The 144,179-nt window shown below is 43.1% G+C and overlaps 4 protein-coding genes across 18 annotated transcripts; 3 read left to right on the top strand and 1 right to left on the bottom strand.

Moving 5' to 3' along the window:
* Window positions 1-3,106: 3,106 nt before the first annotated feature.
* dpm2 (dolichyl-phosphate mannosyltransferase subunit 2, regulatory) lies at window positions 3,107-9,586 on the top strand. 3 transcript variants are annotated; one of them, XM_046368308.1, is made up of 4 exons: window positions 3,107-3,415; window positions 4,563-4,652; window positions 5,898-6,000; window positions 8,011-9,586. In XM_046368308.1, exons 1-4 carry the CDS (start codon window positions 3,413-3,415, stop codon window positions 8,061-8,063), a joined length of 249 nt encoding a protein of 82 aa, XP_046224264.1. In that variant the 5' UTR covers window positions 3,107-3,412; the 3' UTR covers window positions 8,064-9,586. The 3 variants fall into 3 exon arrangements, with proteins under 3 accessions (XP_046224264.1, XP_046224262.1, XP_046224263.1); XM_046368306.1 differs by lacking the exon at window positions 3,107-3,415 and adding an exon at window positions 3,422-3,726; XM_046368307.1 differs by lacking the exon at window positions 3,107-3,415 and adding an exon at window positions 4,154-4,454.
* A 307-nt stretch (window positions 9,587-9,893) lies between these two features.
* Window positions 9,894-20,001, top strand: pip5kl1 (phosphatidylinositol-4-phosphate 5-kinase-like 1). The gene is made up of 10 exons (XM_046368305.1): window positions 9,894-10,004; window positions 12,131-12,331; window positions 14,889-14,939; window positions 15,189-15,343; window positions 16,355-16,479; window positions 16,584-16,618; window positions 16,708-16,763; window positions 16,875-16,987; window positions 17,222-17,384; window positions 17,998-20,001. Exons 1-10 carry the CDS (start codon window positions 9,990-9,992, stop codon window positions 18,458-18,460), a joined length of 1,377 nt encoding a protein of 458 aa, XP_046224261.1. The 5' UTR covers window positions 9,894-9,989; the 3' UTR covers window positions 18,461-20,001.
* An 11,390-nt stretch (window positions 20,002-31,391) lies between these two features.
* On the top strand, window positions 31,392-92,959 carry sh3glb2b (SH3-domain GRB2-like endophilin B2b). Of its 13 annotated transcripts, XM_046290357.1 has the most exons (14): window positions 31,392-31,520; window positions 37,102-37,243; window positions 37,576-37,587; window positions 39,825-39,953; window positions 48,640-48,773; window positions 61,964-62,056; window positions 64,144-64,206; window positions 66,489-66,563; window positions 68,460-68,483; window positions 73,848-73,937; window positions 74,405-74,505; window positions 74,629-74,643; window positions 81,858-82,113; window positions 91,351-92,959. In XM_046290357.1, the coding sequence occupies exons 1-14, from the start codon at window positions 31,458-31,460 to the stop codon at window positions 91,456-91,458; spliced, it is 1,305 nt and encodes a 434-aa protein (XP_046146313.1). In that variant the 5' UTR covers window positions 31,392-31,457; the 3' UTR covers window positions 91,459-92,959. The 13 variants fall into 13 exon arrangements, with proteins under 13 accessions (XP_046146313.1, XP_046146314.1, XP_046146316.1 ...); XM_046290358.1 differs by lacking the exon at window positions 37,576-37,587; XM_046290360.1 differs by lacking the exon at window positions 66,489-66,563.
* Window positions 92,960-107,985: 15,026 nt separating this feature from the next.
* On the bottom strand, window positions 107,986-110,410 carry LOC124047951 (tumor necrosis factor ligand superfamily member 15). The gene is made up of 4 exons (XM_046368304.1): window positions 110,067-110,410; window positions 109,896-109,938; window positions 109,722-109,763; window positions 107,986-109,297 (listed from the first exon to the last, which is right to left on the bottom strand). Exons 1-4 carry the CDS (start codon window positions 110,271-110,273, stop codon window positions 108,867-108,869), a joined length of 723 nt encoding a protein of 240 aa, XP_046224260.1. The 5' UTR covers window positions 110,274-110,410; the 3' UTR covers window positions 107,986-108,866.
* Window positions 110,411-144,179: the final 33,769 nt, after the last annotated feature.

Below are 144,179 nucleotides of genomic sequence, written 5' to 3'. Positions count from 1 at the left end.
CATTAAGCATCTCCAATCCAAAATTAAAATCGAATAGAATCGGCTTCCCATTTCGCAACAAGGCATCCTTCACTCATGCTGCCAAACATACCCTCGTAAAACTGACTATCCTGCCGATCCTTGACTTCGACGATGTCATTTACAAAATAGCCTCCAACACTCTATTCAGAAAATTGTATGCAGTTGTCGTGCCTTTACTATCATTAACTGAAGACTTAGTTTTTATCAAAGATTCTCTGTAATTATTATTACGCGATTTAACTGATTAATCATGTAACTGTAATTAACTAGGAAGTCTGGCCACCAAGGAAAATATTCAGATTACAAAGTTATAATTTTCCTAATATAACTTTTCAGCTATTTTCATATCTGATCAATGAATTCTTCTTTACCTCACATTAGTCTCATTCCAAATGTCGTAATTTGTTGGTTATCTGCACGAACCCAGTCTTCACTATGAGTCATCCATACATCAATTGTCTTAAATCATTTATTTATTAACTAACTAAACAATCACAGAAGTGCACAAACAAACAAAGTAAATATGGTTACAAGAAATGATAGGGGAATGTGTCCTAGTGGGCTAAACCAGCATGGTGGCTTATTAGACAAAAGGGGAGTGGGGGTCGACTGAGATGACAACACACAGTTGATAATTATAACAATTTAAATGCTAATCCTTTGCACATGAACGCCCACTCATTCGGGAACAATCGTCAGGGTCTCTGTTGAAAAGTTTGTTTCTGTTGGAGAGTTTGTCCGCCCTCTCTGTCGTGGTTAGAATGGATAGTTCAGAGTGACATTCATTCATGTCGTTATGGATAGATGTTTCGGCGGTTGTCGGTCTTCGCGTTCAATGATACCGAATTCCTAGCTGCAGACTAGTAATTAATATCAGACTTGTTTTTATTCTGTCGGTATCGATAGTCTAAGAGTTTAACCACGTGGGATGGTTAAAAGATTCAGCAGTCTGGTCTCAAACCTTGGCCCTCTCGTTATACAACAATTAGATGTACGCCTCATATCTGAGGCTATTATATAAACAGCGTTATGGTAATGTGGCCGTATTGTCTCCCATGAGTTTCACAATATTGTACCAAATGGACCAGTTCGTAGCTGGAATCTTCACCGATATTTTATACCTTCACCAGAACATAAATGTTGCTCGGACAACAAGTTCTGTGAGGTGGAAGAAATTCCTTTGTTCTCTATGAAAATTCACTCTGTCTCTATACTGTGGCCATGAGGAGATCATCTCCAGGAATTTACAACCTCTCTCTGACCACAGCAGCCTGGGTGTAGGAGATAGGGGGATGGGGCTTGCTGTACCCAAAGAGGGCAATGTCATGACAGTCTATCACAGTGCCATCCGTTTTGTCACCAAAGCCCCATATACTACCCATCACTGCGACCTGTATGCTCTCGTTGGATGGCCCTCGCTTTATATTCGTTGCCAAACCCACTGGCTCCAGGTCATCTATAAGTCTTTGCTAGGTAAAGCCCCGCCTTATCTCAGCTCACTGGTCACCATTGCAGCACCCACCCGTAGCACACTCTCCATCAGGTATATTTCACTGGTCACCCCCAGAGCCAATTTCTACTTTGGCCGCCTTTCCTTCCAGTTCTCTGCTGCCAATGACTGGAACGAATTGTAAAAATCACTGAAGCTGGAGACTCATATCTCCCTCACTAACTTTAAGCACCAGCTGTCAGAGCAGCTCACAGATCACCACACCTGTACATGGCCCATCCAACTACCTCATCCCCATACGGTTATTTATTTTTGCTCCTTTGCACCCCCGTATCTCTACTTGCACAGTCATCTTCTGCACATCTATCACTCCAGTGCTTAATTGCTAAATTGTCATTATTTAGCCACTATGTCCTATTTATTGCCTTTCCTCCCTTATCTTACCTCATTTGCACACACAGTATATAGACTTTTTTTCTATTGTTTTATTGACTGTATGTTTGTTTATTCCATGTGTAACTGTGTTTTTGTTGTTTGTGTTGCACTGCTTTGCTTTTTCTTGACCAGGTCGCAGTTGTAAATGAGAACTTGTTCTCAACTAGCCTACCTGGTTAAATAAAGATGAAATAAAAAATAAATAAAATAGGTTTGATATTGTCATTGACAAACCGAAGAACAGTAAGCCTAGCAATATATGTAGCTAGCAGGTTTAATAATAAAATGATAAAATTTGAAGATAATTGACTTCAATTGTATTTATTTATGGCAAGGTGATCTGGTCTGCTTGGCTAGCCAGGAGAACCTTTGTGGTCAGTGTTGCCAACTAATTTTCAGGGGAGGTTGCTAGAGGCGGGTCGATTTGTTGCGAAATGACATGATATCATTGCGTAATAACGTAAAACTGCGTCATTACTTAGCGTCATTATGTAGAATACACAATAACGTTACTCAAATTGACTGGCCATCTCGGTGAAAAAAATGATTTGACATTTGTTAGTTTAGATTTGTTTGTCAATCACATTTTTATTTGTAAAAGTAATAAATGCAACACATTTTATATGATCAGATATTTTTATTTTTAAACACGAAACTTAATTATTGAACGATTACATTTTACTTTTCTTTTTATCTAGTAAACCTACACATAAATAAAATATAATATATGCCATTTAGCAGATGCTTTTATCCAAAGCGACTTACAGTCATGTGTGCATACATTCTACGTATGGGTGGTCCCGGGGATTGAACCAACTACCCTGGCGTTACAAGCGCCATGCTCTACCAACTGAGCTACAGAAGGATACATTCTGAACAATTATAGTTTTAAACAGTGTATTTATTGGTAGTTAGTTATCATGCCTGGCTGCAAAAGTGCATTGTGAGTGACGTCAGCAGCAGACGCTCAGCTCGTGCACAGGCAGCTGCAGTCAGCCAACAATGATTTGCAATTTGCAGAAATTGCTGCTGGCTGTGCACGAGCTGAGCGCCTGCTGTTGAGGTCACAACGCACTTTTGCAGCTGGGCACGTGTATTGTGACCGAGTGTGTGACAAGAGAAAATCTTGTTTGTGTCATTTAGAGGGAAAATGCGTGCATTTTAGCGTTTAAGTCACTTTTCAAAAGTTACAAATACATTTTTAAAAGTAGTTACATTTGTTGCTAGGTGCCGTTATAAAAAAAAGTTGCAAAGGTAGTCTGAAAAGTTGCTAAATTGGCATCACTGTTTGTGGTAGTCTAAACAGAATCCTTGCGACGTCCAAAAGACGTGACCGCATTGAATTTAAACGGTTTGAGTAGGGTTTAGGCGAGGGTATGCACCGAACATGTACCTATTTTGGGTTTAGGCGAGGGTGTGGACAGACCGTTGACCTATTTTCTTCATCATCCGGGTCACGCTCGCAGTTTGCGGATGTGATTCAAACGCGGAAACAACACGTTAGAAATGGTAAAAGATAATTGCCAGGGCTACTAGCCATTTTGCAATATAACCTGTATAGTGTTACTATTTTATAGCCACAAGATAATTTAAATGTCTACGGAATAGCTGATACAATTTCGTTAGGGAATCTACAGAGACTAAGTGAAAGCCAGAAGAGTTGCACGAACTCGCTAGCTAACTAGATACTAACATTACTTAACTAGCTGTAATCCCTCATGTCTGTATGGTAGTTACAGACAGCTATCGATCACACTATCGTCGTTTTCATGTGTCGTGCATGGTTCATTTTATCACCCAGACGGATTATGAAAGGAAACGTAACTACCTTGCCTGACTATCCAACCAGGCTGACCTATAATGCTGTTCTAATAACAGCTAGCCTATAGAACCCCACAGTCTCATAATACCCATAAAACCTAGCGGTCAAACAGGGAAATGGTTCCAATTTTCCACCATTCATTGTTTCCCATAGGGTACTTTAGAAACACTTAAAATAAGGGCTGTGTTTAATCTAGGCATCCCCTGGCGTGACGTTTAGATCACCTTGTCTGAGAGATTTACATGGTTGTCAATATATTCAGCTCTACTTTGATTAAAAAATGCTAATTAGCATCAAAATAGACATGCAATTTTACAAAAAGCTCCTGCATGACATCTTTAGCTGGCACCTTTGCTAACAGGTACATTTTAAAGAAATGTCATTACTTCATTACTACATTTAGCCAACATTAGATAGTTAATCCAGAGATTCTTACCTTTGACTCGATTCGGCAGTCTCCAGATCATCATGGCATTTGTGGTTCATTATGATAGCCACATTAGCAGCTATTTAGCGTTTCTTTTGTTAGGGGTAAATACTGGCGAATATATTTATAAAAGTCATTTTGTCCAAGAGAGATTTACACGGTTATCAAAACATCACGCCAGGGTAAGCCTACACAAAACGCAGCCCCTATATTAAGTATTTAGAAAATCCCCTATAGGACAGGTGAACGGCTGAAAAATGATTGGAACCATTTCCCTGTTTGACTGCACACTTTTATGGGTATTATGACTCATATGGTGGTACTTTATTATTATCTCAATAATAGCGGAATACAGTATTTTCTCAGTTTAACCTCACACTCATACATTTTGTCTTAATTTCTTGCAGGCATCAGGGACAGATCGAGCAGTTGGCATGGGCCTGGTTGGCTTCAGCCTCCTATTATTTACATACTACACAATCTGGGTCATCATACTGGTAGGTCACAGGAGGTTGGTAGTACCTTAATTGGGGAGCATGGGCTCGTGGTAACGGCTGGAGTGGAATGGTATCGAACATGTGTAACTGGGTTTTTTTTGTCGCACTGCTTTGCTTTATCTTGGCCAGGATGCAGTTGTAAATGAGAACTTAAATAAAGGTGAATTCTTTTTTACATGGGGGCTTGATGCCATTCCATTTGTGCCGTTCCAGACATGAGCTGTGCTCCCCTCAGCAGCCCCCTGTGTGGTAGTTATAGCCTAGCTACAGATTGTTATACCAGATACTGTGATTTAACTAAAGATTTTTTATGTCCATTACTGGGAGTTACAGGATAGGTACTGTTTGGTGTAGAACAGAGAATTTTCGACCAACCTAGGTGATACTGGCGTCATTCTCCTGTTTCCACAAATCAACGATTAAGACAGTATTGCTAAGGTTGGTCGAAAATTCTTTGTCCTACACCAAACAGTATCTATCCTGTAACTCCCAAGTAATGGATACCAAAAATATTTGGTTAAATCACATTATCTGGTATAACAATCTGTAGCTAGGTATAGCCTAGAACTGCTTGCTATTCTGGTCCAAAATTGGTTTGTGTTGTCTTGCCAACGGGTCCATCCATTTGAATTCAATCATCTTTTGACAGCACGCCTTTTGATTAGAAAAATATTTGCCCATTGTAGAAGTGCTCAGAAAGCTACGTTTTGGGCCTGAATGCCGAAACATTAAAGAAATAAAGATGCTGAAAGTTGACCCATTTTGCATACACCACCATACCATGAGACATACATGTCTTCATCACTGGAAAAGACAAACGGTTTAGCTTGATATCATTTATAAGCTTACAAACAAAGTTAGCAAACTATTTTATCATTTGAGATTTTTTTAATTTAAATTTAAAAGAACATGTTTTAACGTAAATGATCTAAAAACACCAACTAATTTGTTGTAGTTTAGGCCCTATTTTACGTCATCTAACTTTATTGTGTTGTGCCGGCCATCGGTTGAGACACAACATGCTCTTGAAAACAGGGTGGGTGTCATGTTTTAGCTGATATATTTACTAAAATGGGAATGAAATTTCAACTTTCAAATGGTACTAGAAATATTGTTGGAGGTCCACACATTCGAGAATGTTGACTTTGCATTGTAATTTGCAAGTTAAACTTGTTGCCAGAAATCCAATAGAAGATTATGTATTGTTTGTGTCTACTAACTCGTGGGATATTGTACCTTTTCCAGCCCTTCGTGGACAACGATCATGTGGTCCACCAGTATTTCCTTCCACGGGAGTACTCTATCATTCTACCTGGGATTGCAGCATTGATACTGCTGCTCTGTGTAGGTGAGTTCTTGAATGCTACATTAGATGGGTTCTAATCTAGTGTTTTGCTCCCTTGCCTGTTCCCTACTCTCAGCCTGTCCATCTAAAAGGACTGGACATACATAGGATATAAGGCATTCTGGTTGTTCACAAGGACCTCCCTGAGCTAGGTGCAGCTGAGGTGACCATCTGATGGTCTACAAATCACAGAACAGCCTAACTGGGCATGAACAGATCCATATGCAATACACCCAAATTGGTGAATATGTGGCACCTACAATGGTGGCCAAATATATTGGTAGCCTTGCACTTTTCTTAAATAATTCCCCATTTCTTCTAAAATAAGTTGAACTTGGAAGATAAAAAACATTGTCTCCAAATGTTGTTATTGGATTGTCACATGGCAGAACCATTTTTTGGGGGGGAACTTATAAGTTTACAATGTTTAATTAAGAAAATTTAAACAAATGGCATGGACACAATTTTTGGCACCCAGGAGCTAATATTTGGTTAAACATCCTTTTGCGAAGATAACAAAACAAAGTATTTTAGCCATCTATGAGCTTGCTATACCTTTCTACTGGGAATTTGGCCACCTTTTTTAGCTGCAAATGACTCCAATTCTTCAATGTTTTGAATGTTGCCTTCCACCAACTGCTGTTTTCAGATTTCCCCAAAGGTTTTTGATGGGATCCAGATCTGGATTCCTCGCTGGCCACTCCAGAACAATTTTGAATGCTTATTTGGTTATTGGTAAACATAGTGCTGATGTATTGCCAAATTTTGTTTCATTGGTCTACAGAACATTTCCCCAGGATTTAGATGGGATTTTACAAAGTTCAAATGGTCTTTCTTGTCTCTTTCAGCATTGGAGTCTTCCTATGTTTACCAATGACCAAATTAAGCATTCAAAGAAAAGACCATTCTCCCTACAATCAAACATGGGGGAGGTTCACTAATGCTTTGAATGCTTTGCTTTGATGCCTCTGGTACTAGGGGCCTTGAACGTGTGCAAGACATAATGAAAACAGCAGATTATCAAGGTGTTTTGGAGTGCATTGTTCAACCCAGTGTCTAAAAACTGGGTTTCTGTTGAAGGTCGTGGGTCTTCCAGCAGGACAACAACCCAAACACACATACATTTTTTTAAAGCCCCCAGGAATGGTTCAATAATAACTGTTCTGCCTTATTATTATTTGACCATGCTGGTCATTTATGAACATTTGAACATCTTGGTCATGTTCTGTTATAATATCTACCCGGACAGCCAGGAGAGGACTGGCCACCCCACAACCGGTTCCTCTCTGAAGGTTTCTTCCTAGGTTTTGGCCTTTCTAGGGAGTTTTTCCTAGCCACCGTGCTTTTACACCTGCATTGTTTGCTGTTTGGGGTTTTAGGCTGGGTTTCTGTACAGCACTTTGAGATATCAGCTGACGTACGAAGGGCTATATAAATAAATTTGATTTGATTTTTTGATTTGAATAATAAACACTGGACTGTTCTGGAGTGGGCAGCGACTGCTCCAGATCTGAATCCCATCCAAAACCATTTTTTTTATATAAGGGAAAGGGAGACACCTAGTCAGTTGTACAACTGAATGCCTTCAAATGAAATGTGTCTTCCACATTTAACCTAACCCCTCTGAATCAGAGAGATGCAGGGGGCTGCCTTAATCAACATCCATGTCTTCGGCACCCAGTGAACAGTGGGTTAATTGCCTTGCTCAGGGGCAGAATAACTGATTTTTACCTTGTCAGCTTGGGGTATATGCCATTTGTTTACATTTTCTTAATTAACATTCCCCTCCCAAAGAAATGTTGATTCTGCAATGTTGACAATAGAACAAAGGTGTGGAGACCAAACTTTATTTTTAAAATTCAACTTATTTTAGAAGAAATGGGGAATTAATTAAGAAAAGTGCAAGAGTGCCAATATATTTGGCCACCACTGTAGTTCAGTCTGGTCTTGATGAGAACAGTGACCTTATTCTTCTCGTTTTAAGAGTAACCACAGATATTCTCCTCTCCTCAGGTACCTTCATTGGCGTGGTCACCAGGAAGAACCGCAAGCCTAAGGTGGACTAAGAGGGATGGTGTCACAGAGACGCTGTCAGACGGGTCAGGATGTAGCGCTAGTAGTTATGCTAACAGTAGCTTCACTAGAACCTCCCTGGTCCAGCGTCTTGCCTTACATTCCGTTGGGAGAAATCAAAAATAAAGTCTGGTTTCTCTCTGATGAAAACATCTAATGACTGAAAGACATAAGACAAGACTTGAAGAGCTGCTGTACACCAACACCTATCCCTTCTCCTTATTCAGACCCACAACCTTGTGGTTGGCAATGCATGTCATCGGGCAAGTCAGAAGTATTTTTTTTTGGTTGCCAAAAGATTACGATCACTTCCCTGAAAATGTAAATTAGTTATTTACACACAAACTGCCATTTATGGCCTGCCTGTCACCTACACATAGGGAAGGAATTAGATCAGTACTGGAATTCTTTGTGTTTTGGTTGTTATCAGTAAAAACATTAATAGCAGGCTCAACTTGCCCGACTGCCATAAATGCCATAAATTGTTTGTCTTTTGTGTAAACAATGGGAATGAACCAGAAAGATCAGCTTTAGGCTACTGGAATTATTTTCAGTTTGATTTCTATGTGTATTTATTTTTCATTACATGCCCATTGGGGCAAACTCAGAGCAGGCCAAACTTGTGCAACTGCTCACTTCACTTGACCCAGGCAATAGGGCAACCCTTAATGTCAATCCCTGCATGGCTGCAGATGCTATATTTATCCTTAAGGAGCATTGTCACTTTGCCAGGAATACAAAATTCAAAAGGCACTCGCACATCTGAGCAATCCTATTTGCAGGTGCATGGCAACAATTGAACAAGATGAAGGAAAAAGGAAACTGCACACTGCTCTTGATAGTATCACTGATCTTTAATAAGCTTACGTGTGAGGCCTTTGTCAGAGCTTTTGTGAATTTTTTTTGAAATTTGAACTCTTGTGTAGACCTAGCCCCACCCACATCTGTTCCACACATCGAAGGGGGTTGGAGGCAAAGGAAAAAAAGGGATGAAATCGATGTGTCAGTATTCACTTTCACTGTATGTGGTCAGCCCTAGATAAAAACCTGGCTTCATTATGTGGAGAAGAATTAGATTAGCTGATTTTGTGGAGTACTATATCAGATTCAATCAAAGTTTCACTGGCGTCCCATTTCACCACATTTTGGATGTCTTTTCAGGCACTGTTTTAAGACTTAAAGATTTATTTTGAGTTCTTAGTTGCTAAGAATGACCAATGCCAATTGTTTAGTTAGTAACTGTAGTCTTCACGGACTGAACGGGCCCAATTGATATCCAAGCATATTTATTATGTCCACACAAGCACTTGGTATTTTAAATAATCATTGTGGCAAATTAGGAAATCTGTCATTCTTTTAAATACCATTAAGTGCTTGGCTAGTTCAAGTACAAGATAACTTAGCATCTGATATGATGGACGATTTTCTAAAGTCTGTTGAGCAAAACAAGGTCTAAACATGTGGATGGTGTATAGGGTTAAAGGTCCTCTGTATTCACAAAATAAAATGTTTATATTGATAATTCTCGCACAATTCATTCAGGATTTCAATGTTTAAAATGTGGTCTATTATTGAGAATTGATTCAAATAATCATGTTTTATTGTGTAGACTATACATCTAAGATTTAGGTCATATTATTGATCACATCAAACTATTCCTCGTAAAATATGTCATATATGGCGTTTTTTATCATCTGTGTGCCCGCGTTATTTTCAGGTCACAGACATGAGCTAATGCTTTGTGAAAGGAGATTTCTGGTGCAGCTTGTTGGGGGTTCCGCGCAGTGTTATTATCGCCACATCCCCGCTTGCGCGCATTCATTGAAAGAACGGATTGCTATGTCAATCGTGGATAGGAGGAATGCGCTGATCTCGGGAACTGTAGAGCAGACACGGGAGGACCTGAATTAGTGGCATCGATGAGCCAAACTGAGGCAAGAATCTTCATATTTTGGAATATCTATTACTAATGTTAACGCAAATATTATTTTAATATTGCATGTTTTGTTAGGAAATGCTTTTGACTATATGGACGTAGCCTACTGTAGTTTTTTAACTCGTGCTAAATTTACCGGTAGGTATCCCATGCGCGCAATGACAGGCAGCGGATAGACGACAGAAGGATGTATCCGAATTGTGTGTGAAAAGTTTAATTTAGGCAGGAAAGAATAACACCATATTCAAACCATCCGGCCAACATTATCAGAAATGGTTGGCTGTATCACCGTTATGCGCATGCAATAACCCTTTTTAGCCTATTGTTTTATTGTATGGCTAGTCCTATAATATCCCATATATTATTGTATACCCTACACATGTATAGAGTTACTATATGGCAAAAGGTGTAGGCCTACTTTATTATGCTGGTATACTGCTGTGGGTGTGGTGTCAACTCTGTTCCACTGGTCAGTGGGTCAATATAGAGCAGTGCAGATACTCAAATTGGATAGAGTCCCCTTTCAAAGATTCTGCATGTTGATAAAAACAACATATTTTCTACCCTATATTTTATCAATGGTTTATCCTTGATACATCATGATTTAACATAATAAAACGACTAATTAAATGGTTATTTTGCTAATAGATGCTTGAAGCTGGGTACTCTCCAAAACAAGGACCTCATTAGTTACAGCCACTGTGCTTGAACACATAAAGTGCCCCTAGGGCTTGCAGGGGCGCATTGAGAGCAACAGCTTCATCTAGGCCCTAGGGACTTGAACAGACTTGTTCCTCTCCTGCGTGTTGTCAAGGAGACAGCTGGTTGATCCATGATCACTGATGGTTCATATTTACATACCACATGTGGGGGAAGGAGGGATACACTAGCAGGGCTGGAATGGCCATCTGTCATTTTGGGAAATGCCAGATGGGCTGGTTCATTTTTAGCCCAGTGGGCCTGTCTAACTCAATTTTTTTGTGCAAAATCATCTATTTTTGGCTAATAATGTGGGCCTCCGAGAAAATATGGCCTGGTGTAGGGGCCTTGAGGAAAAATCGGGCCAGTGTGGGAACCTCAAGGAAAAGAAGGGGCAGGTGTGTTAGACATGTCAGGGCTGATTTCCGGTCCCAGTCTGCCCCTGTACACTAGCCTATATTGACCGTCCTTAGTGATTTCTGGTCTCAGTCTGCCCCTGTACACTAGCGTACAGTATTTTCACAGTCCTTAGTGATTTCTGGTTCCAGTCCGCCCCTTTACACTAGCCTATACTCCTTAATTATTTGGCTAATATTTTAATTTTTTACCTTTATTTAACCAGGCAAGTCAGTTAAGAACATATTCTTATTTTCAATGACAGCCTGGGAACAGTGGGTTAACTGCCTGTTCAGGGGCAGAACGACAGATTTGTACCTTGTCAGCTCGGGGGTTTGAACTCGCAACCTTCCGGTTACTAGTCCAACGCTCTAACCACTAGGCTACGCTGCCGCCCCATTAATAATGGTGGCCTCAAGGAAAAAATGGCCTGGTGTAGGGGCCTCGAGGAAGAAAATGGACCGGTGTAGGGGCCTTGAGGAAAAAAATGGGCCAGTGTGGGAGCCTCAAGGAAAAGAAGGGGCAGGTGTGCTAGAAATGTCAGGGCTGATTGCTGGTCCCAGTCCGCCCCTCTACACTAGCCTATATTCACAGTCCTTAGTTACCCTCTACTCGCTTGTTCCTAACAGGAAAGGCTTCTGTGGTCAAATTTATGTGGCCTGTTCGATTTCACTGTCAGTTAATATCAGGCCAATAAAAGCTCTCCATTCTCTGAGGCCTATAGAGCCATTGCACTTTTGTTGCGGTGGTCACTTTCTGCATGCCACAGGCAAGCCCAGGTCTCTCTACGACACGACTTATTTTCAACCTCTGGTTTGCCCAGAAATGAGTTACCTCACGTCAATCGGTAGGAAGACCAACTTGCGTGGTCCAACTGGTCTTACCTGCGTAGTTGTCTTTTTTTGTAAATGGCATTACATTTTAATGGAGACAAACATCCCTTTTAGTGATGTGGCATTTTGTAGAGATGGTTGCAAGTGCTGGTGCTTGAGCACTCATTCTGGTGTGTGTGTGGCATCCCCACCCCAGATGGAGATGTCTGGGGTTCCAGCGGGGGTGACACGGAGGACTGGGACAGTGAAGAGGACGATGTGGGGGGGCCTGAGGCAGCAGTGGAAGCTACTGGGCCTGTTTGAGATTGACCAGCAGCACGAGTTCTACAGCCTCACCTCTATGATGAAGGAAGGTCTCTCTGCAGCCGTGCAGACCACCATCGACAACCCACCACCGGTGAGCACCAACCACGGGTCACATTAGGTGTGGTGCAAGTATTCTAAGTAAATTTTACTAAGCATGTTTGCACCACGTTAAACATCTGACCTGTTTATTTCAGTGGAGGATAGAACACTTAAAACAAAGCTAGAACACGAGACTGTCTTCACTTACACCTTGTTTTTAACCCTTTGTGTTTAATGCCCTGTGTACAGGTATTTTACAAACGTCACACCCAGTGCAAACACATGGTAGATTAAGATGTTTTACAAGGCTCACAAGGGATAGACAGTTTGATCTGGGCATTGTGTTGTCAGCGTGCATAACCATGTACAGTGGTCTGAAACTAGTCAAAAACAAGTTTTAAATGGTCCAAACAAACAACAATATACATACACCCGTCATATGCCATTGTCAACATTTTCATGTTTGGTTATTTACTGGATACATTTTGATTTCCTGGTAGCGGGTAACTGTTGACTCACTCCACCTCCATCAAGTTCGCCCAGAGGACCATGAGAAGGTCAACAGGGGTGGGGATGTAACATGAACAAAAGGAGCTCATCAGATAGAGCCATGCTCCATCCACCTGTATTACTAATGGCTTATGGCCCCATACAGAAGAACCCTGGGTCATGTTCATTAGGCAGCAAACGGAAGAAAATGGACTAGAACAAGGAGTGATTACCTGCACTTTTCCAATAAGAAAGGCTCAAATTGTTATGGTTCTCATAGTTTGTTAGCCGCTTGTTAGCTTACTACTAGCTACAATGGCACCTTCTCTGCAACAATTGTTTTGTTTAAGACGTATGCCCAATTTTGACTTTACATCATTGAGGCGTCTTTCGATTACAAACTGAAAACCTGCTCCCTACTATTTGCTCTGATGACTTGCCCGTGCGGATCTGAGAAGGCGTTGAGGCGTTACCATATTGCTTTCACCCATCCGGTGCCCTCAGATCGACCAAAAGTCATCAGCACCAAGGTCAGATGGAAAGTTGCTAAGTATCCGGTTTGGAACAGAGTATTTGGCTGAGCTAGGGGAGGTGGCTATTAGTAGCTTGTGCATTTGCTTTGTTTCACTGACAAACACTGTTGTTGTCCCTACAATAGAGAAGGGGGACAAAACAGGATTATATTAGCAACCTGATCTCAGAGCATTTTGTATTATTCTGTAAGTAAAACCGAGACACCCCATTTAGTATGATATGTTACGAATTCAATTCGTATTATATGTTACGAATATGCAAAACATACAATATGTCATGAATTCTAGATAGGTGGCTAACGTTAACTGGGCTAAGAATTAGGGTTAAATAAAAATGTAGGAGTTAGGTTAAAGGGTTAAGGTCAGGGGAAGGGTTAGCTAACATGCAAAGTAGCTAAAAAGTAGTAAGTAGTTGAAAAGTTGCTAATTAGTTGAAATGCTAAAGTTGTCTGTGATGAGATTAGAATTCTCAACCTTTGGCTTAAGTAATCATCTGTTTAATGTAACCATACCAAACATAACGTAATATATCATAACATATAATATTATGGCCACCCAAGGGGCGCAGGTGTCTAAGGCAATGCATCGCAGTGCTAGAGGCGTCACTACAGACACGGGCTCGATCCCGGGCTGTATCACAACCGGCCGTGATTTGGGAGTCCCATATGGCGGTGCACAATTGGCCCAGCGTTGTCCGGGCTAGGGGACGGTTTGGCCGGAGTAGCTTTACAAGTAGGCCGTCATTGCAAATAAGAATTTGTTCTTAACTGATTTGTCTAGTTAAATAAAGGTTAAAAAACATGGACTGTCTTGGATTTACGAACAGAATAATACGAAATGCTCTGAGACCAAGCTGATAGTAGAGCCAAGTGGGACTTGGATTTGGGTGTATTCATGAGAACTTATTTGCAGAAACCATTTTACATTGGCGTTTGGTTGCTGTGCCAGATCCTATGGTGCTGAATACGATTTTTATATATTTTAATTTTTTCACACACACACACACACACACACACACACACACACACACACACACACACACACACACACACACACACACACACACACACACACACACACACACACACACACACACACACACACACACACACACACACACACACACACACACACACACACACACACATTCAAATGGAGCCTGCTGACTCAGCAGTGTGATACATGAATGTCCAGTCTGTTGCCTCTTACTCATCGTATTATCTTACACACACACACACCCTGTTGACCCACCTCTGGTAGTGTGTTAACTCATTGTGTCGCAATGTTTAGATTTCATGAAAAGTTGAGAGTAGTTCAACAGGAAAGGTATCTGTACATTTTTGTTGTTGGACTGTCATTGCTGTTAATTGTCTTTTTTTCATATTTAAAAATGTAGCTGTGTAGAACATTCACAGAATGTTAGTCGTGAATACAACATTTAAAATAGCGAAAACATAAAACGAATGCCTTCTTTTTAGAATGCAAAATGTTAGATGTATCTGACCCACAGTGATTGTAGAAATGTTTATAGCTTTGCATAATTGGTATATGTTACAGGTAACCATTATTCCATTTTTTTTAACATAGGATGAATTGTCAGAAGATGATTACAGATTGGAAGTCACTCAAATACATAAGGTATGCTGATTTCCAAAAATCTCTCTATCTCTTACTGATACAGAGGAGTTTGTCTGTGCAAACAGCAGGTATCTAAATAGAGCCAAGATATCGTGTGGAGTTCCTCAAGGATCTATTCTTGGGCTGGTTGTTTGACCTACATCCATGACCTTGCTGCAGTATCTATCACCTTATTTCCATTACTGTTTGCTGATGATACCAATCAGATTTGAACTCAAAATAACTCTCTCTCTCTGTCTCTGTGTGTAGGACTTTAAAATGGAGACATTTGCAGGGCCAGTGTTTGCCAGCTTGCGTCGCTCCCTGGGAATGACAGAAAAGGAGTATCAGCATTCTCTCTCCTTCGATGGCTCATACCTGCAGTTCATCAGCAACTCCAAAAGCAAGGCTGACTTCTTTCTGACGTGCGTAAGCATATTCTACTCCTCTCTTCATCTCTCCCTTTCCTGCTAGAGTATATCTCTCTCACCACACATAGACATACAGCAATAGTGAAAATATAGAAGAGTTCCTTTGTTAGTCCTATTTTGGTATTTTATTATGGATCCCCATTAGCTGTTGCAAAAGCAGCATCTACTCTTCCTGGGGTCCACACAAAACATGAAACATACAGAATGACATAATACAGTACATCAATAGACAAGAACAGCTCAAGGACCGAACTATATACATTTTTTTTAAAGGCACACGTAGCCTACATATCGATGCATAAACACAAACTATCTAGGTCAAATAGAGGAGAGATTTTGTGCCGCAAGACCCCTGCTGGCATGTCTGGTGCGATACGTGTGTGGGTCAGAGCTGTGTATAAGTTGACTATGCAAACAATTTGGGATTTAACACAATGTTTCTTATAAAAAGAAGAAGTGATGCAGTCAGTCTCTCCTCACCTCTTAGCCAAGAGAGACTGGCATGCATAGTATTTATATCAGCCCTCTTGTTACAACTTCTAACAATGGTGAGTGGAGGAGTCAAGCGCAGAGAGCAGGTAATTCAGTACGTGGATATTTTATTCCATAGACTGTGGAGCCACGACATGCAAAACACCAGGGTGCCTGAAACAACCCGTCCCAAAATACAACGGACTAAAACTGTCCGGAAAAATACTGATAACACTCATACACTAGATAACAGAGAACAAGCCCACACAAATACCCAGCGGGCCTAGTGCCCTTAAATAGCCTACAAACAAACACTAACTCAAAACAGGTGTACCCAATTAAACCCAATAAACAGAAACAAACGGAAAGGGAATCGATGGCAGCTAATAGGCCGGCGACGACGACCGCCGAGCGCCGCCCGAACAGGAAGAGGCACCATCTTCGGCGAGATTCGTGACACCTCTGATTACAATTAAGAGCAAAATGTGCCGCTCTGTTCTGGGCCTGATCTCTGCATCTGTCTTTCTCTTCCAGGAACGATAAGTGTTTTTTCTTGAAGACCCAGAATAAGAGAGAGGTGAAATTCCTCCTGTCCAATCTGAGAATCTACATGGAGCACCTAGAGAAGTATCCCCATTCACTGCTGGTCAAGTTCTTAGGTAAGACTAACAGGATGGACTCTCATGGAAAATCTTTGTATCTGATTTTAGTTCTCTTAGCCACCATAAATTTGCATTTGACTGACTTTCGGTTTGTTTTCAAGGTGTCCACAGGATAAACATTTCCCATAGGAGGAAGGTACAGACTGACTATAGATTGTTATTCATAGGCATAGTGTGTGTAATTATCTGCAACTTTGATCATGCCTTGTCTTACCCTTTTCACAGAAGTACTTTATTGTAATGCAGAGTGTTTTTTATCCTGACGATCGAATAAATGCCAGGTAAGCCTGTTTCAGAGTTAAACTAAAAAGTCTGGAGTAGGGACTATATTACAGGCTCTGGTAGCAATACTGCTATACTGACTTTGTTCTCTGTTGTCTTTTTTGTTGCAGGTATGACATCAAGGGTTGTGAGGTGAGCCGGTGGACAGACCCCGCCCCTGAGGGTAGCCAGGTTATTGTTGTCCTCAAGGACTTGAACTTCAAGGGCCAGTATATCACTCTGGGTAAGAGGAACGAATCCTGTCATAGTATGTTACAGCAAGCGTTATGTCACATGTGTACCAGATGACAGACTACAATGAAAAAAATACTTTACAGGTATATTGTAGTAATTGAGATAGGCCAGTGTGGTCATGCTTATAGCAGAGTAACATCCATTTTAATAACCCATATTGTTACACTGTAACAGGTAGTAAGTGGTACATGCCGTTATTTCATATATATGTTTGTGCTGATAGACCAGCAGCGGCCGTGGCTGCTCCGGCAGGTGGAGATTGACACGTCGTTCTTGCAGAGACTCAACGTGCTGGACTACAGCATCCTGCTGGGCCATCAGCCCCTGCACCAGGACGAACGCCACCAGGGCCTCTCTTTTGCCACCCTTATCATGCGCACAAAAAAGTGGGTGGAAATTGTATTTAAAAAAATATATTTCTTGATGTTTACCCCCTCTCCTCTTTAACCTTTTCAGATGGTTGTTGGTTTCTATTGAGTCTGGTTACCCCTTCTCCTCTTTAACCCTTTCAGATGGTTGTTGGTTTCTATTAACTCTGGTTACCCCTTCTCCTCTTTAAGCTTTTCAGATGGTTGTTGGTTTCTATTGAGTCTGGTTACCCCTTCTCCTCTTTAACCCTTTCAGATGGTTGTTGGTTTCTATTAACTCTGGTTACCCCTTCTCTGGTTACCCTTTTCAGATGGTTGTTGGTTTCTATTAACTCTGGTTACCCCTTCTCCTCTTTAAGCTTTTCAGATGGTTGTTGGTTTCTATTGAGTCTGGTTACCCCTTCTCCGCTTTAACCCTTTCAGATGGTTGTTGGTTTCTATTAACTCTGGTTACCCCTTCTCCGCTTTAACCCTTTTCAGATGGTTGTTGGTTTCTATTAACTCTGGTTACCCTTTTCAGATGGTTGTTGGTTTCTATTAACTCTGGTTACCCCTTCTCCGCTTTAACCTTTTCAGATGGTTGTTGGTTTCTATTAACTCTGGTCACCCCTTCTCCTCTTTAACCTCTCAGGTCAGTGATTACTGGCTCAAGCCCCACCCATGCGGACATGCCCACTGTTCCAGGGGTGGTCCCAGAGGAAGACTCCAACCTGTCGGTGTCAGAGATGGATGGCGGGACAGGAAGTGGCAGCGTTGCCGAATCACGGGGAGGAAGTGACCCGGGCAGTGCCCTTTCCGGGAGAACCTGTACTGAGCAGCCGACCGGGTCGGTCACAGATTCGATGGTGCTCAGAGACTTCCAAGCCCAGAACCGCCGACTGCTGCCCAACTTCAAGAACCCGCTACATGTCATTGACGGACCGGAGCATCGCTACTTTGTGGGCATCATTGACATCTTCACTGTCTACAGCTTCAAGAAGAGGCTGGAGCATTGGTGGAAGAGACTGCGGCACCCAGGGCAGGCCTTCTCCACCGTCAGCCCCACCTCTTACTGCCTTAGGCTCTGCCAGTGGGTACAGGACCACACCAAGTAGACTCAGAAAAAGGGGAGGATGAGGATGGTTAGTCCCAGTAGCAGACTGTCTGCCCAAGAACAAACGTTTGCATGCACACAAGTTGGACACTGACCAGAGACATGAAGCTATGCTTTTAAAGCACTATAATTTCAGATTGTTCAAGGAGCAGTTACTTTCATGTTTCCACATCTCCAGACCAAAGCTAAAACAAATATAAACCATTATATACAAATATAATATTCACCATTGCAAATTCATGGGTTTCCTTTTCATATTCTTTGTTAAGTAAACAAAGAAAAAGGTGCGACATTTATAATCAAGTGCTATGAATTAATTAGCTGATTCTCCAAAGTATAATCGTTTTTTAATTGTTGAAGTTCAATTAGCAAGTGAATGCTGAAAATCAAAATAATTGTACAAATTTGCCACCTGATATGGATTTATTTTTATTTTTACAATTGTACTTTGAAGTGTTTAAACCTGTGCAATTTTGTTGTATTTTTAAAAGCTGTGTTTTCACTGTTCAACTGACCAAGTGAATATACTCTCCCGATATGATTGTGCAGTGTGTATGTATATATATATATATCTTTTTAAAAACATTTTATTTTAAATGTTGTATTCTTTGTGCGGTCATGGCAAGGTCAGTATAAAGGGTTAACGTTTAAAAGTGATGACAAATGTAGTCATAAAGGTTCTGTTCCCCTGCTCAGACATTGCTGACACATGTCAGATCTTACAATGCCTGGATAAGTATTTTACATATCAGCTAACCACATCATATGTCATAGCAATCTGGTGCCCGACTGCACAGTCGATGACGTGGCACGCAACCATTGGTTGATGCATGCAATGTCTGAACAGGGAAACACAACCTTTATAAGACTGCCTGGTTCTTATGGTGACCAACACATTTTTTTAAAGGGAAAGTTCACTTCTGGAAATTGTATCTTATTTTTGACTTACCTAGGGAAGAACCTGGACACCCTAGGTAACACCGTAGGGAAGTTGAAAATACACAAATTGAACTATCAGAAGGGATATTACTCACACTGCCCAGTTTTTATGGTGAAATGTAGGCTAAAGACTTAGTCTTGCTGTTAGAAAATATAACACAAATGTGCTTTAAACCTCTTGAGGTGCTCCATTCTGTACCTCACCCTCGACACCCTGTGTCAGTCAGGGAAATATGAGGATTGTTTTTCACAACTCTGTCTGGGTCTGACTGTTGTTTGAAAGTAAGGCACTGTATTTACAGGGTTTAAGTTGTCTAGAAACAGAAATCTATTCTATCCATGAATAGAATTGACTTTACATCCTATTTGAATGTAAGATGTAGCATAAAAAACATCCACACAAAGTTGGGGAAATAAAATACCCTGATTTGAGGACTAAGTTATGTGGTCATTTTTACAACATATTCACTAATGTAAGCTACTTCGTAATGGTGTGGATGGCTAACTCTAATCCACCATCTATACTCTCTCCTGGCTCAACTTGTTGACCCCTGGTAAAGTCATGTTTGTGCCTTCTGTCTATAATAGCCGTGTGCTGAAACCTTTGCTCAATGCATAAATAACTTTGAGTTAAGGTGTGTGTGAACTTTGCTTATTTGCTTACGGGCTTGTATCTAACTCTCTGAAGGTACCCTCTCTCTAAAGGTAGTTCAGTGGTTCCCAACCTTTTTTGCTTACTGTACCACCAACTGAATTTTGCTCTGCCCAGAGTACACCTAAAGTACCCCCTCAAGTCCCTAGTTGGGAACCACTGCTCTTTTTATTTTTATTTTTATTTTTTCACCTTTATTTAACAAGTTAGGCTAGTTGAGAACAAGTTCTCATTTACAACTGCACCTGGCCAAGATAAAGCAAGCAGTGCAACAAAACAACAACACAGAGTTACACATGGAATAACAAGCATACAGTCAATAATACAATAGAAAAAGTCTATATACAGTGCCTTGCGAAAGTATTCGGCCCCCTTGAACTTTGCGACCTTTTGCCACATTTCAGGCTTCAAACATAAAGATATAAAACTGTATTAGAAAATATAACACAAATGTGCTTTAAATAACACCTCAAACAGGGAAATATGAGGATTGTTTTCACAACTCTGTCTGGGTTTTTGTGAAGTATCAACAAGAAGTGGGACACAATCATGAAGTGGAACGACATTTATTGGATATTTCAAACTTTTTTAACAAAGCAAAAACTGAAAAATTGGGCGTGCAAAATTATTCAGCTCCCTTAAGTTAATACTTTGTAGCGCCACCTTTTGCTGCGATTACAGCTGTAAGTCGCTTGGGGTATGTCTCTATCAGTTTTGCACATCGAGAGACTGAATTTTTTCCCATTCCTCCTTGCAAAACAGCTCGAGCTCAGTGAGGTTGGATGGAGAGCATTTGTGAACAGCAGTTTTCAGTTCTTTCCACAGATTCTCGATTGGATTCAGGTCTGGACTTTGACTTGGCCATTCTAACACCTGGATATGTTTATTTTTGAACCATTCCATTGTAGATTTTGCTTTCTGTTTTGGATCATTGTCTTGTTGGAAGACAAATCTCCGTCCCAGTCTCAGGTCTTTTGCAGACTCCATCAGGTTTTCTTCCAGAATGGTCCTGTATTTGGCTCCATCCATCTTCCCATCAATTTTAACCATCTTCCCTGTCCCTGCTGAAGAAAAGCAGGCCCAAACCATGACGCTGCCACCACCATGTTTGACAGTGGGGATGGTGTGTTCAGGGTGATGAGCTGTGTTGCTTTTACGCCAAACATAATGTTTTGCATTGTTGCCAAAAAGTTCAATTTTGGTTTCATCTGACCAGAGCACCTTCTTCCACATGTTTGGTGTGTCTCCCAGGTGGCTTGTGGCAAAATTTAAACACACTTTTTATGGATATCTTTAAGAAATGGCTTTCTTCTTGCCACTCTTCCATAAAGGCCAGATTTGTGCAATATACGACTGATTGTTGTCCTATGGACAGAGTGTCCCACCTCAGCTGTAGATCTCTGCAGTTTATCCAGAGTGATCATGGGCCTCTTGGCTGCATCTCTGATCAGTCTTCTCCTTGTATGAGCTGAAAGTTTAGAGGGACGGCCAGGTCTTGGTAGATTTGCAGTGGTCTGATACTCCTTCCATTTCAATATTATCGCTTGCACACTGCTCCTTGGGATGTTTAAAGCTTGGGAAATCGTTTTGTATCCAAATCCGGCTTTAAACTTCTTCACAACAGTATCTCGGACCTGCCTGGTGTGTTCCTTGTTCTTCATGATGCTCTCTGCGCTTTTAACGGACCTCTGAGACTATCACAGTGCAGGTGCATTTATACGGAGACTTGATTACACACAGGTGGATTGTATTTATCATCATTAGTCATTTAGGTCAACATTGGATCATTCAGAGATCCTCACTGAACTTCTGGAGAGAGTTTGCTGCACTGAAAGTAAAGGGGCTGAATAATTTTGCACGCCCAATTTTTCAGTTTTTGATTTGTTAAAAAAGTTTGAAATATCCAATAAATGTCGTTCCACTTCATGATTGTGTATGGTAGGTATGGTAGGATGTGAATACAGTTGAGGTAGACCTATGCATTGCGTGACGATGAGAGAGATATTGTCTCTAGGAACATCATTTAAACCAGTTGAGGTCACCGCATGTGTGGGAGGTGGAACTAAAGGGTTAACTAAGGAGTATTTACAGTGAAATAAGGCAATAATTACTAACCAAAACAGCGATGGACAACACATATTGACATTAGGGAGAGGCATGCGTAGCCGGGTGATCATAGGGGTGCAGTGAGTGGCTTGGCGGACTGGAGACACAGCGATTCAGGCAGCTACAGGGCTAGCAAGCTAGCAGAAGGGCCTTAGAGGGATGTTGCAACGGAAGAAGTCAGTTGTAGCCCCCTCTTGCGGTTACGTCGGTAGACCAGTCATGATGGATCAGCAGGGCTCCGTGTGGTAAAAGGGTCCAGGCCAATTGGCAAAATAGGTATAGTGGCCAAAGAATTTGTCTGATGGGTCTCTTAAGCTAACAGTCCGATATGCTCTAGCCAGCTAGCGGGCCGCGGCTGCAGTCGTTGCAACACCAGAGAACCTTTAGAAGGGTACTACAGAGGGAATGTTTGTATTTCTGAACTCAAATATAATAGTATAGATTAGAATACCAATCCAGGGGTAACTTCAGGTGTGGTATTCTGATAGTGAAACGATCACATTTATGTTACAAAGCTCTTTTTACATTAACGGTTGTCACAAAGTGCTTTACAGATACTCAGCCTAATACCCCAAAAAGCAAATAGCGCAGACCCAGAAGCACATCAGATATGACACTAGGCTAATAGAAAAGTAATAGCCCAATTCAGAGAGTATATCCTGCAAAACAGATACAGTATGTATTAATCAATGTTCCTTTATAAGCCATACTGATATGTGAACACTTATGACAGATACTGCACTATATTTTATTCTATATGCCAAGTCCGTCACCTGTACACGCCTCTCTGATGGCCTCACGGCTGTCGTTTCACTTCTGACACCAATGTAACAAATTAGCGGGGTAGTCCCGACCGGGACACGACTCCAGGTCAAGTGATTGTCAAGCCAACATCTTAACCGTTATGGCAAGAAGTCTGAACCTGTTAATGAGGTCGCTGCAATAGGGGTTTTGGCATTAAAAAATAATTATTAACCATTTTTACATGACATTGAATAATTGTATCAATTCATTATAGGCCGATTGATCATCAATAGGTGATTTATTAGACCTACTTAATACTCAAAAATTGATTGAAGGTGCAATCTGTATCTGCATATTGTAGTGACCCGACTGTAGGCTAATATGTAAATGAATGATGGACCGGTGGATGAAATCGTGTCTTCTTGCAGAGGTGTAGGAGGTGGAAATTAGTGTGGACTCCTTTAAGGCTAAGCAGGTAGAGGATTTCGGACAACATAGCCAATGGATGTAGTGCCTGGTCCTGAGTTTCAACCTGGACTCAGCAGTACATGTAACATATGTGGAAGGACCACTAGAGGGCAGGCTGGGCTCATGGATAGTAGCCCAACAAAGCATGGGAGACAAGGTAACCCGAGTCAATTAAGCACAGCTGACGGTACTAATGACATACTCTCCTTCCCCTATAAGAGAGAGAATGGAACCAGCAGAGAGAAGGGAAACTATCTCTGGAAGATGGCCACCGAGAGAGAAGCTGTGCTGAAAGAAGCTGTGCTGAAAGAAGCTGTGCTGAAAGAACCAGTGCTGAAAGAACCAGTGCTGAAAGAACCAGTGCTGAAAGAACCAGTGCTGAAAGAACCAGTGCTGAAAGAAGCTGTGCTGAAAGAAGCTGTGCTGAAAGAAGCTGTGCTGAAAGAACCAGTGCTGAAAGAACCAGTGCTGAAAGAAGCTGTGCTGAAAGAACCAGTGCTGAAAGAAGCTGTGCTGAAAGAAGCTGTGCTGAAAGAAGCAGTGCTGAAAGAAGCAGTGCTGAAAGAACCAGTGCTGAAAGAACCACTAAGACTGTGACAAACCCGTGATTTATGTTTGTTGTAGTTTAAAGATATTCCTATTGTGTTCTTGTTTCCAATTTGTACGTCGCTCTGGATAAGAGCGTCTGCTAAATGACTTAAATGTAATGTAAATGTTTCATCTGGAGAAGAAGATGTGTGTTTTTCCTTGGAAGATTTTTCATTGATTATGTTAGAATGTTTTTGTTGACAAAATGCCCTCAATAGAGAACTGTGTTCAATCAAGAAAACCTACTCCCGACTCGTTTATTCCACCTTCCCGCTTTTTTCCCGCGTACTTGGTACGCTCACACATAGTAAATGTAAATCCGGGACACTACAAATAGCATTATATGTCAGGTTTTGTATGGTATGTATTAATTTGTGCATGTCCATCATCCATTTCGTACAATATGTTACAAATTGCAATTCGTACAACATCTGCAAAACGTATGAAACTTGGGATGAAAGAGTGCTTGACATGGGATGAAAGAAGTGCAGGAGCTGTCTTCATCCAGGAGCTGTCTTAATCTAAGTATTTTCACCAAAATTCATAAATGACACAATACCATAGAGACCTCTGATTATTCACTGTTAAGTGTTCATACACATTTTCCATGACTTCTCCATGTATTTTAACCAAATTTTCATGGCTAGTATTATAGCCCACATGAAGAATTAAGCATTATTGACACTGGAAGGCTGCTGTGTCTGATCCAATGTAGGGAAACCATCTAAAGCTGTTGTGCCCGTGACCAAGGCACTAAACCACCCACAAAGTAGAACTGCACTGTTAGTCACATGTTGTCAACCCTCCATCTAGAAAGCACCTGGGTCTGCAGGCTTGGCTTTTGATCCAGCCCTGAAACATCCGAGTCTGCTTATCAAGGTCCTGTTGAGCACAGATGTTTAGGCTACAATGTGGATCATGTGTGAAATGCTTGAAAATGTTTGTGATATCAACAGAGAGGTATATTTTCTGTGTGATTTAAATATAGACTTTTATCAAGCTGCCCACTCAAGAAAAAGCTTCAAACTGTAACTAGTGCCTGCAACCTGGTTCAGGTTATAAGTCAACCTCCCAGGGTAGTTACAAACAGCACAGGAATTAAATCATCTACATGTATTGATCACATCTTCACTAATGCTGCAGAAATTTGCTTGAAAGCAGTATCCAGATCCATCAGATGTAGTGATCAAAATATAGTAGCCATATCTAGGAAAATCAAAGTTCCAAGGGCTGGGCCTAATATTGTGTATACAATCATTTTTGTAGTGATTCCTATGTTGTTGATGTAAAGAATATTTGTTGGCCTGTTGTGTGTAATTAAAAGTAAAAATAAATATTTCACCTTTATTTAACCAGGTAGGCCAGTTGAGAACAAGTTCTCATGTACAACTTTGACCTGGCCAAGATAAAGCAAAGCAGTGCGACAAAAACAGCAACACAGAGTTACATATGGGATAAACAAACGTCCAGTCAATAACACAATAGAAAAAGCTGTATACAGTGTGTGCAAATGAAGTAAGTAGGTAAGGCAATAAATAGGCCATAGTGGCGAAGTAATTACAATTTAGCAATTAACACTGGAGTGATATATGAGCAGAAGAGGATGTGCAAGTAGAAATACTGGTGTGCAAAAGAACAGAAAAACAAAAACAAATATGGGGATGAGGTAGGTAGTTGGTTGGTACAGCTGCAGCGACCGGTATGTTGCTCTGACAGCTGAAGCTTAAAGTTAGTGAGGGAGATATAAGTCTCCAACTTCAGTGATTTTTGCAGTTCGTTCCAGTCATTGGCAGCAGAGAACTGGAAGGAAAGGCGGCCAACGGAAGTGTTGGCTTTGGGGATGACCAATGAAATATACCTGCTGGAGCGCATGCTATGGGTGGGTGTTGCTATGGTGACTAGCGAGCTGAGATAAGGCGGAGCTTTACCTAGCAAAGACTTATAGATGACCTGGAGCCAGTGGGTTTGGCGACAAATAAGTAACGAGGACCAGCCAACGAGAGCATACAGGTCGCAGTGATGGGTAGTATATGGGGCTTTGGGGACAAAACGGATGGTACTGTGATAGACTGCATCCAGTTTGCTGAGTAGAGTGTTGGAGACTATTTTGACATTGCCGAAGTCAAGGATTGGTTGGATAGTCAGTTTTACGAGGATATGTTTGGCAGCATGGGTGAAGGATGCTTTGCTGTGAAATAGGAAGCCGATTCTAGATTTAATTTTGGATTGGAGATGCTTAATGTGAGTCAGGAAGGAGAGTTTACAGTCTAACAAGACACCTAGGTATTTGTAGTTGTCCACATATTCTAAGTCAGAACCGTCCAGAGTAGTGATAAAGGACGGGCGGGTGGGTGCGGGCAGCGATTGGTTGAAGAGCATGCATTTAGTTTTACTTGCATTTAAGAGCAGTTGGAGGCCACAGAAGGAGAGTTGTATGGCGTCGAAGCTCGTTTGGAGATTTGTTAACACAATTTCCAAAGAAAGGCCAGATGTATACAGAATGGTGTCTTCTGCGTAGAGGTGGATCAAAGAATCAACCGCAGCAAGAGTGACATCATTGACATATACAGAGAAAAGAGTCGGTCCGAGAATTGAACCCTGTGGCACCCCCATAGAGACTGCAAGATGTCCGGACAACAGGCCCTCCGATTTGACACACTGAACTCTATCTGAGAAGTAGTTGGTGAACCAAGCGAGGCAGTCATTAGAGAAACTAAGGCTGTTGAGTCTGCCGATAAGAATGTGGTGATTGCATAGTGAAGAAGGTACGGTGGGATTCTAAATGGTCGGTGATCTGTTTGTTCACTTTGCTTTTGAAGACTTTAGAAAGGCATGGCAGGATGATTATAGGTCTGTAACAGTTTGGGTCTAGAGTGAAGAAGGGGAGGAATCTCAGACGATACGAAAGAGTGGTTGAACAGACTAGTAATAGGGGTTGCAACAATGGCGGCAGATCATTTTAGAAAGAGATGGTCCAGATTGTCTAGCCCAGCTAATTTGTAGGGATCCAGAATTTGCAGCTCTTTCAAAACATCAGCTGTCTGGATTTGGGAGAATCAGGGAGGAATTGGGCTAGTTGCTGAAGGTGGTGCAGAGCTGTTGGCCGGGGATGGGATAGCCAGGTGTAAAGCATGGCCAGCCATAGAGAAATGCTTATTGAAATTCTTGATTATTGTGGATTTATCAGTGGTGACAGTGTTTCCTAGTCACAGTGCAGTGGGCAAGAGTAGCAATCAGGCATTACATGCCAGCAACAAATGCTGATATTACACATCCAAGAATAACTGATCAAATTATGAAAGACAAGCATTGTAATTTTGAATTCCGTAAAGTGGGTGTGGAATATTTTTTTTTGTCTATCAACAATGACAAGCCACCGGAGTCTGACAACTTGGATGGAATATTAATGAGGATAATAGCAGATGATATTGCCACTCCTATTTGCCATAATCAAACTAAGCCTACTAGAAAGTGTGTGCCCTCAGGCCTGGAGGGAAGCAAAAACAGTTCCGCTACCCAAGAATATTGAAGCCCCTTTTACTGGCTCAAATAGCCAACCAATCAGTCTGTTACCATCCCTTAGTAAACTTTTGGAAAAGAATGTGTTTGACCAAATACAATACTATTTTACTGTAAACAAAATGACAACATACTGTCAGCACACTTATAGGGAAGGACATTCAACAAGCATGACATTTACACAGAATGACTGATGATTGCCTGATGACTGATGAGAAAAATTTATGACAAAAAGACGGTGGGAGTTGTTTTGTTAGACTTAAGTGCGGCTTTTGACATTATCGATCATAGACTACTGATGGAAAAATGTGTTATGTCTTTACACCCCCTGCTATATTGTGGATAAAGAGTTACCTGTCTAACAGAACACAGAGGGCGTTTTTTAATGGAATCCTCTCCAACATAATCCAGGTAGAGTCAGGAATTCCCCAGGGCAGCTGTCTAGGCCCCTTACTTAAAAGAAAAATCACTAATGACATGCCACTGGCCTTGAGTAAAGCCAATGTGTCTATGTATGAGGATGACTCAACACTATGCACATCAGCTACTACAGCGAGTGAAATCACTGCAGTACATAACAAAGATTTGCAGTTAGTTTCAGAGTGGGTGGAAAGGACTAAGTTAGTCCTAAATATTTCAAAAACTAAAAGCATTGCATTTGCAACTAATCATTCACTAAATCCTAAACCTCAACTTAATATTGTAATAAATCATGTGTAAATTGAGCAAGTTGAGGTGACTAAACTGCTTGGAGTAAATCTGGATTGTAAACTGTCATGGTCAAAACATGTTGATACTACAGTAGCTAAGATGGGGAGAAGTCTGTCCATAATAAAGCGCCACTCTGACTTTTTAACAACACTATCAACAAGACAGGTCCTACAGGCTCTAGTTTTGTATCACCTGGACTACTGTTCAGTCTTGTGGTCAGGTGCCACAAAGAAGGACCTTAGAAAATTACAATTGGCTCAGAACAGGGCAGCACTGCTGGTCCTTACACGGAGAGCTAACAATAATATGCATGTAAATCTCCCATGGCTCAAAGTGGAGGAGAGATTGACTTCATCATTACTTGTTTTTGTAAGAAGTGTTGACATGCTGAAAGCACAGAGGTGTCTTTTTAAAATATTAGCACAGCTCAGACACACATGCATACCACACAAGACATGCCACCAGAGGTCTCTTCACAATCTTCAAGTCAAGAACAGACTATGAGAGGCGCACAGTACTACATAGAGCGATGACTACATGGAACTCTATTCTACAGGTACAGTGCCTTGCGAAAGTATTCGGCCCCCATGAACTTTGCGACCTTTTGCCACATTTCAGGCTTCAAACATAAAGATATAAAACTGTATATTTTGTGAAGAATCAACAACAAGTGGGACACAATCATGAAGTGGAACGACATTTATTGGATATTTCAAACTTTTTTAACAAATCAAAAACTGAAAAATTGGGCGTGCAAAATTATTCAGCCCCCTTAAGTTTTTACTTTGTTAATACTTTTTCAATGTGTGCAATCTTGAACAGCCTACTGACACGCATAGATTCACAGACTCGCGGCAAATAAACTTGAACAAAGCGGAATCAGGAAATGAATGCCCACTCTCCATTGCTATTCAATGCAGATCCCACCTTCATTCCGCTTTGGTGCTCCGGACAGCTCCGGCCCAAGTCAAGCACTGGTTACGAATTCCAATTTGTTGTGGCTAGTGTTAGCTAGGTGGCTAATGCTAACGTTAACTAGCTGGTTAACGTTAGCTAGGTTACAGGTTAGGGGTTAAGGTTAGGGTTAAAGTAGCTAATTAGCTAAAATACTAAAGTTGTCCGCGATGAGATTCAAAAACGCACGATAGGTAGCTAGACATTCATGTTGAATGGCCACCTACCCATCCAACCACCTTACCTTATCTTAATCCAAGTCTAAGCCGTTGGGGGGTACTAAGCTAACATATGGAATTGTTTTAAGATGGTCATACTGTGTATCATTTAGTTATTTGATTGAGATTTTATGACCCCTTTAAGTATCCGCCCCAAAATTTACAAAATGATTTGATAAAAATATTGAATTTAGCCTTTACTACTATAGCCCATAGAAACACATTGTATAATACATTCATAAATGGCAAAAAAGACAGTAAAAAATACATCATCATAAGGAATATGGTTTTGAAGTGTCTGTCCTATAGACCCCTTTCCAGTACACGACACTGACGTTAGGCGAGACTCTAGGCTGCAGTAAGAAAGCCATTGCCATCTGCACCCATTCAACATAGCCTAGATTTAAGTTTTTATTACTTCTAAACAAAATAACTTTTTGGTGTTCTTGTAACGGATGTGAAACGGCTAGTTTAGTTAGCGGTGTGCGCTAAATAGCGTTTCAATCGGTTACGTCACTTGCTCTGAGACCTTGAAGTAGTAGTTCCCCTTGCTCTGCTTTTGTGGAGTGATGGGTAACGATTCTTCGAGGGTGACTGTTGTTGATGTGTGCAGAAGGTCCCTGGTTCGCGCCCGGGTATGGGCGAGGGGACAGTTTAAAATTATACTGTTACATTAATGCTGTTGACCCGGATTACTGGTTGCTGCGGAAAAAAGGAGGAAGGTCAAAAGGGGGGTGAGTGTAACGGATGTGAAACGGCTAGTTTAGTTAGCGGTGTGCGCTAAATAGCGTTTCAATCGGTTACGTCACTTGCTCTGAGACCTTGAAGTAGTAGTTCCCCTTGCTCTGCAAGGGCCGTTTGTTTTGTGGAGCGATGGGTAACGATGCTTCGAGGGTGACTGTTGTCGATGTGTGCAGAGGTTCCTGGTTCGCGCCCGGGTATGGGCGAGGGGACGGACGTAAAGTTATTCTGTTACATTCTCATATGCTTACAATGATTTTCTGATTATTGCATGAACAGTCGCTAAGATTATATTTGGTTGTGTGATCTTTGCAAAATAACTATTTTGGATGCAGCGGTTGTTAGCTAGAATGCTAACACTCATTGACATAGATGTAGCAAAAGCTAGCCAAAGAGACATTTTACTGGTTGAAGTTGAAGTGTTTTCTAGGTATAATGCAGTTGATTTGCGATGATGACACAAACATTAAATTAAGCAGAACATTCATATGAGCCTTAAAATCCAATTATAATCCAAAAGTAGCGTGAAATGCACTCATAAGTAACATGTAAATAGAGGCTTTTTCTGCTGGCGTTTTATAAGAACTCCCCTGTGTTATTCCACCAACTTGCATGCATCCCCCTCGTGCGGCAATGTTTGCAAACACAGAAAGAGGTGTATATCTAGGAGATATAAGAAAGCCCAGGAAATATATATACATTTTTTCATATATATTTTTTGGACACATATTTAACCGTTTATTTTTGTTGGTACAAAACTACTGTACCTCCATACTTCCATTTGTTTGTATGGGCTACCTTCAAACAAGTTCTGTGACACTTGTGGGGGTCGTAGAATAAAACGGAGAACACCATCTTGTTATTGAGTCATTTGTTGACCGCTAGGATGCTGCAGACGTTTTCGTGAGAAGACAGATTTGCGGGATGTCTCATGTTCTGACAAACACCGCTGTAGCTCAGCCACTTCCCACCGTACAGTAGATGCAGAAGGCCGACATTAGTGCATGCAATGGATTGAGCTGCAGCCCAAATTAAAAACAACTTGATATCTCTAGTTTAAACTGATGGATTTTGATGGGGATTTTTAAAATTATGTTAGTTAGATTCACGGTCAATAGACTCAAGATTTCTTAAGTAACCTTCTGTCTTCTGTAACCATACCAAACGTTACATATCACACTAATTTGAGACCAGGCTGTGCGTTTGTGTACCGCATCATCCCGGATTTACATTTACTATGTTACATCTAGTCTGAGACCAGGCTGTGCGTTTGTGTACTACATCATCGCATCTGCGCGACAGGACTCCCTTTGCAGGGGACAGTAACAAGCCGAAGAAGCGGTGCACACACTGATACGATGGATTTCAATCTCAAAAAGCTTACTTCTGATGCAGGAGTCTTCTTCACTCGTGCAGTCCAGGTATTTAGCAAATGTGTTGTTTGAAATCCCATGAATAATTGTTTTTGTCGTGCTCTGACCGAGGTGCGTAGTCTGTAATTATCTTATTCCGAAACGGATTGTAATGGGTCGTCTTTCTCATATAACGCTGCAAACACCAAATATAAACGGTTACTTCAAAAATATTTAAGAATAGGGAATGTTTTTCGTTTAGGTTTTTCTCGCCGTTAACGCCATTGTAAGCCGATAATTATGGTTAAGCCCTTCTCCATTATTTATGTCTGTTTTCGACCGTAGCGCCGAGGGGTGCATGTGACGGTCACCAGGATACGGGGCGGCGACTCCTCTAACCGTTACTTTACACTCCTGTCAGAGAATTGTAGGGCTAGGCTACTAGACCTGTCTGCTATACATTTCTATGCATCATGCCACTGGTTGTCATTGCAGTCCTCACTGAAAAAAGGCGACATTTTTTGTTTTATGCTGTATTGAGTGGGGACTAATAATGGTATGTGTAGCAGCCAATGTCTAATTCCTCAGTCATTGGTCCTATTCTAATCATAGGATTGACCTGTTTTCCTGTCATCCGGCAGGTACGGTAGTTTAGCGATTAGAGAGGCGAGCCCGGAGGGTTGCCAGTTTGAATCCCAGGACCGAAGGGTATCAAATCCTAGATGCCATTGCCTGCAATTGTGCCCTTGACCAAGGCATTTAACCCCCCCACAACAACAGCCCCCCTCTCCAAAACCTGTATGAGTGTGTGTGCATTCGGCAATTATTCAGACCCTTTCCCTTTTTCCACGTTTTGATACATTACAGCCTTATTCTAAATGGATTTCCCTCACCAATCTACACATAGTTCCACATAATAACAAAGCAAAACATTGTTTTTTTGTTGTTGCAAATGTATTAAAAAGAACACAGAAAAATACCTTATTTATGTGAGACTCGAAATTGAGCTCAGCTGCATCCTGTTTATTTGATCATCCTTGGTGTTTCTTCAACTTGATTGAGTCCAACCACCTGTGGTAAATTCAATTGATTGGACATGATTTGAATAGACACACACCTGTCTATATAAGGTCCCACAGTTGACAGTGCATGTCAGAGCAAACACCAAGCCATTAGGTCGAAGGAATTGTCCGTAGAGTGCCGAGACAGAATTGTGTCGGCACAGATCTGGGGAAGCGTACCAAAACATTTATGCAGCACTGAAGGTCCCCAAGAACACAGTGACCTCCATCATTCTTAAATTGAGAAGTTTGGAACCACCAAGACTCTTCCTAGAGCTTGCCGCCTGGCCAAACTGAGCAATCGGAGGGGAGAAGGGTGACCAAGAACCTGATAGTCACTCTGATAAAGCTCCAGAGTTCCTCTGCGGAGATGGGAGAACCTTACAGAAGGTCAACCATCTGTGCAGTACTCCACCAATCAGGCCTTTTATGGTAGAGACTGAAATCACTCCTCAGTAAAAGGCACATGACCGCCGCTTGGAGTTTGCCAAAAGCCTTTTGGCACCTAAAGGACTAAGACAATGAGAAAAAAGATTCTCTGATCTGATAAAACCAAGATTGAACTCTTTGGCCTGAATGCCAAGTGTCATATCTGGAGAACCTGGCACCATCTGTGGTGGCAGCATTATGCTGTGGAGATGTTTTTCAGCGGCAGGGACTGGGAGACTAGTCAGGATCAAGGGAAAGATAAAAGGATTAAAGTACAGAGAGATCCTTGATGGATCCCGGGGAAGGACTGCCCGTTCCATGATCTCGCCATCACGGTTGACAACTCCATTGTGTCCTCCTCCCAGAGCGCTAAGAACCTTGGCGTGATCCTGGACAACACCCTGTCGTTCTCAACTAACAGCAAGGCGGTGGCCCGTTCCTGTAGGTTCATGCTCTACAACATCCGCAGAGTACGACCCTGTCTCACACAGGAAGCGGCGCAGGTCCTAATCCAGGCACTTGTCATCTCCCGTCTGGATTACTGCAACTCGCTGTTGGCTGGGCTCCCTGCCTGTGCCATTAAACCCCTACAACTCATCCAGAACGCCGCAGCCCGTCTGGTGTTCAACCTTCCCAAGTTCTCTCACGTCACCCCGCTCCTCCGCTCTCTCCACTGGCTTCCAGTTGAAGCTCGCATCCGCTACAAGACCATGGTGCTGTGAGGGGAACGGCACCTCAGTACCTCCAGGCTCTGATCAGGCCCTAAGGATAAGTAATACTTCTCCCCCCCCCCCCCCTTTAAGATTTAGATGCACTATTGTAAAGTGACTGTTCCACTGGATGTCATAAGGTGAATGCACCAATTTGTAAGTCGCTCTGGATAAGAGCGTCTGCTAAATGACTGAAATGTAATGTAAATGTAAAACTTGCTCCAGAGCGCTCAGGACTCAGACTGGGGTAACGGTTCACCTTCCAACAGGACAAAGACCCTAAGCACACAGCCAAGACAATGAAGGAGTGGATTTGGGACAGGTCTGTGAATGTCCTTGAGTGGCCTAGCCAGAGCCCGGACTTGAACCCGATCAAACATCTCTGGAGAGACCTGAAAATAGCTGTGCAGCGACGCTCCCCATCCAACAGCTTGATAGGATCTGCAGAAAAGAATGGGAGAAACTCTCCCAAATACAGGTGTGCCAAGCTTGTAGCATTTACACTCAAGGCTGTAATCGCTGCCAATGGTGCTTCAACAAAGTACTGAGTAAAGGGTCTGAATACTTATGTAAATGTGATATTTTTTTTAACCATTTGCCAAATCTCTAAAAACATGTTTTTAATTGTCATTTTTGGGTATTGTGTGTAGAATGATGAGGAAAAGCAACAATTTAATATGTTTTAGAGTAAGGCTGTAACGTAAACAAAATGTGGAAAAGTCAAGGTGTCTGAATACTTTCTGAATGCACTGTATATACACACTGAGTGGACAAAACATTCAGGATGCCTGCTCTTTCCATGACATAGACTGACCATGTGAAATCAATAATCCCTTATTGATGTCAATTGTTAAATCCTCTTCAATCTGTCTACATGAAGGGGAGGAGACGGGTTAAAAAAATAAAAATAAAAGCTTGAGCGTTGTTCACGCTCAACATGTTTGTACCAGCATCCCTGTGTGGAATGTTTTCAGCACATTACCTTGTTTAGTCCATGCACTGACGAATTGAGGCTGTTCTGGGGGCAAAATGAGGGAGAAGGGGGGTGTGCGCAACTCAACATTAGGAAGGTGTCCTTAATGTTTAGTACACTGTGTATGTGTGTATTTCCGAGGGGTTTGGTTAAGATAAATTTCAGTTGGACCTTCTGTGCAATTTACCATTAAACTGATCCCACTGTGTAACTCAGTTGGTAGAGCATGGCTGTTGCAGCGCCAGGGTTGTGAGTTAGATCATAAAAAAAGTTTAAAAAAACGTGTGTTTAAATGACAAAAATGTTAAAAAATATTATCATTAGGCCTATCAACAACAGGACTAGTATGCTACCACTCTCAGTACTTTTTCAACTTGGAGTGGTATAAAGTAGGCCGATTTGGAATTTAGTGCTTCTCTGGCTTCTAGGAATTGGATGTTTTCACAGGGCTTACATGGCTGCCAATGGATTGAATAGCCTGCAATGTAGGTTTTCAATGGTCAAACAAGTCCACACTGTACAGGTTTTGGTAAAGCAAGTGAACAATACAGCATCATGTGATACCACGAGTATGAGAGAACATTTATTTTTACTGCTCTAATTACAATGGTAACCAGTTTATAATAGCAATAAGGCACTTCAGGTTTGTGGTATATGGCCAATATACCACGCTAAGAACTGTATCCAGGTACTCTTAGCCGTGGTATATTGGCCATATATCACCCCCCCCCCCATGCCTCATTGCTTAAATATTATACCCTCCCTGTTATTGTAATGGTGGTATGATATTTCTGCTTCTGTAACTTTCTCACTTATCATTATCCATGATTCACTCAGGACTATCCATAATCATGGTAGCATCCACATTAATTTAGGAGTGTTTAGAAACATTATATTCTTATTTACAATCAAAGTGACTCCAAAATAACACAATACATTATTTACCATTAATTTCTGTTAGACACAAAATAATATGTAACGAGACCAAAACAAACAGCAAATGCATCCAACAAGTTTGTAGAGTCACAAGCTTGATGTAATCATTGCATGCTAGAAATATGGGACTAAATATGGAATATGGGACTAAATACTAAACTTTGGACTACTTTGATACACATATAAGTGAATTGGTCCCAAATCTTTTTGTCCCCTGAAATGAAGGGACTATGTACAAAAACGGCTGTAATTTCTAAACGTTTTGCATGATATGGGTGAAATAACCCTCAAGTTAAAGCTGACAGTCTGTAATTCATAGTCAGTGTATCATTCAAATCCAAAGTGCTGGAGTACAGAGCCAAAACAATATGTCACTGTCACAATACTTTTAGAGCTCACTTTAGATGGCTAGTAGTAGAATCAGCTTTTTACTGTGTGAAATGCAAGGGGCAGGCTTTCTCCACCAATCAGGGACTGTGATTCAACCTAAAGTGCAGTGTCACTCGAGAGGAAACAGATGTTTCACTCCCACCAGTCACCTCTGTTGACGACCACATGTGATCCACAAACAGGAAAATATAGCCAAATATTACCATTCCGTAAGAATGGTAATCACTGAAGCATTATCCTATGTTCGGATGATATGGGTTACCAGTGACAGCCATTGTAACAGCCCTTTTATGCCATTTCCAGCTCCCGTCTTCACATGCCAAAAATCCCCCTGTGAGAAATAAACCTTACCGCACCAATGCATAGAAAGAAAGTCTGATGTGGTCCTACTGTGCTGTGAGACTAGCTCTGTGGCTGATGGCAAACCACATTATGCATTTAGTTGCCCAAAAAATATAGATTTTGAAATGGCTTGATATTGTCAGCACATTATTAGGGATGTGGTTGTAGTACTTTTTAGGAGTAGATATGGCATGTATTTCAATGTACTGTGTATGAAATGGGTTGGGTGTTATATTCACGCCAGATAAGGTGGTATTTCAAGCAAAGGTACATTTATTATAGCCTCATGATAGACTTCTTGTTGCCATTTTGCAGTGGAGCAGAAGTGAAAGTCTTCAAGTGATTGCTTAATCATGAGTCATAACGAGGGAGCTCAAGACGTCTTGTGATGCCGGATGGACTACCAGTGTGGCTGCTGCACAATTATAGAGCAGTCACTCAGGGAGCTTCTGCGCTCTGCTATCCTCACAGTTCTCTCTCTGTCTGTCTGTTCCGCTCCTCCCTCCCTCCCTCCACCCACACAGACACGACGTGGTGGTTGAGCTTAGGTTCATTTTGTAACTTAGCTTTGTGTTGTAGTTCGAGAGGTTAGGCTTAGAGGGCCTTAGCAGTCACAAGCTGCTCAAAATGGGCCATTCACGGAAACATTTCAGAGCCAGACAGAATTGACTGGTCACAATTTGCCCAGCTGCCACTGACTTACAGAACAATGTTGTTTTTTGCCAGTCATAACGTATACTGTCTTCGCCTACATTATTTAGGTGTATGTTTTTGACAGTAAATATGATTTGTTCCTTTTTGTCTCCAAGTTCACAGAAGAGAGGTTGGGCTCTGCGGAGAAGACTGAGCTCGATGCCCACTTGGAGAATCTGATCGCCCGGGCCGACTGCACGAAGAACTGGACTGAGAAGATCTTCAGGCAAACAGAGGTCTTGTTGCAGCCCAATCCAAGTAAGACCCAGTCCTAAAGCAACATATAGCTGGGTCCCAGACTTGTTTGTGCTGTCCGGTCAACTCCCATGGTCATTGCCACTGCCAAACAAGACAGCACAAACAGATCTGGGACCAGGCTGAAAGGAGCCTTCATGGTGATGCCATTCTATCTGTGTTTTGGGTTCTGAGCCCTAGCTAGTGTTTTTCTTTGGCTGTGTTTTGCCTACATGCATATGTCCAAAGAAGTTCTATTGAAGTATACAGTACTTTGTGGCATTGGTCCCTTTGAGAGAAAGAAACCTAGTATGTTAGAAAACTAACCATTGACTTTCTGACCCTCCATGCTACAGTTGACCACACTGGTAAGTCTGTCTCCACTCTCAGTATGTAGTAGTTGTAGCATCAGGAGTAGCAGCAGGAGTAGTAGTTGTAGTAGTAGTAGCAGCAGTAGTAGTAATCGTAGTAGCAGCAGCAGTAGTAGCAGCAGCAACAGTAGCAGCAGTAGTAGTAGCAGTAGTAGTAGTAGTAGTAGTAGTAGTAGTAGCAGCAGCAGTAGTAGTAGTAGCAGCAGCAGTAGTAGCAGCAGCAGTAGTAGCAGTAGTAGTAGCAGCAGTAGTAGTAGTAGTAGCAGCAGTAGTAGCAGTAGTCGTAGTAGCAGCATACTTGAGGCTCCCCACCCCATAAGACTTCCTATGGGGGTCATTTGGAATGTGTGGAATAGTTTCATTTTGGACCTAAACCCTTAACATAATGTACCCCCTCAGTGATCACAGATCTGAATGAGCTGGATAGGTCAATGCCATGTTCTACTTTATCATATGGTTTACAAATTTTGCTTAGTCCTTTAGCATCTTTGAACTGTAAAGAGGAAGGGTTTAGGTGCTGAAATAGGACTAGGCTCTTGTACTCACATGATTGCCTATGATGGCTGGTTATAGATAGCTGATATCTCCAATTGGTCCTTCTTTCTCTGCAAAATTTCACTCCGTAAGGGACTTTCATTCTTAAGGTGTCTTTCCATGCACGGCCAAATCCAAGGCCTGTTTGGTTGCTCTGACTTCAGCATAAATAAAACTTCAGCATAAATAGTGTCATCGATGTCAAATTCAATTGAGGTGCTGCACGACAGTTAGTTGAGTCATCTCTCGTGGACAGATTATTTGGGAAGTTACAACTTTTGCAAGAATTTGACTTCTGGGTAACCAAGATTAGTTGAAGAGACTTATGTGTTCAAATCAGATTTGGGACGGTAATGATGGTAATGGTAATGGCCTCTACAAGGTATCAAAAGCATTCCACAGGGATGCTGGCCCATGTTAACTACAATGCTTCCCACAGTTGTCAAATTGGCTGGATTCATGATACACACAGGAAACTGTTGCAAGTGTGAATCCCAGCAGCGTTGCAGCTCTTGACACACTCAAACCGGTGCGCCTGGCACCTACTACCATTACCCCATTCAAAGGCACTTAGATATTTTGTCTTGCCCATTAACCCTCTGAATGGCACACATACAAAATACATGTCTCAAGGCTTAAAAATTGATTTAACAAGTGACATCAATAAGGGATCATAGCTTTCACCTGGATTGATCTGGTCAGTCCATGTCATGGAAGAGTAGGTGTTCCTAATGTTTTGTACAGTCAGTGTATAGGGAATATGGTGCCATTTGGGACAAATCTGTGAAGGAACCACCAACCTCTCCCCTACCCTTATTCTCATCAAGAAGCACGTACACAAAGGAGTTTGTGTCATCGTGTGTCTGTACTTGTTGATGTGCTTTCCCCATTTTGTGTGTGTGTGTGTGTGTGTGTGTGTGTGTGTGTGTGTGTGTGTGTGTGTGTGTGTGTGTGTGTGTGTGTGTGTGTGTGTGTGTGTGTGTGTGTGTGTGTGTGTGTGTGTGTGTGTGTGTGTGTGTGTGTGTGTGTGTGTGTGTGTGTGTGTGTGTCTTGTAAAAGTGTTTGTAGGGGGTAAAAAACAAGCCTTTGTTTATCTGCTAAATGTTGTGTGCAGAAAGCTGGATAGGTTCCAGAGAACTGCCACCCCCACCATTTCACTCCCAAGCTGTGTCTTCTGTAGTGCATTGATCAATGTTGCCTTTCACTTTCCAACGTCAAGCAGTATAACATCGTAGATAGGAATTGTCAAATGTTAAGTCTTATTATTCATTGTCTGTCCATATGTACGTTATTACGTTCATAACTCGTACATTATTGCTCAGTAGAGTTGTTTTGGTGTATGGTTTTAAAACTCATCGCTTTGAAAATCGAAGAGACATTTAGGTCATTTCATTGTACCTGAAGGACTTTTCTCTAGTGATAAATTATGAAGGCTAATTAATTAATGCCTCTGAAAGGGAATAGATAAAGACTGAGAAGACTGGTGATTCATGTTTTTCCAGGGGGTTGGGTTGAGGTGTTACATCATTATAATATAATAATATATTACTTGTGCTTATTTGTACCTTGAAATTGGTAGTTTTTCTAGCATCTTTTTTTATTTATTGTGTTTTTGGCACAAAGGAAAAGCACTACATTTACTGATTGAGGTACCTAATTGCTATCTGGTGTGAACTATCTTATTCTTTACTTTTACACAGGTGCGCGTATAGAGGAGTTTTTCTATGAGAAGTTAGATAAGAAGATCCCATCCAGGACAACCAATGGAGAGCTGCTGGGACAATACATGCTGGATGCTGCTAAAGACTTTGGCCCAGGGACCCCATATGGTAGGTGGAACTAGTGGAGGTCTGGGTCTTTTGCCGTTTTGTCACTAACATGCGTTTGACAGCCGCAGGAGGTGCCGTAACACTCTATTCTGCTATTTTTTCTGCAACACCCTCTTGTTTTTGAAAGTCATTCTTCCTGAACCTTAGTATTCATTGAAATCTACATAATGTATTGATGCCAATGTGTCTGGGTGGGCTGGCAATGCTGCCCACACTGTACCAGGTGCTCAGCTGTCTGTGTGTGGTTGGCACAAAAACAAACAACATGGCAGTACCCAGTGTTCTAAATGCCATCAGCCTCCATCAGCTGCCCAGGCCTCCATTTTATTCAGAACATAATGGCAGCGTTCCAGGCCGATTATATTGCAGTCGCTTACCAGGTCTCATAACGCCCGCATAGGTGTTTAGTATATCAGATATCCTCATCTGTGACATAGCAATCTGATGCCCAACTGCAATGTATGATGTGGACCATGGCCAAAGTGACTCAAGTTGTCCTTATGGGGATGTCCAAGTCTATTAGAAAATGTGTTCAACCTGAACACGACATGCGCATTCTTGCACTGAAGTGTAATCTCTTAATTGTTCTCTTTCTAGGCATATTTTTAAGGGATTTTCTCTCAACTCTGCTCTAGGCATGTGAAATGTGGGTCGCGAGTTATGAGAATACAATATAATCACACTATTTCTTCTTCATTTGGGTCTTTGGAGTAGAGGTTGACCAATTATGATTTTTCCACGCCAATACCGATGATTGGAGGACCAAAAAAAAGAGATACCGATAAATCAGCCGAATTAAAAAAAAATATATATATGTGTTTATATGTGTATTTGTAATAATGACAATTACAACAAACTTAATATAATACATCAAATCAATTTAGCCTCAAATAAAATGAAACATGTTCAACTTGGTTTAAATAATGCAAAAACAAAGTGTTGGCGAAGAAAGTAAATACAGTACCTTGCGAAAGTATTCGGCCCCCTTGAACTTTGCGACCTTTTGCCACATTTCAGGCTTCAAACATAAAGATAAAACTGTATTTTTTTAAAGAATCAACAACAAGAAGTGGGACACAATCATGAAGTGGAACAACATTTATTGGATATTTCAAACTTTTTTAACAAATCAAAAACTGAAAAATTGGCCGTGCAAAATTATTCAGCCCCCTTAAGTTAATACTTTGTAGCGCCACCTTTTGATGCGATTACAGCTGTAAGTCGCTTGGGACATGTCTATCAGTTTTGCACATCGAGAGTGTAATTTTTTCCCATTCCTCCTTGCAAAACAGCTCGAGCTCGGTGAGGTTGGATGGAGAGCATTTGTGAACAGCAGTTTTCAGTTCTTTCCACAGATTCTCGATTGGATTCAGGTCTGGACTTTGACTTGGCCATTCTAACACCTGGATATGTTTATTTTTGAACCATTCCATTGTAGATTTTGCTTTATGTTTTGGATCATTGTCTTGTTGGAAGACAAATCTCCGTCCCAGTCTCAGGTCTTTTGCAGACTCCATCAGGTTTTCTTCCAGAATGGTCCTGTATTTGGCTCCATCCATCTTCCCATCAATTTTAACCATCTTTCCTGTCCCTGCTGAAGAAAAGCAGGCCCAAACCATGATGCTGCCACCACCATGTTTGACAGTGGGGATTGTGTTCAGGGTGATGAGCTGTGTTGCTTTTACGCCAAACATAACATTTTGCATTGTTGCCAAAAAGTTCAATTTTGGTTTCATCTGACCAGAGCACCTTCTTCCACATGTTTGGTGTGTCTCCCAGGTGGCTTGTGGCAAACTTTAAACGACACTTTTTATGGATATCTTTAAGAAATGGCTTTCTTCTTGCCACTCTTCCATAAAGGCCAGATTTGTGCAATATACAGTGTACTGTTGTACACTGATTGTTGTCCTATGGACAGAGTCTCCCACCTCAGCTGTAGATCTTTGCAGTTCATCCAGGGTGATCATGGGCCTCTTGGCTCCATCTCTGATCAGTCTTCTCCTTGTATGAGCTGAAAGTTTAGAGGGACGGCCAGGTCTTGGTAGATTTGCAGTGGTCTGATACTCCTTCCATTTCAATATTATCGCTTGCACAGTGCTCCTTGGGATGTTTAAAGCTTGGGAAATCTTTTTGTATCCAAATCCGGCTTTAAACTTCTTCACAACAGTATCTCGGACCTGCCAGGTGTGTTCCTTGTTCTTCATGATGCTCTCTGCGCTTTTAACGGACCTCTGAGACTACCACAGTGCAGGTGCATTTATACAGAGACTTGATTACACACAGGTGGATTGTATTTATCATCATTAGTCATTTAGGTCAACATTGGATCATTCAGAGATCGTCACTGAACTTCTGGAGAGAGTTTGCTGCACTGAAAGTAAAGGGGCTGAATAATTTTGCACGCCCAATTTTTCAGTTTTTGATTTGTTAAAAAAGTTTGAAATATCCAATAAATGTCGTTCCACTTCATGATTGTGTCCCACCTGTTGTTGATTCTTCACAAAAAAATACAGTTTTATATCTTTATGTTTGAAGCCTGAAATGTGGCAAAAGGTTGCAAAGTTCAAGGGGGCCGAATACTTTCGCAAGGCACTGTATGTGCCATGTAAAAAAGCTAACGTCTAAGTTCCTTGCTCAGAACATGAGAACATATGAAAGCTGGTGGTTCCGTTTAACATAAGTCTTCAATATTCCTAGGTAAGAAGTTTTAGGTTGTAGTTATTATAGGAATTATAGGACAACTTCTCTCTATACAATTTGTATTTCATATACCTTTGACTATCGGATGTTCTTATAGGCACTTTAGTATTGCCAGTGTAACAGTATAGCTTCCGTCCCTCCTCGCCCCTACCTGGGCTCGAACCAGGAACACATCGACAACAGCCACCCTTCGAAGCGGCGTTACCCATGCAGAGCAAGGGGAACAACTACTCCAAGTCTCAGAGCGAGTGATGTTTGAAACGCTATTAGCGCGCATCCCGCTAACTAGCTAGCCATTTCACATCGGTTACACCAGCCTAATCTCGGGAGTTGACAGGCTTGAATTCATAAACAGCTCAATGCTTGAAGCACAGTGACGAGTTGCTGGCAAAACGCACTAAAGTGCTGTTTGAATAAATGCTTACAAGCCTGCTGGTGCCTACCATCGCTCAGTCAGACTGCTCTATCAAATCATAGACATAGTTATAACATAATAACGCACAGAAATACGAGGCTTAGGTCATTAATATGGTCGAATCCGGAAACTATCATCTCGAAAACAAGACGTTTATTCTTTCAGTGAAATACGGAACCGTTCCGTATTTTATCTAAAGGGTGGCATCAATAAGTCTAATATTCCTGTTACATTGCACAACCTTCAATGTTATGTCATAATAATGTAAAATTCTGGCAAATTAGGCAGCCCAAACTGTTGCATATACACTGACTCTGCGTGCAATGAATGCAAGAGAAGTGACACAATTTCACCTGGTTAATATTGCCTGCTAACCTGGATTTATTTTAGCTAAATATGCAGGTTTAAAAATACATACTTCTGTGTATTGATTTTAAGAAAGGCATTGATGTTTATGGTTAGGTACACATTGGAGCAAGACCGTCCTTTTTCGCGAATACGCACTGCATCGATTATATGCAACACAGGACACGCCAGATAAACTAGTAATATCATCAATCATGTGTAGTTAACTAGTGATTATGATTGATTGTTTTTTATAAGATAAGTTCAATGCTAGCTAGCAACTATCCTTGGCTTCTTACTGCATTCGTGTAACAGGCAGTCTCCTCGTGGAGTGCAATGCAATTAGGTGGTTAGAGCGTTGGACTAGTTAACTGTAAGGTTGCAAGATTGAATCCCAGAGCTGACAAGGTAAAAATCTGTCATTCTGCCCCTGAACAAGGCAGTTAACTGTTCCTAGGCCGTCATTGGAAATAATATATATGTATATAAATAAGAAGACATAAGAATGTGTTAACTGACTTGCCTAGTTAAATAAAGGATAAAGAAAGGTGTAATATCTTTTTTTTAAATACTGATTTCCGTTTGTTATGAAGAATTGAAATCGGCCCTAATTAATCGGCCGTTCCGATTAATCGGTCGACCTCTACTTTGGAGGAGGAATATTGTCACGGAAGGACGCTCAATTTGTCATTTGTCTCTTTAGCTGAAAAGGTTTAAGAACCCCTGACAGAGCATTGTGGGCCAGTATATCAATTATTATCTTTGGGTGCTGCAGCCCAGGAGTAATCCAACTTGAATGAAAAGGATGTCCAACACTCGCCAGTTATGATATAAATTCCCAAGAAATGCAGCTTGCGACTGTTTTGTCTCCCATAGACTGTGAGCCAGTGTGATAATGGATAGTTGTGTCTAGGAGTTATAGCTCTGATGCTGACTTTGATTACATTGGAAGCTGGCGGGATACCCACTCCTCTCACAACCAATCTGACCCTTTACACAGCGGTTTGATGATACCATGCCTCACAACTTAGCAGCTTAGTTTAGCACGCTGTGTGTGCATGTGTAGTCCCAAGAAATTCCCTCCAGCGGCAGTTTCTTACTGAAAATCACCAGTCTCTTAAAACGATTATATGTCTATCTATCCATCCATCATTTATAACAGCAGTAAAGAGTGGTTAATGCAGTGAAGCATGGAGAGATGCTGAGTTGAGGGTGATGAGTTCTGACTTATAAATATACTTAATCAAGTCACTAAGGGAGAGAGGGTAATGCAGAACGTTTACATTCTGTCAGAACATGTTATTGTTAGACATCAGGTATCCTTAGGAAAGGAGAAGGGCCACAGTCTTGCTTCAGTTGTTGGGTTGTAATTTGAAATACTTGCTACACCAGAAGTTAATGGCTTTTTGTAGGTATAATGTATACAGTGAGGCAAAAAAGTATTTAGTCAACCACCAATTGTGCAAGTTCTCCCACTTAAAAAGATGAGAGGCCTGTAATTTTCATCATAGGTACACTTCAACTATGACAGACAAAATTAGATTTTTTTTTTGAAAATGACGTTGTAGGACTTTTAATGAATTTATTTGCAAATTATGCTGGAAAATAAGTATTTGGTCAATAACAAAAGTTTATCTCAATACAATGTTATATACCCTTTGTTGGCAATGAGAGGTCAAACGTTTTCTGTAAGTCTTTTCACACACTGTTGCTGGTATTTTGGCCCATTCCTCCATGCAAATCTCCTCTAGAGCAGTGATGTTTTGGGGCTGTTGCTGGGCAACACAGACTTTCAACTCCCTTCCACACTCCCTCCAAAGATTTTCTATGGTGTTGAGATCTGGAGACTGGCTAGGCCACTCCAGGACCTTAAATGCTTCTTACGAAGCCACTCCTTTGTTGCCCGGGCGGTGTGTTTGGGATCATTGTCATGCTGAAAGACCCGGCCACGTTTCATCTTCAATGCCCTTGCTGATGGAAGGAGGTTTTCACTCAATCTCACGATACATGGCCCCATTCATTCTTTCCTTTACACGGATCAGTCGTCCTGCTTCCTTTGCAGAAAAACAGCCTGATGTTTCCACCCCCATGTTTCACAGTAGGTATGGTGTTCTTTGGATGCAACTCAGCATTCTTTGTCCTCCAAACACGACGAGTTGAGTTTTTACCAAAAAGTTATATTTTGGTTTCATCTGACCATATGACATTCTCCCAATCTTCTTCTGGATCATCCAAATGCTCTCTAGCAAACTTCAGACGGGCCTGGACATGTACTGGCTTAAGCAGGGGGACACATCTGGCACTGCAGGATTTGAGTCCCTGGCCATGTAGTGTGTTACTGATGGTAGGCTTTGTTACTTTGGTCCCAGCTCTCTGCAAGTCATTCACTAGGTCCCCCCGTGTGGTTCTGGGATTTTTGCTCACCGTTCTTGTGATCATTTTGACCCCATGGGGTGAGATCTTGCGTGGAGCCCCAGATCGAGGGAGATTATCAGTGGTCTTGTATGTCTTCCATTTCCTAATAATTGCTGCCACAGTTGATTTCTTCAAACCAAGCAGCTTACCTATTGCAGATTCAGTCTTCCCAGTCTGGTGCAGGTCTACAATTTTGTTTCTGGTGTCCTTTGACAGCTCTTTGGTCTCGGCCATAGTGGAGTTTGGAGTGTGAATGTTCGAGGTTGTGGACAGGTGTGGATTAGTGAGGAATGGGGGCCGAGGTCAGGTCACATTAAGGGAGAAGGAACAATTTATTACTACTTCCTGCCTAGCAATACAAATGTCATGTTTAGAGAAAAGGAGGAGACTTGTTCTTAAGTGGGGTGTATATATACACTGCTCAAAAAAAAAGCGAACACTTAAACAACACAATGTAACTTCAAGTCAATCACACTTCTGTGAAATCAAACTGTCCACTTAGGAAGCAACACTGACAATAAATTTCACATGCTGTTGTGCAAATGGAATAGACAACAGGTGGAAATTATAGGCAATTAGCAGGACACTCCCAATAAAGGAGTGGTTCTGCAGGTGGGGACCACAGACCACTTCTCAGTTCCTATGCTTCCTGGCTGATTTTTTTGGTCACTTTTGAATGCTGGCGGTGCTTTCACTCTAGTGGTAGCATGAGACAGAGTCTACAACCCACACAAGTGGCTTAGGTAGTGCAGCTCATCCAGGATGGAACATCAATGCGAGCTGTGGCAAGGTTTGCTGTGTCTTTCAGGGTAGTGTCCAGAGCATGGAGGCACTACCAGGAGACAGGCCAGTACATCAGGAGACGTGGAGGAGGCTGTAGGAGGGCAACAACCCAGCAGCAGGAACGCTACCTCCGCCTTTGTGCAAGGAGGAGCACTGCCAGAGCACTGCAAAATGACCTCCAGCAGGCCACAAATGTGCATGTGTCTGTTTCTGACCGTTTGAGCAGACTCCATGAGGGTGGTATGAGGGCCCGACGTCCTGCACGGTGTTGGGCTGTAAGCACAACCCCCACCTGTGGACGTTTGGCATTTGCCAGAGAACACCAAGATTGGCAAATTTGCCACTGGCGCCCTGTGCTCTTCACAGATGAAAGCACGTTCACACTGAGCACATGTGACAGACGTGACAGTCTTGAGACGCCGTGGAGAACGTTCTGCTGCCTGCATCATCCTCCAGCATGACCGGTTTGGCAGTGGGTCAGTCATGGTGTGGCATTTCTTTGGGGGGCCGCACAGCCCTCCATGTGCTCGCCAGAGGTAGCCTGACTGCCATTCGGTACCGAGATGAGATCCTCAGACCCCTTGTGAGATCATATGCTGGTGCGGTTGGCCCTGGGTTCCTCCTAATGCAAGACCATGCTAGACCTCATGTGGCTGGAGTGTGTCAGCAGTTCCTGCAAGAGGAAGGCATTGATGCTATGGACTGGCCCGCCCGTTCCCCAGACCTGAATCCAATTGAGCACAACTGGGACATAATGTCTCGCTCCATCCACCAACGCCACATTGCACCACAGACTGTCCAGGAGTTGGCGGATGCTTTAGTCCAGGTATGGGAGGAGATCCCACAGGAGACCATCCGCAACCTCATCAGGAGCATGCCCAGGCGTTGTAGGGAGGTCATACAGGCACGTGGAGGCCACACACACTACTGAGCCTAATTTTGACTTGTTTTAAGGACATTACATCAAAGTTGGATCAGCCTGTAGTGTGGTTTTCCACTTTAATTTTGAGTGTCACTCCAAATCCAGACCTCCATAGGTTGATACATTTGATTTCCATTGATAATTTTTGTGTGATTTTGTTGTCGGCACATTCAATTATGTATAGAAAAAAAGTATTCAATAAGAATATTTCATTCATTCAGATCTAAGATGTGTTATTTTAGTGTTCCTTTTAATTTTTTTGAGCAGTGTACTTGTGATGGTGAGATCATGTCTTTGTCTGTTCAGCTGTCTGACCCATTGGCTGAATAAACTTGATTTGAGCTCGTCCTAGTTGTCCGGTAGTTTTTACTCTGTTTATTTAGAACTTAACAAGGGGGAGAGTTGATATAATGCATGGCTATAATGATTTATGTATATACCATTGTTGAATACTGTTTCCGATTGGCTTCAAGGGCATTCTAGAGTGAACATTTCATCCCTATAACGTACAGTATATCAGCAGGGTAGAATTCAATGGCTGTTGTTCATTCTTACATGTTCTATGTTTGTGCTGCTTTTGAAAGCAAAAGTTTAATTGAAAACATTGTTATTGACGTTGTTGAATTCGACTATTGTACTGGAAGGTTTTTTTTCGCTGGGAGTGGAGGGGACGGAGTCTCTGACCTGGCTCACTCCTCCTTCCACTGGGTCAATGGCTGGGCAGTTCTGATCTGATGAATTGGGCTCAGTTTCATTCTAACTCCCTGGTAATTTAGGAAACTGAACGAATGTCATGGAATTAAATGTCCCGGTCCGGTATGTCCCTTTGTCTCCTGAATGGACTGGAACTAAAAAGGAATTGGCCATATTATTAATGAATAATTATTCATGTATATTCACTGTCATCAACCTACTCATCAACTTCTGTCATCAACCTAATTGTGTGTGTGTGTGTGTGTGTGTGTGTGTGTGTGTGTGTGTGTGTGTGTGTGTGTGTGTGTGTGTGTGTGTGTGTGTGTGTGTGTGTGTGTGTGTGTGTGTGTGTGTGTGTGTGTGTGTGTGTGTGTGTGTGTGTGTGTGTGTGTGTGTGTGTGTGTGTGTGACAGGCAGTACCCTGATCACGGTGGGGGAGTACCAGAGTAGACTGGGCGGGGCGGAGCGGGAGTTCCTCCAGACCTCGGCTATCAACTTCCTCACTCCTCTCCGCAACTTCCTGGAGGGAGACTGGAGAACCATATCTGTGAGTATACTGTGAAACTCCTAGCCCCTCATCCCTAGACTCTACCCCTTAGGCACTTCAAGCTGAAGATAGGTGTAAGTGTTCGCGTAGTTAAGAACGTACCTTAGCCTACAGTGGTCATCCCCCGGGGAAATCTAATTAACATAATAATACAAAATCTCCTGTTTTAAACTCGAGAGATGTTTTTTGACGTCTCAATCAACGTCATCTGCCGATATCTTCCCCATTTGCGGTGAAAGGCAGCAGAGCTAGAGCGGTGTTTGTCAGACCATGAGACATCCCAAAAATTGTTCTTCTCACAAAATCGTATGTCGCGTCTGAACGGTTTGGGCTCACGAACACGATTGTGTTTTACGTTTTGCTTTAGGACGCTCACAAGACTCATCTGAGGGTTCCCGGTAGCAGTTTTAAAAATGAATGGAAGTATGTATGGAGATATTTTAATGTCTAAAATAAGGGGATAAATACATGTAAAAAAACAAACATATTTTACTGATCTTATATCTCTCAGATATAGGACAGACACTTCAGACAAACTTTCTTTAGATTTTTTGGGGGGACAAAATCTGTTATTCAATGCATTTCTGTTGACTAATAGCAGTAAGGGGTCTTAAAATTCAAAGTCACATAGCTAAATAATCCTTGGTATGTGATCATCTTAAACAATTCCATATGTTAGCAACACCCCATTCCATATGTTAGCCCACCCCCCTGGCTTAGACAGGGCTTAGAGTCTAGATGGTTAAGCTCACGCCACAGCCAGCTTGAAATATTGAGGACGGACAGTGGCGTGTATTCAAGGAAGCCAGGCTTCCCCAAATATTTGACCAATAAAAAATTATAATATATAAAATCATTTCGCTTTCGTCTATCTGTGTTTTTGTACTTTTCTGTCAATTCACAATGGGCTGAATCTCACCAGAGAAATCATCCGAGCGAGAGAAACAGCGCCCCTCTGTCTCAGTATATGGAGCCCATGTATCTGATGCTGTCTGTAACAAAAGAGTATTACATGTTGGGACCGTAGCATTTGATTGATTGATGCCAGCAAGCATTTCAAATCAAATCAGATTTCATTTGTCACATGTGCCTAATTCAACAGGTATTACACCTTACAGTGAAATGCTTACTTACAAGCCCTTAACCAACAATGCAGTTTAAAAAAATACCCCCCAAAAAGTAAACGATAAGGATAACAAATAATTAATGAGCAGCAGTAAATAACAATAGCGGGGCTATATACAAGGGTTACCTGTACAGACTCAATGTGTGGGGGCACCGGTGTCGAGGTAATTGAGGTAATATGTACATGTAGGCAGAGTTATTAAAGTGACGACACAGACAATAACAGAGTAGTAGCAGCGTTGAAGAGGGGGGTGGGGGTAGCAATGCAAATAGTCTGGGTAGCCATTTGATTAGAGAGAACAGTCTATGACTGGGGTGGCTGGAGTCTCTGACAATTTTTAGGGCCTTCCCCTGACACCGCCTGGTATCGAGGTCCTGGATGGCAGGAGGCTTGGCTCCGGTGATGTACTGGGCCGTACGCACTACCCTCTGTAGTGCCTTGCGGTCGGAGGTCGAGCAGTTGCCATACCAGGCAGTGATGCAACCTGCCAGGATGCTCTCGATGGTGCAGTTGTAAAACCTTTTGAGGATCTGAGGACCCATGCCAAATCTTTTCAGTCTCCTGAGGGGGAATAGGTTTTGTCGTGCCCTCTTCACCACTGTCTTGGAGTGCTTGGACCATGTTAGTTTAATGGTGATGTGGACGCCAAGGAAATCTAAGTTCTCAACCTGCTCCACTACAGCTCGTCGATGAGAATGGGGCCATGCTCAGTTCTCCTTTTCCTGTAGTCCACAATCATCTCCTTTGTCTTTATCACGTTGTCCTTGCACCACACTGCCAGGTGTCTGACCTCCTCCCTATAGGCTGTCTCATTGTTGTCGGTGATCAGACATACCACTGTTGTGTTATCGTTAAACTTAGTGGCGGTGTTGGAGTCGTGCCTGGCCGTGCAGTCATGAGTGAACAGGGAGTACAGGAGAGGACTGAGAACGCACCCCTGAGGGGCCCCCGTGTTGTTACCTACCCTTACCACCTGGGGGTGGCCCATCAGGAAGTTCAGGAGCCAGTTGCAGAGGGTCCTTAGCTTAGTGATGACCTTTGAGGGCACTAAGGTTTTGAATGCTGAGCTGTAGTCAATGAATATCATTCTCACATAGGTGTTCCTTTTGTCCAGGTGGGAAAGGGCAGTGTGGAGTGCAATAGAGATGGTATTATCTGTAGATCTGTTTGGGCGGTATGCAAATTTGAGTGGGTCTAGGCTGTCTGGGATAATTGTGTTGATGTGAGCCATGACCAGCCTTTCAAAGCAATTCATGGCTACAGACGTGAGTACTATGGATCGGTAGTCATTTAGGCAGGTGTGGTAAACCGTGGGGTGTTGGGTTGAGCGTGCAGAGATTGACACAGAGACAGGGAGGCTTTAGTCCTAAAAACAACTTTACTTAAGACAGAAAATAAATGTATCAAAGAAATAACTTTGGTTTTGCTCGGTCTTCCCTTCTCTCCCACGGTGTGCCATCGTGCTCCTTTTATTTAGCCTCCATGGCTGGTTGGCACTTTCCTCTAATTACCTCCACTTAGCTGTCAGTGTCGGGGTGCCCAGCTCCCGTATTCCCAGCAGAGGGAGCCAACGTCGCCCCACATACCTCTCCTGTTACCATCCCCCGGGGTAGACCTCCTGGGATACCACCCCCCTCCTGCTCCTTAGCCCTGACTGGGAGGGAGGCATGCTCATGGCTAGGTTTGCATCCCTTCTGGATAGGGTGTCTGCATTGCCGTGCTGCGCCCCTGACCTGTGGATGACAAAGAAAGAGAATCGCGGAACCAGCGAGTGACACTGTCATTTGTGTCCTTACCTCCTGCTATCCACACAAGGGGGGCATGGTCAGTAATCAGTGTGAACTTCCTCCCGAGGAGGTAATACTTGAGGGTGTCGAGGACCCACGTCATGGCGAGGCACTCCTTGAGTATTTCTTCTCCCTCGGGAGGAGCTTCCTGCTCACATACATGATGGGGTGCTCCTCGCCTTCTTGCTCTTGGGACAAAACGGCCCCTACCCCAGTGTCAGACGCGTCTGTCTGGACCAGGAGGTTTTTTGAGAAGTCCGGGGTGACAAGTACCGGGTACGAACACAGCGCATCCTTCAGGGCCTGGAACGCCACCTCTGTGTCCTCAGTCTATTGCACCGTTTGGGGTAGTTGTGCTACCGTAGTAGCCTGCTAACCCCAGGAATGATTTTATCTGCCTCTCTGTTCGGGATTGTCACTGTGCACAATGATGTCATCCAGATAAGCCGCTGTGTACTTACTGTGCGGCCGCAGGACTCGGTCCATGATTCGCTGAAATGTCGCTGGTGCCCGTGGAGCCTGAAAGGCAAACCCAGTAGTGGTATAGCCCCCCCCCCGGGGTGGAGAAGGCAGTCTTCTCCTGGGAGGCCGCTGCCAGTGGCACGAGATGCGTACCCCTTCGTCAGGTCCAAGGTGCTGACGTATCTTGCCATCCCCAAGCGGTCGATCAGTTCGTCCACCCGGGGCATGGGGTAAGCTTCAAACTTACTGACCTCGTTCAGGCCCCGGAAGTCATTACAGAAGTGGACGGTTCCGTCTGGTTTCGGAACCAGCACTATGGGGCTAGACCACTCACTGTGTGACTCCTCCAGTACCCCCATTTCTAACATTGTCGTCACTTGCCGTTGGACAGCCACCCTCCGGGCTTCTGGTATCCGGTATGGCCGTCTACGGACCTTTTCTCCCGGAAGGGTGTGGATCTGATGTTCCACGAGGTCCGTGCGCCCCGGCACATTGGAGAACATGGCCGTATTCCGCTGGGCCAACTCTCTGAGCTCCTGTCATTGGGTTGGGCTGAGATCTTCCCCCATTGCCACTTCAACCGAGGGCGGGCCCTGCTGTGGCCGGGTCCACGTTACGCACAGCGCTTCGCGTGCATGCCATTTCTTCAGTAAATTCACATGATAAAGCTGGAGGGGTTTTCTCCGTCCAAGATGGCGGACCTTATAGTTGATGTCACATACCCGCTCAACGATGTCGTAGGGCCCATGCCACGTAGCCAGGAATTTACTCTACGTGTTAGGGATCAGCACCAAGACCTTCTCACCGGGTTGGAACCCTCGTGGTTGGGCCCCCCGGTTGTAGACACGCTCCTGGGCACGTTACGCCTGGGCCATGCGCTCTCTCACCACTGGCCAAATCGCTGTCATCCTCACCCTCATCTCCTCCACATGTTCTACTACCCTGCGAAGGGGGGTCAGCTGCTCTTCCCAGACCTCCTTGGATAGGTCCAGCAGCCTGCGGGGCTGACGGCCATACAGGAGCTCAAAGGGGGAGAACCCCGTGGATGCTTGGGGTACCTCGCGCACTGAAAACATTTGGTGGGGCAGCAGCTGGTCCCAGTTTCTCCCATCTCTCTCAATGACCTTCTTCAGCATCTGTTTGAGGGTCTTATTGAAGCGTTCCACCAGCCCTTCGGTTTGTGGATGGTACACACCTGTTTGATTCGTAACAGATTGCAGACATCCGTCATCACCCGAGACATGAACGCGGTGCCCTGATCCGTCAGGATTACCCACGGAATACCCACCCGGCTAAATAAATGGAAGAGCTCCCGTGCTATACCTTTTGCTGCCGCCGTGCGTAGCTGGATTGTCTCAGGATACCGGGTGGTGTAATCCATGATTACCAGGATGTATTGGTGTCCCCTTGCGATCTTCACCAACGGACCCACCAGATCCATTGCCACCCGCTCGAATGGCACTCCTATAATAGGCAAGGGAACCAAAGGGTTTCGATACTGCACCCTCGGAGCTGTGATCTGGCACTCCGGGCAACTACGGCAATAGTCCTCCACGGCGCACTTGACTCCAGGCCAGTGGAATCGGTTCCCGATCCGCTCTCTGGTTTTCTCCATCCCCAGGTGTGCCCCAAGCAGGTGGGTGTGGGTAAGCTGCAACACAGTCCTAACATACTGGCTGGGTATTGTTACGCACGCCTCTATGAAGAGGGAACGCGACACCCTGCTACAACTAAACTCTCCGTGAAGTGAAAAAGGTATGGACTGTAGGTGCGAGTAAGGATGACAACAGACAGAATGTGGTACCGTTTACAAGGACTTTATTCCTTCACACGGTAATATGGGGAAAAGGGGCTGGACGGAACCAAAGCAAAGAAAGTAAATCTCAAAGCCCCCCTCTCCTATCTTACCTGCCTACCCACTACTTACCTAATTTAGCACCACCTGGTGCCCTAACCAAAATACAGGGGGTGGTCCGCCCAGGTCTTACCTAGTGTGCCTAGACAGCGAATATGCTACGGGTATATGTATGCCCGCGGGCCTCTTGCCTAAGCACTTCCTAGGCGCCTTCCCCTTCCCCCCTGTGAACAAATGAAACAGAATATTAAACAATTTACAAAAACAAACTAAGAAACAAAGGATGTCAAATAAGCTCTATCTGAGCAACAAACTCACTAAACATACCAACTCTCAGCAATGAACTCCCAGCAAAATCTCTAGCAAAATTACTTCCAGCAAAATTCTCTCTAGCAAATCTACCTCATGATCTCCCCTGAACAGAACTCTGGCTTTTATATATCTTCAGATGGAATGGGTAATTGGAGACAGCTGTCTTGATGAGGGGGCGGGGTCAGCTCTCCAATTAGCCATGGAGTCGACCAATCAGCTGCTTGAGGGATTTCAGGAAGCCATTTCCTGAAATAAACACATGCACAAACACAAACTACAACACAAACTGGGGAAAATAACAGGTATCAGTAACAAATCTTTTTTCTCCCCATTATTATTTACTACCTGATACAATAAATTGTGCTTGATTGCGAAGTGGGGGTAGGGCCAAGCACTTACCCCAGGTAACAGTACGCCATACACCGCAATCACCTGGCCCCTAGCGCTCTGGAGATTTGGGTCTTCTAATTGGGCCGTCCCGAACTGACCTGTGAGGATTCCCGTGTCGGGAGGTCCGTCTAGGACAGCTTCTCTGATCGGGGTCCAGCCGGCGTCGTCAGTTTGGGTCACACTCCCGCTCCACAGCCTCAGCTGGTTCCGTCCGGGCCCCCTTCAGCTCCTCGCCTCTCTTTGTGTTGGTCGCCCCTCTCGCTGCATCTCCTCTCTCTGTACAGACCCCTCTCAGCAGGTCCTGGGTGTTTTGGTGAATTTCCACCGCTGTCAGCAATTCCTCCAGGCTCTGGGGTTCTGCATGCTCACACTCTTAATCTCTTAGGGCAGGGCCCAAAGGTATTTATCCAGGACGAGTTTGTCGAGCATCGGGAGGGACAGTACTTCCGTCAGTAGCCAGCCCGTGGTCAGCCGCACCAGGTCGCTCATCTGTGCACCGGGGGACAGGGTGGGGTCAAAGGCCTAGTCGTGGACCAGTTGTGCATGGCGTGCGAGATTGAACCCATAACGGCTTAGTATCTCTCGTTTGAGTCCTTCATAATTTGCAGCCTGGTCAGTGTTCAAATCAAAGTAGGCCTTCTGGGCCTTCCTAGAGACGTAGGATGCCAACAGCCTGGCCCGCTGAGGCTTGGGCCATCCTTCCCGCTGTGCCGTCCTCTCGAAGGTGCACAGATACTACTCCACGTCATCTTCCTCCCTTAACTGAACCAACAACTGATTCGGGCCAGACTCCTGAGCCCTCCCAACCTTCAACTGGGCTACCTCTGTTACCAGTCTACGGTTTTGTTGCGGCTGCTCCTCCAGCGCTTGCTCCTGGAGAGCCTGTTGCTTCTGCTGGCTGACGATGAACTGAGCCACTAGCTCCTCCATGGTAATCGCACACTCGACCACACGGCATCCAAATCTATTGAGTTGCCTGCATTCTCCACCATATGTGGTAAACCATGGGGTGTTGGGTTGAGTGTGCAGAGATTGACACAGAGACAGGGAGGCTTTAGTACGAAAAACAACTACTTATTAAGACAGAAAATAAATATATCAAAGAAATAACTTAGGTTTTGCTCTGTCTTCCTTCTCTCTCTTAACTGGTATCCATCTCTCTCCCTTCTCTCCCGCGGTGTGCCATCGAGCTCCTTTTATTTAGCCTCCACCGCTGGTTGGCACTTTCCTCTAATTACCTCCACTTAGCTGTCCGTGTCGGGGTGCCAAGCTCCCGTATTCCCAGCAGAGGGAGCCAACGTCGCCTCATGTACCTCCCCTCTATTACCATCCCCCAGGTTAGACCTCCTGGGATACCACACAGGTTACATGGTGTTCTTGGGCACAGGGACGGTGGTCTGCTTGAAACATGTTGGTATTACAGACTCAATCAGGGACTTGATGAAAATATCAGTGAAGACACTTGCCAGTTGGACAGCGCATGCTCGGAGTACACGTCCTGGTAATCCGGCTGGCCCTGCGGCCTTGTGAATGTTGACCGGTTTCATACTTTCCAGGTCCATACCCAAACAGTTCGAACTACTAATTTTGAAAATTACTCTCTCCAGAAATAAGTCGCTCACTGTTGCCGCCTGCTACCGACCCCCCTCAGCTCCTAGCTGTGTCCTGGACACCATTTGTGAATTGATCGCCCCCCATCTAGCTTCAGAGTTTGCTCTGTTAGGTGACCTAAACTCGGATATGCTTAACACCCCGGCAGTCCTACAATCTAAGCTAGATGCCCTCAATCTCACACAAATCATCAAGGAACCCACCAGGTACAACCCTAAATCCGTAAACAAGGGCACCCTCATAGACTTCATCCTGACCAACTGGCCCTCCAAATACACCTCCGCTGTCTTCAACCAGGATCTCAGCGATCACTGCCTCATTGCCTGTATCCGCTACAGAGCCGCAGTCAAACGACCACCCCTCATCACTGTCAAACGCTCCCTAAAACACTTCTGTGAGCAGGCCTTTCTAATCGACCTGGCCCGGGTAACCTGGAAGGACATTGACCTCATCCCGTCAGTTGAGGATGCCTAGTCATTCTTTAAAAGTAACTTCCTCACCATTTTAGATAAGCATGCTCCGTTCAAAAAAATGCAGAACTAAGAACAGATATAGCCCTTGGTTCACTCCAGACCTGACTGCCCTCGACCAGCACAAAAATATGCTGTGACGGACTGCAATAGCATCGAATAGTCCCCGCGATATGCAACTGTTCAGGGAAGTCAGGAACCAATACACGCAGTCAGTCAGGAACGCTAAGGCCAGCTTCTTCAGGCAGAAGTTTGCATCCTGTAGCTCCAACTCCAAAATGTTCTGGGACACTGTGAAGTCCATGGAGAACAAGAGCACCTCCTCCCAGCTGCCCACTGCGCTGAGGCTAGGTAACACGGTCACCACCGATAAATCCATGATTATCGAAAAATTCAACAAGCATTTCTTAACAGCGGGCCATGCCTTCCTCCTGGCTACTCCAACCTCGGCCAACAGCTCCGCCCCCCCGCAGCTATTCGCCCAAGCCTCTCCAGGTTCTCCTTTACCCAAATCCAGATAGCAGATGTTCTGAAAGTGCTGCAAAACCTGGACCCGTACAAATCAGCTGGGCTTGACAATCTGGACCCTCTATTTCTGAAACTATCCGCCGCCATTGTCGCAACCCCTATTACCAGCCTGTTCAACCTCTCTTTCATATCGTCTGAGATCCCCAAGGATTGGAAAGCTGCCGCAGTCATCCCCCTCTTCAAAGGGGGAGACGCCCTGGACCCAAACTGTTACAGACCTATATCCATCCTGCCCTGCCTATCTAAGGTCTTCGAAAGCCATGTCAACAAACAGGTCACTGACCATCTCGAATCCCACCGTACCTTCTCCGCTGTGCAATCTGGTTTCCGAGCCGGTCATGGGTGCACCTCAGCCACGCTCAAGGTACTAAATGATATCATAACCGCCATCGATAAAAGGCAGTACTGTGCAGCCATCTTCATTGACCTTGCCAAGGCTTTCGACTCTGTCAATCACCATATTCTTATCGGCAGACTCAGTAGCCTCGGTTTTTCGGATGACTGCCTTGCCTGGTTCACCAATTACTTTGCAGAAAGAGTTCAGTGTGTCAAATCGGAGGGCATGCTGTCCGGTCCTCTGACAGTCTCTATGGGGGTGCCACAGGGTTCAATCCTCGGGCCGAATCTTTTCTCTGTGTATATCAATGATGTTGCTCTTGCTGCGGGTGATTCCCTGATCCACCTCTATGCAGATGACACCATTCTATATACTTCCGGCCCGTCCTTGGACACTGTGCGATCTAACCTCCAAACGAGCTTCAATGCCATACAGCACTCCTTCCGTGGCCTCCAACTGCTCTTAAACGCTAGTAAAACCAAATGCATGCTTTTCAACCATTCGCTGCCTGCACCCGCACGCCTGACCAGCATCACCACCCTGGATGGTTCCGACCTTGAATATGTGGACATCTATAAGTACCTAGGTGTCTGGCTAGACTGTAAACTCTCCTTACAGACTCATATCAAACATCTCCAATCGAAAATCAAATCAAGAGTCTGCTTTCTATTCCGCAACAAAGCCTCCTTCACTCACGCCGCCAAACTTACCCTAGTAAAACTGACTATCCTACCGATCCTCGACTTCGGCGACGTCATCTACAAAATTGCTTCCAACATTCTACTCAGCAAACTGGATGCAGTTTATCACAGTGCCATCCGTTATGTCACTAAAGCACCTTATACCACCCACCACTTGTATGCTCTAGTCGGCTGGCCCTCGCTACATATTCGTCACCAGACCCACTGGCTCCAGGTCATCTACAAGTCCATGTCACTATGGCAACACCCATCCGTAGCACGCGCTCCAGCAGGTGCATCTCACTGGCCATCCCTAAAGCCAACACCTCATTTGGCCTGCCTTTCGTTCCAGTTCTCTGCTGCCTGTGACTGGAACGAATTGCAAAAATCGCTGAAGTTGGAGACTTATCTCCCTCACCAACTTCAAACATCTGCTATCTGAGCAGCTAACCGATCGCTGCAGCTGTACATAGTCTATCGGTAAATGGCCCACCCATTTTTACCTACCTCATCCCCATACTGTTTTTATTTATTTACATTTCTGCTCTTTTGCACACCAATATCTCTACCTGTACATGACCATCTGATCATTTATCACTCCAGTGTTAATCTGCAAAATTGTCATTATTCACCTACCTCCTTATGCCTTTTGCACACAATGTATAAAGACTCCCCTTTTTTTCTACTGTGTTATTGACTTGTTAATTGTGTGCTCCATGTGTAACTCTGTTGTCTGTTCACACTGCTATGCTTTATCTTGGCCAGGTCGCAGTTGCAAATGAGAACTTGTTCTCAACTAGCCTACCTGGTTAAATAAAGGTGAAATAATTTTTTTTTTTAAAAAGGTCTTACTCACATCGGCTGAGTGGAGCGTGATCACACAGTCGTCCTGAACAGCTGATGCATGTTTCAGTGTTACTTGCCCTGAAGCGAGCATAGAAGGGATTTAGCTCGACTGGTAAGCTCGTGTCACTGGGCAGCTCTCGGCTGTGCTTCCCGTTGTAGTCTCTAATTGTTTGCAAGCCCTGCCACATCCGACAAGCGTCAGAGCCGGTGTAGTATGATTCGATTTTAGTCCTGTATTGATGGTTTGCCTGTTTGATGGTTCGTCGGAGGGCATAGCGGGATTTCTTATTAGCTTCCGCGTTAGAGTCCCGCTCCTTGAAAGTGGCAGCTCTACCCTTTAGCTCAGTGCGAATGTTGCCTGTAATCCATGGCTGCTGGTTGGGGTATGTACGTACAGTCACTGTGGGGACGATGTCATTGATGAAGCAAGTGACTGATGTGGTGTACTCCTCAATGCCATCGGAAGAATCCCGGAACATATTCCAGTCTGTGTTAGCAAAACAGTGTTATGTTGTGCCACTGACCTCCGATGATTGAAGTTCAGTATGTAGCCTCGTAAGCTCACATTAACTAACGTTAGCTAGCTAGCGAACTCAGTTGGTTCATTGCTGCCCATACGAGGAAGTTAGGCTAGCAAGCATTTTAGCTAGGGAGCCTATGAAAACAAAAACTAAAAGCGTACTGTATGACAGGGCCATATACTGTTTTGCCAACATGAAAGAGTGGAGGATGGCATTGGTGTTCAACTAGTCTACAGTTATTCTCTAAAATAACGTTGGGAGGTAGCTTATGGTAGAGAAATGAAGATCTCTCAACTTGAGACATCTGTGTCATTGTGTTGTGATAAAACTGTACATTTTAGGGTGGCCTTTTATTGTCCCCAGCACAAAGTGTGCCTGTGTAATGATCATGCTTCTTGATATGCCACACCTGCCAGGTGGATGGATTATCTTGGCAAAGGAGAAATGCTCACTAACAGCGATGTAACATTTGAGAGAAATAAGCTTTTTGTGCGTATGGAACATTTCTGACATCTTTTATTTCAGATCATAAACATGGGACCAACACTTTACATATTGCATTTATATTATTGTTCAGAATCAATAGTTGTTGGGTAAACTGTCAAATATTAACTTGCTTGATCATGCTGCATGTCATATAACTATTTGCTTTGAGGTTTTCACGGGACAGATGTTGCTCTCTGGTTTGTGATGATACAAACGTATGGGTAGTTAAATTTATTCCGGCCTTAATGTACAGTACCAGTCAAAGGTTTGGACACACCTACTCTCATTCAAGGGATTTTCTTAATGTTTTACTATTTTCTACATTGTAGAATAATAGTGAAGACATCAAAACTATGAAATAACACATATGGAATCATGTAGTAACAAACAAAGTGTCAAACAAATCAAAATATATTTGAGATTCTTCAAAGTAGCCACCCTTTGCCTTGATGACAGCTTTGCACACTCTTGGCATTCTCTCAACCAGCTTTACGAGGAAGTCACCTGGAATGCATTTCAATTCTGTAGCCCAGTTGGTAGAGCATGGCGCTTGTAACGCCAGGGTAGTGGGTTCGATCCCCGGGACCACCCATACGTAGAATGTATGCACACATGACTGTAAGTCGCTTTGGATAAAAGCGTCTGCTAAATGGCATATATTATTATTATTATATATTAGGTGTGCCTTGTTAAACGTTCATTTGTGGAATTGCAGCACAAATTGCAGCACAAATAAATGTGTCAAAGTTCAAGTAACAGACACATCTTGACATCAACTGTTCGGAGGAGACAACATAAATCAGGCCTTCATGGTCGAACTGCTGCAAATAAACCACTACTTAAGGACTCCAATAAGAAGAAGAGACTTGCTTGGGCAAAGAAACATGAGCAATGGACATTAGACTGGTGGAAATCTGTTCTTTGGTCTGATGAGTCCAAATTTGAGGTTGTTGGTTCCAACCGCCGTGTCAATATGAGACTCAGAGTAAGTGAACGGATGATCTCTGCATGTGTGGAGGAGGGGGTGTGATATGGCGTTGCTTTGCTGGTGACACTGACACTGATTTATTTAGAATTGAAGACACACTTAACCAGCATAGCTACCACAGAATTCTGCAGCGATACGTCATCCCATCTGGTTTGCGCTTGTGGGACTATCATTTGTTTTTCAACAGTACCCAAAACACACCTCCAGGCTGTGTAAGGGCTATTTGACCAAGAAGGAGAGTGATGGAGTGCTGCATCAGATGTCCTGGCCTCCACAATCACCCGACCTCAACCCAATTGAGATGGTTTGGGATGAGTTGGACCGCGGAGTGAAGGAAAAGGAGCCAACAACTGCTCAGCGTATGTGGGAACTCCTTCAAGACTCTTGGAAAAGCATTCCAGGTGAAGCTGGTTAAGAGAATGCCAAGAGCGTGCAAAGGTGTCAAGGTAAAGAAGGGTGGCAACTTAGAAGAATCTAAAATATATTTTGATTTTTACACTTTTTTGGTTAATATATGATTCCATTTGTGTTATTTTATAGGCTCAAACTGTTGGAATGTTGTCAAGGAGGGCGATCACGTGCTGAGTTCAAGCACGTGTACTCGCTAAGCAAGCAACATGACGTCTGTAATATAAGCAACATGGCAAAAAATGCCACCCAGCAATATCAGAGGGCAATGTGGGGCTGTTACCAAGTGGCTCTGGGGTAGCACAGTGGAGAAGTAGTGGGAGGAGTGGTGGTGGTCTGGTTTTGTGTCACTCACTTCTTCCTTGTCTTCCTCCCCTGTGCAGAAAGAGAGACGTCTCCTAGAGAACCGGCGGTTGGACCTGGACATCTGTAAAGCACGTGTCAAGAAAGCCAAGCAAGCCGAGGCTAAAGCAGCAGTGAGTCTTCCTCATCCTCAGACACCCCTTCCCTTATGACTGGCGGTCCCAGTTTGATTGATTTCAGGCCTGACATGGAACATACAATTCCTGACATACAGTTCTAGAGTTGATGAAAATGATTTGAGTTCTCTTGGCTCAAAGGTGATTGTAAAGCAGTTTAGTTATTCAACAGCTGCTACCTCCAATCACTGTATGCTTTTGATTACATGCTCTGCTCTATAAGTGGAGAATGAACACAACACAGTTTAACTCACATAATACGAGCACACTGCTTGTCCTTCCCCAAAGCTTTCTTAAATGTGTTGTCAACTTAGATCAACTCCAACTGGGACATCAACAGAAATCCATAGACCATTAAGCCAGCTACACCAATAGAAATGGCCATAGGGGTGGGCAGGGGTGGAGGATTTTCATCAATGTCTAGGGGTCTACCTTTGACTCACCTTCTCTGCAAACCTTACATGGGGCATGACAATTGTCTCTCCCAAACTAACATCCCCCTTCACCCTCGCTCATTCTCTTCAGTTTTGCACGTGGAGACCAACGGTGCCCTCTGTTGACTAACTTTGGACTAACATGTTTCTCTGTTATCATTTGCGCAGTGTGAGGGGGATGTAAGTATTGATGAGTGTTGTATTTTCAGCGATCTCGCTTGCCTCTTTTTCTCCCATTTGTATTTTTTTCATTGATTGCTGTTTGGGGCATCCTCCCTCTCTTCTTTTAGACCATCCATGCACCACAACTATATAGTAGTATAGTCCCAAAGAAAAGTTGAATGGGATTGTTTCAGTAATGACACCTAGAGATGGTCATATGAGAGGTGGAACACTTTTTTTCTATTTTTTTCTAGTTGACTTCACCGAACAAAATGTTTTGGATGGTACACTGGCGCAACAAATTTGATGATGTGGAACTGAGACTGTACATTTGTAGACTTTTGTTTTATGTGGCCTCAGTGTTTCCACTACCATCTCCAAGGTCTACCCGCCTCATTGTCTGGGGCCCTGAAAGCTGATTCAGGGACCTCTGGACCCTTTGAACAATACTCCATTGTCCCCTCAGTTGGAAAGCCCTGCTCATTCCCACACTCACACATCTTGAAGACTGATGGGGGGGGGTGTATCCCAGCCAGTCTGCTGTCCATTCCACAGGTACAATGGTCAGGTTTGAACAGAAGACAATGCAAAACCAAGATGTCTGCCACCATTCTAATGATACCTGAAAATTGGACCTTGACTTTGAAAATGTGCATGGCGCTTGATGCAAATAAATATTTGTGTAAGCTCTTCTAATCCATTCATGCCTCATGGTGTGGAGGTAGTATTTAATTCTCATCACTGGCTCTGTGTGACAAAATACAAGTTACTCATGCCATCCAAGTTCTTCTTAACATCACAAAACACAAATAGGCTGCGCACCGCACTGCTACTTGCACTGCACAGTCCTGGGCCAATATCCACAAAGCATCTCAGAGTAGAAGTGATGATCTAGGATCTGTCCATATAATCATATTCATTATGATCTACAAGGATAAACTGATCCTAGATAAGCACTCCTACTCTGAGACACTTTATGAATATAGGCCCTGAGCTGAGGCCTTCTGTATGGGAGAATGCTCATGCTCATGCCCTTGAGTCGCTGCTACTGTCAGAGCCAGGTCTGTAGAACTCTGGGAGCAGCTGTATATAGCCATAATTAGCTTAGCATTATAAGGCTGCTACTGTCAACCAGGTCTGTAGAACTCTGGGAGCAGCTGTATATAGCCATAATTAGCTTAGCATTATAAGGCTGCTACTGTCAACCAGGTCTGTAGAACTCTCGGAGCCTCTGTATGTAGCCATAATTAGCTTAGCATGCTAAGGCAACTTCTGTCTGTATAGAGGACACATTGGAGCCCCCCACATTCCATGAACTGCAGCTTTGCATCTCCATCCCAGACTCCTGTGGGAACTGACCGTTTGCTTCTTCTTCTCATTTCTTCTCCCTTTCATTCTTCTTCTTCCTCAGTGTGCTGTTTGTTGGAGCTGCTTGTTTTGATGCGATGCATGACTGTATGACTTTGTTACCCCCTCCTCTGCCTGTAGGCCGAGCCCGATTTTCAGGAGACTAGGCCTCGAAATTATGTTCTGTCTGCGAGCGCATCTGCGGTAAGACGCCCACAGACGGAGACTCATGTTGAGAGATGCATACACACAAAAACACACAGGCTATACTCTATAGAATATGTACAATGGCGCACGCACACAAACACACGGCACTAGATGTACAAATTCTGGTTTATTTGAGTCTTTCAACGCAAGTTTAGTGCACTTCATGGCCTATGTCACAGGTTAGCTTTTCTGAATATAACTAGTCTTTGTGGATAATAACTTGGGTGAGACTGTTGGGGAAGAGACAGACATGTAGAAGGAGACAGAGACTAAGCTATCCTCAACCTAATTCTCTATCAGATACAGAGGTACCATACTCTGAAATTATTATCTTCACATTGCCCAAACCCCATCGTCCCTCAATAACTTCAAGCAAAGACTGGGGGTCAGCCTGATGAACCAAACTATTCAGTAATCTCCTCCATATAGTTAAATAAAGGTTATATATATACTGCTCAAAAAAATAAAGGGAACACTAAAATAACACATCCTAGATCTGAATGAATGAAATATTCATATTAAATACTTTTTTCTTTATATAGTTGAATGTGCTGACAACAAAATCACACAAAAATGATCAATGGAAATCAAATTTATCAACCCATGGAGGTCTGGATTTGGAGTGACTCAAAATTAAAGTGGAAAACCACACTACAGGCTGATCCAACTTTGATGTAATGTCCTTAAAACAAGTCAAAATGAGGCTCCGTAGTGCGTGTGTGTGTTGTCTCCACGTGCCTGTATGACCTCCCTACAATGCCTGGGCATGTGGCGGATGGTCTCCTGAGGGATCTCCTCCCAGACCTGGACTAAAGCATCCGCCAACTCCTGGACAGTCTGTGGTGCAACGTGGCGTTGGTGGATGGAGCGAGACATGATGTCCCAGATGTGCTCAATTGGATTCAGGTCTGGGGAACGGGCGGGCCAGTCCATAGCATCAATGCCTTCCTCTTGCAGGAACTGCTGACACACTCCAGCCACATGAGGTCTAGCATTGTCTTGCATTAGGAGGAACCCAGGGCCAACCGCACCAGCATATGGTCTCACAAGGGGTCTGAGCATCTCATCTCGGTACCTAATTGCAGTCAGGCTACCTCTGGCGAGCACATGGAGGGCTGTGCGGCCCTCCAAAGAACTGCCACCCCACACCATGACTGACCCACCGCCAAACTGGTCATGCTGGCGGATGTTGCAGGCAGCAGAACGTTCTCCACTGCGTCTCCAGTCTCTGTCACGTCTGTCACGTGCTCAGTGTGAACCTGCTTTCATCTGTGAAGAGCACAGGGCGCCAGTGGCGAATTTGCCAATCTTGGTATTCTCAGACAAATGCCAAACATCCTGCACGGTGTTGGGCTGTAAAGCACAACCCCCAACTGTGGACGTCGGGCCCTCATACCACCCTCGTGGAGTCTTTCTGATCATTTTAGCAGACACATGCACATTTGTGGCCTGCTGGATGTCATTTTGCAGGGCACTGGCAGTGCTCCTCCTGCTCCTCCTTGCACAAAGGCGGAGGTAGCTGTCCTGCTGCTGGGTTGTTGCCCTCCTACGGCCTCCTCCATGTCTCCTGATGTACTGGCCTGTCTCCTGGTAGCACCTCCATGCTCTGGACACTATGCTGACAGACACAGCAAACCTTGCCACAGCTCGCATTGATGTGCCATCCTGGATGAGCTGCACTACCTGAGCCACTTGCGTGGGTTGTAGACTCCGTCTCATGCTACCACTAGAGTGAAAGCACCGCCAGCATTCAAAAGTGACCAAAACATCAGCCAGGAAGCATAGGAACTGAGAAGTGGTCTGTGGTCCCCACCTGCAGAACCACTCCTTTATTGGGGGTGTCTTGCTAATTGCCTATAATTTCCACCTGTTGTCTATTCCATTTGCACAACAGCATGTGAAATGTATTGTCAATCAGTGTTGCTTCCTAAGTGGACAGTTTGATTTCACAGAAGTGTGATTGACTTGGAGTTACATTGTGTTTGTGTTCCATTTATTTTTTTGAGCAGTGTGTATATATATATTTTTAAATATAGCCTATCTCTCTCACTCACATCCACACAACACATCCAAACAAAACATATACTGTTTATAATTTTTTGTCATTTCTGACTAGTTAATTTGTACATTTTTGGTTAGAAGGTTTTGTCTGTTTGTTAAAACTTAACATTTTTTTTGTATATATTTTTTTTGTGATATTGTTTTTATCTGTATTGATGTCTATCACTTATTTTCTTTGGTGCAAATGAATTAAACCTTAAATTTAAACTTAAAAACAGCAAAGCAGTGGTGGCTGGGATAGTTGGGATCTGGAAGATTCCAAAGAGTCAGCCAATGTGATGGATCAGAGGAAGGTATATATAAATAGGTTTACACTGTTCATAGCATATTATCAACAATACTAGATGGGATGCAACCCCCGCCCTACACTGCTAGAAGAAATGGTGCTATACAGAACCAACAAGCGTTCCATGGCTTGCTTCATACAGATCAGTGTGGTTCAGTTGGCATAGCTTAGCACTTGCAACACCAAGGGTATTGGGTTTAATCCCTGCTGGAGCCACCCATACATAAAATGTATGCACGCATGACTGTAAGTCACTTTGGATAAAAGTGTCTGCTAAATGGCTTATTATATATGGCTATGTAAAATTGCAATGAAGCACCTTTTTATTTTCAGCAGTGTAGGTACTAGCTCAATGGTACTGTGGTATAGTAGGGTGTTACTTTCCCCATCGCCTGTTCTCGAGGCCCTTAGAGGGTGTGTATGTATTGGAGCCCCCCCCCCTCCACAATGTGACCCCCCCCCCCTCCCCCATCGCCTCAACGCTCTGATGGAATCCAGCCAAAGTTCAGCACCTGATTTGACTGACCACAAACTTGATGAATTAGTTCAATCATGGAGAGACCTAACTGAATGAACAATAGACTGAATGCAAATAGGAAGGTTTATTAAATTATAATTGGGGGATGATCCCCGGAGACAGATATCGGGATAACTGGCCAGAAGATTGCAGGTGTTAGGATCTCTTATCTACCTCATTTTTGCCACGATGCAGTGAGCCAAACAAGAATGGTCCTACGTTCCACTTTCATATATCTGTTTTGCTCCTGATGTTATCACTGTCTTTGTTATCGCTACTGGTTAGGTAACTCTGTCACATTCGTCAGTCTGTATTGGAGGAGAAGGGTTTGTTCGTGGTAGTCGTGTTTATGATGAATGCCAGTGACGAAGACGTGCCTGGCCATTTTTTTTTTCCAGTCCAACGCATTGGACTATATTATTTGTTTTGTCAGTTGTTGTGTCACGGTGTTGTGCGTCTGTGTCTATAATGAGAGATTCTGTCGTTGTAATTGTCAAACAGATGGTTGTGTATAGTAGGCCGTTGTTGAAAAAGCAAAACATTTGAATCCCCTTTGTGACCAAAACACTGTGTGTTCACATCTTCCCACGTTTGCCCTTATTTAAAAATTGTACCTTTTTATTTAACTAGGCAAGTCAGTTAAGAACAAATTCTTATTTTCAATGAGGTTGTATTTCTCCTTCGAGAATCAATTCCTTAGCTGCTTAGAATTCCAGGGGCATGTTTCCCATAGAAATATAATGTAATAAATGATATTCCTATGATGGTTCAGCCACACTGATGGGAAACCTCAATAGAGCACTTCCCTGGGCTCCCTGGGCTTTGTGCCGTCTGTGTACTGTCCACACAAACTACCTGTCCTCCTGTCATTTTAATTCTGCTAGTCCCACAGAAATGTCATTTGGCTATACTTATCGTATCGTAGAGTAAGGAGCGGTCTAATAACATGTAATAAATAACTTGTAACAGTGCTTTTTACAGTTGATAAGTACATGCAGTTATGGAATAGCTAATTACTAACGCCTGTGTCCAGTGTGAACTGCTTCCCTACATTTAAAAGTGACTCTTTACTTGCATCACATACCTAACAATGGTTTCAACAAAATAATCTGACTTTCTCATGTTTTCAAATCATTGGCCTCTTCCAGACATGACTAGACTTTTATTGTTGTAGGGGGATTCCTCCCCTCTTACTACACAGCTAGTCTTTCAACATATCAATGAGTCAGAAAGGGAATGGGGCCATTGCTCCTGAGACAGACTCATGTGACTGCTCTGGGGATAAATTATTATGTGGATGTAGAACCCCACAAGGTCTGTTGTGTGCTGTCATTGTTGGTCTGAGAATTGCTCTTATCTCCCTTGTTGTCATGCTGCTTATTCTAGCTGTGGAGTGAGGAAGTGGACAAAGTAAGTATCACTTAGTAAGATTGGTGTTCAACAACACAGACTAAAAAGGTCATAGACTGCTTTAGAGGTGTGTGTCCCCGTGTCCCCAGTGACCTCAAAGTATTTGGACAGTGAAACATTTTTTTGCTTTGTTTTGGCTCTGTCAACTAAAACACTTTGGATTTGAAATGATACAATGACTATGAGGTTAAAGTACAGACTGTCAGCTTAAATTTGAGGGTATTATCATCCATATAGGTTTAAATGAATGGTAAATAATGTATTGGGTCATTTTGGAGTCACTTTTATTGTAAATCAGAATAGAGTGTTTAGAAACATGAATATTTTTATTTACAATAAAAGTGACTCTAATGCATTATCTACCATTTAATTAATATTGGGCACAAAATCTGAAACACAACCAAAACAAACAGCAAATGCATCCAACAAATTTGTGAAGTCACAAGCTTGATGTAGTCATTGCGTGCTATGAATATGGGTCCAAATACATAACTTTTTACTACTTTAATACACATTAGTGAATTTGTCCCAATGCTTTTCGTGTAACGCCCGTCGGAAGAAGTGGACCAAGTTGCAGCGCAGTACATGTTCATGATTCTTTATTTAATCTGAACACCAAACAAAACAACAAAAGAACAACGAACGTCACGTTCTGAAGGCTACACAGAGCTAACAAAAACAACATCCCACGACCTAAAGTGGCAAAACAGCCTGCCTAAGTGAGAACCATACCCGGCCAAAACATAGAAACACAAAACCTAGAAATAAAGAACATAGAATGCCCACCCAAATCGCACCCAGACCAAACCAAATAGAGACATAAAAAGGCTCTCTAAGGTCAGGGTGTGACATTTGGTCCCCTAAAATGCGGGGGACTATGAACAAAAAGTGCTGTAATTTCTAAACTGTTCACCTGATATGGATGAAAACACCCTCAAATGAAAGCTGGAGTACAGCCCCAAAAACTAAATAAATGTAATTGTTCCAATACTTTTGGAGCTCACTGTACATGCATGTGTGCATATACACTGAGTGTACAAAACATTATGAACACCTGCTCTTTTCATGTCATAGACTGAATCCAGGTAAAAAACTATGGTCCCTTATTGAAGTATCTTGTTAAATCCACTTCAATCAGTAGATGAAGGGTAGGAGACAGGTTAAAGAAGGATTTTAAGCCTTGAGACAATTGATATATGGATTGTGTATGTGTGCCATTCAGAGGGTCAATGGGAAATACAAAATATATAAGTGCCTTTGAACAGGTAATGATATTAGGTCAAATTTATTTCAATCAATCAAATTTATTTATGAAGCCCTTCTTACATCGGCTGATGTCACAAAGTGCTGTACAGAAACCCAGCCTAAAACCCCAAACAGCAAGCAATGCAGGTGTAGAAGCATGGTGGCTAGGGAAAACTCCCTAGAAAGGCCAGAACCTAGGAAGAAACCTAGAGAGGAACCAGGTTATGAGGGGTGGCCAGTCCTCTTCTGGCTGTGCCCGTTGGAGATTATAACAGAACATGGCCAAGATGTTCAAATGTTCATAGATGACCAGCAGGGTCAAATCATGGTGGTTGTCGAGGGTGCAGCAGGTCAGCGCGTCAGGAGTAAATGTCAGTTCATAGCTGATCATTCAGAGTATCTCTATCGCTCCTGCTATCTCTAGAGAGTTGAAAACAGCAGGTCTGGGACAAGTAGCGCATCCGGTGAACAGGTTAGAGTTCCATAGCCGCAGGCAGAACAGTTGAAACTGGAGCAGCAGCACGGCCAGGTGGACTGGGAACAGCAAGGAGTCATCGTGCCAGGTAGTCCTGAGGCATGGTCCTAGGGCTCAGGTCCTCTAAGAGAGAAAGAGAGAAAGAGAGAAAGAGTATTAGAGCCAGCATACTTAAATTCACACAGGACACCCGATAAGACAGGAGAAATACTCCAGATATAACAGACTGACCCTAGTCCTCCGACACATAAACTACTGCAGCATAAATACTGGAGGTTGAGACAGGAGGGGTTGGGAGACACTGTGGCCCCTGTCCGACGATACACCCGGACAGGGCCAAACAGGCAGGATATAACCCCACCCACTTTGCCAAAGCACAGCCCCCACACCACTAGAGGGATATCTTCAACCACCAACTTACCATCCTGAGACAAGGCCGAGTATAGCCCACACAGACCTCCGCCATGGCACAACCCAAGGGGGGAGGCACCAACCCGGACAGGAATATCACGTCAATGACTCAATCCACTCAAGTCACGCACCCCTCCTAGGGACGGCATGGAAGAGCACCAGTAAGCCAGTGACTCATCCCCTGTAATAGGGTTAGAGGCAGAGAATCCCAGTGGAGAGAGGGGAACCGGCCAGGCAGAGACAGCAAGGGCGGTTCGTTGCTCCAGAGCCTTTCCGTTCACCTTCACACTCCTGGGCTAGACTACACTCAATCATAGGACTGAAGAGATGAGTCTTCAATAAAGGTTGAGACCGAGTCTGCGTCTTTCACATGGGTAGGCAGACCATTTCATAAAAATGGAGCTCTATAGGAGAAAGCCCTGCCTCCAGCTGTTTGCTTAGAAATTCTAGGGACATTAAGGAGGCCTGCGTCTTGTGACCGTAGCGTACATGTAGGTATGTACGGCAGGACCAAATTGGAAAGATGGGTAGGAGCAATCCCATTTTAATGCTTTGTAGGTTAGCAGTAAAAACTTGAAATCAGCCCTTTCCTTAACAGGAAGCCAGTATAGAGAGGCTCGCAGTGGAGTAATATGATCACATTTTTTGCTTCTAGTCAAGATTCTAGCAGCCGTGTTTGCTTTATACGGGTAGCTGGAAAGTAGAGCATTACAGTAGTCTAACCTAGAAGTGACAAAAGCATGGATTCATTTTTCTGCATCATTTTTGCGGAGAAAGTTTCTGATTTTTGCAATGTTACGTAGATGGGAAAAAAGCTGTCCTTGAAACAGTCTTGATATGTTCATCAAAAGAGAGATCAGAGAGATTTTTTTGTCCAGAGTAATGCTGAGGTCATTCAGTTTTATTTGAGACGACTGTACAACCATCAAGATTAATTGTCAGATTCAACAGAAGATCTTTTTGTTTCTTGCGTCCTAGAACAAGCATCTCTGTTTTGACGAGTTTAAAAGTAGAGAATTTGCAGCCATCCACTTCCTTGTGTCTAAAACACTTACAGGGAAGGCAATTCTGGGGCTTCACCATGTTTCATTGAAATGTCCAGCTGTGTGTCATCTGCATAGCAGTGAAAGTTAACATTATGTTCCCGAATGACATCACCAAGAGGTAAAATATATAGTGAAAACAATAGTGGTCCTAAAATGGAACCTTGAGGAACACCGAAATGTACAGTTGATTTGTCAGAGGACAAACCATCCACAAAGACAAACTGATATCTTTCCGACAGATAAGATCTAAACCAGGCCAGAACTTGTCCGTGCAGACCAATTTGGGTTTCCAATCTCTCCAAAAGAATGTGGTCATCGATGGTATCAAAAGCAGCACTAAGGTCTAGGAGCATGAGGACAGATGCAGACCCTCAGACTGACACTATTAAAAGGTCATTTAACCTTCACAAGTGCAGTCTCGGTGCTATGATGGGGTCTAAAACCAGACTGAAGCGTTTCGTATACATTGTTCGTCTTCAGGAAGGCAGTGAATTGCTGCGCAACAGCCTTTTCTAACCTTTTTGTAGAAGAATGGGAGATTCGATATAGGCTGATAGTTTTTTATATTTTCTGCGTCAAGGTTTGGCTTTTTCAAGAGAGGCTTTATTACATCCACTTTTAGTGAGTTTGGTACACATCCGGTGGATAGAGAGACATTTATTATGTTCAACATAGGAGGGCCAAGCACAGGAAGCAACTCTTAAAGTAGTTTAGTTGGAATAGGGTCCAGTATGCTGCTTGAAGGTTTAGAGGCCAATTATTTTCATCATTGTGTCAAGAGATATAGTACTAAACCACTTGAGTGTCTCTCTTGATCCTAGGTACTAGCAGAGTTGTGCAGACTCAGGACAACTGAGCTTTGGAGGAATACGCAGATTTAAAGAGTTGTCCGTAATTTGCTTTCTAATGATAATGATCTTTTCCTCAAAGAAGTTCATGAATTTATCACTGCTGAAGTGAAAGCCATCCTCTCTTTGGGAATGCTGCTTTTTAGTTAGCTTTACGACAGTATCAAAAATACATTTTGGATTATCATTGCCGTTCCAATTTTCTGGAAGCTTGCTTCAGAGCTCGGGTATTTTCTGTATACCAGGGAGCTAATTTCTTATGACAAATGTTTTTTTGTTTTTAGCAGTGCGACTACATCTAGGGTATTACACAAGGTTAAATTGAGTTGCTCAGTTAGGTGGTTAACTGATTTTTGTCCTCTGACGTCCTTGGGTAGACAGAGGGTGTCTGGAAGGGCATCTTGGAATCTTTGGGTTGTCTGAGAATTTATATCATGACTTTTGATGATCCTTGGTGGGGGTCTGAGCAGATTATTTGTTGTGATTGCAAAATGGTGGTCCGATAGTCTACTACAAGGTCCAATAAGAACTCTGTGAGGAACGCAGCAGCGTAGCCTAGTGATTAGAGTGTTGGACTAGTAGCCAAAAGGTTGCAAGTTCAAATCCCTGAGCTGACAGATCTGTTGTTCTGCCCCTGAACAAGGCACTGTTCCTAGGCTGTCATTGAAAATAAGAATTTGTTCTTAACTGACTTGCCTAGTTAAATAAAGTTAAAATAAACACTGTATATGCCCCAGGAGGCCTGTAAACAGTAGCTATAAAAAGGTGATTGAGTAGGCTGCATACATTTCATGACTCGAAGCTCAAAAGACGAAAATGGCTTTTTGGGGGGGAATTGAAATTCACCTTTGCGGGATGCGCGGGGGATATGGTCACTAGTGTAACTAGGAGGTGAGGCCTCATTTAACACAGTAAATTCATCAGGCTTAAGCCATGTTTTAGTCAGGCCAATCACATCAAGATTATGATCAGTGATTAGTTCATTGACTATAACTGCCTTGGAAGTGAGGGATCTAACATTAAGTAGCCTTATCTTGAGATGTGAGGTATCACAATACCTCCTCTGCACAGATGGGCACTAAACACAATTAGCCCTCCTACCCCAGTTTACCTTGCCTAAATCAGTCTGTCCCATATCTGATTTGAGATGTGCAAGAGATTAGTCTCTTCAACTAATCTTGGTTACCCAGAAGTAAAATTATTGTAAAAAAGATGTCACTTCCAGTTTAATCTGTCCACGAGAGATTACTCAATTACTGATATTTGGAATGTGTCTTTAATGTTTTGTACCCTCAGTGTATGTGGGTGTTCATGTGGTCTCTCCCGTCTTCTCCTATAGGCGGAGCAGGAGCTGCGTGTGGCTCAAACAGAGTTTGACAGACAGGCCGAGGTCACCCGGCTGCTACTGGAGGGCATCAGCAGTACACACGTGAGTCCAGAGACATCACACACACACTAGTCGTGAGTCCAGAGACATCACACACACACTAGTCGTGAGTCCAGAGACATCACACACACACTAGTCGTGAGTCCAGAGACATCACACACACACTAGTCACGGAAAGCCCACACCTAGGGAAACAGCACTAGGTCTGGGGAGGATGCTGGATCAGGGCTAGAGATCAGGGGTAACTACTCCATTAAATCAGTCAAACAAACAAAAAAGCAAGTTCTAACCAGTTTTCACAACCTATGTGTCTAAGATGGCTGAGTGATTAGATCTTTAGAGCCTAAACAGATGGGAGAAGTATTCAGCCAATTTTGCTCCAGCAAATATAAACTGTAACATTGCGGTTTAGTAACAATCATTGTGAAAACCATTGAATGTGTGAAACCAGGCTTTTGGAAGTACAACTTGTTTTTTGTCTTTCACCCTGTCCCCCCTTTCCCTGATAGGTCAACCACCTGCGCTGCCTGCATGAGTTTGTGGAGGCCCAGGCTACATACTATGCCCAGTGTCACCAGTACATGCAGGACCTGCAGAAAGAACTGAGCAGGTGAGCACTTTACTACGGAGGTATAGTTGGTTGAATCATAACCCTTATGAGTGGGTTGAAGTGGCTTTGTTTACATACATGGGAAAATTCTTCAACATTTCCCTTTTTTCTCTCTGCTGGCAGTGCTAACAGTGATACGTAAGTAACTAGTGTTGTTGTTGATGATAGTGTTGTTTGTAGTGTTGCGTTTGTGTTTTAAGAGTGATTTGTGCGTATTTGTAAATACAGTGCCTTCAGAAAGTATTCACACCCCTTGATTTTTTTCCTACACATTTGTTGTGTTACAGCCTGAATTTAAAATAGATTCCTTTTTGAAAAATTAGTATTTTTTATTTATTTTTTATGCGTCACTGGCCTACATACAATACCCCCATAATGTCAACGTGGAATTATATTTTTCAACATTTTTCCAAATTAATTAAAAATGAAAAGTTGAAATGTCTTTAGTCTAAGTATTCAACCCCTTTTGTTATAGCAAGCGTAAATAAGTTCAGTAGTAAAAATGGCACATAATAAATTGCATGGACACACTCTGTGTGCAATAATAGAGTTTAAAATGATTTTGACTTCCTCATCTCTGTACACCACACATACATTTGTCTGGAAGGTCCCCAAGTCAAGCAGTGAATTTCAAACACAGATTTAGCCACAAAGATCAGGGAGGTTTTCCAAAGCCTCGCAATGAAGGGCACCTTTTGGTAGATGGGGGGGAAAATACAAAAATAAACAGACATTGAATATCCCTTTGAGCATGGTGAAGTTATTAATTACACTTTGGCTGGTGTATCAACACATCCAGTCACTACCAAGATTTGTATTGATTTAATTTCATCTTTATTTAACCAGGTAGGCAAGTTGAGAACAAGTTCTCATTTACAATTGCGACCTGGCCAAGATAAAGCAAAGCAGTTCGACACGTACCACGACACAGTTACATATGGAGTGAAATAAACATACAGTCAATAATATGTACAATAATACAAGTCTATATACAATGTGAGCAAATGAGGTGAGAAGGGAGGTAAAGGCAAAAAAAAGACCACGGTGGCAAAGTAAATACAATATAGCAAGTAAAACACTGGAATGGTAGATTTGCAGTGGAAGAATGTGCAAAGTAGAGAAATAATGGGGTGCAAAGGAGCAAAATAAATAAATACAGTAGGGGGAGAGGTAGTTGTTTGGGCTAAATTATAGATGGGCTATGTACAGGTGCAGGAATCTGTGAGCTGCTCTGACAGCTGGTGCTTAAAGCTAGTGAGGGAGATAAGTGTTTCCAGTTTCAGAGATTTTTGTCCGATAGACCAATTCAGATAGCAGCCGATAAGACCGCTAACGATTAGCGGGCCGCAGATGGGCGTTCAGGTAACGTCGCAACAGAGGGGCCAGTTGGATAACACCCTCGGGCAGATAACGTCGGTAGTCCAGTCGTGAAGGCCCGGTGGGGCTCTGCATCGGCACACGGATAGCAGCTAGCTAGCTGCTAGATCCAGGTGTAAATGTTCAGAGCTTGGGATTGAAATCCGGGGATATGGATAGAAAAATAGGTCCGTATGTTCTGGCCTGAGTCGCGTTGTACAAAACTGGCGATAGCTTTTCGAGCTAAAGGATAGCTGATGACCAAAAACCGTGGTTAGCTTAATACTAACGTTAGCCAGTAAACTGGCTAGCTTCTGGCTAGAAAAAGATACAGCCGTCTTTCCTATCTCCGTTGCCGGAGAGGAAGGAAACTACTCAGGAATTTACCCATGAGGACAATGGTGACTTTAAAACAGTTAGTGTTCAATGGCTGTGATAGGAGAACTGAGGATGGCTCAACACCATTGTAGTTACTCCACAATACTAACCTAATTAACAGAGGTAAAAGAAGGAAGCCTATTCAGAATAAAAATATTCCAAAACATGCATCCTGTTTGCAACAAGGCACTAAAGTAATAATGCAAAAAATGTGGCAAATCAATTAACGTTTTGTCCTGAATACAAAGTGTTATGTTTCGGGCAAATCCAATACAACACTTTACTAAGTACCAGTGGCGGTCGGTGCCGTTTAAGATGAGGGAGGACGATCATTTTTTTAATGAGCATGGCCTTATTTCTATTACACCATATTGAATCATGGTCATTCATATTCCATTCACCCAGATCAATGTAACATCTATAGGTTTAGGCTACTACCTGTAAAAATTGGCGCCGGGAAGAAAGGGCAGCAGTTTTATGGGCGCCTAACCAATTGTGCTATTTGGTGTATTTTTTGCGTTATTTGTAACTTATTTTGTACAAAATGTTTCTGCCACCGTATCTTATGGCAAAAAAGAGCTTATGGATATCAGGACAGCGATCACTCACCTCGGATTAGGCAAATATTTTTTCTTCAACAAGCAGGACACACAGGATGTACTTCAAACACCCGACAAGGCCAACATCCCTGTCATTGGCAAGAGTTAGAGACGCAGATACAGAGGACACAGAGCGGGGTGCCTCGTAAGGATCCGCAGATGGCTAGTGGGAAAGCTGCCATTACCGTCATTATTACTTGGACAATAAATTAGACGAGGTACAATCACGAATATCCTACCAACGCGACATCAGAAACTGTAACATCTTATGTTTCATGGAATCGTGACTGAATGATGACATGAATATTCAGCTAGTGGGATATACGCTGCACCGGCAAGATGGAACAGCACACTCCAGTAAGACGAGGGGGGCGGTCTGTGCATATTTGTGAACAACAGCTGGTGCACGAAATCTAAGGAATCCACACACAGAGACTCATACAAAGCTCTCCCTCGCCCTCCATTTGGTCAATCTGACCACAATTATATCCTCCTGATTCCTGCTTACAAGCAAAAGTAAAAGCAGGAAGCACCAGTGACTCAGTCTATAAAAACAAAAGTGGTCAGATGAAGCAGAAGCTAAACTACAGGACTGTTTTGCTAGCACAGACTGGAACATGTTCTGGGATTCTTCCCATGGCATTGAAGAGTACACCACATCAGTCACTGGCTTTATCAATAAGTGCATCGAGGACGTCGTCTCCACAGTGACTGTACATACATACCCCAACCAGAAACCATGGATTACAGGCAACATGCGCACTGAGCTAAAGGGTAGAGCTGCTCCTTTCAAGGTGCGGGACTCTAACCCGGAAGCTAATAAGAAATCCTGCTATGCCCTCTGACAAACCATCAAACAGGCAAAGCGACAATACCGGGCTATGATTGAATCATACTACATCGGCTCTGACACTCGTCGGATGTGGCAGGGCTTGAAAACTATTACAGACTACAAAGGGAAGCACAGCATGAGTTCCCCAGTGACACGAGCCTACCAGAGGAGCTAAATCACTTTTATACTTGTTTCGAGGCAAGTAACACAGGAAACATGCATGAGAGCATCAGCTGTTCTGGATGACTGTGGGATCACACTCTCCGTAGCTGACATGAGTAAGACCTTTAAACTGGTCAACAGTCACAAGGCTGCGGAGCCAGACGGATTACCAGGACGTGTGCTCCTGGCATGTGCTGACCAACTGGCAGGTGTCTTCACTGACATTTTCAACATGTCCCTGATTGAGTCTGTAATACCAACATGTTTCAAGCAGACCACCATAGTCCCTGTGCCCAAGAACACTAAGGTAACCTGCCTAAATCACTACCGACCCATAGCACTCATGTTTGTAGCCATGAAGTGCCACTCCAATTTGCATACCGCCCAAACAGATCCACAGATGATGCAATCTCTATTGCACTCCACACTGCCCTTTCCCACCTGGACAAAAATAACACCTACGTGAGAATGCTATTCATTGACTACAGCTCAGCGTTCAACACCATAGTACCATCAAAGCTCATCACTAAGCTAAGGATCCTGGGACTAAACACCTCCCTTTGCAACTGGATCCTGAACTTCCTGACAGACCGCCCCCAGGTGGTAAGGGTAGGTTGCAACACATCCTCCACGCAGATCGACAACACTGGAGCCACTCAGGGGTGCGTGCTCAGTCCCCTCCTGTACTCCTTCTTCACCCACGACTGCGTGGCCAGGCACGACTCAAACACCTGCAAACTTAATGATGACGAGACAGCATGTAGGGAGATCCGAGACCTGGCTGGGTGGTGCCAGAATAACAACCTATCCCTCAATGTAATCAAGACAAAGGAGATGATTGTGGAATACAGGAAAATGAGGACCGAGCACGCCCTCATTCTCATCTACGGGGCTACAGTGGAGCAGGTTAATGTCCACATCACCAACAAACTAGAATGGTCCAAACACACCAAGACAGTTGTAAATAGTGCACAACAAAGCCTATTTCCCCCTCAGGAAACTAAAATGGGTCCTCAAATCCTCAAATGGTTCTACAGCTGCAACATCGAGAGCATCTGGTTGCATCACCGCCTGGAATGGCAACTGCTCGGCCTCCGACTGCAAGGCACTACAGAGGGTAGTGAGTACGGCCCAGTACATCACTGGGGCTAAGCTGCCTGCCATTCAGGACCTCTACACCAGGCGGTGTCAGAGGAAGGCCCTAGCCATCCCAGTCATAGACTGTTCTCTCTACTACCGCATGGCAAGCGGTACCGGAACTCCAAGTCTAGGACCAAAAGGCTTCTCAACAGCTTTTACCCCCAAGCCATAAGACTCCTGAACAGGTAATTAAGTGTTTACCTGGACTGTAGTGGCTTCCTTTCATCTTTACCATAGCCACTGCCCAAGCCTGAAGCGGGGTTGTTTGGTACGCATACAGTCCACACTCAAGGTTTCCAAACGGCCAAACATTCAATGACATCCAGGGATATGGTGCAACAAAAATGTTTATTCTTCTTATATCTAACAAATAAATGATTCTCCAATCAACTTAAAGCATAGATGACTTTATATGGAAAATACATATTATGACCTGTCTGTATGTCTGTATGGTCAAAAAACTATACCGCTCCCGCATCTAGCAAGGACTCCCTCTCCCGAAGGCCCAACTTCCTGCCTTTATCCTAACACACTTACCACAATACAATGAACAGGCAAGAGGGGGGGGGGGCAAATGGCTGAGTTACACTAACAACAAATTAATATATCTCAATCAGGTAAATATAAATCGTAAAGGTACGTACCTAATATTTCATCATTTACATTAATATTTAATATATTTACACAAATATACATGGAGCTCCATCTGTTCGGTCTTTTATACAAATATGTCCAAATCGGCTCTAACATGGACTATTTGCATTGTCCTGCCCCCCATCCCCTCTTTTACGCTGCTGCTACTCTGTTTATCATATATGCATAGTCACTTTAACCATACTACGTCAATTAGCCTGACTAACCGGATGATCTGCATTGTGTCCCGTCACCCGCCAACCCCTCTTTTACGCTACTGCTACCCTCTGTTTATCATATATGCATAGTCACTTTAACCATACCTACATGTACATACTACCTCAAATAGGCCGACAAACCAGTGCCTGTATATAGCCTTGCTACTTTTATAGCCTCGCTACTGTATATAGCCTCGTTACTGTTATTTTACACTGTCTTTTTACTATTGTTTTTATTTCTTTACTTATCTATTGTTCACCTAATACCTTTTTTTAACTTCAAAATTGAACTGTTGGTTAGGACCTGTAAGTAAGCATTTCACTGTATGGTCTACGTCGTATTCGGCGCACGTGAAAATAAACTTTTGATTTGATATACATGATACAAAAATGTTCCCTAAACCCATCATGAGGTTGCTGAAACCTAGCCTATAAATGAACGTTTACAACGTAGATGCACAAGTCGAGAGACATTTTTGTAATCAAGGTGACAGACATTGACACATTCAATACCGCCTTGCACAATATTGCCTGCATCTAGCTGATCTAGGGTGTAATCATTAGTCCAACAGTTGCAAACGAGAGTTTCTATTGGACACATTCAGTTATGTTTGCTTCCATTTTAGAAAGGTTTTTCAACAGAATCGGGGGAGTGAATACACCCCAGATCACACGCAAACACTGTTCACTTTCATAGCAGCCATATACAAACAGCATGATCCCTTTGATCATTGGATAATTCCTACTCGCATCTACGTGCTCTCACCTTTTCCAGTCACTTGTGGACTTCAGTGCACAACACATAAGCTGTCTGGCCAAACTTTCATATCATAATGGCTAACTGCTACACACAGCCTACATCGTTGCAATATTAGCTAAGGTTAAGTCAACATATCTACTAGAACTAACGTGTTAGTAAACCTGTTACAATCATGCAGTACAGTGTATAGTTAGCAAGCAGTTCAGCATTTACACTGGCGGGCCCCGGTGGCAATAAATTAATAAAACCAAAAGGTTACCTTGACTTGGAAGAGTTCCAATGTTGAATAATCATAGCCAGCTAGGCAACATAACCTTCATTACAAATCAGTGCGTTTTAATCAATTATTTGGTGACGTGAATATATTTAGCATAGTTTTATCTAAAATGCATAATTTCTTTTAATGTTTCACTATTTAAAATTGTATGAAATTCACTGAGGAGGAGCCTCCACTCCTGAGTACCACTCTCCTTATTTTCAAGCATAGTGGTGGCTGCATCATGTTATGGGTATGCTTGTAATCGTTAAGGACTTGGGAGTTTCTCAGGTTAAAAAATTAATTGAATGGAGCTAAGCACAGGCAAAATCCTAGAGGAAAACCTGGATCAGTCTGCTTTCCACCAGACACTGGGAGATGAATTGACCTTTCAGTAGGCCAATAATCTAAAACACAAGGACAAATCTACACTGGAGTTTCTTACTAAGAAGATAGTGAATGTTCCCGAGTAGCTGAGTTACAATTTTGACTTAAAACTACTTGAAAATCTATAGCAATACCTGAAAATGGTTGTCTAGCAGCAACCTACAACCAATTTGACAAAGGTTGAATAATTTGTTTAAGAATAATGGCAAATGTTGCACAATCCAGGTTTGGAAATCTCTTAGAGATTTACCCAGAAAGACTCACAGCTGTAATCGCTGCCAAAGGTGCTTCTACAAAGTATTTACACAGGGGGGTGAATACTTACGTAAATTAGATATTTCTGTATTTCATTTTCAAAAAATTTGCAAAGATTTCAACAACAAAAAATGTTACTTTGCAATTATGGGGTATTGTGTATAGATGGGTAAAACAAAAAATCCTTAATCCAATTTCAATTCAGGCTGTAAAACAACAAATTGTGGAATAAGTGAAGGGGTATGAATACTTTCTGGAGGTATTGTACATTCTAAATATGTACTTGCTTGGGAAATATTATTCCTTTATCACCTTAGCACCATAATTTATCACTTATGACCCCCTCTTCTTCCCCTCTCCCGTAACCTGACCCCAGGTACCCAAACTCTTTTGCCTCGAACGCCAACCCCTCCACCTCTGCCACATGCCCCTCCCCCGTCTCCTCTGCCACCCTGCCAGGGGTCTCACCCCCATGCCTGGCCTCCACCTCCACTCCTGGCATCGCTCGGGATCCTTCTGGCCCGCTGAAAATCCTGGATGTGCAGCAGCCTTCCACAGGCCACCGCAAGGCCAAGGTCCTGTATGACTACGACGCCCACGACACTAGTGAGCTCTCCTTACTGGCCGACGAGGTAGGAGCAGCCATGGTTCACATCTGCTATGGGGAACCATTTAGAACATGCTGTATTATGTAAAAAATGTCAATTCCGTGCCACAAAATACAAACATTGCAATCTTTTGTCTACAAAATGCCAATTGGTAATGGCATGTTACAAACTGCATCCCATAATCTGGGACATTTAACAAGTTAGCCTCTGTCTCTCTTTTAGGGCTGACCCATTTAGTTGGCTGGGCGATTGTTTGTTCGATAGGCTGTTGGTCGAACGACATTTCTTTAATCGAGCAGTAGCAAAAAAACTAAAGTTTTTGAATCGCGCCTGTCTGTGTGGACTAATACATTGTGGAGGTCTTGGGGATGGCACAGTCCATCACTCAAAGATGTGCAACTGAAATTGTATATGGTTATAAACTCTTCATGGACTGCACCAGATTGGCCAGTTCTTGCCTGATTGGCCAGTTCTACCAAGGCACCTTCAAGTTCCCGGACATTTCTGGGGGGAATGGCCCTAGCCCTCACCCTCCGGTCCAGCAGGTCCCAGACGTGCTCAATGGGATTGCGATCCGGGCTCCTCGCTGGCCACGGCAGAACACTGACATTCCTGTCTTGCAGGAAATCACACACAGAACGAGCAGTATGGCTGGTGGCATTGTCATGCTGGAGGGTCATGTCAGGATGAGCCTGCAGGAAGGGTACCACATGAGGGAGGAGGATGTCTTCCCTGTAACGTACAGCGTTGAGATTGCCTGCAATGACAACAAGTTCAGTCCGATGATGCTGTGACACACCGCCCAGACCATGGCGGACCCTCCACCTCCAAATCGATCCCACTCCAGAGTACAGGCCTCGGTCTAATGCTCATTCCTTCGACGATAAACGTGAATCCGACCATCACGCCTGGTGAGACAAAGCCGCAACTCGTCAGTGAAGAGCACTTTTTACCAGTCCTGTCTGGTCCAGTGACGGTGGGTTTGTGCCCATAGGCAACGCTGTTCAAATCAAATTGATTTATATAGCCATTTGTACATCAGCTGATATCTCAAAGTGCTGTACAGAAACCCAGCCTAAAACCCCAAACAGCAAGCAATGCAGGTGTAGAAGCAGGATGGCTAGGAAAAACTCCCTAGAAAGGCCAAAACCTAGGAAGAAACCAGGCTATGTGGGGTGGCCAGTCCTCTTCTGGCTGTGCCGGGTGGAGATTATTACAGAACATGGCCAAGATGTTCATAAATGACCGGCCAGGTGGACTGGGGGCAGCAAGGAGTCATCATGTTACTTAGAGAGGTCGAGAGAGAGAGGTCGAGAGAGAGAGGTCGAGAGAGAGAGGTCGAGAGAGAGAGGTCGAGAGAGAGAGGTCGAGAGAGAGGTCGAGAGAGGTCGAGAGAGAGAGAGAGAGAGGTCGAGAGAGAGAGAGAGAGAGGTCGAGAGAGAGAGGTCGAGAGAGAGAGGTCGAGAGAGAGAGGTCGAGAGAGAGAGGTCGAGAGAGAGAGGTCGAGAGAGAGAGGTCGAGAGAGAGAGGTCGAGAGAGAGAGGTCGAGAGAGAGAGGTCGAGAGAGAGAGAGGTCGAGAGAGAGAGAGAGGTCGAGAGAGAGAGGTCGAGAGAGAGAGGTCGAGAGAGAGAGGTCGAGGTCGAGAGAGAGAGGTCGAGAGAGAGAGAGAGGTCGAGAGAGAGAGGTCGAGAGAGAGAGGTCGAGAGAGAGAGGTCGAGAGAGAGAGGTCGAGAGAGAGAGAGGTCGAGAGAGAGAGGTCGAGAGAGAGAGGAGAGAGAGAGAGGTCGAGAGAGAGAGAGAGAGGTCGAGAGAGAGAGAGAGGAGAGAGAGGTCGAGAGAGAGAGAGAGAGAGAGGTCGAGAGAGAGAGAGAGGAGAGGTCGAGAGAGAGAGAGAGAGAGGTCGAGAGAGAGGTCGAGAGAGAGAGAGAGAGAGAGAGAGAGAGAGAGAGGTCGAGAGAGAGGAGAGAGAGAGGTCGAGAGAGAGAGAGAGAGAGAGAGAGGTCGAGAGAGAGAGAGAGAGAGAGAGGTCGAGAGAGAGAGAGGTCGAGAGAGAGAGAGAGAGAGAGAGAGGTCGAGAGAGAGAGAGAGAGAGAGAGAGGTCGAGAGAGAGGTCGAGAGAGAGAGAGGTCGAGAGAGAGAGAGAGAGAGAGAGGTCGAGAGAGAGAGAGAGAGAGAGGTCGAGAGAGAGAGAGAGAGAGGTCGAGAGAGAGAGAGAGGTCGAGAGAGAGAGGTCGAGAGAGAGAGAGGTCGAGAGAGAGAGAGAGGTCGAGAGAGAGAGAGGTCGAGGAGAGAGAGAGAGAGAGAGAGAGAGAGGTCGAGAGAGAGCGAGAGAGAGAGAGAGGTCGAGAGAGAGAGGTCGAGGTCGAGAGAGAGAGAGAGAGGTCGAGAGAGAGGTCGAGAGAGAGGTCGAGAGAGAGAGAGAGAGGTCGAGAGAGAGAGAGAGAGGTCGAGAGAGAGAGAGGTCGAGAGAGAGAGGTCGAGAGGGAGAGAGGTCGAGAGAGGTCGAGAGAGGTAGAGAGAGGTAGAGAGAGGGAGATCGAGGTAGGTCGAGAGAGGGAGATCGAGGGAGAGAGCGAGGTCGAGAGAGAGGGAGATCGAGGTCGAGAGAGAGAGTCGAGAGATCGAGGTAGAGAGGGAGATCGAGGTAGAGAGAGGGAGATCGAGGTAGAGAGAGGGAGATCGAGGTAGAGAGAGGGAGATCGAGGTAGAGAGAGGGAGATCGAGGTAGAGAGAGGGAGATCGAGGTAGAGAGAGGGAGATCGAGGTAGAGAGAGGGAGATCGAGAGAGAGAGAAGTCACGCCGGATACTGGATAGGACAGGAGAAGTACTCCAGATATAACAAACTGACCCTAGCCCCCTGACACATAAACTACTGCATCATAAATGCTGGAGGCTGAGACCGGAGTGGTCAGGAGACACTGTGGCCCCATCCATTGACACCCCCGGACAGGGCCAAACAGGAAGGATATAACCCCACCCACTTTGCCAAAGCACAGCCCAGACAGGAAGATCACATCAGTGACTCAACCCACTCAAGTGACGCCCCCCTCCTTGGGACGGTATGAAAGAGCCCTAGTAAGCCAGTGACTCAGCCCCTGTAATAGGGTTAGAGGCAGAGAATCCCAGTGGAAAGAAGGGAACCGGCCAGGCAGAGACAGCAAGGGCGGTTCGTTGCTCCAGAGCCTTTCCGTTCACCTTCACACTCCTGGGCCAGACTACACTCAATCATGTGACCCACTGAAGAGATGAGTCTTCAGTAAAGACTTAAATGTTGAGACCAAGTCTGCGTCTTTCACATGGGTAGGCAGACCGTTCCATAAAAATGGAGCTCTATAGGAGAAAGCCCTGCCTCCAGCTGTTTGCTTAGAAATTCTAGGGACAATTAGGAGGCCGTAACGTACGTGTACAGCAGGACCAAATCAGAGAGATAGGTAGGAGCAAGCCCATGTAATGCTTTGTAGGATAGCAGTAAAACCTTGAAATCAGCCCTTGCCTTGACAGGAAGCCAGTGTCGGGAGGCTAGCACTGGAGTAATATGATATATTTTTTTGGTTCTAGTCAGGATTCTAGCAGTTGTTGTCATTGATGTCTGGTGAGGACCTGCCTTACAACAAGGCCTACAAGCCCTCAGTCCAGTCTCTCTCAGCCTATTGTGAACAGACTGAGCACTGATGGAGTGATTGTGCATTCCTGGTGTAACTCAGGCAGTTGTTGTTACCATCCTGTACCTGTCCTGCAGGTGTGATGTTCGGATTTACCGATCCTGTGCAGGTGTTGTTACACGTAGTTTGCCACTGCGAGGACGATCATTAGAAAGGCCTCTTTAGTGTCCTAAGTTTTCATAACTGTGACCTTATTTGCCTCTGTCTGTAAGCTGTTAGTGTCTTAACGACCATTCCACAGCTGCATGTTCCTTAATTGTTTATGGTTCATTGAACAAGCATGGGAAACAGTGTTCACAGATCTTCATTGTAAAGGGTTTAAACCCTTTACAATTAAGATCTGTGAAGTTATTTGGATTTTTACGAATTATCTTTGAAAGACAGGGTTCTGAAAAAGGAATGTTTCTTTTTTTGCTGAGTTTATTACAATATAAAAATGATTTTATTTTATAACAAATGTGCTTTCTCGCGTGTTGGATAGTGGTTGCTGTCCGCGGATCTGAAATACATCAGTGCGCTGTTGAATTGGCACCTTTTCCTAGACTACGTTGCTATGTGCATAATAGTAAAGTTAAGAACAATGCAGTGGAGGCAGCAGCAGAATGAGGAGACGAGAAAACTGCCATTGCTTTATTGTCTAAGAAAGGTGAGGAGAAAGGATACTCCAATTTTAATTAGGTCTATAATCGATAGCTTAACGGTTAAATGTTCCTGGCTTTATAAATCATTCATATACAGTACTGTGCAAAAGTTTTAGGCAGGTGTCAAAAAATGCTGTAAAGTAGGAATGCTTTCAAAAATAGACATGTTAATTGATAATATTTAAAAATTAACTAAATGCAAAGTGAGTTCTTAATGACTTTCGCTGTATTTTTGGGGTCGTTGTCATGCTGCAGAATAAATTTGAGGCCACTCAGATGCCTCCCTGATGGCATTGCATGATGAATAAGTATCTGCCTGTACTTCTCAACATTGAGGAGACCATTAATTCTGACTAAATCCCTAACTCCATTTGCAGAAATTCAGCCCCAAACTTTCAAGGAACCTCCACCATTCACTGTTGAACCTCCACCATTCACTGTTGAACCTCCACCATGCTTCACTGTTGAACCTCTACCATGCTTCACTGTTGAACCTCCACTATGCTTCACTGTTGAACCTCCACCATGCTTCACTGTTGAACCTCCACCATGCTTCACTGTTGAACCTCCACCATGCTTCACTGTTGAACCTCCACCATGCTTCACTGTTGAACCTCCACCATGCTTCACTGTTGAACCTCCACCATGCTTCACTGTTGAACCTCCACTATGCTTCACTGTTGAACCTCCACCATGCTTCACTGTTGCCCGCAGACACTCATTTGTGTACCGCTCTCCAGCCCTTCGGCGAACAAACTGCCTTCTGCTACAGCCAAATAATTCAGTTTTGACTCATTAGTCCAGAGCACCTGCTTCCATTTTTCTGCACCCCATTTCCTGTGTTTTTGTGCATAGTTGAGTTGCTTGGCCTCGTTGACATATAGGAGGTATGGCTTTTTGGCCGTGAGTCTTCCATTAAGGCCACTACTGACCAGACTTCTCCGGACAGTAGATGGATATACCAGGGTCCCACTGTTTTCTGCCAATTCTGAGCTGATGGCACTGCTGGACATCTTCCGATTGAAAAGGCAAGTGAGCATGATGTGTCTTTCATCTGCTGCAGTAAGTTTCCTTGGCCGACCACTGTGTCTACGGTCACAAATGTTAACTGTTTCTTTGGGATTCTTCAAAAGAGCTTGGAGTGCACATCAGGAAATCCCTGTCTGCCTTGAAATGTCTGCCTGGGAGAGACCTTGCTGATACAGTATAATGACCTTGTGTCTTGTTGCCGTACTTGCCAGTCTTGCCATGGTGTATGACTTTTGACAGTTCACTGTCTTCATCAACCTCACCTTGCTTGCTGAGTCTGGCTGTTCCTCATCTAGTATTTCATCACATACATTCATATTTCATATATTTACACACACATACATGGAGCTCTGCATGTTCTGTCTTTTATACAAATGTTTAAATCGGCTCTAACATACCAGCCCCTAATTGTAAACTTCAGTGAAATGCATAACAATTACTTAATATTCAACAATACAGCCAATACACAAGACATACTATACCAGAGCAGTATTACGGTTCATAGCTATAAACAAATATACAAGGTCCCATATAGGACATGTGATCTCAGTCCCAGATTTGAAGTGTTCAAGTGTTGTGTCAATGCAAGAGTTTGACGTCTCAAAATGTTAGAGTGCGACATCTGACAATCTGAGGTGCACGTGATTCAAAGGTGGAGCTCTGTGTTTCACTCAGCTTCCTCCAGCTCTGTGTGTGTGTTTCACTCAGCTTCCTCCAGCTCTGTGTGTGTGTTTCACTCAACTTCCTCCAGCTCTGTGTGTGTGTTTCACTCAGCTTCCTCCAGCTCTGTGTGTGTGTTTCACTCAGCTTCCTCCAGGAGCAGATAGTTTATTGATAGGTCTCTGTAAGATGTTGGTCTTGGTCTTATCCATGACGTTCCGGACAAGACCTTTGGCCCCTGGCAAAACTTCCACCACACGCCCCATCAGCCAAGAGTTCCTTGGGACCATGTCATCCACAATAAGAACAAGTTTCTCTTAGTTTTGTTCCACTTGTTCCGCTCCTGCATAAGTGGAAGATTCTCCCTTATCCATCTCTTCCAGAAGAGGTCAGTGATATATTGTACTTGTTTCCATCTCCTCAGTAAGTATACGTCTCCTTTCTGGAATAGTCCTTGTGGCAGGACTGGCTTTGCATTCAGATGAAGCAGATGGTTCGGAGTCAGGAGTTCTAGATCATTAGGGTAATTTGTTACAGTTGTGATTGGTCTGTCGTTCATGATCACATTTTCTGTAGGATTGAGGTCAGGGCTTTGTGATGGCCACTCCAATACCTTGACTTTTTTGTCCTTAAGCCATTTTGCCACAACTTCGGAAGTATGCTTGGGGTCATTGTCCGTTTGGAAGACCCATTTGCGACCAAGCTTTTACTTCCTGACTGATGTCTTGAGATGTTGCTTCAATATATCCACGTAATTTTCCTCCCTCATGAAGCCATCTATTTTGTGAAGTGCACCAGTCCCTCCTGCAGCAAAGCACCCCCACAACATGATGCTGCCAACCCTGTGCTTCACAGTTGGGATGGTGTTCTTCGGCTTGCAAGCCTCCCCTTTTTTCTCCAAACATAACAATGGTAATTATGTCCAAACAGTTCTATTTTTGTTTCATCAGACCAGAGGACATTTCTCCAAAAAGTACGATCTTTGTCCCCATGTGCAGTTGCAAACCGTAGTCTAGCTTTTTTATAGCGGTTTTGGAGCAGTGGCTTCTTCCTTGCTGAGTGGCCTTTCAGGTTATGTCGATATAGGACTCATTTTACTGTGGATATAGATACTTTTGTACCTGTTTCCTCCCACATCTTCACAAGGTCCTTTGCTGTTTTTCTGGGATTGATTTGCACTTTTCGCACCAAAGTACGTTCATCTCTAGGAGACCGAATGCGTCTCCTTGAGTGCTATGACGGCTGCGTGGTCCCATGGTGTTTATACTAGTGTACAATTATTTGTACAGATGAGCGTGGTACCTTCAGGCGTTTGGAAATTTCTCTCAAGGTTGTTCGAGAACTGTGGAGGTCTAAAAAAAAAATTCTGTCTTGGCTGATTTCTTTTGATTTTCCCATGATGTCAAGCAAAGATGCACTGAGTTTGAAGGTAGGCCTTGAAATACATCCACAGGTACACCTCCAATTGACTCAGGCTAATTGACATCATTTATCAGAAGCTTCTAAATCCATGATATCATTTTCTGGAATTTTCCAAGCTGTTTATTAAAGGCACAGTCAACTTAGTGTATGTAAACTTCTGACCCACTGGAATTGTGATACAGTGAATTGTAAGTGAAATAATTTGTCTGTAAACAATTGTTGGAAAAATTACTTGTCATGCACAAAGTAGATGTCCTAACCGACTTGCCAAAACTGTAGTTTGTTATAAAGACATTTTTGGAGTGTATGTACCTTAGTGTATGTAAACTTCCGACTTCAACTGTACATTGGACATGGTTACAGTGCATCTGTATCGTTCAGTGCACTCAGACTGTTGTTAAACCCTAGGATATGGCAAAGTGGGGTGTGTAGAAATATTGCCACTAGTTATAGCTCACTGTTGAAGCTCACTGTTGAAGCTCACTGTTGAAGCTCACTGTTGAAGCTCACTGTTGAAGCTCACTGTTGAAGCTCACTGTTGAAGCTCACTGTTGAAGCTCACTGTAAACAAACACAATGCCAAGAGTGCAAAGCTGTCATCAAGGCAAAGGGTGGCTACTTTGAAGAATCTCTTTATAAAATATATTTTGATTTCTATTTTTTTAGTTACTACATGATTCCATATGTGTTATTTCATAGTTTTGATCTACTCACTATTATTCTACAATGTAGAAAATAGTATAAATAAAGAAAAACCCAGGAATGAGTGTGTCCACCCTTTTGACTGGTACTCTATACCCATTGATTCTTGAAGAATTTCACTTATCGATGCCTAATGAGCCTGCTCATCAGAACATAAAATATAAGCTTGTTTTACTATTTTGTAAACAAACACTATAGCCTTAAATCCTAGTTAAAACTATAAGTGTTATATCATGGATGGTCTGTCCTTGAGTCCTTGGGAGTGGTTACATTTCTCCAGCCCCATCCCTCAGCTGTTTACCAAATCTGTGGTGGGGTGTTCACTTTGTTATTGTTCCAACTGCTGATTGCCCTTTTAATGGAAATTGAATTGTTTCAGAAAACAAATGAATGTGATTTAAATTCTATAAGAACATATGAAAACCCTGAACTCGTTACAGCCCTGTCGATCTCTGTAGCATATGAGATCTAAGGAGTTGTGTGTTGGTGAGTGATTTGTTGTAAGTGTGTGCACATGAGGCCTTGCCCAGGCCTGAGGGTTATGCTACAAAGCAGGTTCACGCAGTGGTCTAAGGCACTGCATCGCAGTGCTAGCTGTGCCACCAAAGATTCTGGATTCGAGCCCAGGCTCTGTCGCAGCCTGCTGCGACCAGGAGGCCCATGGGGTGATGTACAATTGGCCCAGCGTTGTTAGGGAGGGTTTGGCCGGTAGGGATATCCTTGTCTCATCGCGCACTATTGACTCCTGTGGCGGGCCGGGTGCAGTGCACGCTGACCAGGTCGCCAGGTGTACGGTGTTTCCTCTGACACATTGGTGTGGCTGGCTTCCGGTTTGTGTTTCGGAGGACGCATGGCTCTCGACCTTTGCCTCTCCCGAGTCCGTATTGGAGTTGCAGCGATGAGACAAGACTGTAACTACTACCAATTGGGGAGAAAAAGGGGTAAAAAAATATCTATATATCTATATATAAAGGTCTAAACGGGTGTTTTTGGTTTGTGAGTGAATTAGACCATGCCATTTTCAAGCTTATCAAGCTAAGTAATAAAAAAATTATTTCAGAATATTTAGGCAAGTTAGCTGGCTAACTACTTGATTCTACTTTGTAGTATTACCCATCTGATGTGATGCCCGCTCTGTTTCAGCTCATCACTGTCTACACAGTGCCAGGCATGGACCCAGACTGGCTCGTGGGAGAGCGGGGCAACCAGAAGGGCAAGGTGCCCGTCACCTACCTGGAGTTGCTGAGCTAGATGGACCCACGTAGGGACACACACACGTACACACACGTCCTCAAACGCACGCTCGCACACACACACGCACACATGCCTCTACTCTATGGTCTCATGTCACAGGAGGTTGGTGGCACCTTAACTGAGGAGGACGGGCTTGTGGTAATGGCTGGAGTGGAATAAGTAGAATGGTATCAAACATGGAAAGATGCCATTCCATTTACTCCATTCCAACCATTTTTATGAGCCGTCTTCCCCTCAGCAGCCTCTGCTGTCTCATGGTGCGCAGCACACTTACTTTGGTCTCTGGCCAATTCAAACGCATATGCAAAAGGATTCTAAAGCTAAATGAGTGGATATATAGCACATCAGAAGGGGAACAGTCGTAAAAATAGTGAATAGTCTATATTCTAGCTCTATAGTTGCTCTTTTCCCACTAGCTATTTGGAATCCATTCACCTTGCACGCTCTCTTTCTTTCTCATTGAGAAATGACAGGAGCCGCTCGAATAAGGAGGCATATCTGGGTATATAGTGTATATAATAGACCGGGTTTGAACTCTCAATATATATAGTAAAGGTCCTTCTTGTTTTATTTAGTTTTTCAACCAAGCTAATTTAGTCATAGTTAGTCACCATTACTTGGACATTTCAAAGCCATGGGGGGAAAAAAGTAAAACCGCCTGTAAAATCCCCCAGCTGTAGGCCTGTAATGCAAACATCATCCAGAGTGATGCAAGTAATTATCTCTCCAAGGTGTTATTAGCCATTGGCTATCACAACATAAAAAATGAATCTTGAAAGAAAGAGACTGCTGTACAGTATGCTAACAGAAGGTGACTCATATTGGCTGAGTCATAAACAGGTGATGAAAGACGAGAGGAATAGTTGAATTTCAGTTCTTATGTTTTCTGACTGGTTGCATTCTGTTTATGTACGTACTGTATTTACGTGGCTTTTATTTCTTAGGTATCACTGTTTTACTTTTTTACGAGTGTTCCCCCATCTTGCCCTATTTGTGAGGAAAAGGACAAAACCATGGGAACTTTATTAAACTAACAAAGGTTTATGCAAATCAAAGTATTGAGTTGCTCTCAGTGGGTTGATCCGTTGTTGATGTTTGCGTGTCATTGTTGTTTTTGTTTATCCACTCTGGTTGCTGATGTTTGTCGAGTTTCAGGTGTGTTTTACTAGCTATCAGGTCTTAATGTTTGTCTTTTTGAATTTGTAGATGTTTTGAAATGGGTGTAGTTGTATGTAATAAGTTCAGACCTGTGGTTTCCTTTCCTCCCTGATCTCCCTTTACCCCTGTGTGGGTCGCCATCTCTCCCTGAACCCCTCAACATTTCCTCCTGTCAGTGTTACCAATATGCTGTTGTATGATTATTGTATGAATGGAACTTGAAGAAAATTAACAGCTTGTTTAAACTGATAAAAAATAAGCACTGGATAATCTGACACATTAAAACGAAACAACTTTTCATTTATAACATTGTACAACTGAATAAAATGTTACATTTCAACATTGTTTTTTTTGTGATGATGCAGTTCCACTCCTCTCATATTTTGTGTTTATTTGATAGATGTAGGAATGAGTGTACTGAAATAGCAGTGGACCAGAGTCAAACCCATGTTGCAGCGGAGGCAGGGGCTTAGACCGCTAGACCAACCTAGGTCACATGTAATGTTTTTGAAAGACAGAGTGGGATGATCTGTGACTCAATGTCCTGGTTTGAGGAATTAATGCAGCCACAGAGTTACACACAGACAGGGTAACACATAGGGATAGACTGATGTGGTTTTCTGAAGGTACTCTGTGCAGCTACCTCACCAAATGTGGATTGTAGCTTTAAGACATCATTTAAAGCTTTTGGCTTTACGATAATTCCCTAGGCCAGGATTAAATCTGATCGTGTTTTGTCTGATGTGCACCTTTTTAAAGGCAATGCAATCACATTTGTGGAGACTGTGTTCACTTTAAATGCTGTATATAGCGTCTCAATCAGAAATTAGCTTTAAATATCATACAAAACTGATCTACCACTGATCGGATTGAATCTCAGGACTGAAGTGGCCTATAGGATTGTAGTTGAATATTGATCATTTTTGGATAGAGGGTCACCGGGCATTAAATGTCACAAACACTTCAGTCCATAGAAGAAAACTTCAGATTTACTCACAGACAAATCCACCAATGGTTGAAAAGAAATCCGTTTGATTGAACTTGAATGAATCCTTATGTATAAACGGAGTCTGAGCTTGTGTGTGTGGTTCTTATCTCTTTTTAGAACAGTAAGTTCAAAGTCCTTCCCCAGTCAGGACCTTAAAGTGACAGACCTGTTTTGCATAATTATATAAAGTACCTGTCTTGTTAGTCTAACATTCAGACCATGTGGTAAAATGCGACTATTACTTAACCAATGGTCTGACAAAGCTTGGCCATAATGACCATCGTTATGTTTGGAGGAAAAAGGGGGAGGCTTGAAAGCCGAAGAACACCATCCTAACCGTGAAGCACAGGGGTGGCATCATGAGGGAGGAAAATTGTAGATATATTGAAGTAACATCTCAAGACATCAGTCAGGAAGTTAAAGCTTGATCGCAAATGGGTCTTCCAAATGGACAATGACCCCAAGCATACTTCCAAAGTTGTGGCAAAATGGATTAAGGACAACAAAGTCAAGGTATTGCAGTGGCCGTCACAAAGCCCTGACCTCAATCCTACAGAAAATGTGTGGGCAGAACTGAAAAAGCATGTGCGAGCAGGTAGGCCTACAACCCTGACTCAGTTACAACAGTTCTGTCAGGAGGAATGGGCCAAAATTCACCCAACTTATTGTGGGAAGGCTACCCAAAACGTTTGACCCAAGTTAAACCATTTAAAGGCAATGCTACCAAATACTAATTGAGTTTATGTAAACTTCTGACCCACTGGGAATGTGATGAAAGCAATAAAAGCTGAAATAAATCATTCTCTCTAGTATTATTCTGACATTTCACATTCTTAAAATAAAGTGGTGTTCCTAACTGACCTAAGATAGGGAATTTTTACTGGGATTAAATGTCAGGAATTGTGAAAAACTGAGTTTAAATGTATTTGGCTAAGGTGTATGTAAACTTCTTATTACATACAACTACACCCATTTCAACTGATCACTTTTTATAGCTACTGTTTACAGGCCTCCTGGGCCATATACAGCGTTTCTCACTGAGTTCCCTGAATTCCTATCAGACCTTGTAGTCATTGCAGATAATATTCTAATCTTTGGTGACTTTAATATTCACATGGAAAAGTCCACAGACCCACTCCAAAAGGCTTTTGGAGCCATCATCGACTCAGTGGGTTTTGTCCAACATGTCTCTGGACCCACTCACTCTCACAGTCATACGCTGGACCTAGTTTTGTCCCATGGAATAAATGTTGTGGATCTTAATGTTTTTCCTCATAATCCTGGACTATCAGACCACCATTTTATTACGTTTGCAATTGCAACAAATAATCTGCTCAGACCCCAACCAAGGAACATCAAAAGTCGTGCTATAAATTCACAGACAACACAAAGATTCCTTGATGCCCTTCCAGACTCCCTCTGCCTACCCAAGGACGCCAGAGGACAAAAATCCGTTAACCACCTAACTGAGGATCTCAATTTAACCTTGCGCAATACCCTAGATGCAGTTGCACCCCTAAAAACTAAAAAAATGTCTCATAAGAAACTAGCTCCATGGTACACAGAAAATACCCGAGCTCTGAAGCAAGCTTCCAGAAAATTGGAACGGAAATGGCGCCACACCAAACTGGAAGTCTTCCGACTAGCTTGGAAGGATGGTACCGTGCAGTACCGAAGAGCCCTTACTGCTGCTCGATCGTCCTATTTTTCTAACTTAATTGAGGAAAATAAGAACAATCCGAAATTCCTTTTTGATACTGTGGCAAAGCTAACTAAAAAGCAGCATTCCCCAAGAGAGGATGACTTGCACTTTAGCAGTGATAAATTCATGAACTTCTTTGAGGAAAAGATTATGATTATTAGAAAGCAAATTACGGACTCCTCTTTAAACCTGCGTATTCCTCCAAACCTCAGTTGTCCTGAGTCTGCACAACTCTGCCAGGACCTAGGATCAAGAGAGACGCTCAAGTGTTTTAGTACTATATCTCTTGACACAATGATGAAAATAATCATGGCCTCTAAACCTTCAAGCTGTATACTGGACCCTATTCCAACTAAACTACTGAAAGAGCTGCTTCCTGTGCTTGGCCCTCCTATGTTGAACATAATAAACGGCTCTCTATCCACTGGATGTGTACCAAACTCACTAAAAGTGGCAGTAATAAAGCCTCTCTTGAAAAAGCCAAACCTTGACCCAGAAAATATAAAAAACTATCGGCCTATATCGAATCTTCCATTCCTCTCAAAGATTTTAGAAGGCTGTTGCGCAGCAACTCACTGCCTTCCTGAAGACAAACAATGTATACGAAATGCTTCAGTCTGGTTTTAGACCCCATCATAGCACTGAGACGGCACTTGTGAAGGTGGTAAATGACATTTTGATGGCATCGGACCGAGGCTCTGCATCTGTCCTCGTGCTCCTAGACCTTAGTGCTGCTTTTGATACCATCGATCACCACATTCTTTTGGAGAGATTGGAAACCCAAATTGGTCTACACGGACATGTTCTGGCCTGGTTTAGGTCTTATCTGTCGGAAAGATATCAGTTTGTCTCTGTGAATGGTTTGTCCTCTGACAAATCAACTGTACATTTCGGTGTTCCTCAAGGTTCTGTTTTAGGACCACTATTGTTTTCACTATATATTTTACCTCTTGGGGATGTTATTCGAAAACATAATGTAAACTTTCACTGCTATGCGGATGACACACAGCTGTACATTTCAATGAAACATGGTGAAGCACCAAAATTGCCCTCGCTAGAAGCATGTGTTTCAGACATAAGGAAGTGGATGGCTGCAAACTTTCTACTATTAAACTCGGACAAAACAGAGATGCTTGTTCTAGGTCCCAAGAAACAAAGAGATCTTCTGTTGAATCTGACAATTAATCTTAATGGTTGTACAGTCGTCTCAAATAAAACTGTGAAGGACCTCGGCGTTACTCTGGACCCTGATCTCTCTTTTGAAGAACATATCAAGACCATTTCGAGGACAGCTTTTTTCCATCTACGTAACATTGCAAAAATCAGAAACTTTCTGTCCAAAAATGATGCAGAAAAATTAATCCATGCTTTTGTCACTTCTAGGTTAGACTACTGCAATGCTCTATTTTCCGGCTACCCGGATAAAGCACTAAATAAACTTCAGTTAGTGCTAAATACGGCTGCTAGAATCCTGACTAGAACCAAAAAATTTGATCATATTACTCCAGTGCTAGCCTCTCTACACTGGCTTCCTGTCAAAGCAAGGGCTGATTTCAAGGTTTTACTGCTAACCTACAAAGCATTACATGGGCTTGCTCCTACCTACCTCTCTGATTTGGTCCTGCCGTACATACCTATACGTACGCTACGGTCACAAAGGCCTCCTAATTGTCCCTAGAATTTCTAAGCAAACAGCTGGAGGCAGGGCTTTCTCCTATAGAGCTCCATTTTTATGGAACGGTCTGCCTACCCATGTCAGAGACGCAAACTCGGTCTCAACCTTTAAGTCTTTACTGAAGACTCATCTCTTCAGTGGGTCATATGATTGAGTGTAGTCTGGCCCAGGAGTGGGAAGGTGAACGGAAAGGCTCTGGAGCAACGAACCGCCCTTGCTGTCTCTGCCTGGCCGGTTCCCCGTTTTCCACTGGGATTCTCTGCCTCTAACCCTGTTACGGGGCTGAGTCACTGGCTTGCTGGGGCTCTCTCGTGCCGTCCCTGGGGGGGATGCGTCACCTGGGTGGGTTGATTCACTGTTGTGGTCGGCCTGTCTGGGTTCCCCCACCCCTTGGGTTGTACCGTGTCGGAGATCTTTGTGGGCTATACTCGGCCTTGTCTCAGGATGGTAAGTTGGTGGTTGAAGATTTCCCTCTAGTGGTGTGGGGGCTGTGCTTTGGCAAAGTGGGTGGGGTTATATCCTTCCTGTTTGGCCCTGTCCGGGGTGTCCTCGGATGGGGCCACAGTGTCTCCTGACCCCTCCTGTCTCAGCCTCCAGTATTTATGCTGCAGTAGTTTATGTGTCGGGGGGCTAGGGTCAGTTTGTTTATCTGGAGTACTTCTCCTGTCCTATTCTGTGTCCTGTGTAAATCTAAGTGTGCGTTCTCTAATTCTCTCCTTCTCTCTTTCTTTCTCTCTCTCGGAGGACCTGAGCCCTAGAACCATGCCCCAGGACTACCTGACATGATGACTCCTTGCTGTCCCCAGTCCACCTGGCCATGCTGCTGCTCCAGTTTCAACTGGCCTGGGCCCTAGGACCATGTCCCAGGACTACCTGACATGAGGACTCCTTGCTGTCCCCAGTCCACCTGGCCATGCTCCTGCTCCAGTTTCAACTGTTCTGCCTTACTATTATTCAACCATGCTGGTCATTTATGAACATTTGAACATCTTGGCCACGTTCTGTTATAATCTCCACCTGGCACAGCCAGAAGAGGACTGGCCACCCCACATATGCTCTCTCTAATTCTCTCTTTCTTTCTCTCTCTCGGAGGACCTGAGCCCTAGGACCGTGCCCCAGGACTACCTGACATGATGGCTCCTTGCTGTCCCCAGTCCATCTGACTGTGCTGCTGCTCCAGTTTCAACTGTTCTGCCTTATTATTATTTGACCATGCTGGTCATTTATGAACATTTGAACATCTTGGTCATGTTCTGTTATAATCTCTACCCGGCACAGCCAGAAGAGGACTGGCCACCCCACATAGCCCGGTTCCTCTCTAGGTTTCTTCCTAGGTTTTGGCCTTTCTAGGGAGTTTTTCCTAGCCACCGTGCTTTTACACCTGCATTGTTTGCTGTTTGGGGTTTTAGGCTGGGTTTCTGTACAGCACTTTGAGATATCAGCTGATGTACGAAGGGCTATATAAATAAATTTGATTTGATTTGATTTGATTTGAACTGTAGTTCCTGAGTTCTTTAAATGGTCTGTAATTAAACCATGTTTAAAGAAGCCAAACCTCAATCACCTTTCCAACATACTAGAGAAGAATGTAGCCCAGTAGATAACATTTTTTTTTAAATTCAAACAGTATCTCTGAAACCTTCCAGTCTGGTTTTTGAGCATGTCACAGCACTGACACTGCACTTGTCAAGGTATTACATGATCTACTGTTGTCCTAAGACTGGTCATGTCTCTATTCTCATTCTTTTAGAACTAAGTTCTCCCTTTTACACTATTGATCATACTATTCTTATTAAGAGACCAGAAGGCTTAGTTGTTCGGCGAAGACAGGTTCTTAACTGGTTTAAATCATACCTCTATGAGCACTATTAATTAGTTCAGCTGGGTAACTATTCATTGGAATATTCCAAGGTTGAATTTGACATTCCTCACGGTTCTGTGGTAGAACCCCTTTTATTTTCCTTATACATGCTACCCTGGCCTTGGCTATGTCATCCTTAAGCACAGACATATTCCCCTATTAAAAACCTACAACTGCAGCCCACATTTTAACCAACTCTAAAAGGCACGAGTACATCACTCCATTTTTATCTGCACCACACTGCCAGCCTGTAAAGTATCAGTCAGATTTTTTAAATATTCATGCAATATAATCAGCCCTCATAACACCCACATATCAGCAGTGCATCACTGGCTGATGGTGTTAAAACTTGTTTTTTTCTGTCAGGTTTCCTCTCTTTGCGTCACTCAAAACCAATGGAGTTCTATTTCAGAACCACGTGTCATACCCTAGAGAGAATCCCTCTCATTCAAACTCTTTCATCATAAACATCCGTCTTTCCTCAAGATTACAAAAAGGTCAGAGCAATTTCACTTCGCCCCCACATTACTCATGTCTGGGCTAGTCCTGCCAACTGTTGTGCAAACAAGCTAATGTAAGAACTTCCCTGCATTCCCTTGTGGAATACTGGGGATTGAGAGAAAAACATGTTGGCCGTAGTTCATGTGCTACAGACATGTTTTAGATTGTGTTTGGTATTTTAATTTACATTTTATTTGGATCCCCGTAAGATGTTGCAAAAGCAGCAGCTACTCTTCCTGGGATCTACATGAAACATGAAACATGACATAATACAGAACATTAATAGACAAGAACAGCTCAAGGACAGAACTACATATAAAAAATAAAATAAAAAACACAACTACTGACCACAACCACACAACTTCTGACCACAACCACACAACTATTGACCACACAACTAGTGACCACACAACTACTGACCACAATTACTGACCACAACCACACAACTACACTACCGTTCAAAAGTTTGGGGTCACTTAGAAATGTCCTTGTTTTTGAAAGAAAAGCAAGTTTTTTGTCCATTCAAATAACATCAAATTGATCGGAAATACAGTGTAGACATTGTTGATGTTGTAAATGACTGTTGTAGCTGAAAACGGCTGATGTTTAATGGAATATCTACATAGGCGTACGGAGGCCCATTATCAGCAACCATCACTCCTGTGTTCCAATGGCACATTGTGTTAGCTAATTCAAGTTTATCCATTTAAAAGGCTAATTGATCATTAGAAAACCCTTTTGCAATTATGTTAGCACAGCTAAAAACTGTTGTCCTGATTAAAGAAGCAATAAAACTGGCCTTCTTTAGACTAGTTGACTATCTGGGGCATCAGCATTTGTGGGTTCGATTAAAGGTTCAAAATGGCCAGAAACAAAGAACTTTCTTCTGAAACTCATCAGTCTATTCTAGTTCTGAGAAATGAAGGGGGGACATCTCACACCCATTGTAAATCTTAAGGCAGCAGACGAATCCTTTGTCCTCTCAGTGTGGAGGATTGGAATGTTTGTGTGGGCCTATGGAGAATCTACCTCAGAACAGTTGTCACGCCTTGGTCATTGTATTTTGTGTTTTTGTTATATGTTTGGGTAGGCCAGGGTGTGACATGGGTTTATATGTTGTTTTCGTATTGGGGTTTGTATTATTTGGGATCGCGGCTGATTAGGGGTGTTGTTAGGCTTGGCTGCCTGAGGCGATTCTCAATCAGAGTCAGGTGCTTATCGTTGTCTCTGATTGGGAACCGTATTTAGGGAGCCATAGTTTCGCTTTGTATTTCGTGGGTGATTGTACCTGTCTCTGTGTTGTAGTCACCAGATAGGCTGTAATTAGTTTCACGTTCCGTTCTATTGTTTTTGTATTTAGTTTCAGTTATTTCATGTACCGCGTTTTTCATTCATTAAAGTCATGAGTAACCAACACGCTGCATTTCGGTCCGACTCTCTTCTTTCAACAGACGAACGCCGTTACAACAGTAACATGCACTAAATGGACTTTGAAACAATATATTTCATTAGCCAAAATGGTGGTAATAACAATAAATGTAATATGAACATTTTTGTCATTTTTGTTATGTTATTAAATGTTAAATGACCATGTTAAAATGAAAACATTGTAACTTGAAGAGTTTTCATAAAATGTACCTGATGTTTGCATACCGTGCCTTGTGTGGAAAATGTCCATATCAAAGAGAATGTTTTTGTAAAAGTGAACTGTGAAATTGAGTTGTCTAATGAGATCAAAGTACATTGTGATACAGTGCCTTACGAAAGTATTCGGCCCCCTTGAACTTTGCGACCTTTTGCCACATTTCAGGCTTCAAACATAAAGATATAAAACTGTATATTTTTGTGAAGAATCAACAACAAGTGGGACACAATCATGAAGTGGAATGACATTTATTGGATATTTCAAAAAAGAATTACAAATCAAAAACTGAAAAATTGGGCGTGCAAAATTATTCAGCCCCTTTACTTCCAGTGCAGCAAACTCTCTCCAGAAGTTCAGTGAGGATCTCTGAATGATCCAATGTTGACCCAAATGACTAATGATGATAAATACAATCCACCTGTGTATAATCAAGTCTCCATATAAATGCACCTGCACTGTGATAGTCTCAGAGGTCCGTTAAAGGCCAGAGAGCATCATGAAGAACAAGGAACACACCAGGCAGGTCCGAGATACTGTTGTGAAGAAGTTTAAAGCCGGATTTGGATACAAAAACATTTCCCAAGCTTTAAACATCCCAAGGAGCACTATGCAAGCGATAATATTGAAATGGAAGGAGTATCAGACCACTGCAAATCTACCAAGACCTGGCCGTCCCTCTAAACTTTCAGCTCATACAAGGAGAAGACTGATCAGAGATGCAGCCAAGAGGCCCGTGATCACTCTGGATGAACTGCAGAGATCTACAGCTGAGGTGGGAGACTCTGTCCATAGGACAACAATCAGTCGTATATTGCACAAATCTGGCCTTTATGGAAGAGTGGCAAGAAGAAAGCCATTTCTTAAAGATATCCATAAAAAGTGTTGTTTAAAGTTTTCCGCAAGCCACCTGGGAGACACACCAAACATGTGGAAGAAGGTGCTCTGGTCAGATGAAAGCAATATTGAACTTTTTGGCAACAATGCAAAACGTTATGTTTGGCGTAAAAGCAACACAGCTCATCACCCTGAACACACCATCCCCACTGTCAAACATGGTGGTGGCAGCATCATGGTTTGGGCCTGCTTTTCTTCAGCAGGGACAGGGAAGATGGTTAAAATTGATGGGAAGATGGATGGAGCCAAATACAGGACCATTCTGGAAGAAAACCTGATGGAGTCTGCAAAAGACCTGAGACTGGGACGGAGATTTGTCTTCCAACAAGACAATGATCCAAAACATAAAGCAAAATCTACAATGGAATGGTTCAAAAATAAACATATCCAGGTGTTAGAATGGCCAAGTCAAAGTCCAGACCTGAATCCAATCGAGAATCTGTGGAAAGAACTGAAAACTGCTGTTCACAAATGCTCTCCATCCAACCTCACTGAGCTCGAGCTGTTTTGCAAGGAGGAATAGGAAAAAGTTCGGTCTCTCGATGTGCAAAACTGATAGAGACATACCCCAAGTGACTTACAGCTGTAATCGCAGGAAAAGGTGGCGCTACAAAGTATTAACTTAAGGGGGCTGAATAATTTTGCACGCCCAATTTTCCAGTTTTTGATTTGTTAAAAAAGTTTGAAATATCCAATAAATGTCATTCCACTTCATGATTGTGTCCCACTTGTTGTTGATTCTTTACAAAAAAAATAAAATTTTATATCTTTATGTTTGAAGCCTGAAATGTGGCAAAAAGTCGCAAAGTTCAAGGGGGCAGAATACTTTCGCAAGGCACTGTAGCTTGCCTCGTAACTAGATATACCCCAGAGAACTTGCCATGAAGACAGAAACATCCCTTTCTGACCCGACGGTATAAAACTTGTGAGTTAAGAATTTACAATTCAGACTAGATGACCACGCGCTGCAGGCAAGGTCTACGATTAGTCGCAACCCCAAAACGCAACACGGGGTTGAAGAAGACAAAGGAACCTCTTAACAATCAACGCTACGGTTGAGTAGCTGTATCTGTATCTAATAAGGTGAATTCAAGCAGGACCACCCCGTTATTCTCTCCAAGGAATCGTGTGTCTACACTGCTTTCATTCCCACGCTGGAACAATTTACATGGCTGATTAGCCTTCCTCAGAAGAACCCTCTTACAGAACGAGGGCGAGGAAACAGACTACGAAGAGAAAGGACACTGACATCGTGTGAACAATCAAAGACTTACACCCGGTGACAAAAGAGGTGCCGCCATTAGAGGAGAAGGCGGGAACTCAGTCCACGAAGAGAGACCACAACGGAGACCTTCGACGAGTAATTATTTCATTATATTCTGACCCATAAGAGCGACAGTTCGGGGCAAGGTGTTAGGGCTAAACTAAGCAAAGTTAATAAATGTATCCAAGTGTGCTTTTCTCTCGTGCAATCTCTCTTTCTAAATTCCCATTTTGTGTAACAAGTATCATATTGTGTTGGCCCACTAGGGACCTGTTTCTTTGTACTAAGTTCTAATCAATAGCCTAGACTGTGTGTTTGTGTATGTGTATCTTATATTATAATTTAGCTTGTTAGTAAATAAGTAACCAACTCAATTGGTGTGGTATGGAATGATTTACTCATGGAATGGTAACTCATTAAAACAAACTTTACCTATGGTGCCCCAGGCTACTGAGTTAATTTAATCACGTAATTATAAACATAGTTCATTATTTGATTAACAGCAGTCGTCACATTAATGATACCAACATTAGGTAAATAGGAAGCTTGTGTAGTAGAGCTTTGTACCAACATTACGACAGTGGTCAAGACTAAATATATGTTGTTTTCTAATTCTGGCAAAATTGTTGATGGATTACCTATGTACTAATTGAATGGATCTCCAATCGGTTGGGTTCCAGTCTATGAATATCTGGGCTTTTGGATTGACAAGGATTTAACTTTTTTAAACATACTGATGAGCTACTTAAAAAGCTATGATTTAAAGTGGGCTTCTTTTTTTAGAAATAGGTCTTGCCTCTCCCTGAACAGCAGGAAGCAGATTGTAGTCAACTTTCCTGCCAGTTCTTGACTATGGTGACACAATTTACCAGAATGCAGCAGCCACTACTCTTAAACCTTTGGGTGCCGTCTACCATAGCGCCCTTCGCTTTATCACAGGTGACAGTTTTAATACTCGTTACTGCATCCTGTATCAAAAGGTTGGTTAGTCCCCATTAAAGTCCTGTAGATCACGTCACTATTCCCTTTTTGTTTACAAAGCTCTACTACACAAGCTTCCTATTTACCTATCTTCATTGTTGAAGTATAAAAATAGGGTTGGTTAACTCTTGAGGTTCCTCAGGTCCCCAAAGAATTAGGTAAATCTGTATGTAGTTTTAATGCCCCTCACTGCTGGAACAATTTGCAGGACTCATTACAATTAGATGTTCTGGTGCCACTCTGGCAGTTAAGGGTGTTAATTGAGGACCTAGTAGCTGTGGACTGTAGATGTTTTTCATAAATAATGTTGATTTGTTTTACATTGTATTGTTGAGATCAGGATACCCTTTGGAATAAGACCATGCGCTCAATGTTGTTGTCCCCCGAATACATAAAGAATAATAAAAAAGAGCAACAATAAGACCCTGCCCGGCTGCTGAGGTTCAGAGGAATAGGAGGACGTCAACGGGCGGTTAATGTAGTGGAGGTGAAACAATAGCGTGTTGGCTAGAGTACATCAGTGATATCACCTTCCCTGAGATCTTAAGCCAACTGTCGTTCATGGCATTGAGTTGCAGTGTTATTGCAGAAAGTTGTTGGTCTAGCTTTCTCTATAGACTAATAGTCACAAGGTGCTGCTGACATTCTTAACTGTCCATATATCAAACCGTTATGTCATCAATGATTGATGAGAATTAAGAGATGACGTTGTCTGTAGCGACCTAGTGTGCTGTACACCAGAGGGGAACACCCTTTTCCATGCTGGAGTAGAGACACAGGCAGCCATTATAGATACAGGCAGACATGCCCACCAGCGTGTCTTTACCCACACAACCCTATTATAGCCACACTGGGTTATTTTTAATAACAAGGCTCTTCATTTGCCTTTCGCGTTAATTGTTTAACACTGGGAAAGGAATGATGGTCAGATGTGAGCCATCTGTCACTTCCTTTGGACAACTGTGGCTAAGTTAATTAAACAGTATTTTTCCATCACTCTACGACCATTAATAACAATCACCTCTGACGTTGTCCACTTCAACTGTTCCTTAGGGTGTAGTTAAGATTCACGTTTGGAACGGCAAGTGCTGTTTGAATTTCCATTGTACAAGTGATGTCATTAGTTCAAATTCCCTTTTGACATACAGAGTTATTATTAAACTGAAATATACAGATAGATACAGTGGGGAGAACTACTATTTGATACACTGCCGATTTTGCAGGTTTTCCCAAAAATCCAGAAAATCACATTGTATGATTTTTAAGTAATTCTTTTTCATTTTATTGCATGACATAAGTATTTGATCAACTACCAACCAGTAAGAATTCCGGCTCTCACAGACCTGTTATTTTTTCTTTAAGAAGCCCTCCTATTCTCCACTCGTTACCTGTATTAACTGCACCTGTTTGAACTCGTTACCTGTATAAAATACACCTGTCCACACACTCAATCAAACAGACTCCAACCTCTCCACAATGGCCAAGACCAGAGAGCTGTGTAAGGACATCAGGGATACAATTATAGACCTGCACAAGGCTGGGATGGGCTACAGGACAATAGGCAAGCAGCTTGGTGAGAAGGCAACAACTGTTGGCGCAATTATTAGAAAATGGAAGAAGGTCAAGATGATGGTCAATCACCCTCGGTCTGGGGCTCCATGCAAGATCTCACCTTGTGGGGCATCAATGATAATGAAGAAGGTGAGGGATCAGCCCAGAACTACACGACAGGACCTAGTCAATGACCTGAAGAGAGCTGGGACCACAGTCTCAAAGAAAACCATTAGTAACACACTACGCCGTCATGGATTAAAATTCACGCAAGGTCCCCCTGCTCAAGCCAGCGCATGTCCAGGCCCGTCTGAAGTTTGCCAATGACCATCTGGATGATCCAGAGGAGGAATGGGAGAAGGTCATGTGGTCTGATGAGACAAAAATAGAGCTTTTTGGTCTAAACTCCACTCACCGTGTTTGGAGGAAGAAGAAGGATGAGTACAACCCCAAGAACACCATCCCAACCGTGAAGCATGGAGGAGGAAACATCATTCTTTGGGGATGCTTTTCTGCAAAGGGGACAGGATGACTGCACCGTGTTGAGGGGAGGATGGATGGGGCCATGTATTGTGAGATCTTGGCCAACAACGTCCTTCCCTCAGTAAGAGCATTGAAGATGGGTCGTGGCTGGGTCTTCCAGCATGACAACGACTCGAAACACAAAGCCAGGGCAACTAAGGAGTGGCTCCGTAAGAAGCACCTCAAGATCCTGGAGTGGCCTAGCCAGTCTCCAGACCTGATCCCAATAGAAAATCTTTGGAGGGAGCTGAAAGTCCGTATTGCCCAGCGACAGCCCGAAACTTGAAGGATCTGGAGAAGGTCTATATGGAGGAGTGGGCCAAAATCCCTGTGGCAGTGTTTTAAAAAAAAGCACCTTTATTTAACTAGGTAGGCTAGTTGAGAACAAGTTTGAGAACAAATTTGCAACTGCGACCTGGCCAAAATAAAGCATAGCAATTCGACACATACAACAACACAGAGTTACACACGGAATAAACTAAACATAGTCAATAAAACAGTAGAACAAAATAAAATAAAAAGTCTATATACAGTGAGTGCAAATGAGGTAAGATAAGGGAGTTAAAGGCAATAAATAGGCCATGGTGGCAAAGTAATTACAATATAGCAATTAAACACTGGAATGGTAGATGTGCAGAAGATGAATGTGTAAGTAGAGATACTGGGGTGCAAAGGAGCAAGATAAATAAATACTGTATGGGGATGAGGTAGGTAGATAGATGGGCTATGTACAGGTGCAGTGATATGTGAGCTGCTCTGATAGCTGGTGCTTAAAGCTAGTGAGGGAGATATGAGTCTCCAGCTTCAGGGATTTTTGCAGTTCGTTCCTGTCATTGGCATAACATAGTAAACATAAATCCGGGACACTCCAATTAGTATGTGTTATGTTTGGTAAGCTATGCATTCATTTGTGGATGTCCATCATCCATTTCATATGATATGTTATGAATTACATTTCATACATTACGTTATGAACTTGCAAAGCATATGATATGTTACGAATTCCAATTTAACGTTAGTTAGATTAAGGTTAGGCTTAGGAGATAGGTTAAGGGTTAAGGTTAGAGTTGGGGAAAGGTTTAGCTAACATGTTAAGTAGTTGCAAAGTATCTAAAAAGTAGTAAGTAGTTGTTAATTAGCTAAAATGATAAGGTTGTCCGTGATGAGATTCAAACACTCAACTGTTATATTCAATGGGTATATATCACTAATTTAAAAGTCCAAAAATGTATGTGGCAATAGCTTATCATGAAGGGGAGACCAGAGGGGTATACTACAAAGGAGGATAAAGGAGTTTGCCAGCTAACTTAACTAAATGTTCTGATATAACTTTAAAGATAAGCTTGAAATGGGCATAGTCTAATTGTTTCAACAAACAAAAACACATACCGAAGTTTAGCTGTTTTACTTAACCAGAAAATCTATAGTTATTTCTGGTTGCTTATCAAAGTTAGCTGGCTAACTTGTTGATCATGCTTTCTAATATACCCCTCAGTAGTTAGGTAAACCATGCGGAGTGATTAATTATGTTTAAGATCAGAGGAGAACGAGTCATCCATTTAACTGCAGTGTAGAAACATCTTTCCATTACACACATCCACTGACTAAGAAATGGAAAACTTCCAGGGATGATGACACAACCTTTTCAGGCCAGGATTCACACTTAGGAACCCACGCACAGGAAGAGTTCAATTGTCATCTATCCAACTTTCACTGCTTTGCCTCAGGTTTCTCTTTCATTCAAGGAAGAATCCCAAAGTAGAAATTTGTTATTTACAGAAATTAAATACTTTATTCACAGAAAGGTCAATATAAAGTGTTTACTTGGTAACATATTTAAAGGGATAATTCACCCAAATTACAAAAATACCTTCTGCTTCCAGGCAGAATAACATACAGTAAAGGGAGTTCAATACCTTTCCCTAGGGCTACGGCCACACAAAGATCTTGTGTTAGAAAATTGCTAATTGAGCCAATGGGTTTGTATGGGAGTAATCCATTGACAGGTGATGGACAAGAGATGTGTATGCAACTCGTCTGAAAATAATTTACTTGAGTTTTTGAGGGACACAAAAATAAAAACGTCATATGTCTGTAGCGGCTGTAGCCCAAGGGTCAAATCCTACGTTGACTCTTGCACAAAACTCATGCGTTCAAGAATTAGGCAACATGTTGAGTTAGGAATTGACCCCACTTTATAAAATCATAATAAGTTATTTCATTTAACAACAATTATTGATTAATCTTGATCAAGAAAGGAAATGTGTAGCAAACAGTACATACTATGAACATATTTATTTAACACGGCATGTCAGCTTAGCAAATTCTTATTTACAATGATGGCCTAGGAACAGTGGGTTTAACTGCCTTGTTCAGGGGCAGAACAACAGATTTTTACCTTGACAGCTTGGGGATTTGATCTAGCAACCTTTCGGTTACTAGTCCAATGCCCTACCACTAGGCTACCTGCCACCCTGAAATAAGGTCAGCTTTATCAGAAGGAAAGCCTTAACTAATACCTGCATGTTACAGGAGCATTGTATCCACAAGGATTTTAAAATGTGCCTTGAAACATGCACTGGTCCTACTAAAAGTAAGCATGGAAATAAATCATATAAATCCACACAGACTGCATATTTTTGGAATAGACATGTTCTCCTTGTCTAGAGGAGAAAAGCACCAATATACATGGAAGTCTCTGCTGAACAGTCAATCAGTTCATAATTGTCTTCATTAATGGACACCCTCAGGAGGTCCCCTTCCTCCAGAGTAACCACCTGTCCCGTGTACACAGTCCTCGCTTCTCTCCTATTATCTGGTATGCTATCCTTGACTTCCATGATAGTGCAATTATCTGGATATCTATTGGAGAATTTCAGGACTTTCAGGCTAAGAAAATGGATCTCGCCAGATACCTTGTCTTTATGCGGCATTCGAAAGTTGACCCCTACGTAGACAAAGTATCGGCCTCCCTGAGGGACAACCAGAGCATGCTTCTTCTCATCATAGGTGAAATTTTGCATGTGCACCAAGCCAGTTTCCTGGTGTTCCCATTGGATGTAATCGTCAGGCACGGAGTTGCACCTTGATGATGCTGGAGGTAGGAGAAGATGGAGAGGACCAGAGGAAATATATAAACGATCGTGATTCTGGAAATATATCCACTTGATATTCAACACACAAAAAGCCAACATTCCTGACTGATGCCCTTGCACAATATTACCAGCTCAATGTGCACACTATAGCCTAATTGCAAACTAAACAGTAAGTTTGATGAGGCATGTGAATAACACCATACCCATACACTAGGGATTTCTCAGTGATATCCAAAAAGCATGTGGTTCCTAAAAGAGAATCATAAAGGCACATCTAGGCTACATGAGATAATACAATTGTATAACAAGAGGAATTGGTATAAATCAGCAAACTTTTCTTTACAAAGTTGCAAACCCACACATCCGGTCCATTCACATGCATGCATATATATATATATAAAAACACGCTTTACTAAGACATACTTGTCAGGTGAGCGTTTGGCTTCAGGTTCTGTCCTTGACGATCTGGTAGGAAAAAGAAAACAACGATCAGCGCATGCTTGCTTTACGCTGCTGATAGACGCGCCTCTCGAGGCTTAAATCATCAAATCAAAGTAATGTACTATGGAAGACATATCATACGAAATAGTTACATACCTATAGCTTGCTGTCGTGAGTATTCTGCATGTGTGAATGAATCCTACAAACACAAGTTAATTATTAATGGTCACCCACAGTAATGAAAGTTAAAGCTCCATTAAAATCCAATGATAAAGCTCTCCGGCATCTCTGTGCCCCGTTAAAACATATGGATGTCGCATTGCTTACCTTCTCATTACGGTCTCTATTCACACGCTGCGTAAAGACAAATACAGCTGCACAACCCAGAACCAAGAATAACGTGACAAGACGCAAGCGACTCTCCTGTCGCTTCATTTCTTGACAGTGTTTGAGCAAAAGCACAACCGACTCTTGCTGCGCCATTGAAATCAACGTATCGTGAGGAATCTCGCTGTTCCTTGCGCACTTATCCATATCAAACCACCACTACGATGTCTAAAGTAACGTTTTATCTTCTTATTGAAATACATCCGATTTTATAGTTCTGCTACCGCCTACGCGACTCGGCTGTCAGTGCCTTTCCCTGCACATGTGCCCCGGGAAAATCCCCAAAGTCGTGCACTAACAGACTACCCCTCATGCTGCTATAAATTACCACTCTCAAATTAATCGACAGAGCTGTGGGTGTAAAGGTAGTTTGTCATGCAGAAATTAAGGGAGTTCAATGTAGACAAAATATTAATTACGCTCTTTTATCTTCTATTAATGGAGAGTTTCCTGATAAAAAATATCTGTATGCCTATGGATGCGTAGCTAGCTATGTAGCCGATCTGTCTATGGATCCTAAGCGTTTCATATACATATTAGTTCAGAGCCTAGCTATGAACCTCAGCTATCATAACCAGTTGTATCAACTTCAAAACAGTCTGAATGACATTAATGAAGCCTATTGATTGAGTTGAATGTAATATAACTTTGTGCCAAGGATGCAAGTCCTATATACACAGAGGTGTGGAGTCACAAATATGATGACTTGCAACTCAACTTTGACTTTAGCATCAATAACTCGTGACTTAACTTGGACTTGAGCCTTTTGACTCGAACTGACTTGATACCCTCCCCAAGCCCAGATCTAAAAATTGATGCTATTAAAAAAAGGGTGAATTCAGATGGAGCCCTTGGAAAGATGATACCCCAAATTATTAATTTCGGATATAAAGACTACTCTGTATCAACAAAATACCGGATTGCAACTTTCAAAACATGTGCAAAGAAAATTACAGACGGAGGCGCAACAACTTCCAACTTTGGTCGACATTTGAAGCTGCACAAAGAACGGTAAGTCACGACTAATACAGCCGACAGCTATATAATGTATATCTTTCCTAGTGTAGCATGTAGGCTAAAGTAACGTTCCACACCGTCAGTCAGTGCGAGAACGTGAACATTGCACCCAAGATTAAGCCACAACTGGCTAGGCAGTTGATAAATCCTGCCTGATGTTACTGCTGTTCCTATAACCAGTGACATACGTTGGCCTCCTGTAACCACACACAGAGAGTGTGTGTGTGTTAAGGTTTGGCGATTGTGTCTGGGTTGGCGCCCCACTAGGTTTCTTCCTAGGTTTTGGCATTTCTAGGGAGTTTTTCCTAGCCACCGTGCTTCTACATCTGCATTGCTTGCTGTTTGGGGTTTTAGACTGCGTTTTTGTACAGCACTTTGAGATTATCAGATGATGTACGAAGGGCTATATAAATACATTTGATTTGATTGATGTACAAGCCCACATCGCCCGGTTGCGCCTCTTAGCGATCCTCAATAGGCAATCGCTATGGGGGTCTTTCTCATGGCTACACATGTATTTCCATGGTAATATAAAGTTTATTTGGAAAGTAATACATATATATATATATTTAAAAGCATTCATGATTTGCGTAATATACAATTACTCTTGTTAAAAATATGCAATGGTATTACATTTGGTGAAGAGCACATTATGATTTGTTTAGGACTCAAAACTCCAAGTTTAGGACTTGAGACTTGTCGGTCTTGACTTGACTCGGACTTGCCTGTCTTGATTTGGTCTTCACTTGATTTGGGACTCGTTGTGCGAACACTTGAGACTTACCTGTGACTTGTAAAACAATGACCTGGTCCCACCACTGTATATATATATGTATGGGATCCCCACATTGTAGCCTGTACATTTAATATATTCACTGATCATGTATTCTACCTTCACCAATAAAGGTGCAGTTCAGTTATGAAGGTCTTTGAGATTATTTTTCAGTCATATCCAATAACAGGAGTATCAAATTCCAGTCTTTGAATGATGCTGTGTCTGCATGTAAGTATTGGAATTATGCACTTCAATAGTGTTTACCAATCTTGTTCCTGGGACATCAATGGTTACACACTGTAACTATGAAATAGACTAGAAACATGGTATAACTAGTTAATGGCTTATTTGTCATTCATATATACAGAAATATAATTTTTAAAAACAGTACACTACACTTCCTATGCATCATGTAAATACTCTAAAACCAGTTCATCTCAATATCTAATTTCTTTAATCTGCAATGATCTGATAAACACAGAATTAGTGTAGTATTTAATCAAATGAGACTTAATTTCAACCAGTAGAGAATGTGAAACGCTTTATTTAAAGAAGTTAATTATCCAAGTGTATATATACATAATACATGCATTATAAATATTATAATTTTAATACAATATTATAAATACAAGTTCAATTTGTACATCAATGCACATCTGGTGTGCATTATAAAAACAGAGGAAGAAAGAGGTGGTGGTGAGGGAGGAGTAAAAGACAGAAAGGGAAAAAGGTAAGAACAGGGGAGCAGGGAAGAAAGAATATAATTAATGAATCACAGTGCTAACTAATATTCTCTGTTCATCACAAGTATATAATACTGTCTCTAGTGGTGTCTCCTAACCAGCCTTGGGCTCCCAGTCGGCACGAAGGTTATCTTAACCTCTCTTGGGTAGGGTGCAGTATTTTCAAGTCCGGATGAAAAGTGTGCCCAAAGTAAACTGCCTGTTACTCAGGACCAGAAGCTAGAATATGCATATAATTGCTAGTATTGGATAGAAAACACTCTAAAGTTTCCAAAACTGTTAAAATAATGTCTGTGAGTTTAACAGAAAACCTGAGGAGAATCCATCTGGAATGTTTTTTTTTTGAGCTCAGCACTCATTGAAATGGCTGTCTATGGGAAAATCAATTACCTCCCAGATTGCAGTTCCATCCACTAGATGTCATCAGTCTTTAGAAAGAGTTTCATGCTGGTTTTGGAAAAATTAGCCAGAAATTGTAGTTTTTCTAGGTGGCTCTCATTTTGGCTGTAGTGTTTCCAAGTGCGTGGAAGAGAGCACGTTCTTCTGTATTTTTTCTACAGGTAAGGACAATAACGATTCTCCGTCTTAAATTTGTTCATTTATGTACGTATTAGGGTACCTAAGGTTTGATTATAAACATTGTTTGACTTGTTTGGAAAAGTTTATTAGTAACGTTTGTGGATTCATTTGTATGCATTTTGATGGAGGGAAAATGGGTGGATTATTGACTGAAGCACGCCAGCTAAACTGAGTTTTTATGTATATAACGAAGGAAATTATCGAACAAAATGAAAATTTGTGATTTATCTGGGACCTTTTGGAGTGCCAACAGAAGATCATCAAAGGTGAGGCATTTATAATAATGCTATTTCTGACTTTCGTGGCACACCTGCCTGGTTGAAATATGTTTTTCATGCTTTTGTACGCGGGGGCGCTGTCCTCGGATAATCGCATGGTGTGCTTTCGCTGTAAAGCCTTTCTAAAATCTGACACAGCGGCTGGATTAACAAGAATTTAAGCTTTATGTTGATATATTACACTTGTGATATTATGAAAATATTTATAATTCTGTAGTTTGAATTTCACGCTCTGCAATTTCACTGGATGTTGGCCAGGTGGGACGCTACCGTCCCACCTGCCCATAAGAAGTTTTAAGAGCGGGTGAGGTGGCGATGATGGAACTGGGGGTTGGCATCCTCTCTCACATCAAAACATACCTGCAGACAAGAGACAGATGGAGAGAGAGAGAGAGAGATCATGTTTATGCCTCGTGCTTTTTAAAATTCTAACACTGTCAGTCATAATCATCAGGAAGTGAAATGCAAATCTGACCTTGGATCATTAACTCTGGGACAACTACATCAATCTGTATTTAAATATAAAGCATCTCTTTAATAATACTTGACCCAACCAAGTGACCTTTCACCTCTGATTATGCTGTTCCCTCTATGTAGCCAGTTCAGATGTGGGAGGGGTTCACCAACACAGCTGATATCACCTAGCAGATTAAGGGAAAAGGAAAGAGAGGGATGAATTGGAGGAAGACTTTTTGAGAAAATAATGTAGTTAAAGATACCATGTTCAACAGGAATCTGTGTGTGGCCTCACTTGGTGTCCACACTAAGTGGCTGTACTTTATATTGAAAAACATGCACAGACACACGAGGACAAAAAATATATCATGGTTATAGATATAATGAAGTGTCTTACTATTCTCCATGATTGGCTGTCTTGCCTTTTATTTGAAGGTGGAAGGAGCCACAGTTATAAACTCAGCAAAAAAAGAAACGTCCTCTCACTGTCAACTGCGTTTATTTTCAGCAAACTTAACATGTGTAAATATTTGTATGAAGATGACAAGATTCAACAACTGAGACATAAACTAAACAAGTTCCACAGACATGTGACTAACAAAAATTGAATAATGTGTCCCTGAACAAAGGGGGGGATCAAAATCAAAAGTAACAGTCAGTATCTGGTGTGGCCACCAGCTGCATTAAGTACTGCAGTGCATCTCCTCATAGACTGCACCAGATTTGCCAGTTCTTGCTGTGAGATGTTACCCCCCTCTTCCACCAAGGCATCTGCAAGTTCCCGGACATTTCTGGGGGAATGATCCTAGCCCTCACCCTCCAATCCAACAGGTCCCAGACGTGCTCAATGGGTTTGAGATCCGGGCTCTTCGCTGGCCATGGCAGAACACTGACATTCTGTCACGTTCGTCGTATGAAGGAGACCAAGGCGCAGCGTGGTATGCGTACATTCTCTTTATTAAAAGAATGTACACCTAACAAAATAACAAACGAAACGTGAAGCTATACAATATAGTGCTGACAGGCAAATACACATAGACAGGATCCCACACCAGAAAGTGGGAAAAAGGCCTGCCTAAATTTGATCCCCAATCAGAGACAACAATAAACAGCTGTCTCTGATTGGGAACCATATCAGGCCAACATAGATTTTAAAAAACAAATTAGACATACAAAACCCTAGACATACAAAAACCCTAGACATACAAATAACCCTAGAGTACCTACCCTAGTCACACCCTGACCTAACCAAAATATATAGAATACAGAGATATCTAAAGTCAGGGCGTGAGACATTCTTGTCTTGCAGGAAATCAGAACAAGCAGTATTGCAGTATACAGAACGAGCAGTATTGCTTGTGGCATTGTCATGTTGGAGGGTCATGTCAGGATGAGCCTGCAGGAAGGATACCACATGAGGGAGGAGAATGTCTTCCTTCTTACGCACAGTGTTGATTGCTGCCCGCATCAGGCGCTAAAAATGGAACTAGGTTCTATTTGTGACGCGCTGCAAGTCCCTCCTCCCCCGTCGGTTTTTAGCAGCATATACCCACGCGCCATCTCCTTATTGGTTTTTAGAGGCATATACCCACGTGCCATCTCCTCATTGGTTTTTAGAGGCATATACCCATGTGGGTGATTGAAAGATTAACTTAGTTCTACACTCCAGTCCAATCGATGGTGGTAATGCACCTTAAAGTTGGTTGCCAACCGCCATATAAAGTACAAAGAAGAAGAAGCCTGAAGTGGGAGAGATTACTAGAAAAACTTGGGTAACCCTTTTATCCGTGGATTAATTGTCAGAGTAGAGGACCTTGTGCATTTCAGGTAAAACATCAAACCAAAGTTTATATCCCAGGACAAATTAGCTATCAACAGCAAGCAAGGTAGCTATATTGCTATGAATGTTTAATACTTTTCCACCTGTCCCCAAAATAATATAGTTGGTTCAGAGTTTGTTTTGATATTTCAACCTGCGTGTCCTGATCACATCTGGTGTGGATGGACAAAATCAACATGCGGACGTATGCATGTTACATGCTGACCACACCGCTGGCAAGCGTTGCATAATAAATGTAGACATGCATGTTATTGAATAATTTCTTCCAAACGTTTTTTTTATTTTTATAAACAAAAACTTTATTGGGAAAGTATAAACAAAAAACAATGGAGTAGGGTAGGTTTGGTAGAAGAGTAGAGAGTCTCTTGACCAAGACAACAGTATCACTGTCTCTTTACAGCCTCTCATTGGCATGGATGGCACAGCCCGGATCAGACTTTGAACATGAGATCTTTGGTCCCGTGTTGTGTCCAGAAGGGTCACAGCCATGGTGTTGTAGGGGGAGGCAGTCTACTTGGATCTCTGCGTCATCTTTCGCCTCTTGCGCTTCAGCCTTCAATTTCTTCCAAACTGCTCGCGCGTCAACAAGCTGCGTAGCCAGGTTTTGAGCGCCATTCTCGTCTTTGTGTGTCAAATAAGCTTGCAGACTAATCAGGACATAAATATGACTGCACATCACATAATTTAACACGATCATTAGTAGTTATTTCACATCGATTACTGTTGATAAAAGGATATGTAGAAGGGTGAGCTGGTCAAGGATCGATTCAGACAAGGTGGTAAAATTGTACGACAAGCGACAGTTTATTCAGAGTAAAGATATCTGGTACAGCGTAATTACGGCCCTTCCGTTAGCCCATAAGACCAGCAGGAAAGAGAGAGAGTTAACCGTTACACACACAATTTATACAGAACAGAAAGTAGGTTGATTCTAGAAGATTGGTTCTTCGGATTGGTTCAGGCTGGAGGTAGTCTTCTTGCATTGGCTCAGCTGGGCCGTCCGTCACTCTAGAATCCCGCCGTCACACAATGTTCAGCTAAAGGGAGATTTGGTGTGTGCGCTGGCCTGGCAGTTAGTGTGTGTGTGTGTGGGAGCTATCCTGTAGGGGACCCAACATGCTTTACTGTGAAAATACGTTGCTATGTGTTGTCTCAGTTATAACAATGCAATAGCAGTAAGCTGGTCACCTGCATAAGAAATAGCACTTCCTTACAAATCCATCTCTTCACGTCTCCCCAGAGACGTGACACAACCTAACTGGATCCAGACACAAAAAAACTTTTCCCAGAAGGAAAAGTTTTGTGATTCCCTCTCTTCACATCTCCTAAGAGATGTGATATAGTCCAGATACATTACTCCAAGCAAAAACAAAAACATAATCCAAAAAGGAAAAAAATAGCCTAAACAAGGTAAGTCTATACGGAAATGGCCCACAAAGACCGCAATGCCCCCTCTTCCCATCCCAGATGGGACACGACATACAATGGAGAAGCTTAATCAATATAAGCAACTGGATCCCCCTCTACCTACTCGGGCCTTAGATATAACTCTAGTAGTGAGTGAGCGAAATACATGGAATGCAGCAGCAGCCGCACAACACTAAAATGGCTGCAAAAACTGATCCATACCGTTATCTCGCACCTGGCTCCTGTTATCTAACAAAAGACCGCTTGTTCTCGCAACATCCCGCTCTGAATGTTCCCTCCCTTCTAACTCATTTGAACAGTTAGTCTTCATGCTACTCTGTATTTTTCCATCATGAGAAAGTCCCATGGCCCTGATACTTTTAACAATGTTTCAAATCAACTAGGTTGCATAACACATACATACATCCACACAAGGCAACAGCAGATAATATTCAATCATATATATGGTAATGGCTATAATGTAAAATACAGGATCCAACAATCCCCCTTTTTCACAAACCCAAGGGTGTGAACAAAAATTCAGCAATGAATCATATAACAGTTGCAAAGTTGAAAATACCTTCATGTCCTCCATTTGATCCCACTATGTACTAGATTGGCTACCAGCCACCTAGGAACTTACAACCCTTATTTAACAGAGCGGAGAACAACAGCTCATTCAAAAACAGAACAAAAGAAAATGGTGTGAAATTTAAGTCCCCCTTTTGACACCCACAAGGGTGTCACTTATCAAAAACAGGATAAAACTTTATTGTTTATTGACATGTAAGATATAGGATACAACTTTGGTCATGGAAAACAGAGTAAAGAATTATTAGAAACCATCTGGTCCTCTCAGCTACTCCTATCCTGTACCAGGTGGGCTCCTTGCCACCCAGGGTCTCTAAACTTCACAACAGGGAGAACAAACATACTGGAAAGAGAACCTATCATAAAAATGTATAACAAGGAACTGTGGTGGTGTAAAATGTATTCTACTACCTCACCCACAGCATACCATGTGTCATCCTCAGTCAGTCCCATCCTCCCTGAAGCCTTCATCACATCTGTAACAGACTTCTTAAAACACGGTATGATGCAAGCAGCACATCACATCAATAACAAATAATACAAGAATTAGGGTCAGAAATCCAGTAACCACCATACCAGTGTACTTACCAAACCAGGCCAAGAGAACAGACTCCTCCATCCCCCCCCCGCCTTAGATATACCACCATCTGGACTGGTATTATTAGGAATATACGTGCAACATTGTTTACCGAACATCTTGCAGACGTCCCCCTGACTGGCAAGAAGCATATCCAAGGCAAGTCTATTCTGTCTGGAAACCCCAAATGTGGCCTCAAGCTGTTCAGACATACCAGTGAGTGCATCACGGGAGTAATTCACAAAACGCTGTTGATTATAGTAGATATAATTAATCCATGCAGTCTGCCTAGCATCCACCATGGCTGGACCCATAATAGGTAGTAAGTGTCATGTTTTGTCATATATTGTCATGTCTTGTCCTTGTGCTTCCCCTTCTGTTCGTTTCCCCCTGCTGGTCTTATTAGGTTCTTTCCCTCTTTCTATCCCTCTCTCTCCCCCTCCCTCTCTCCCTCTCTGTCTCTCTCTCTCTATCGTTCCGTTCCTGCTCCCAGCTGTTCCTTATTCTCCTAACTACCTCATTTACTCTTTCACACCTGTCCCCTATTTTGCCCTCTGATTAGAGTCCTTATTTCTCCCTCTGTTTTCCGCTTCTGTCCTTGTCGGATCCTTGCTTGATGTTCGCTGTTCTGTGTCCTTGTTCCGCTCTGTCGTGTTTTACCTTCTTCAGATGCTGCGTGTGAGCAGGTGTCAATGTCAGCTACGGCCGGTGCCTTCCCGAAACGACCTGCAGTCTGTGGTCGCGTCTCCAGTCATTCCTCTCTACTGACGAGTGGATTTCAGTTTTCCTGTGTTTGCATTTGCCTTGATGATATCCAGGATTATCGCTTTTGTCTAAGACTGGAATAAAGACTCTGTTTCCGTTAAGTCGCTTTTGGGTCCTCATTCACCTGCATAACAGTAAGTGCCAGAGTCCATCATTCCTACCCAAGGCCTGAAACTCATGAGGAACCCCCACGGGCACTCCCAACAGGTTAGTTTGTATGTCAACTACATCCTCTGTCCATGGAGCACTACGTCTATGTCTCCCATGGGATGGAATGTTTTCAGGTCCCCTGGATACAGAACCCAACAGCTGTTCAGCAGTAACATCAACAATGGTCAGTGGAATTATCAAACTGGTCAGACCACACGTACCTTGCCATTCTCCTCTAAGAATGGGTCTCAGCACTCTTTTGGCTCCACACATCCACCTCACATCAGCCAGACCACTAGTTTGGTTTAGGCCTGTAACTGGCCAAGTGGAATTAATGGTTATGTTACTACTGCAATCAGCTTCAGGTAATCTCCCATAATCAATGCCATTACCTGTACCCGTGATGCAACTGTAATTGCCCCCATATGCCTCAACACCCCAAGAGGCCCGATGAGGAGGTACTGCAGGAAACACAAGGCTCAAAGAGGAACAGAGGGTTGAATTGGGCTTAACCTGGTAAAAACTTCTCAGAATACACAACCACCCCTCTCCTTCTCCTACAGCAAATGGGTGTGTAGCCAGAACAGGTCTAGCATGACTACAAATAATGCAGTCCTTTCTTCTCAGGGTTTTAGCTGTGTACCTCATATAAGACAGCCACAAATTGTCCCTACCATCAAAACCAGTCTCAGTGCCTAATTGATCAATAGCCGAATAGTCTCTAACATTAATTACCTGAATGGTATTTTTTAACACAGTGGTGGTAGAGGAGTGTGGTTCGTCTGTGACCTCCGGTTTTGGCAGCACCTTAATAGAAAACACACCCATCATGTCTGTCCTCGTCCTTTGTAGTCCGAGGGTGTGAGTGCCTGCATCAGAGAGCTTAATAGTTTTGATGGTTAGTAGGATTTCATCACCTTTACAAAGTTCAACAGTGCTCCCAGGTTTCCCCATATCATGGAAAACCTATTCACCTTTGTGGGATCCCCTATGCTATAAGGATACCCTCTTCTCCAATCCTAGAACTGTCCGAAATCGGTTATCATGTAATCTCTACTCTAACTTCCTGTCTACCCAGATCTAGGGATCTCTTATGCTTATTTTGGAACAAAATACACATCACTTAGCCAGAGCCAGACACATCTTCACTTCTATGAACAAAAACAGGGGTGACAGGACAGGGAGGGTTACTTCATTCGAGAGATGGCCCCCGGAATTCTGTTAATTCCAGTTCTTCTCCCGAACACTGTTTATTGTCCGACAGTGAAAAAGTGTCTTACCCTCCCGCCGTGCGATATGAATCTGGGTAGCTCTTTCAGCTAGCTGTCACCAGGGGTCTTCTATGGTCCCCAAGCCTCTGGGACTGGATTGAGTGACTTCACCTGTAGTTCACCTGTAATGCATAAAATCCTGGACATACAGGCTTGGTTAACAAACAATTTCTCATATGTTTTATCTGATTATATCTTTAACTTCTATGCCCATTTGTTAGCTACATTTTTTAATTATTAGTTTCTTATCCAATAGTCCCCATCCTATCCTAGACCACAATTTACCCATCCCCCTTTTGATACCTGGCTCTGCCCAATGACACAGGCATTAGTCTACTCACCCACAGAACATGAGCTTTTTAGCTCTTATTGCGGGACTCTGAAACCACTGTGAAATGAGCCACATTTATTGTACCAGTCAACCTACAATGTGCATTGAACACTATTCCAGAGGAAAAACAATACAATGTGTATGTTTTGGAGTCTGATAACTCTGAGGGGGACTTTGGGGAAAAAGCACTTGGGTACTGAGTAGACTGATACCCCATTTCATTGATCTCCAACCCTAAGGTAAGGCGGTACAGTGCAATATGAATGTCAATATGCACAATAGGCTGACTGGCGAAGTGATTTCCCACAAAGTCCTGAAATAAGAGCTAAAACGGTAATATTTGCGTAAACTCTTCACAATTGTGTTCTGTGGGTGTCACCGAATGGCATATATTATTATTATTATATTATATTATTATTATTATATTATTATTATTATTATTATTATTATTATTATTATTATTATATTATTATTACCGAATAGACTGATACCCCATTTAATTTCTCCACAATAAATATGGCATGATTCCACCACTTGTAACCATTTGTGTCACTTTTTTTATTTTCATGGAAAATTCCACTACTAGAATATTGTTTCTCATGGTCTGAGAGTCCATTAGGTGCCTTTTAGCAAACTCCAAACAAGCTGACATGTGCCTTTTACTGAGGAGTGGCTTCCGTCTGGCCACTGTCCCATAAAGGTCTGATTGGTGGAGTGCTGCAGAGATGGTTGTCCTTCTGGAAGGTCCTCCCTTCTCCGCAGAGGAACTCTGGAGCTCTGTCAGTGTGACCATTGGGTTCTTGGTCACCTCCCTGACCAAGGCCCTTCTCCCCTAATTGCTCAGTTTGGCTGGACAGCTAGCTCTAGGAAGAGTCTTGGTGGTTCCAAACTTCTTCTCTCACGTCAGCTCCACTGGCTTCCAGTGTACAAGACCATGGTGTTCTGAGGGGAACGGCACCTGGTACCTCCAGGCTCTGATCAGGCCCTACACCCAAACAAGGGCACGTTCATCCACCTCTGGCCTGCTCGCCTCCCTACCACTTACAGCTCCCGCTCAGCCCAGTCAAAACTGTTTGCCCTGGCCCCCAATGGTGGAACAAACTTGAGTCAATCACCACCTTGGACAGAATACCTAGGATAGGTTAAGTAATCCCTCTCACCCCACCCCCTAAGTTTTAGATGCACTATTGTTAAGTGACTGTCTGGATGTCATGTGAATGGTTCTCAAACTAAATGACTTAAATGTAATGTAAATGTAAATGTTCTATGTAAGAATGATGGAGACCACCATGTTCTTGGGGACCTTCGATGCTACATACATTTTTTGGTACCCTTCCCCAGATCTCTGCCTCACAATCCTGTCTCGGACCTCTACAAGCAATTCCTTCGATCTCATTGCTTGTTACATTTTATTTTTTTATTGAATATATAAAATATACAATCTACTTGCAGTGAAGCTGCTCAACATCTACGCTCAACATCTACATCACATTAGTCATCTAACAGACTCCCATCCAGAGAGACACACAGAAGCAACCAGGGTCAACACCCTGCTCAAGGGCATGTCGACAGATCTCCCACAAAGTCAAAAACAGGGACCCGAACAGGGACCCGAACCAGCGACCCATCAGTCACCCCCCCCCCCAAGGCTGTAATGTAACAAAGTGGATAAAGGGGGGGGGGGGTCCATGTTGTTTTCTCTTTGAAAATAATGTGTGTAAAACATTGTTGCATTTAAAGTAGGGATGCACGATTTCAATCGGTGAACATATCGGAATCGGACAATATTAGCTAAAAATGCAAACATCGGTATCGGCCGATGTCTAGTTTAATGCCGATGTGGAAAACCAATGTCAAAGCTGACGTGCATACCTACATAGCGTAGGTACAGTGGGGCAAAAAAATATTTAGTCAGCCACCAATTGTGCAAGTTCTCCCACTTAAAAAGATGAGAGAGGTCTGTAATTTTCATGATAGGTACACTTCAACTGTGACAGACAAAATTAGAAAAAAAATCCAGAAAATCACATTGTAGGATTTTTTATGAATTTATTTGCAAATTATGTTGGAAAATAAGTATTTGGTCACCTACAAACAAGCAAGATTTCTGGCTCTCACAGTAACTTATTATTTAAGAGGCTCCTCTGTCCTCCACTTGTTACCTGTATTAATGGCACCTGTTTGAACTTATTTTCAGTATAAAAGACACCTGTCCACAACCTCAAACAGTCACACTCCAAACTCCACTATGGCCAAGACCAAAGAGCTGTCAAAGGACACCAGAAACAAAATTGTAGACCTGCACCAGGCTGGGAAGACTGAATCTGAAATAGGTAAGCAGCTTGGTTTGAAGAAATCAAATGTGGGAGCAATTATTAGGAAATGGAAGACATACAAGAACACTGATAATCTCCCTCAATCTGGGGCTCCACGCAAGATCTCACCCCGTGGGGTCAAAATGATCACAAGAACGGTGAGCAAAAATCCCAGAACCACATGGGGGGACCTAGTGAATGACCTGCAGAGAGCTGGCACCAAAGTAACAAAGCCTACCATCAGTAACACACTACGCCGCCAGGGACTCAAATCCTGCAGTGCCAGACGTGTCCCCCTGGTTAAGCCAGTACATGTCCAGGCCAGTCTGAAGTTTGCTAGAGAGCATTTGGATGATCCAGAAGAAAATTGGGAGAATGTCATATGGTCAGATGAAACCAAAATAAAACTTTTTGGTTTAAACTCAACTGGTCGTGTTTGGAGGACAAAGAATGCTGAGTTGCATCCAAAGAACACCATACCTACTGTGAAGCATGGGGATGGAAACATCATGCTTTGGGGCTGTTTTTCTGCAAAGGGACCAGGACGAGTGATCCGTGTAAAGGAAAGAATGAATGTGGCCAAGTATCGTGAGATTTTGAGTGAAAACCTACTTCCATCAGCAAGGGCATTGAAGATGAAACGTGGCTGGGTCTTTCAGCATGACAATGATCCCAAACACACCGCCCAGGTAACGAAGGAATGGCTTCGTAAGAAGCATTTCAAGGTCCTGGAGTGGCCTAGCCAGTCTCCAGATCTCAACCCCATTGAAAATCTTTGGAGGGTGTTGAACGTCCGTGTTGCCCAGCAACAGCCCCAAAACATCACTGCTCTAGAGGAGATCTGCATGGAGGAATGGGCCAAAATACCAGCAACAGTGTGTGAAAACCTTGTGAAGACTTACAGAAAACGTTTGACCTCTGTCATTGCCAACAAAGGGTATATAACAAAGTATTGAGAAACATTTTTGTTATTGACCAAATACTTATTTTCCACCATAATTTGCAAATAAATTCATAAAAAATCCTTCAATGTGATTTTCTGGAGAAAAAAAATCTAATTTTATCTGTCATAGTTGAAGTGTACCTATGATGAAAATTACAGGCCTCTCTCATCTTTTTAAGTGGGAGAACATGCACAATTGGTGGCTGACTAAATACTTTTTTGCCCCACTGTACATGACGTAATGACGCCACATAAAACTTTTTGCTATATGTGCAACTAGCCCACAATGTCTGCTGTGTGAATCAAGCAGTCAACAAGTCAAGCAGTCATTTAAAAGAGTAACAACATTTCAGCGAGACAACTCAGAGGCGAAACCCATGAAAGCCAAGGTAATGGAATTCATTGCAAGCAAACACCGGCCACGAACAATGTGTTTACAATACCGAAGTTGGTAATAAAGCATCAGTTGTTCGACTGCAACTTCTGGGGTAGTTAGCTTTAGCTTGGTACCTAGCTAACATCAATACAACCAGCCTGAAAACAATGACCAGTAGAAACTGCAGTCATTTTCATTATTCTTAGCAATGATTTAGGAATCTTTGTGAGTAAGTATTAGCTATTAGCCATTTGTTATTCGCCTATTGAAATTGCTCTTCAGTTCATGAAAATAAATAGCTAGCCAGCTACTTAAAACTGTTGCCCAAAGCTAACGTTATAAGCAACCAGCTAGCTTCATCTGGCTAGTGAGGCTCGACCGGACCGGGTTATGTGTTGTGAAGCTAGCCACAATAAGAATTAGGCACAGTAGTGGAATTTGTGGTTTGTCTTCAAAATAAAAGTATGTCACTGTCAGCTTAATGTCTCTCTCTAATGTCAATATGCCTTGTATACTATTGTTTAGGGTAGTTATCATTTTTTTATTTTACTGCAGAGCCTCTAGTCCCACTCAACTTGCCTCAGATAGCTCTTTTGTTCCACCTCCCACACATACGGTGACCTCACCTAGCATAACTAGTGCCTCCAGAGATGCAAGCTCTCTTATCATCACTCAATGCCTATGTTTACCTCCACTGTACCCACTCCCTACCATACCCATCTGTAAATTATGTCCTGAATCTATCCTACCACGGCCAGAAATCTGATCCTGTTATTATCTGTCCCCAATGCACTAGATGACCAGTTTTGATAGCCTTTAGCCATACCCTCATCCTATTCCTCCTCTGTTCCTCAGGTGATGGAGAGGTTAACCCAGGCCCTGTGTGTCCCCAGGCGCTCTCATTTGTTGACGTCTGTAACCGTAAAAGCCTTGGTTTCATGCATGTTAACATCAGAAGCCTCCACCCTAAGTTTGTTTTACTCACTGCTTTAGCACACTCCGCCAACCTTGATGTCCTTGCCATGTCTGAATCCTGACTTAGGAAGGCAACCAAAAATTTGGAGATTTCCATCCCCAACTACATTTTCCGTCAAGATAGAACTGCCAAAGGGGGAGGAGTTGCAATCTACTGCAATTCTGTCATACTTTCCAGGTCTATGCCCAAACAGTTCGAGCTTCTAATTAAAAAATTATCTCTCCAGAAATAAGTCTCTCACTGTTGCCGCCTTTTATAGACCCCACTTAGCTCCCAGCTGTGCCCTGGACACCATATGTGAATTGATTGCCCCCCATCTATCTTCAGAGTTCGTTATGTTTGGTGACCTAAACTGGGGTATGCTTAACACCCCGGCCATCCTACAATCTAAGCTAGATGCCCTCAATCTCACACAAATGATCAAGGAACCCACCAGGTACAACCCTAAATCCGCAAACATGGGCACCCTCATAGATATTATCCTGACCAACTTGCCCTCCAAATACACCTCTGCTGTTTTCAATCAGGATCTCAGCGGTCACTGGCTCATTCCCTGCATCCGTTATGGGTCCGCGGTCAAATGACCAGCCCTCATCACTGTCAAACGCTCCCCGAAACACTTCTGCGAGCAGGCCTTTCTAATCGACCTGGCCCGGGTATCCTGGAAGGATATTGACCTCATTCTGTCTGTAGAGGATGCCTGGTTGTTCTTCAAAAATAATTTCCTCACCATCTTAAATAAGCATGCCCCTTTCAAAAAATGTAGAACTAAGAACAGATATAGCCCTTGGTTCACTCCAGACCTGTCTGACCAAAAACATCCTGTTGCGTACTGCACTAGCATGGAATAGTCCCCACGATATGGAACTTTTCAGGGAAGTCAGGAAACAATACACACAGTCAGTTAGGAAAGCAAAGGCTAGCTTTTTCAAACATAAATTTGCATCCTGAAGCTCTCACTCCAAAACGTTTTGAGACACTGTAAAGTACATGGAGAATAAGAGCACCTCCTCCCAGCTGCCCACTGCACTGAGGCTAGGAAACACTGTCACTACCGATAAATCCATGATAATCGAGAATTTCAATAAGCATTTCTACGACTGGCCATGCTTTCCTCCTGGCTACCCCAACCCTGGCCAACAGCTCCGCAACCCCTGCAGCTATTTTCCCAAGCCTCCCCAGCTTCTCCTTCACCCAAATCAGGATAGCAGATGTTCTGAAAGAGCTGCAAAACCTGGACACGTACAAATCAGCTGGGCAAGACAATCTGGACCCTCTCTTTCTAAAATTATCCGCCGCTATTTTTGCAACCCCTATTACTAGTCTGTTCAATCTCTCTTTCATATCGTCCGAGATTCCTAAAGAGTGGAAAGCTGCCTCGGTCATCCCCCTCATCAAGGGGGGTGCCACTCTAAACCCAAACTGTTACAAACCTATATCCTTCCTGTATGGTGGGATTCGAAATTTCTAAAGTCTTCAAAAGCCATGTTAATAAACAGATCACTGACCATTTCGAATCCCACCATACCTTCTCCGCTGTTCAATTCGGTTTCCGAGCTGGTCATGGGTGCACCTCAGCCACGCTCAAGGTGCTAAACGATATCATAACCACCATCGATAAAAGACAGTACTGTGCAGCCGTCTTCATTGACCTGGTCAAGGCTTTTGACTCTGTCAATCACTGTATTCTTATCGGCAGACTCAACAGCCTTGGTTTCTCAAATGACTGCCTCGCCTGGTTCACCAACTACTTCTCAGATAGAGTTCAGTGTGTCAAATCAGAGGGCCTGTTGTCCGAACCTCTGGCAGTCTCTATGGGGGTACCACAGGGTTCAATTCTCGGGATGACTCTTTTCTCTGTATATATCAATGATGTTGCTCTTGAGGTGGATCAATGAATCACTCGCAGCTACTCAGACGACACCATTCTGTATACATCTGTCCTTTCTTTGGACACTGTGTTAATAACAAACCTCCAATCGAGCTTCAATGCCATACAATACTCCTTCAGTGGCCTCCAACTGCTCTTAAACGCTAGTAAAACTAAATGCATGCTTTTCAACCAATCGCTGCCCGCACCCACCCACACCCTCCCACCCGACTAACATCACTACTCTGGATGGTTCTGACTTAGAATATGTGGATAACTACAAATACCTAGGTGTCTGGCGAGACTGTAAACTCTCCTTCCAGACTCATATTAAGCATCTCCAATCCAAAACTAAATCTAGAATCGGCTTCCTATTTCGCAACAAAGCCTCCTTCACTCACGCTGCCAAACATACCCTCGAAGAAATTGACAATCCTACCGATCCTCGACTTCGGCGATGTCATTTACAAGATAGCCTCCAACACTCGACTCAGCAAAAATCGCTGAAGTTGGAGACCTATCTCACTCACTAACTTTAAGCATCAGCTATCTGAGCAGCTTACCGATCACTGCAGCTATACACAGCCAAACTGTAAATATTCCATCCAACTACCTACCCCATATTGTTTTTATTTACTTTTTTTGCTCTTTTGCATACCAGTATTTCTTCTTGCACATCATCATCTGCACATCTATCACTCCCGTGTTAATTTGCTAAATTGTAATTACTTCGCTACGATGGCCTATTTATTGCCTTATGCCATTTGTACACACTGTTTTTTTATTGTGTTATTGACTGTACTTTTGTTTATCCCACGTGTAACTCTGTGTTGTTGTTTTTTGTCGAACTGCTTTGCTTTATCTTGGCCAGGTCGCAGTTGTAAATGAGAAACTGTTCTCAACTGACCTACCTGATTAAATAAAGGTGAAATAAAAATACAAATAAAATAAAAGTGATGCAAATGAATACAAAGAGTTGAATTGTGCCATACTTTTATTTTGAAGGCTAACTGCAAAGTCCACTATTGTGGCTAATTCTTATTGTGGCTAGCTTCACATAGATGGGTCAGACCATTAATCAAATAAGAACTGTCTTATAAATTATTTTAGATGATGACACCTAGCTATATAGTTAGCTAGCTAACTATATAGCTACTGAAACAGATTGTCGATTTGCTGTGTTTAGCTTTTTTTAATGATCAGCACTGTAGCTGCACGAGACAACTTTACCAGCATCATAGTATATATATAGATGAATCATTGTGACATATGAAATACGAGTGCTAGTGTAATCAATATGTAGTAACTACGCAAAAAATGAATGAACGCATTAAATTATTATGTGAGGTGTAGTCATATTCAGGTCCTGATTGGTTAACAAGCTTATTTGACACGTCAAATAGTGTTAAATAGCATATTTTTTGACACGCAAAGACCCAAACGGCGTTCCATAGCAAAGACCCAAACGGCGTTCCATAGAAAAGACCCAAACGGCGTTCCATAGCAAAGACCCAAACGGCGTTCCATAGCAAAGACCTAAACGGCGTTCCATAGCAAAGACCCAAACGGCGTTCCATAGCAAAGACCCAAACGGCGTTCCATAGCAAAGACCCAAACGGCGTTCCATAGCAAAGACCCAAACGGCGTTCCATAGCAAAGACCCAAACGGCGTTCCATAGCAAAGACCCAAACGGCGTTCCATAGCAAAGACCCAAACGGCGTTCCATAGCAAAGACCCAAACGGCGTTCCATAGCAAAGACCCAAACGGCGTTCCATAGCAAAGACCCAAACGGCGTTCCATAGCAAAGACCCAAACGGCGTTCCATAGCAAAGACCCAAACGGCGTTCCATAGCAAAGACCCAAACGGCGTTCCATAGCAAAGACCCAAACGGCGTTCCATAGCAAAGACCCAAACGGCGTTCCATAGCAAAGACACAAACGGCGTTCCATAGCAAAGACACAAACGGCGTTCCATAGCAAAGACACAAACGGCGTTCCATAGCAAAGACCCAAACGGCGTTCCATAGCAAAGACCCAAACGGCGTTCCATAGCAAAGACCCAAACGGCGTTCCATAGCAAAGACACAAACGGCGTTCCATAGCAAAGACCCAAACGGCGTTCCATAGCAAAGACCCAAACGGCGTTCCATAGCAAAGACCCAAACGGCGTTCCATAGCAAAGACCCAAACGGCGTTCCATAGCAAAGACCCAAACGGCGTTCCATAGCAAAGACCCAAACGGCGTTCCATAGCAAAGACACAAACGGCGTTCCATAGCAAAGACCCAAACGGCGTTCCATAGCAAAGACCCAAACGGCGTTCCATAGCAAAGACACAAACGGCGTTCCATAGCAAAGACCCAAACGGCGTTCCATAGCAAAGACACAAACGGCGTTCCATAGCAAAGACCCAAACGGCGTTCCATAGCAAAGACACAAACGGCGTTCCATAGAAATCCTGGTTGAGAATTAAACGAATGAAAAATGATCAACAAAACAGCACATCATGTAAGTGACAGAAATAGGTTTTTGATTATGTTTTACTGGTAATGGGGACATATGTAAATGCCAACAAAATAACTTTTTGGTCAGTGTGGTGTTTGTGTGTGTGTAACCTTTATTTAATTTAAGAACAAATTCTTATTCACAATGACGGCCAACCCTGCCAAACCCGGACGACGCTGGGCCAATTGTGCGCCGCCCTATGGCACTCCCAATCATGGTCGGATGTGATACAGCCAGAATTCGAACCAGGGACTGTAGTAAATCCTCTTGCACCGAGATGCAGTGCCTTAGAGCGCTGCGCCACTCGCTCGGGAGCCATCACACACACACACACACACACACACACACACACACACACACACACACACACACACACACACACACACACACACACACACACACACACACACACACACACACACACACACACACACACACACTTCGACTTCCGACTTCAACTGTATATTGTGTGGCGTACAGCAGGTAACCAGGGGAGACTCGTGGAGGCCTGGTGACAGACATAGTATACATCACCATGTGATGGCTCCATCTGCTGGACTAATTGGGGCTGATTGGAGAGTTTGTGAGTAATCAAGGGCTGATTGTTCACCAGCTGTACAAGCCCCATAAAGCTGCCAGAAGGGCAGCACACAGGAGAGGACTGGGGGAAGTGAGGTGACTTCCATGTAGTTGGAGACGGTTACCCGAGCTAAGACGAGGGAGTTTAGTTTGTGTGCCCGACAGGATACAGCAAGACCTGGAGCCCAGGAGACGGTATACCGGAGAGGGTCTCATGGGGGAGACCTATCCTTTAAACACCCTTGAAACCAAGCTAATCAAACTCTGTCTATGTCTGATCTGTGTAAACGTCTTGACCAAACCCCCTGGCCTGTCACAATATATATACACAGTTGAAGTCAGAAGTTTACATACACCTTAGCCAAATACTTTTAAACTCAGTTTTTCACAATTCCTGACATTTAATCCTAGTATAAATTCCATGTCTTAGGTCAGTTAGGATCACCACTATATGTTAAGAATGTGAAATGTGAGAATAATAGAGTGATTTATTTCATCTTTTATTTCTTTCATTACATTCCCAGTGGGTCAGAAGTTTACATACCCTCAATTACTATTTGGTAGCATTGCCTTTAAATTGTTTAACTTCGGTCAAATGTTTCAGGTAGCCTTCCACAAGCTTCCCACAATAAATTGGGTGAATTTTGGCCCATTCCTCCAGGCAGAGCTGGTGTAACTGAGGCAGATTTGTAGGCCTCCTTGCTCAAACACACTTTTTCAGTTCTGCCCACAAATTTGATATAGGATTGAGGTTAGGGCTTTGTTATGGCCACTCTCATACCTTGACTTTGTTGTCCTTAAGCCATTTTGTATGGCTTAAGTATGTTGAGACGTTGCTTCAACATATCCGCATAATTTCCTTTTTGTGAAGTGCACCATTCCCTCCTGCAGCAAAGCATCCCCACAACATGATGCTGCCACCCCCGTGCTTCATGGTTGGCATGGTGTTCTTCGGCTTGCAAGCCTCCCCCTTTTTCTTCCAAACATAACGGTGGTCATTATGGCCAAACAGTTCTATTTTTGTTTCATCAGACCAGAGGACATTTCTCCAAAAAAGTATGATCTTTGTCACCATGTGCAGTTGCCAACCGTAATCTGGCTTTTTTATGGTGGTTTTGGAGCATTGGCTCCTTCTTTGCTGAGCGGCATTTCAGGTTATGTCGATATAGGATTTGTATTACTGTGGATATAGATAACTTTGTACCTGTTTCCTCCAGCATCTTCACAAGGTCCTTTGCTGTTGTTCTGGGATTGATTTGCACATTTTGCGCCAAAATACGTTCATCTCTAGGAGACAGAACGGGTCTCCTTCCTGAGCGGTATGACGGCTCCATGGTCCCATAGTGTTTATACTTGCGTACTATTGTTTGTACAGATGAACACAGTCCCTTCAGGCGTTTGGAAATTGCTCCCAAAGATGAACCACACTTTTTTTCTGAGGTCTTGGCTGATTTCTTTGAATTTGAAGGTAGGCCTTGAAATACATCCACAGGTACACCTACAATAGATTCCAATGATTTAAATTAGCCTATTAGAAGCTTCTAAAGTCATGACATCAATTTCTGGAATTTTCCAAGCTGTTAGGGCTGCAATCCCGTTAACGGGATGATATGACAACAGCCAGTGAAAGTGCAGGGCGCCAAATTCAAAACAACAGAAAACTCATAATTAAAATTCCTCAAACATACATGTATCTTATACCGTTTTAAAGGTAATCTTGTTGTTAATCCCACCACAGTGTCCAATTTCACATAGGCTTTACAGCGAAAGCACCACAAACGATTATGTTAGGTCACCATCAACCCAAAGAAAAACTCAGTCATTTTTTCAGCCAAAGAGAGGAGTCACAAAAAGCACAAATAGAGATCAAATTAATCACTAACCTTTGATGATCTTCATCAGATGACACACATAGGACTTCATGTAACACAATACATGTATGTTTTGTTTGATAAAGTTCATATTTATATAAAAAGTTCGGAGTTTACATTGGCGTTATGTTCACTAGTTCCAAAAACATCCAGTGATTTTGCATAGCCACATCGATTCAACAGAAATACTCATCATAAATGTAGATGATAATACAAGTTATACACATGAAATTATAGATATACCTCTCCTTAATGCAACTGCTGTGTCAGATTTTAAAAAAACTTTACAGAAAAAGCAAACCATGCAATATTGTGAGACGGCGCTCAGAAAAATAATAAAATTAGCCGCCATGTTGGAGTCAACAGAAACCAGAAAACACATTATAAATATTCCCTTATCTTTGATGATCTTCATCAGAATGCACGCCCAGGAATCGCAGTTCCACAATAAATGCTTGATTTGTTCGATAATATCCGTTATTTTTGTCCAAGTAGCTACTTTTGTTAGCGCGTTAGGTACACATATCCAAACGCTCGTGCAGGTCGAGCATTACTTCGGACAAAAACTTCAAAAAGTTATATTACAGTTCGAAGAAACATTTCAAACTAGGTATAGAATCAATCATTAGGATGTTTTTATCATAAATCTTCAATAAAGTTCCAACCAGAGAATTCCTTTGTGTCTAGAGAAGCAATGAAATGCAGGTCGATATCATGTGGAATGCGCGTGACCTGGAAATGGCTGTTGTCATATCATCCCGTTAACGGACGTGCTCAATGGGATTGAGATCCAGGCTCTTCGCTGGCCATGGCAGAACACTGACATTTCTGTCTTTTCAGGAAATCACGTAAAGAATGAGCAATATGGCTGGTGGCATTGTCATGCTGGAGGGTCATGTCAGGATGTGCCTGCGGGAAGGGTACCACATGAGGGAGGAGGATGTCTTCCCTGTAACGCACAGCATTGAGATTGCCTGCAATGACAACAAGCTCAGTCCGGTGATGCTGTGACACACCGCCCATGCCCATGAAGGACCCTCCACCTCCAAATCGATCCCGCTCCAGAGTACAGGCCTCGGTGTAACACTCATTCCTTCGACGATAAACACGAATCCGACCATCGCCCCTGGTGAAACAAAACCGTGACTCGTCAGTGAAGAGCACTTTTTGTCAGTCCTGTCTGGTCCAGCAATGGTGGGGTGGCTTTGTGCCCATAGGTGACGTTGTTGCCGGTGATGTCTGGTGAGGACCTGCCTTACTACAACAGGCCTACAAGCCCTTAGTCCAGCCTCTCTCAGCCTATTGCTGACAGTGTGAGAACTGATGGAGGGATTGTGCGTTCCTGGTGTAACTTGGGCAGTTGCTGTTGCCATCCTGTACCTCTCCCGCAGGTGTGATGTTCGGATGTACCTATCCTGTGCAGGTGTTGTTACATGTGGTCTGCCACTGCGAGGACAATCAGCTGTCCGTCCTGTCTCCCTGTAGCGCTGTCTTAGGCGCCTCACAGTACGTTGCAATTTATTGTTCTGGCCACATCTGCAGTCCTCATGCCTCCTTGCGGCATGCCTAAAGCACGTTTACGCAAATGAGCAGGGACCCTGGGCATCTTTGTTTTGGTGTTTTTCAGAGTCAGTAGACTTCCAAAGTTATTTGGATTTTTACAAATTATCTTTGAAAGACAGGGTCCTGAAAAAGGGACATTTATTTTTGTTGCTGAGTTTATATATATATATATAATATTTTTTTAAAGTATATATATATATATTTATATATTTTTGAAATATATTTTTATATATATATAAGTATATCACTGTCCTAGACCGAGTCAAGACCAAGTACAACTGTATAGATATCATCTATACACATAGATCTACACACATAGATATCATCTTCATCTATACACATGTTCCATAGCATCTGTGAGCGCACCGGCAGCACCATTGAGGCAATCTCCATTTTGAAGTAGTCGATTTTCTTCTAATAATTCTGTTTACTCACAAGTATAATTCATTGGCTGATCCTTCTTGATGACCCAGACATAATCATTTGATCCTTCCTTAACCCATAGAAAGTCCCAAACAGTTTACTACTTTAAAAACTGGTTAGGGATAGGGCCTAGTTTCCTGAATTTCCACCTGACTGACGTGCCCAAAGTATACTGCCTGTTACTCAGGCCCAGAAGCCAGGATATGCATATAATTGGTAGCATTGGATAGAAAACACTTCTTTGATTTTTCTAAAACTGTTAAAATAATGTCTTAGACTATAACAGAATTGATATGGTAGGCAAAAATCTGAAGAAAAAAAAGTTTTTTTTTTGTGGTCCCAGGCTCTTACAATGGAAAGCTATGGGTCCTATATAATTCCGTCTCCCAGATTGCAATTCATATGGCTTCCACTAGATGTCAACAGTCTTTATTCAAGGTTTCAGGGATGTTTTTTGAAAAACGAGCAAGAATTTGGAGTTTGGTCAAGAGAGCATCGGAACAATATCAGTCTTTTGGCACGCGTGGAAGAAGGCCCGCACTTACTAATTTTACTTTCCTGTATAACATACTACTTCCCATATGAAATATGATAGTTTATTTACATTTTAGGATACCTGAGGATTTAATAGAAACATTGTTTTACTTGTTTGGATGAAGTTTAGCGTTAGCTTTTTGGACTCCTTTGTCTGCATTTTGAAAGAGTGGATTACTGAAATCAATGGTGCCAACTAAACATACTTTTTGGGATATAAACAAGGATTTTATCTTACAAAACGACAATTCTTGTTGTAGCTGGGACCCTTGGGATTGCAAACAGAGGAAGATTATCAAAGTAAGTGATTTATTTAATCGCTATTTGTGATTTTGTGATGCCTGTGCTGGTTGAAAAATATGTTGACGTGGAGCGCTGTCCTCAGACAATCGCATGGTATGCTTTCGCTGTAAAGCCTATTGGAAATCAGACAGCACAGTGAGATTAACAAGAATATAACATTTTAAATGAAATACGATACTTGTATGTTCATGAATGTTTAATATTACGATTATTTATTTGAATTGCACTCCCTCCAATTTCACTGGATATTTATTGACAGGTGTCCCGCTAGCGGGCTTTTGAGTTCTTTTGAGCCTGCTAAAACAGGCTTTTGAGTTCTCCTTCCCTCTAGCTGTCCAAATCTTCCAAAGTGGCTCACATCAACACCACTATCCCAGAAACCCTTGACCCACTCCAATTTGCATACTGCCCCAACAGATCCACAGATGATGCAATCTCTATTGCACTCCACACCGCCCTTTCCCACCTGTACAAAAGGAACACCTAGGTGAGAATGCTATTCATTAACTACAGCTCAGCGCTTAACCCCAAAGTGCCCTCAAAGCTCATCAATAAGCTAAAGACCATGGGACTAAACACCTCCCTCTGCAACTGGATCCTGGTCTTCCTGACGGGCCAGCCCCCCAGGTGGTAAGGGTAGGTAACAATACATCCGCCATACTGATCCTCAACACGGGTTCCCTCAGGGGTGCGTGCTCAGTCCCCTCCTGTACTTCCTGTTCACTCATGAACGGCCAGGCACGACTCCAACATCCAACATTATTTTATTTAGGAGTGTAGTGGAGAAAAAGTAAAAGTTTGCAAAAATATAATTAGTAAAGTACAGAAACCCCCCAAAACGACTTAAGCAGTACTTTCAAGTATTTTTACACCACTGCCTATTTGGGTACACACAAGAGAGCAAGCACAACAGCAACACATAACAAAACAAAACTGTCTCCATACTTCAAAACTGATCCTACTGAAGCTATGTCAAATGTCATAGGAATGAAAAGGTGTCAGGGTTGTTTGGAGCTAGGTTGAGCAGGCAGAGTGAAGTAGAGAACAAACACAAAGGCAATTTTCAAAAATGTAATAAATATAAGACAGGGTTTCCATTAGTTTCAGAATGTACTTGTCCTACCCTGGGGCGGCAGGGTAGCCTAGTGGTTAGAGTGTTGGACTACTAACCGGAAGGTTGCGAGTTCAAACCCCTGAGCTGACAAGGTACAAATCTGTCGTTCTGCCCCTGAACAGGCAGTTAACCTACTGTTCCCAGGCCGTCATTGAAAATAAGAATTTGTTCTTAACTGACTTGCCTGGTTAAATAAAGGTAAAATGATTTATTATTTATTTCAGTTACAGTGGCCATTCTGGCTCAGGAACACATTTGAAAGCCATGAAAGTTAAAAATGAATAATCTCTCTCTCTCTGATTTGGTCCTGCCGTACATACCTACACGTACACTTCGGTCACAAGACGCAGGCCTCCTAATTGTCCCTAGAATTTCTGTAGGCAAAGCTTTCTCCTATAGAGCTCCATTTTTATGGAATGGTCTGCCTACCCATGTGAGAGATGCAAACTCGGTCTCAACCTCAAGACTCATCTCTTCAGTGGGTCATATGATTGAGTGTAGTCTGGCCCAGGAGTGTGAAGGTGAACGGAAAGGCTCTTTCCACTGTGATTCTCTGCCTCTAACCCTATTACAGGGGCTGAGTCATTGGCTTACTGGTGCTCTTTCATGCCATCCTTTCCTCTCTAGGTTTCTTCCTAGGTTTTGGCCTTTCTAGGGAGTTTTTCCTAGCCAAAGTGCTTCAACACCTGCATTGCTTGCTGTTTGGGGTTTTAGGCTGGGTTTCTGTACAGCACTTTGAGATATCAGCTGATGTACAAAGGGCTATATAAATACATGTGATTTGAATCAACAAACAAATAAAAAATACACAATGGCTGCGTTTCAAACACATAAAAGACACACTCTCCTACACTTACCCTTACCTTATGCCCTTGGGGGAATCCCCGCAGCAATCTTTGACGTTGGTCCAAACAATTAGCCAAGCAAGGGAAGGCAAAGGAAGGCAACGATAGCCACTCAGCCCTCGTTTGTGATCAAGTGTGTGTGTGCAATTCTGTTCATTCCGGGGCCTTAATAAAACCAACATCAACATACAAGTGTAAGTAAAAACAAATGTAAATAAGTTTGAAATTGTTCTACTAATTGTTCTACTAATGCACATGACGACAAAAACACGTATCTTAAAAGTAATTATGTTTTTGTTTAGCTAGCACATACAACTTTCCCTGCTATCACACTTGTACATTGTGATTTTCAATTTACCTGATATAGTTGGATGGTTAACACTTGATGTCTGCACACGCATTGTCTTCTAGCCAAGATATGAAATACATTATGGAATCATAATTGACTGTAGCGCATATAATACACACAAAACAGCTACCGGTGGTTCCATGATGCCTGAAAACACAACCGTGGGATGAACGAGTGCCAAATTTCCAGGCAAGAGTGATCCATTTCAAATGAATTCCTTCTTCCCTCGCCCTGTAAGTGTCAACTCATCAAACGTCATGATATGTCATTAGAAGTACTTAACTTGAGGGCTGAGGATGTGTCTTTTACATGTTTGGAATGCAGTCATTGAGGAACAGGTTGTGGTGTGGCCCAGCTCGTAGACAACCATTTTCTTTTAACTGTTTCACAATCCTCAGTAGCCACGTACTCTCCCCTAAATACTGCAACATGCTCTCTACCAACGTGACTCCACCATGTCTCTGGACTGCATATTTTCCTGTGGGCTGCTGCCTAGAACACATAAAGAGGGGGATTTAAATACGCACATCAAAGTCACATGATCAGTTCAATTATCCAAGAGGATACTGTCTTGACAATGAGGGCAATTAGTCACACCCATGACACAGTTCCTTTTTTGTATGTATGGATGACCACCACCATCATAAGTATGCTGATAACTCTGTTGGATTCTGAGTTAAACTTGGAACATTGCTATCCTAGAGACTGGTATCTACATCGAAAGTTAATGGTTATCTGTAGGAGCCAGATGGCTTTGGAATGTGCTGGGTGGATGGGAGGAAGTCACAGGATTGCTGTAGGGGATATGGGTGGACATCTGTGGATTAGGAAAATGAGGGTTTGTTGTCAGATCCCCTTAAGGGAGAAATTATTGTTTATTACCCAATTACTTCGTCTTCCTGTTGAACCATAATAGATGTAAGGATTGGAGAGAAGGAGGAGTTCCTAAATTGAAGTATACATACTTGTGGTGGAGGAAACATGTTTTGTCTAATGCAGCTGTATTGATCCTCTGGGAAGAATACACTTGGTTAAGCTTTCATAATGTCCGTTGAGTGTTTTACTCTGAATTAGAACCTAACAGTTGGAGCTGCGAGCAGGGCTCACCACGATTTGTAGTCAAACCAGAGAGTCCAGATCAGTGGAGCAGGAGCTGGCAACATACAAGGTAGGCACAGTTCCTACACATGTTTCCACTCATTTTGACATCTTGGGGAGATGAGAATCGTAGGCTGAACAATTATAGGATGCTGACCTAGAGAGCCTGAGTTTATTCGGGAGGCCCATTTTGTAACGACCGTTTGTAAATATCTGATGTAGGGTAGGTTTCATAAGGATAGGTCCCGAGTGGAGGTTTTCCTCTGCGAGATCCAGGTAAAAAACAGGTGTAGGGTGGGTTCCTTCAAGGATAGATCCCGAGTGGAGGTTTTCCTCTGCGAGATCCAGGAGTGACAATACAGTGCACGGTAGTTCCGTATTAGGATAGGTCCCTAGTGGGGGTATTCCCCTTCGAGATCTATAAAAGGGACAAAAATCCCAGCTGCATGAGTTTTGTAAAACGAGAGTTCTAGAAGCTAGTGAGTTTTAGGAAGACGAGAGTTCTAGAAGCTAGTGAGGTTTAGGAAGACAAGAGTTCTAGAAGCTAGTGGGTTTTAGGAAGACGAGAGTTCTAGAAGCTAGTGAGGTTTAGGAAGACGAGAGTTCTAGAAGCTAGTGAGTTTTAGGAAGACGAGAGTTCTAGAAGATAGTGAGGTTTAGGAAGACGAGAGTTCTAGAAGCTAGTGAGTTTTAGGAAGACGAGAGTTCTAGAAGCTAGTGAGTTAAAAAAAATCTATAAAAAATAAGGAAAAATTAAATATTCAAACACTGTTTGAGTTACGTGTAGTAGCAATATGGAGAGAGGTCGGTTTATGCCCTATGGGGAGGGGGAACCATGAAAGATGTGAAAATAGGAAGACAAGTGTGAATAATTTTGGTAATGTGGGTTATCAACAACAGTGATATGAGGCGCAGTACTGGATTAAAGACATTAAGTCAACCGTATTCCCCAGTAATACATTTGCAGACACTATAGAATAGGTTCTAATACAAGGTATTAAGTGCCGTGACCAATTAATAGGCACAAATACCATAACCATTCTCTGGGGAAGTGGGTAGCGCTACCTTGGAAAATAGTGTCATGTTCTGACCTTAGTTCCTTTGTTTTGTCTTTTGTTTTAGTATGGTCAGGGCGTGAGTTGGGTGGGTTGTCTACGTTAGTTTGTCTATGATTTTCTATTTCTGTGTTTGGCCTGGTATGGTTCTCAATCAGAGGCAGCTGTCAATCGTTGTCCCTGATTGAGAACCATATTTAGGTAGCCTGTTTTCCGTTGTGTTTTGTGGGTGGTTATTTTCTGTTTAGTGTTGTGTTGCACCTTACAGGACTGTTTGTTGGTTGTTTATTGTTTTGTTTTCAGTGTTCATTAAAATATTTAAATTATGAACACTTACCACGCTGCGCATTGGTCCTCCTCTCCTTCCCCAGACAACAAGCGTTACAGAACCACCCACCACAAAAGGACCAAGCAGCGTGGTAAAGGGCAGCAGCAGCAGCGATCGCAGGACTCCTGGACATGGGAGCGAGATCTGGACTATGTCACTACTTGGGAGGAGATAGACAGGTGGTCGGTCGACCCAGGGAGAGTGCCGGAGCCGTGTGAGGAGGGATACCGGCGATTGGAGTCTGCATGGCGGCGCGGAAGGAAGCCCGAGAGGCAGCCCTAAAAATGTATTGGGGGGGGCACACGGGGAGTGTGGCGAAGTCAGGTAGGAGACCTGCGCCAACTTCCCGTGCTTACCGGAGAGAGAGAGGGACCGGGCAGGCACCGTGTTATGCGGTGGAGCGCACGGTGTCTCCGGTGCGTTTGCATAGCCGGTACATTCCAGCTCCTCGTATCGGCCGGGCTAGAGTGGGCATCGAGCCAGGTGCCATGAAGCCGGCTCTATGTATCTAGTCTCTAGTGCGTCTCCTCGGGCCGGTGTACATAGCACCAGCCTTACGCATGGTGTCCCCGGTTTGCCAGCACAGCCCAGTGCGGGCTATTCCACCTCGACGCACTGCCTGGCTACGGGGAGCATTCAACCAGGTAAGGTTGGGCAGGCTCGGTGCTCAAGAGCTCCAGTGCGCCTTCACGGTCCGGTCTGTCCGGTGCCACCTCCATGTACCAGCCCTCCGGTGGCAGCCCCCCTCACCAGGCTGTCTCTCAGTCTTCTCCCTACAGGTGCCCCTGCCTGTCCAGTGCCGTCAGAGCCTTCCTCCTCTCCAGCGCTGCCAGAGACTCCCGTCTGTCCTGAGCTGCCAGAGTCTCCCCGTCTGTCCTGAGCTGCCAGAGCCGCCAGTCTGTCCTGAGCTGCCAGAGCCGCCAGTCTGTCCTGAGCTGCCAGAGCCGCCAGTCTGTCCTGAGCTGCCAGAGCCGCCAGTCTGTCCGGAGCTGCCAGAGCCGCCAGTCAGCCAGGAGCTGCCAGAGGCGCCAGTCAGCCAGGAGCTACCAGAGCCGTCAGTCAGCCAGGAGCTGCCAGAGCTGCCTGTCACGGCGGGGATGCCAGAATCGCCCTTCACTCCGGAGCTGCCAGAGTCTCCCACCTGTCCGGTGCTCTCAGCTTTCGCTGCCTCCAGCTCAGCCTTGGGGCGGTGATATTCTCCAGCCTGTGCCCATGGTCCCTTGCCTTCCAGAATTTACTCCCAAGTCCATGAGTCCTGCAATCGCTGCCCGTTACCACGTCGCTTGGTCCTTTTGTGGTGGGTGTTTCTGTAACGAACCTCAACCTCCTCTTCTGAGGAGGAGAAGCGAGAAGGATCGGAGGACCAAAACGCAGCGTGGTAAGTGTCCATATTGATTTATTCAAAAAACACAACGGAACACTGGAACAAAATAATAAACGTGAAGAAACGAAACAGTCCTGTGTGGCGACAAACACTGACACGGAAGACAAACACCCACAACCCAAAACTGAAACCCAGGCTACCTAAGTATGATTTTCAATCAGGGACAACAATTGACAGCTGCCTCTGCTTGAGAACCATACTAGGCCGACCTCAAAAACCAACATAGAAAAACAAACAGACTGCCCACCCAACTCACGCCCTGACCATATAAACAAAGACAAAACAAACTAACTAAGGTCAGAACGTGACAGGGCGGTATTCGTGGACTTTTCTACCTACTTATTGATTTGTTTCTGACCATATGGGCAGGCAGCAGCAGCCCCACACCAGGCCAGGCAGTTCAGCCAGAGAGAGCAAACAAACGCACCAATCGGGCCCCACACGTGGGTCCGTTCAAACGGTTCGACCAGAGCAAATGCAAGCCCCATCCTCTAAACACCCGACTCCAGCAAGGTCTACCTGCCTCTTCATACTTAGTCCTTACAAATGCACCTGTACATTTACATTTAACAACCCCCAAAAGTCAAGCATGAATGCAATTTACTGAATTCAAAAGCTTACTGTGTTTTTAGGAATTTAAAGAGAGACCTATGTGACGTGACGCCTTTCCCCCGCTGAGAAAGAATCCCTGAAGCAATTTACAAAACCATTTTCAACTATGCAACATTTAAACTATTACCTGCTATAGTTGAGTGGCCACCTGTTTGCGAGATTGTCCGGAGAAACTATCATCAGCCAGGACCGGCACTGTCCAAGGTCCCTGCAGCTCCTGGTTAAGCTCGCCAAATTTTATTTTTTAATTTGACCTTTATTTAACTAGGCAAGTCAGTTAAGAACAAATTCTTATTTTCAATGATGGCCTAGGAACAGTGGGTTAACTGCCTGTTCAGGGGCAGAACGACAGATTTGTACCTTGTCAGCTCGGGGAGTTGAACTTGCAACCTTTTGGTTATTAGTCCAACGCTGGTTATTAGTCCAAAGAGTACATTAACCAAGACCATACGTACATTTATGACAGCTGGACGTACTATGGTCAGCAGGATACAGGAAGAAAGATGGAAGCAAGATAACTGATGACTAACGTAAAACATAAGCATGCAGTTCATACATTATTTTTTAGAACACGGAAAGAGTTCTACCATCATTATAACCTAACCAAAAGCAGATATGGGCGTTAGTGGGAGTGAACGAGCAAGCTCTGAGATGAGAAGAAAATAATGGAGAAAGGTCAAGGGAAGCGATTTTCATATATAGAGGGAGGGGTTTAACACTTTTTTGGTTAATAGAAGTGCCTGTTCCCAGTACCTGATTCCATGTGTTATTTCATAGTTTTGATGTCTTCCCTATTATTCTACAATGTAGAAAATATTAAAAATAAAGAATAACCCTTGGATGAGTAGGTGTGTCCAAACATTTGACTGGTACTGTATATATATTTACCAAAAGATATATGTGGGATTGGAAAGCCACAATCTACAGTATCTGCAATATTAAAGGTGATCTACAACCTAAGGATAAAAAATGTCATACATGCCCCACTTCTCTTCCTTCTGCGGAATCTTGTGCCCTGTCTCCTGCTTTTTCCTCTGACTCACTTCCTCTGAATGTCTTAGTCACTGGCTGTTGTAGATGGAATGATAACACTTACCCTAAAACAGAATTAACAGAGCAGATAGTCGGCTACGGTTGAGTTTCCAAAGCTGGACCTTCCTCAAGATCCCCTACACCCAGAGAGTAGGGAGGAACCTACTGGCATTTGTGACTCATCCGGGGAATAATCCATTCCACTACACGATAACACCTTTTGGTCTCAGTTCGGATCCCAGATATTTCCAGAAAATAATATCCATCATCCTTGGAGGGGTCCCTGGACTGGCCGTCTACTTGGACAACATTGCCATCCATTATGAACGTCTGTAAGCATTCTTCGCTCAGCGCACGCAATACACTGAGAAGTGCCTGATCGAGTTTGTCATGTTCAGTCTGTCAGCCTACAAGCAATGGCGGCCCACTAATTTTAATTAGATGGAAAAGTGGCTTGTGCTGAACTGAGCAAGACGAGAGGAGCATGGTGAACACAGTGTGCATTAAGTTGGTAACAGAGGGTGAGGGGTAGCCTGGGTACCCGTCTGTTTTGAATTATCAATCCACTCCTTAATAGCAGAAACAGACTGGTACCCAGGCTAGGAAGAGGGAGGGAAAATCATATACTTACAGTTGAAGTCAGAAGTTTACATACATCTTAGCCAAATACATTTAAACTCAGTTTTTCACAATTCCTGACATTTAATCCTAGTAAAAATTCCCTGTTCTAGGTCACTTAGGATCACCACTTTATTTTAAGAATGTGAAATGTCAGAATAATAGAGAATTATTTATTTAAGCTTTTATTTCTTTCATCACATTCCCAGTGGGTCAGAAATTTACATACACTCAATTAGTATTTGGTAGCATTGCCTTTAAATGGTTTAACTTGGGTCAAATGTTTTGGGTAGCCTTCCACAAGCTTCCCACAATAAGTTGGGTGAATTTTGGCCCATTCCTCATGACAGAGCTGGTGTAACTGAGTCAGGTTTGTAGGCCTCCTTGCTCTGCACACACTTTTTCAGTTCTGCCCACAAATGTTCTATAGGATTGAGGTTAAGGCTTTGTGATGGCCACTCCAATACCTTGACTTTTTTGTCCTTAAGCCATTTTGCCACAACTTCGGAAGTATGCTTGGGGTCATTGTCCGTTTGGAAGACCCATTTGCGACCAAGCTTTAACTTCCTGACTGATGTC

This window comes from Oncorhynchus gorbuscha, linkage group LG11 (genome assembly GCF_021184085.1).
Source record: "Oncorhynchus gorbuscha isolate QuinsamMale2020 ecotype Even-year linkage group LG11, OgorEven_v1.0, whole genome shotgun sequence".
NCBI classification, from domain to species: domain Eukaryota; kingdom Metazoa; phylum Chordata; class Actinopteri; order Salmoniformes; family Salmonidae; genus Oncorhynchus; species Oncorhynchus gorbuscha.
This window is presented reverse-complemented; position numbering and strand designations above follow the sequence as displayed.

Bases quoted from the DNA above. Each gene is read 5' to 3' on its own strand.
- dpm2 (XM_046368306.1), top strand. From the start codon at position 3,676: ATGTGTCGTGCATGGTTCATTTTATCACCCAGACGGATTATGAAAGGA. The intron at 3,727-4,562 runs GTAACTACCTTG...AATTTCTTGCAG, and splicing joins GACGGATTATGAAAGGAAAC to GCATCAGGGACAGATCGAGC. The intron at 6,001-8,010 runs GTGAGTTCTTGA...TCCTCTCCTCAG, and splicing joins GATACTGCTGCTCTGTGTAG to GTACCTTCATTGGCGTGGTC.
- pip5kl1 (XM_046368305.1), top strand. The intron at 12,332-14,888 runs GTGAGCACCAAC...TTTTTAACATAG, and splicing joins CCATCGACAACCCACCACCG to GATGAATTGTCAGAAGATGA. The intron at 16,764-16,874 runs GTAAGCCTGTTT...TTTTTGTTGCAG, and splicing joins GACGATCGAATAAATGCCAG to GTATGACATCAAGGGTTGTG.
- sh3glb2b (XM_046290357.1), top strand. From the start codon at position 31,458: ATGGATTTCAATCTCAAAAAGCTTACTTCTGATGCAGGAGTCTTCTTC. The intron at 39,954-48,639 runs GTAGGTGGAACT...TGTGTGTGACAG, and splicing joins TGGCCCAGGGACCCCATATG to GCAGTACCCTGATCACGGTG. The intron at 62,057-64,143 runs GTGAGTCTTCCT...CTCTGCCTGTAG, and splicing joins AAGCCGAGGCTAAAGCAGCA to GCCGAGCCCGATTTTCAGGA.
- LOC124047951 (XM_046368304.1), bottom strand. From the start codon at position 110,273: ATGGATAAGTGCGCAAGGAACAGCGAGATTCCTCACGATACGTTGATT. The intron at 109,939-110,066 runs GTAAGCAATGCG...TTGTGTTTGTAG, and splicing joins ATAGAGACCGTAATGAGAAG to GATTCATTCACACATGCAGA. The intron at 109,298-109,721 runs GTATGTCTTAGT...TCCTACCTCCAG, and splicing joins GCCAAACGCTCACCTGACAA to CATCATCAAGGTGCAACTCC.